Source organism: Hemiscyllium ocellatum, chromosome 21 (assembly GCF_020745735.1).
Source record: "Hemiscyllium ocellatum isolate sHemOce1 chromosome 21, sHemOce1.pat.X.cur, whole genome shotgun sequence".
Lineage (NCBI taxonomy): Eukaryota > Metazoa > Chordata > Chondrichthyes > Orectolobiformes > Hemiscylliidae > Hemiscyllium > Hemiscyllium ocellatum.
This window is the reverse complement of record NC_083421.1, coordinates 51,126,169-51,248,064: the sequence shown is the minus strand read 5'-3', so window position 1 is coordinate 51,248,064 and position 121,896 is coordinate 51,126,169. Positions and strand designations below refer to the sequence as shown.

The 121,896-nt window shown below is 40.6% G+C and overlaps 2 protein-coding genes across 4 annotated transcripts; one reads left to right on the top strand and one right to left on the bottom strand.

The window, feature by feature from the left end:
• The first annotated feature begins 1,522 nt into the window (after positions 1–1,522).
• On the top strand, positions 1,523–48,503 carry phf19 (PHD finger protein 19). Of its 3 annotated transcripts, none has more exons than XM_060841093.1 (15): positions 1,523–1,736; positions 13,891–14,094; positions 15,099–15,180; positions 17,138–17,233; positions 21,042–21,142; positions 24,677–24,825; positions 27,342–27,437; positions 28,840–28,908; positions 31,158–31,281; positions 33,826–33,893; positions 38,628–38,804; positions 39,032–39,134; positions 43,350–43,435; positions 44,425–44,520; positions 44,901–48,503. In XM_060841093.1, exons 2-15 carry the CDS (start codon positions 13,906–13,908, stop codon positions 45,229–45,231), a joined length of 1,767 nt encoding a protein of 588 aa, XP_060697076.1. In that variant the 5' UTR covers positions 1,523–1,736; positions 13,891–13,905; the 3' UTR covers positions 45,232–48,503. The 3 variants fall into 3 exon arrangements, with proteins under 3 accessions (XP_060697076.1, XP_060697078.1, XP_060697077.1); XM_060841095.1 differs by lacking the exon at positions 1,523–1,736 and adding an exon at positions 1,900–1,956; XM_060841094.1 differs by lacking the exon at positions 1,523–1,736 and adding an exon at positions 2,345–2,399.
• A 5,554-nt stretch (positions 48,504–54,057) lies between these two features.
• On the bottom strand, positions 54,058–82,938 carry zgc:63972 (protein CutA homolog). Its single transcript, XM_060841092.1, has 6 exons — positions 82,690–82,938; positions 78,374–78,519; positions 72,905–72,964; positions 64,463–64,508; positions 62,341–62,390; positions 54,058–57,242 (listed from the first exon to the last, which is right to left on the bottom strand). Exons 1-6 carry the CDS (start codon positions 82,738–82,740, stop codon positions 57,140–57,142), a joined length of 456 nt encoding a protein of 151 aa, XP_060697075.1. The 5' UTR covers positions 82,741–82,938; the 3' UTR covers positions 54,058–57,139.
• Positions 82,939–121,896: the final 38,958 nt, after the last annotated feature.

Here is a 121,896-nt window from a genome sequence, read left to right as displayed (position 1 = left end):
CTTTCCTTCCAAAATCTTGAAAGTTCAAGGATGTGGTCAGTTATCCTTTGAAATTTCCAACAGAAACTGAGTCTTTCTCCATTTCATGAAATATGTTCCAATTATAACATTCTGTTTTAATATAACTCTGATTTCCATTCTACTTCTTTTGCCACTTTTTTAAAATCTATGATCTGAGGGTGCTGATCTATTTACCAACAGAAGCAGGTTCTCCCTGTTTGCTCCATCCTCATAGAGTTGTACAGCATGAAAACAGACATCCCAATGTAAACTCGTCCCATTTGCCAGCATTTAGTCCATATCCCTCCAAAACCTTCCTATTCAAGTATGCATCCAGATGCTTTTCAAATGTTGTAATTATACCCACCTTCACCATTCCTTCTGGCAGCTCCGTCCATACGTGCATCACCCTCTGCATGAAAAGGTTGCTCTTCAGGTCCCTTTCAATTTTTTTCCCATCTCACTTTAAACCTATGGTATGGTATTTCTCTCTTAGGTCTTTCCCTAACCTTCTGTGGACTAAGGGGGATAGTCACAGGTTTTGCAATCTTTATATTGAACTGAAAAATTTGGTGCTGAGTATATCTTCTCCATGCCCTCTCCCAGATTTCACAATCAAATTATGTGTAACATTTCATACAATCTCCAGCTGAGGCCGAACTATTCTGCATTCTTTTCTATTACCCAGATGTTCTTATGTAAGGTATGACTTGTCTAGTTAGCACACAAAACAATACACTGTATCATGTACATGTGACAATAAAAAGTCAAATCAAATCAGTTGTTTGAAAGGGTTCCTTGATTTTGTATGCAGTACCCCTGTTTAGAAAATAAATTTCCTGTGTGTCTTAACCGTCTTATCAAATATGGTCAAAAACTTATAAAAACATACGTTGTCATTCTACCGTACTGACACCTAGTCTTGAAGTAGTACCATTCAGATAATACAAAGTTCACTCCAAACTGCATCAACCACGTTGCTTCATGAAGTCGCATCTTCCTGGGCGCTGAAGTAAAATGAATCCTGATTTTTGTTTCTTCCTCTGGAATACCCACTGCACCCAATGTGAGTTTGGGCCGGGAACCGTTGTCACTAGTGATGCGTCGCGTCAATTGTGAAGGTGTTGGAGATGATACCACCTCTCAGGCGTTTCCCAGATTTGGCCAAAATGGAAACACATAACCTAAGAACAAAATTGAAAACCTCGCCCCCCCCCCCTAAACCTTATACACCAGACCCTCATGAATTGCTATTGATTTGTAATTGCACATTTATGAACTAGAAGTTGGTTCCTTTTGTCAGACAATAATTTCATGTGAAATGTCATGTCTACACAATTGGGATTTGTGGGCGAGGTCTCTGTGAAGTTGCTTTTTTGTGGGTTTGGACTTGCACTGGGCGGTGCTGAGGATGCGTGCAGCCCTTAGCCCCGCACATACTCATCGCTTCAACTTCCTTATGATGATGATGATGATGGTGATGTGTTAATTACATAAGCACACGCAAATAAATCGCGGGAAAGAGAAAAAAATGGCGTCCGCTGGGGCAGGGAGCTGTGAGTGTGACTGCACATTGTGTCTGTGTCCCCCCTAGTAGCACAGGCGACTCCGCTTGACTGATTGCTTTGAGAAAGGACTTTTGTCGATCAAGGGGGAAGCGGCACTTTCATCAGACAGACCACAGTGAAGTGGAAACGTGTGTGTGTGTGAGAGAGACAGACAGACAGGCAGAGAGGGTAAGGCTGGAGCTGGAGCAGGTTTGTCTTACACTAGGAGAGAGAGAAGGCGGGGAAGGAGTTTGAAAAATTCAGAAATGTTTTGATGTTTAATATGAAGTTAACTATGATTCTGATCAAAGTGTTCGGAGATTCGGAATGCAGCCTGAAGTATTCTTTTTAGCAATTAACTGACTTGCTGAAACTCTCAAAACTCCAGCTGGATTTTCCCCTTCTAAATGTAAAGTATCGCCCGATGATTATTTAAAATATGCATTGCAAAGTATGTAAAACATTAATTAATTTCGCTAGATGACGCAGACAGTGCTCGCATGCGAATTAAAATTGATCATGTATAAATCTACTGAAGTATTTATCGTTTCAGAAGCCTTCTGTTGCCGGCATCTGGAATTTATTTGCTTTTCAATCAATTAAACAGTATAATATGTTATACTAAATGTATGTTGATGAATGCACAATTGTATATTTTTCAAATTTGCACAAAACTATTGCCTGAAAAGCGGCCATGTTTGACATATAGGTCTTTTAGCTCTGGAATGTCCTCTGCTCAAGTTGCACTTTATTTGTGATTTTATCTTCTGAATTTTCTCTTGCTTAAGGTGTCTGACCAGTTTGGACTGAATTAGGGCGGGATCTGACTCAGTGTTCTCAGACAGTGTCAAGGTTGGTTTTGGGTGGAAGGTGCATTTTTTTCATGTATGAACTCAACCCTTTCTTCGCTGCTAGTGAGATAAAATTTGCAAAAAGAAAGTAACGGCGCTCCTGTCAATGTCAGAGACGCGGAGAGGCTGCCAGTGACCACCCCGAGTCTGACTGACATTGAGATGGACCACTCACAATTTCTTGGTAGGCCACTGTAAACTTTGGACCAATCAGAGCCATTGGGGGCGGAGCTAGAGGGTGGGTTTTGCTGGACGTCATTGGCTGCTGGGATCCAAAAGGGCGGGTCTTTATTGGCGCGCTTTGACATTCTCAGGAAGTGCTTGGTGTCGAGACAATCATTAATGCAGCAGCAGATGACAGGCTCACTCACCTCATTTGACATCAGCGTCATTACTGCCGAACCTGCCCCCAGTAGGTGAGGTCAGGCTTTCAGCAAGTGAAGTAGTCGGCAGCTGTAACAGAAATTGGTGGAGAAATTCAACTGAAGTTCTGAAGAAGGGCCGCTGGATCGAAACGTTGACTCTGCTTTCTCTCCATAGATGCTGCCAGAGCTGTTGAGTTTCTCCAGCAATCTCCGTTTTTGTTTCAGACCCTCAGCATCTGCAGTTCTTCGTTTTATTTTTGTGCTGTACTCCAAACATCGGCAATGAATCGGCATTCTGTCTTAGAATGAAATTGTTACTTAAAATTTATTTGGTGAAATTAAGAGTCTTTTTTTCACGAATAAATGAATTCTAATATGTCTAAAACATAATCATGGCACAGGGGATAGCACTGCAGCCTCACAGTACCAGGGACCCAGATTCGATTCCTGCCTTGGGTGACTGTCTGTACCATTTTGCCATGTTTGCTTGGGTTTCTGCTGGGTGCTTCAGTTTTCTCCCACAATCCAAAGATGTGCAGGTTAGCATGTCATTGTTAAATTGCTGTGTAATGTCCAGTGATGTGCAGACGAGGCAGATTAACTATGGTTAATACAGAGTTAGCTTGGGAGTGTGAGTGGGATGCGCTTTGGAGAGTGGATGCAGACTCCACGGGCAAAATGGCCTCTATTTGCACTGTAGGGACTCCATGATTCTAAAGAAAGTAGGAGCAGGAGTAGGCCATTCAGACCTTCAAGCCTCCTCTACTGTTCAATATGATCATAACAGATCATCCAACTCCATGTCCCACTTTTTCTCCATATCCTTGCACCTCTTTCACGCTAAGAAATAATGAAATTATTTAAGGAGTTTATAGAATTGTAGAATGTATTTAGTATGGAAGGAGATCATTCATCCTGTCAAATTAATACTGGGTCTCTGCAAGAATAATTTAGTTAGTTCCACTGCCTCTGTCCTTTCTCCATGGTCTTGTTACTGCTTTTCTCTTCAGGCACTTATCTGATTCCCTTTGAAAGCCACAATTAAATGTATTTATCAGATGGTACAATTCTGATTCTGAACACTTGGTATGTTTTAAAAAAAATAAATTATTTTGCCTTTGGGTCTTTTACCGATCATCTCAAATCTCTGTTCTCTGACTTTCAACATTTCTGCAAATGGGAACAGCTTTTCTTGAGCCATTCTGTGTGAACCACTCATAATTTTAAACATCCCTTTTATATCTCCTCTCAACCCTTTTTAAGGAGACCAACCCCAGCCTCTCCTATCTACATAAGTGAATTTGCTTATCCACAAATCAAATGTCCTAAGTAGTTTCTGCACCCTCTTTAAAACCTTTATATCCTTCCTCCTGATGACTATATCAACATAGCTCTTTGATAAAGAGTTATGTTACTGAGCAAAAGTTGGTGTTTTCACAAACCTTGTTTGGATCCAGAGTAACTGGGTTGAAGAATTGCCCAGGAGTTCTTTCAACGTAATTGGTGCTGTTGTGACCAATATTTTGAAAGAATGTATAAATAGAATTAAATACATTTGTTCAGAATGAACCTTAAATTGTCGACATTGTGATGTGCTTTGCAATAACAAATGTATTTCGTAAAATTGAACAATTGATGAACATAGGTTGTCGATGTAAGGGAGTTCAGAAGATCCCAAGTCCAGCATAAATGGGTCACAGATTGTCAGGTTCCACTGTAAGTAAAAAGTGAGGTCTGCAGATGCTGGAGATCAGAGCTGAAAACGTGTTGCTGGTTAAAGCGCAGCAGGTCAGGCAGCATCCATGGAACAGGAAATTCGACGTTTCGGGCATAGGCCCTTCATTAGGAATGAGGAAAGTGTGTCCAGCAGGCTAAGATAAAAGGTAGGGAGGAGGGACTTGGGGGAGAGGCGATGGAGATGTGATAGGTGGAAGGAGGTCAAGGTGAGGGTAATAGGCCGGAGTGGGGTGGGGGCGGAGAGGTCAGGAAGAAAATTGCAGGTTAGGAGGGCAGTGCTGAGTTTGAGGGAATCGACTGAGACAAGGTGGGGGGAGGGGAAATGAGGAAACTGGAGAAATCTGAGTTCATCCCTTGTGGTTGGAGGGTTCCCAGGCGGAAGATGAGGCGCTCTTCCTCCAACCGTCGTGTTGTTATGTTCTGGCGATGGAGGAGTCCAAGGACCTGCATGTCCTTGGTGGAGTGGGAGGGGGAGTTAAAGTGTTGAGCCACGGGGTGATTGGGTTGGTTGGTCCGGGCGTCCCAGAGGTGTTCCCTGAAGCGTTCTGCAAGTAGCCGGCCCGTCTCCCCAATATAGAGGAGGCCACATCGGGTGCAGCGGATGCAATAGATGATGTGTGTGGAGGTGCAGGTGAATTTGTGGCGGATATGGAAGGATCCCTTGGGACCTTGGAGAGAGGTAAAGGAGGAGGTGTGGGCGCAAGTTTTGCATTTCCTGCGGTTGCAGGGGAAGGTGCTGGGAGTGGAGGTTGGGTTGGTGGGGGGTGTGGACCTGACGAGGGAGTCACGAAGGGAGTGGTCTTTGCGGAATGCTGATAGGGGAGGGGAGGGAAATATATCCCTGGTGGTGGAGTCCGTTTGGAGGTGGCAGAAATGACAGCGGATGATACGCTGTATACGGAGGTTGGTGGGGTGGTAGGTGAGAACCAGTGGGGTCCTGTCCTGGTGGAGCGGGAAGTGGAGGAGATGCGGTGGAGGGCATTGTCGATCGCGTCTGGGAGGAATCTGCGGTCTTTGAAGAAGGAGGCCATCTGGGCTGTACGGTATTGGAACTGGTCCTCCTGGGAGCAGATGTGGCGGAGACGAAGGAATTGAGAATATGGGATGGCATTTTTACATGGGGCAGGGTGGGAGGAGGTGTAGTCCAGAAAGCTGTGGGATTCAGTCGGTTTATAGTAGACGTCTGTGTTGATTCGGTTGCCCGAGATAGAAATGGAAAGGTCTAGGAAGGGGAGGGAGGAGTCTGAGACAGTCCAGGTGAATTTGAGGTCGGGATGGAAGGTGTTGGTACAGCGCCGATACAATCATCGATGTAGCAGAGGAAAAGGTGGGGGGTGGTGCCAGTGTAGTTGCGGAAGATGGACTGTTCCACATATCCTACGAAGAGACAGGCATAGCTGGGGCCCATGTGGGTGCCCATGGCAACTCCTTTAGTTTGGAGGAAGTAGGAGGATTGGAAAGAGAAGTTGTTCAGGGTGAGGACCAGTTCAGTCAGTCGAAGGAGGGTGTCAGTGGAAGGGTACTGGTTGGTACGGCGGGAAAGAAAGAAGCGGAGGGCTTTGAGTCCTTCGTGATGGGGGATGGAGGTGTATAGGGACTGGATGTCCATCGTGAATGTTCCACTGTAACTATTATTTCTCAAACCATTGTGCAATTTCAATATTTCAAAATCAGGTTATGTTGATATTATTCTGACAATCTAGATCCCAAAAGAGAGAATCACATTTCTGACACCTATGTCTGACATCCTTGTTCTGCCTCTCCTTACTATGTTGGAGGATGTAGTAAGAAAATGTGCACCTCTGCTGTATCTATAATAGCATTTATTTTGAGAAAGACATTTGTAGCCCAAAGGCTGAATGGTAGCAACTTGCATCAAAAACATCCAAAGCTCCTATAATAAACTTGAAAATGTGCAACATTGTAATAATGACAAAAATAACCATTCAACAAGTAACAAAAGTGGATATTAAAAGAAGATAATGTTGTACTAAAATTGCAAATCAATTCACCATTTCTGTGAATTTCAATTGAGGCTACAGAATTCACAATGTGTGTTGATTGATATCCCAGAGACAATGAACAGAATAAACTAACTTGTTTTTCGGATTTAATTGAGCAGACAAATTGACTGCAATTTGGATGTGTTTTAAATCTTGGTGTATTTCAATATGAAAATAATTGACATTAATTTAATTTTTTCCTCCAAAATATAAATACGTCTGTGCAGATTTTTCACAATTTTATTTTAATCTTCCTTGTTACATAGTTTTATTATTCAAACTCTCATGTAGATTCATTTAAACGGATGCTATGATGTGGAGGAGCAGGTGTTAGACTTTGGTGGACCAGGTTAAAAATCACACAACACCAGGTTCTAGTCCAACAGGTTTATTTGGAAGCACTGGCTTTCGGAGCGCTGCTCCTTTATCATGTGGTTGTGGAGTATAAGATCATAAGACACAGAATTTATAGCAAAAGATAACAGTGTAATGAAACTGAAATGATATATTGAACAAACCTGGCTTGCTGTTAAGTCTTTAATCTTTTATAATAGTTGCAAGTTTCAGTTCATTAATATGTAAATCACAGAACTTCTCTTAAATCACCTTGAGATAACATCTCAACTCAGACAATGCATTAAAGATGTGAGGTCAGAATCTGTCTGTATCCTAATCTTGAGTCAGACTGGTTCTATTTCCAAAGTGGAATTTACAAACTATCACATGGATTGACTGCCTGCAGATGGCGCATCTTTCAAGCAAAATAGAATGTATCTGCAAATATAATTCTGCAAAAATAAATTCAACCCATGGACTTATGTGTGTGTGTGTATGAGAGAGAGTGTGAGTGTGTGCGTGTGAGTGAGTGTATGTTTGCATATGTGAAAGCTTGCTAACGTGTGTGTGTGGGTTTGATGGAGTATAAGCCTGTGAAAGGGTGAGAGTCTGGGGTATGTGTATGTATGAGAGAGGGTTCTGCATGCGTGTGTGAGTATGTAAGAGTGTGTGTTTGTGTGTGAGAGTATATAGTGTAGTGGGGTCACCTGTAGTGTGACTTGAATGTACGGTCCCGGTTGAGGCCATTCTCATGGATACTAAACTTGGCTGTCAGCCTCTGTTTGGCCATTTTGCATTGCTGACTATCCTGAAGTCTGCATCAGGGAATAGTCACCCAAAGATCCAAGGCCAAATGTCCCTTACCGCTGAGTGCTCCCCGACTGGGAGGGAACATCTTTGTCTGTTGATTTTTGTGCATGTCCATTCATCTGTTGTCATAGCATCTGCTTGATCTTGCCAATGTGCTATGCTTCAAGGTATCCGTGCCCACAGCATATGAGATAGACAACGTAGACCAAGTCACGTGAGTACCTGCCACGTATATGGTGGGTAGTGTCCCCATGGGTAATGGTGGTATCTGTGTCGACACTCTGACACATCTTGCAGTGGTTGACATGACAGGGTTGTACCGTGTTGTGGTCAATGTTGTCCTGAAGGCTGCGAATGATCGTCTGTTTAAGGTTTGGTGGTTGCATTTAAAAGGAAGGGAACTATAACAGAGACAATAAAGATTTCTAAAGTATCTTATAATTGCATTGTTTCGTAACTTGTTTTAGGGAGTGGTGACCCTTATTATGGAGGTAAATCTGGTTTTATTTGAAGGAAGGATAGTGGTCAGTTTATTAGGGGAAGTTCCTGCTTGTTTTCAAACTATGGTGCACTCCAGCTAAAATAGGCTTCCCAAAGTGGTGGCTGGAACACAGAGAGGGTTTATGAACTGATATTCGGTGTCCAAGGCTCTGAGGCAGCAATGGAGCTCTGACCAAGTTACAACAGCTATTTTCCCAATCTAACAGGCCTCTGCTTCCACAGTTCTCACTGAGGAGATGCATTAATATCAAAGTTTCAAAATGGTGACAGTGGGAAAACGTTTGGGATGCACTGAGGTAACACATTAGTTGTCTCTTTTGAAGGACATCTATCAACATTACATGCCCCGAAGTTGAATTAGTGTATTAACTTATATTAGGCACTTAAATTACAATAATTACCTTATTGTAACATTTTGACACCAAAACATGGATACTACCAGCTGACTTTAGCTGATATAATATGTACAGTATTGACATAAAATTCTTTTCAAATTTGCTATTTTATATACAGAAATGTCAAAAAGTTGCCAGTTAATGTACAACTTGTACAATACACGTAAATGCATTTTAATAACAAAAGGAGAATTTAGACAAGGATCAGATAAATGTGATGTATGAATCTCAGTACTAAAATTGTTATAGATACTTTCTGGTGATTCTTTCTGAAGATACTACCAGAGGAACTCTTCAGAACATTTGTGGAATAGAAAGTAAAGTCAAAAAAAAAGAAAGAGATGCAAAGCAAGCAATCCAAGTTTGGGGAGATCCAGATGCCAAATCCAGATGTATTACAACCACAGACACTGAAAGGTAGTGAGGAGAAACCAGAGGCACTGGTGTTTAGATATAAAAGCAGAGATGCCAAAGCATTGACAACTAGCATATGCAATTCTTAATTGCAGAAAAAAGAATTATAACAAGACCTTGTGTTTAATAATTGCCTAAGTACAGCTCTCGCAAGAAATGTAGACTCATAGAGATGTACAGCATGGAAACAGACCCTTCAGTACAACTCGTCCATGCCGATCAGATATCCCAACCCAACCTAGTCCCACCTGCCAGCACCTGGCTCATATCCCTCCAAACCCTTCATATTCATTTACCCAACTAAATGCCTTTTAAATGTTGCAATTGTACCAGCCTCCACCACTTCCTCTGATAGCTCATTCCATACACGTACCACTCTACGTAAAAAAAGTTGCCCCTTAGGTCTCTTTTATATCTTTCCCCTCTCACCCTAAACCTATTCTCTCTAGTTCCGGACTCTGCGAGCCCAGGGAAGAGACTTTGTCTGTTTATCCTATCCATGCCCCTCATAATTTTATAAATCTCTATAAGGTCACCGCTCGGCTTCCAACACTCCAGGGAAACCAGACCCAGCCTGTTCAGCCTGTCCCTATAGCTCAAATCCTCCAACCCTGGCAACATCCTTGTAAATCTTTTCTGAACCCTTTCAAGTCTCACAACATTCTTCCAATAGGAAGGAGACCAGAATTGCATGCAATATTCCAACAGTGGCTTAACCAATGTCCTGTACAGCTGCAACATGATCTCCCAGCTCCTGTACTCAATACTCTGACCAATAAAGGAAAGCATACCAAACGCCGCCTTCACTATCCTCTCTACCTGTGACTCTACTTTCAAGGAGCTATGAACCTGCATTCCAAAGTCTCATTGCTCAGCAACACTCCTTAGTGTATAAGTCCTGCTAAGATTTGCTTTCCCAAAATGCAGCACCTCACATTTATCTGAATTAAACTTCATCTGCCACTTCTCAGCCCATTGGCCCATCTGATCAAGATCCTGTTGTAATCTGAGGTAACCTTCTTTGCTGTCCACTACACTTCCAATTTTGGTGTCATCTGCAAACTTAAGAACTACACCTCCTATGTTCAAATCCAAATCATTCATGTAAATTACGAAAAGTAGAGGGCCCAGCACTGATCCTTGTGGCACTCCACTGATCAGAGACCTCCAGTCTGAAAAACAGCCCTCCACCACCACCCTCTGTCTACTACCTTTGAGTCAGTTCTGTATTCAAATGACTAGTTCTCCCTGTATTCCGTGAGATCTAACTTTGCTAATCAGTCTCCCATGGGGAACCTTGTTGAACACCTTACTGAAGTCCATACAGATAACATCTACTGCTCTGTCCTCATCAATTGTCTTTGTTATTTCTTCAAAAAACTCAATCAAGTTTGTGAGACATGATTTCCTACACACAAAGCCATGTTGGCTATCCCTAATCAGTCCTTGCCTTTCCAAATACATGTACATTCTGTCCCTCAGACTTCCCTCCAACAACTTGCCCATCACTGACATCAGACTCACTGATCTATAGTTCCCTGGCTTATCCTTACCACCCATCTTAAGCAGTGGTACCACGTTAGCCAACCTCCAGTCTTCCAACACCTCGATGATACAAATATCTCAGCAAGGTGCCCAGCAATCACTTCCCTAGCTTCCCACAGAGTTCTAGGATACACCTTAACAGGTCCTGGGGATTTATCCACATTTATGCTTTTCAAGACATCCAGCACTTTCTCCACTGTAGTATGGACATTTTTCAAGATGTCACCATTATTTCCCTCCATTCTATATCTTCCATGTCCTTTTTCCACAGTAAACACTGATGCAAAATACTTGTACGGTATCTCCTCCATCTCCACACATAGGCTGCACTGCTGATCCTTGTGGGGCCGTATTCTGCTCCTAGTTACCTTTTTGTCCTTAATGTATTTGTAAAATACTTTGGATTCTCCTTTAACTCTATTTGCCTAAGCTATCTCATGACCCCTTTTTGCCCTCCTGATTTCCCTCTTAAATATTCTCCTACTGCCTTTATACTCTTCTAAGGATTCATTTGATCTATCTTGTCTATACCTGACATATGCTTCCTTCTTTTTCTTAACTAAACCCTCAATTTCTTTAGTCTTCCAGCATTCCCTACACATACCTGCCTTTCTTTCACCCCAACAAGAATATACTATCTCTAGACTCTGATTATTTCTGAAGACTTCCCATTTGCCAGCTGTCCCTTTACCTGCGAACATCTGCCCTCAATCAGCTTTTGAAAGTTCTTGCCTAATATCGTCAAAATTGGCTTTTCTGCAATTTAGAACTTCAACTTTTAGATCTGGTCTATTCTTTTCTATCACTATTTTAAAACTAATTGAATCATGGTCGCTGGCTCCGAAGTGCCCTCACTGACATCTCAGTCACCTGCCCTGCCTTATTTCTCAAGAGTAGGTCATGTTTTGTACCTTCTCTAGTGGGTGCATCCACATACTGAATCAGAAGATTTTCTTGTATACACTTAACAAATTCCTCTCCATCTAAACCCTTAACACTACGACTGTCCCAGTCAATGTTTGGAAACGTTATAATCCCCTTCCATAACCATCCCATTATTCTTACAGATAACTGAGATCTCCTTACAAATTTGTTTCTCAATTTCTCTCTGATTATTAAGGGGTTTATAATACAATCCCAATAAGGTGATCATCCCTTTCTTATTTCTTAGTTCAACCCAAATAACTTCCATGCATGTATTTCCGGGAATATCCTCCTTCAGTACAGCTGTAATGCTATCCCTTCTGAAAAATGCCGTTCCCCCTCCTCTCTTGCTTCCCTTTCTATCCTTCCTGTAGCATTTGTATCCTGGAACATTAAGTTGCCAGTCCTGTCCATCCCTGAGTCACATTTCATGAATTGCTATGATATCCCAGTCCCATGTTCCTAACCATGACCTGAGTTCATCTACTGTCCATGTTAGGCCTCTTGTATTGAAATAAATGCAGTTTAATTTATCAGTCCTACTATGTTCTGTGCTTTGTCCTTTGTCCCTGCCTGCCCTGACTATTTGACTTGTTTCTGTTCTCAACTGTACCCGTCTCAGATTGATCTCTTTCCCCATTATCTTTCTGCCCTCCCGCACCACCTCCACCTTGCTAGTTTAATTCCTCCTGAGCAGCTCTAGCAAATCTCCCTGCCAATATATTAGTCCCCTTCCACTTCAGGTGCAATCCATCCTTTTTGTACAGGTCACTTCTACGCCGAAGAGATTCCAATGATCTAAAAATGTGAATACTTCTCCCATACACCAGCTCCTCAGCCATGCATTCATCTGCTCTATCCTCCTATTCCTGCCCTCACTAGCTCACAGCACCAGGAGTAATCCAGATATTGCTGCTCTCAAGGACCTCCTTTTTAAATTCCTGCCCAACTCTCTATATTCTCCCTTCAGAATCTCATCCTTTTCCCTTCCTATGTCATTGGTTCCAATGTGAACAATGACCTCCTGCTGGCCCCTCTCCCCTGTGAGAACATTCTGCAACCTCCCTGAGATATCCTTGATCCTCACACTATTCTGATTTTTCGCTGCTGGCCACAGAAACGTCTGTCTGTGCCTCGGACTAGAGAGTCCCCTAACACAATCGATCTCTTGGAACCTGAAGTACCCCTCATTGCATTAGAGCCAGTCTCAATACCAGAAACTTGGCTGTTTGTGCCACATTCCCCTGAAAGTCCATCACCCCCTACATTTTCCAAAACAGCATATTTGTTTGAAATGTGGATAGCCACAGAAGACTCCTGTACTATCCGCCTACCTCTCCTACCTTTGTTGGAGTTAGCTCACCTACCTGACTGTATCTGCAGCTTTTTCCACTTCCTATACTGCCATTCATCACACCTCCAGCTCTTGTAAATTCCTAATTGCCTCTCCAACTGATCCATTTGATCTGATAGGATTCGCAACTGACATTTATTGCAGATATACTCCTCAGTAACTAGTAAACTCTCCCTAAACTCCCACATCCTTTAAGAAAAGCATCTCACTCTCCAAAAGGCCATTTTTGCTTCTTTCAATCTACAGACCCAGAAAATAGCACTGTCTTATTTCTCCACTGCTCCAGGCTAACTTAATACTTATGGCTTATATTTTTAAGTTTAATCAAGAGACATATCTCAATAAAACATAGAATCAAGAAAGAACTTGCTCTACTCATGACTGCAGACTCCACACTTCAAAGTATTCACTTATCTGTTTCTGTGCTGTTAACTGTCCCTAACAGATTCCTCCAAGATCAGTTGTGAATTTCACTGTTTGTTAATTTCCCCAGATGCACTCCGATGTCCAGTGGTATAGATAAAATTTGTCCAAGCCATGCATCCTACTACAACTGTTGACCAAATGCCTTTTCAGCGATAAGTTAGATGGAGTATCTGTAAGGAGGAGAATAAGGTTAAGGGAGGAAATTCCAGAGCTTAGGAATTTAATTAATGAAGGTATGGCCACTGATGGGGAAGAGATTAAAGTGAGAGCTGTCAAGAGGCTGGAATTTGAACAGCATAAGTTGAGGTTCTTTTGTAAGAGGACAAATAGGGCAGCTAGTTATTCACTGAAAGGTAATACATCTCCAGTTATCCTCCATTCCAATTAGTTTAAGTGAAGCATTAACCTGTTGAGCTGATTCTATTTTCTGTACTGTTGTTTCTGCAGAATATTAATAAACTTTGCTATGATTTACATTTGTAATAACTTTGAACCAAAAGTCTGGAGGTGGTGAGGATCTTCAGAAATAATGGATAGTGGTTCAGAACTTAGTAAATGTTTGCTGCAGCAACTGCTTCTTCTGGAACAACATAATCACTTCATTTGAGTGTAATAGAGATTGTTAATTGACTGATCTTCATTAACATTACTGAAATGTGAATTATCTTATTTTGAATTACAGCATTAGCAGGAACTGATGGAGAAAAGTACATTGGAACCACAACGGAGAGATGTTGGTGCTATCTCCAAATGCATCCAGAAGAATTCTAATAAATCCCTGCAAAATGGAGCAGTGTATATGGAACAGGATTGTGCATTTTCTGAAGGGCAGTATGTCTTATCCAGATGGACAGATGGTTTGGTCTACCTGGGAAAAATCAAGAAGGCATGAATATTCCTGAAATTCCTAATTTAATTTGAAAATGCCTCTCTATATAAATTTCTATCTATAAGAATGTGTTGCAGTTTTCCTATTTGCCACTCTCTCAAGTTGAGGATATGAGAACCCAAATTGTGTGAATCTCTACTTTTCTTAATTAAGCTTTCAACAGGTTATATTTCGCCAATGTGGAAAGGACTGTCACTATTTCCGTCAACTAGATATTCTCTCTCGCACTCTTTCTTGCTCTTTGTCCTCCCCAAGCCCCCACCAATCCAGCAACGGCCCCATGCCCAGAAAATACATGTGACTTGCAGTGGAACTTCAGATTCAGAATACACTACTTTGATACACTTCATTGGGCCATTTTTATATTTGTATGATTCATACAGTGCAGAAACCTTCAGATCAACTCATCCGTGCTGATCACATTTACTAAACAGAACCGTTTGGCCCATATCCCTCTTAACCTTTCTTACCCATTACCAAATGTCATTTAAATGTTGTAATTGTACCTACCTCTATCACTTTCTCTGGCAGCTCGTTCCATATACACACCACCTTCTGTTTGAAGAAGTTGTTCCTCAGGTCCTTTTTTAAATCTTTCTCCTCACACCCTAAACCTATGCTCTCTAGTTTTATCACCCCTACCCTACCCATTGTTGAGAAGAAAATCAGTTCAGATCTGCAGAGTTCATCCTTGCAGTAAATTCACTCCCACATTTTACTCTCGAGCCTTATTTTGATTTGCACTGTTTAAAAACAAAACAGGGCCTTGTTTGAGAGATTATTCTAAACATTTAGGGTTTTTTGAGTAAAGATTGTTTTATTTTTCCTGGTCTTTGCACTGATGCACTGTGGGTACAGCAGAGCCTCAAAGAAATAAAATGAAAAAATAACATTATGTTCATAATGATTAAAGCAAGATCATCTGTTATTATTAATGAAATATTAATCATCCATTTGGAGCTGAATTAGTAAATTGAGTTTTTTTTAAAAATACTTTTCAGGTGAACAAACATAAACACAGTTGCCTTTTAGTCTTTGAAGATAATTCTGAATTTTGGATTTTGTGGAAAGATATCCAACATGGTGAGTACAACTCAAAATTGAATTTAGAGTCACCATCTTCTCAGTATCAAATCACTCCAGTGTTTTAAAAAAAGATTAATATTCTGACTTTTCACAATAATTGACTCTCCCCATGATATTAGTATTATTTCTACCACTTTTATTATGAGGAAAGTAAGGATGAACTGGATCATATTTTGTCTGATTATTTCACAGTTTCTCCACCTTTAGGTAAGGTATCACAGGTGCCTGAGACCTTTCTTCAAGTGTGAACCCAGAATGTAGTCATAGAGGTGTACAGCATGGAAACAGATCCTTCGGTGCAACCCTGTCCATGCTGACTAGATATCGAAGATTAATCTGGTCCCATTGCCAGCATTTAGCCCACATCCCTCTTAAACCCTTCCTATTCATATATCCATCCAGATGCCTTAAATGTTGTAATTGTACCCGCCTTCATCACTTCCTCTGGTAGCTCATTCCATATATGCACCACCCTCAGTCTGAAAAGGTTGCCCCTTAGGTCCCTTTTAAATATTCCCCTCTCACCTTAAACTTATGCCCTCTGGTTTTGGACTCCCTACTCTGAGGAAAAGACCTTGTCTATTTACCTTATCCATGCCCCCCCCCCCACCGTGATTTTACAAATCTGCATAAGGCCACCCCTCAGCCTAAACGCTACAGGGAAAATAGCTCCAGCCTATTCAGCTTCTCCCTATAGCTCAAACCCTCCAACCCTGGCAACATTCTTGTAAGTCTTTTCTGAACCCTTTCATACTTCATGACATTCTTCCTACAGCAGGGAGACCAGAGTCGAAAGCAGTATTCCAAAAGCGACCTAACCAATGCCGATAGTGGCAAGGTTGTTGCTTTGTGCTTCTTATGTTACTCACCCTCCCATTTATTGTTCATTGATTACAGTCCGAAATGGGGACCACTTGCCATTCTTCCACTTCCTTCATTTATTTTCTTTCTTGAGTTCTCTATCTGTTGGAGGTTCTTGATGATTTTTTTTAAATAGCGGGTAAATATTTTCTAATCAACCTGTTCCGTGGTGTCTTCAGTAAATTGGCAGAAGAAGCTTTGTTTGCAGGCTTCAATGTTACTAATTGCAGCTTAGATAAAACTGAAGGGCATTTTGAACTAAATATACCTATTATTCCATTTGATGAGAGAAATACACATATCTGGTATAGGTAGACTTAACCTGTGTCTTGTTGCTCAGATGTGGACAGTAGAAAGCGCCGTTGCGCTGTCCCACCCCCAGCTGTGATGTTCATCATATCCATGTGGTGGATATCTGGTGTACTCACCCTCACACGCACATGGAGACAGGCTTTAACATGTATTTCTCTCATCAAATGGAATAATAGGTATATTTAGTTCAAAATGCCCTTCAGTTTTATCTAAGCTGCAATTAGTAACATTGAAGCCTGCAAACAAAGCTTCTTCTGCCAATTTCCTGAAGACAGTGATTTTTGCTAGAATACAGTTCACTACAACTTCCTCCAAGTGACTGAGAAGATGAGTGTCAATGAGCTACCTGAATAAGGGGAAAAAAATCACAGCTGTGCTGATCCAGATGCTCCCCTGAAGTTGACACAATTGCTGTCAGTGGGGCAGATGCTGACAACCAGGTTGGTGTTAATGAATCAGCAGCTCATTTTGCTTTCTGTTCTTTCTCTTCTCCCTGTTGACTTTAATTGAGATAAACCTCATGAAAGATGTACAGCATTCACCAAATTTACCAATTGTACAATCACACGAAGTCCAGCTGTACTTCAACGTATTGCAATCAGGGCAGATACCTAGTTAAATTTTTACCCAACCTTATTCTGCAAACTTAAATCATTTGGAAGCTGCAGCTCTTGAAATATATCAATATTATTTCATTCTTGTTTGTCGTCTTGTTTCTTCTCATGCTTGATTCTTTGTAAAACCAAAGATTTGCATTAAAAGGTCATTTTGTCTTAAACAGCTGGTGTTCCTGGAGAAGAGCCGAGGTGTAACATCTGCTCGGAGAAAGCATCTGCACCACCGAATGAAATATTGATTTGTGGCAAGTGCGGGCTAGGTAAGAGGTACTGTTAATAATCCCCTTTGAAAAAATCCAAGCCCAGCTAAAGATATGCCTGAAAGGTCATCAAAGAAATGTCATCATGGTAACCTGCTTTCCACAAGATGAATTTCTTATCATATCTAGTACTCCTAGGGTGGTGGTCGGGGATTAGCAGGGACACCAGAATAAGAAATATGGGCTGAGAAAGTGGCATGACGTGTGAACACTTAAAAGGGCACATCACTTCATTACCATGCACAACCAGGCAGAGGAAGTAACACAATGGGAGGAATTAAAACAAAACTGAAGCGAAAGATTATTTTAAATGTAATAAGACCAGAAAATACTACAAATATTCATCATGTTAGGCAACATCTGTGGTGAGAAAAGAATAAATGTATCAAATAAAGATGACCTTTGAATTCAAATTTGTTAAATGCATCCAGGAGGGATTCGTGAAACAATGTGTAGGTAGTCTATCTAGGGAATGAGATATATTAGATTAGGGTATGGGGTATGAGCCTGGCCAAGTGATCACCATTTTCTTGAGGGGGGGGGGGTGCAGTGATCATAAATTTTGAGACAATTATACAAAAGGATAAGACTGAACTTCTGGTGAAAGTGCAAAATTGGGGGAAGGCTAATTACAATAGTATTAGGCAAGAATTGGATTGGGAGGCTGTTTGAAGGTAAATCCTAAAAGACTCCTAAGGGAGTCTTTTGAAAGTCATTTGACCGGAGTTCAGTGTAAGCATGTGAGGAAATAAGATCAGGATAGCATGATTTGGGAATCTTGGATGATGGGAGATGTTATACAAAAACAGAAATTGCTACAAAAAAAAACACAGCAAGCCTCGCAGCATCTGAAGCAGAGTTAACGTTTCGGGTCCAGTGACCTTTCTTCAGAATTGATGTTAGTGAGGAAAAAGTTGGTATATATGCTGAAGATTATGTGGAGAGAGGGAGCGAGGAGTAAATGGTAGATAGAGATGGAGCCCAGAAAGACAGAGGGAAAAGTCAAAGGAATGGGTAACGGTCAACCTGGGAGAATCAGTAGCTGCTGATGGAGACCATTAGTGGCTGATGATGGATTGAGTGTGGTAGCAACCTATGAGGTGACAAATTCTGGTGTGTAGGGATTGGAGTAAGGACATGGAAAGAGGTGCTAAGGTGCTGCAATTATTGACTTGATATTGAGTCCTGAAGGCTGCGAATAGAAAATGATTTGCTGTTCTTCCAGTTTCTCTGAAGCACTGCAGTAAACCTGAGACAGATTTTGGCCAGGGAATACAGGGGTGTATTGCAGGCATCAGGAAGCTCAAGGTCATTTTTGCAGACAGAACATAGGTGTTCAGCAAAGCAATCACCTGTCTGTGCTTCATTTCACCAATGTAGAGGAGACCACATTGTGAGCAGCGAGTACAGTAGATTGGATTGAGTGGAGTGCAGGTGAATCAGGAGTTATATCTGGAGCCTTGGATCGTGTGGAGGGAGGATGTAAACGGACAGGTTTAGCACCTTCTGCGATTGAATGGGAAGATGCTTTAGGGGTGTGGGGAGGTGTTGAGAGTGGAGGAGGAGTGGTCCAAGGTGTTCCTGTGGAAAGCTGACAAGGGAGGAGAGGGGAATATTTGTCTGGTGGTGGCAGTCCACTGGAAGTTGTGGAAATGGTGGCTAATAATCCTTTGGATGTGAACACTGGAGGGATGGTAAGTGAGGATTTGGAGTCCCTATTGCTGTTGTGGGAGGGAAAAGAAGAAAAGAGATGTTAACTACATGGACTTACTAAAGCATTTGACAAGGTCCGGTATTGGTAGGCTGGTCCAGAAGATAAAGTTGCATGAGATCCGTGATGAGTTGGCACTTTCAATACAAATTGGCTTGGCTATAGAAGACAGAGGGTAGTTGTGGAGAGTTGTTTTTTTCTGACTGGAAGTCTATGATCAATGGTGTTCTGCAAGAATCAGTGCTGGGACCTGTGTTTGGAATATACATAAATGATTTGATGAAAATGTCAGTAGTCTCTGATTAGTAGTTTGAAAATGACAATAAAATTGATGGAGTTGTAGATAATGAGGAAGGATATCAAAGAATGCAGCAAGATATCGTTTAGCTTTAAAACTGGATGGAGAAATGGCAGATGGAATTTAATCGGGACAAGTGAGGTGATGCATTTTGGGGGGGGGGGTGTCAAATGCAAGAGAAAGCTATACAGTAAATGCCCGCACTTTTAGGAACTTTGATATACGGAGGGATCTTGGGACATAAGTCCAAAGCTTCCTGAAAGTGGCAACTCCAGTAAAGAAGATGTACAGCATGCTTATCTTCATCAGTCAGGGCATTGAGTATTAAAGTTTGCAAGTCATGTTGCAACAATATAAGACTTTGGTCAGACCACATTGGGAGTACTGTGCACTCTTTTGGTCACTGTGCTATAGGAAGGATGGAAAAGGTTTAAAAGAGGCTTACCAACATGTTGATTGTATTGGATATAAGGAGAGGTTGATTGTTTTCACTAGAGTGTTGGGAGCTAAGGGGCAACCTGATAGAAGTATATAAGATTATAAGGGACATAGGATGGATAGGTTTCAAGTGAGAGAGGGGAAGTTTAAAGACGGAAAGAGATGTGCGAGGCAAGTTTTTTTTCTACATAGGGTGTTGGTACTGGAACATGCTGCCAGGGGAGGTGACGGAGGCAAATGGAACAGTGAAGTTTAAGAGGCATTTAGACAGCCACATGAACAGGCAGGGATTAAAGGGATATGAACAATCCCAGCTTCTCCAGTCTTTTCAGTAACTGAGCATCATTATCCTTGGCTTGCTACGGACTGTCTTGTAATCTTTACATGACAGAATATTTTAACTAATTAAATGAATTAACTGAAAGCCCTTCATTTTTATGTCAAATATTCTGTTATTATGTGAAGATGACATATCAACCTTATCTGCAAATCTGATTCATTTGATTTTAAAAGTTTATTTAGAAAAGGATCTCATTTTCCACTGTTAAATTCATGTATTTCAGTGTTTCTGAATATGCTAGTGCAGAAACAAACTCTGGAATGCACTAACTATACTCTCAGGAGAATATTAAAGGAGGTTAAATGTCTTATTTCCAATTGAAAGCTAGTAAAATAGAAAGCTGATCATCAAAGTCATATGTGAAATGAGCTTGGGCACTTCAAACAATGCATGCGTAGGTGCACAGCTCAGAATTGCTTTTAATTCAGCATGAGATCAGTAATCTCACACTGTAAATTTTTATTGTATACCACACTGATACAGAATGGAACGTTCTTCTGTGGATAAGCTATCTTGTACAAATGAATTCTATCCTACAGCTACATCTCTGACTTGTGAGAGGGATTGATTTAGCTCAGTTAGTTGAATGGTGACTTGTTGTGTGGAGTAACACCAACAGCCTGGGTTCAACTCCTATGCTGGCTGAGGCTACTATAAAGGGTTCCCCTTCTCAACCTCTGGCTTTGCCTGAGGTGTGGTGATCTTCAGGTTAAACCACCACCAGTCAGCTCTCTCTTTCTAATGAGAGTGCAGCCGTATGGTCTGGTAAAAATATCATGTCTTTATCTTTAGCACAATTTTGACACTGGATCCCTGAAATTGAAAGATATTTAATTCTCAACAAAACACACCTCATCTTGATGAACACAAAATGTTCCCGTTTGTCTCCTAGTATCTTATGAACCTGGTTACTTGTTTCAATTACACTTTCATGTCTGGTACCAGAATGCAGATTATTTGTCACTTGCCATCTAATATAATTTAAGTTCAACTTGAATAGTAAATCTTTGTTTCTGTTTAGGTTACCATCAGCAATGCCACAATCCCAAAGTAGATAGCACAACAAATGCATCCACTTCACCTTGGTTTTGTCGGCAATGTATATTTGCATTGGCTGTCAGGGTAAGAGCCATTCTTGCTTAAGTAACTTGTGGGTTTGACATCTTGACAGTGCAATACTGTGTGTGTGCTATTAAAACTACAAATACATATTTATAAGATTATTCAGGTTGTCCAGCAGGTGAAAGAGTGCTGAAGGAAAGATAATAGTGATGATTTGTTAATATTTAGGATTTGGGAAAGAGTTTAAAACAATTATGCATTTATAAAACTCAAAAAGACAGGTCCAGACAAGAGGAATTAAATTATAGATCAACAAGAAGTATATAATAAATTGTTGGCCAAGAGTTATGGAGCTTGTATCCCAGTTGTTGGTGATTTTCAATGATCAGCAGTGCATGTGTGATGGATATATCAACCTTACAAAGACAACAACATGACACAGTTTATTGATATGCTCATCATAACACCCTCAATGAGGAACCTAAATTATGCTATATTACATCCTCAGGATGTTCTAAGACATTTCAGAGCTGATGAATTACTATTACTTGTCATAGTCACCATTGGTATTGAGGCTAACAGAGCAGCCATTACTGCACAGAAAGATCCCACAAAAGCAAGTGAAGTGAATGACTTTTTCAGGCTCATTTAAAATGAGGAAGGATGTTGGACAAGAGAACTTTCTATTGCTTTGAATTCTGAAAAACAACAGAAATTCTCTTTTCTCTACCTGATTATTGATGGTTCTCAGTGTGAATGCTATTGTTGGTATTAGAAGTGACCAGGACAAAATCTGAATATTTAACCCTGAAACACAATACTTGCCCCCACATCTGGTATTATGCCAGGATGTACAGTGTGCAAAACTAATTCTTAGGAATTTCAAGTGTTTAAGCAACTTTGCTGTGATGTTTAGGTTTTTTTTGTGTGAGTAACAGTTCTCCATTGAAATTGTGCACCACAATTTGTGTGATTTTCATCAAAAGGCAACCATATACTGTGTAATGTACATAAATTATTCTGTTGTAAAGATGTGCTTTTTATACTACAAAGTCTAATTGTTTTGAATAGGTATTATCTGATATCTGAGGGAATTTGCTGTTAGATGTATAGAATCCCTACAGTGTGGAAAGAGGCCATTTGACCCATGTCTGCACCGAAGAGAATGCCACTCAGACCCAGCCCCCGACCCTATTCCCAAACTTTGCATTTACCATGGTTAATCCACCCAGCCTGCATATCTCCCCGGATAGTAAGGGCAATTTAGCATGGCAATCCATGCTCTGTGAGAGGAAACTGGAGCACCCAGCAGAAACCCACAGACATGGCCACTGTGCTGCCTATATCCTGAGTTCAAATAGGGCCGAATTGCCATTCCTTTGTCCATGCTTTTTATTAAATTGTTTTATTTGTGGTTTAGTTTTCTGTCCATTCAGTTGTAATTCTGTTTGCCGAGCTGGGAATTTGTGTTGCAGACGTTTCTAGGTGACATTCTCAGTGCGTGGGAGCACTTTTGTGATCTTTCCTCCGGCATTTGTAGTGGTTTGAATCTGCCGCTTCCGGTTGTCAGTTCCAGCTGTCCGTTGCAGTGGTCGGTATATTGGGTCCAGGTCGATGTGCTTATTGATTGAATCTGTGGATGAGTGCCATGCCTCTAGGAATTCCCTGGCTGTTCTCTGTTTGGCTTGTCCTATAATAGTAGTGTTGTCCCAGTCGAATTCATGTTGCATGTCATCTGCGTGTGTGGCTACTAAGGATAGCTGGTTGTGTCGTTTTGTGGCTAGTTGGTATTCATTGATGCGGATCGTTAGCTGTCTTCCTGTTTGTCCTATGTAGTGTTTTGTGCAGTCCTTGCATGGGATTTTGTACACTACATTGGTTTTGCTCGTGCTGGGTATCGGGTCCTTCGTTCTGGTGAGTTGTTGTCTGGGATTGGCTGTTGGTTTGTGTGCTGTTATGAGTCCTAGTGGTCGCAGTAGTCTGGCTGTCAGTTCGGAAGTGCTCTTGATGTATGGGAGTGTGGCCAGTCCTTTGGGTTGTGGCATGTCCTTGTTCTGTTGTCTTTCCCTTAGGCATCTGTTGATGAAATTGTGCGGGTATCCATTTTTGGCGAATACATTGTAGAGGTGTTCTTCTTCCTCTTTTTGCAGTTCTGGTGTACTGCAGTGTGTTGTGGCCCTTTTGAACAGTGTCTTGATGCAACTTCTTTTGTGTGTGTTGGGGTGGTGGCTTTCGTAGTTCAGGACTTGGTCTGTGTGTGTGGCTTTCCTGTATACCTTTGTGCTGAATTCTATCGACAAAACCCTAGCCAGAGAAACAATAGCCAAGCTGCTGGACATACAGAACAGACAACAGGACGTTGAACATATCAACAAAGACGGCATACTCAAACTACTGGGCCTGTGCCTCACAACACACTTCACATTCAACAACCAAATGTATGAATAAATCAACGGTACACCCATGGGCTCACCCATCTCTGGACTCATGGCAGAAGCAGTAATGCAAAGATTAGAACAAACAGTCTTACCACAAATTCAACCCAAATTCTGGGTCAGATATGTGGATAACACCTATGTAATCATTAAAAACACAGAAATAGAGACCACACACCGGATCATCAATGCCACACTCACAGGAATCTGATTCACGAGAGAGGAAGAAAAGGATAACCAACTCCCATTCCTAGACGGGATGGTACAAGAACACCTAATGGAGAATTCAGCACAAAGGTATACAGGAAAGCCACATACACAGACCAAGTCCTGAACTACGAAAGCCACCACCCCAACACACACAAAAGAAGTTGCATCAAGACACTATTCAAAAAGGCCACAACACACTGCAGTACACCAGAACTGCAAAAAGAGGAAGAAGAACACCTCTACAATGTATTCGCCAAAAATGGATACCTGCACAATTTCATCAACAGATGCCTAAGGGAAAGACAATGGAACGAGGACATGCTGCAACCTAAAGGACTAACCACACTCCCATACATCAAGAGCATTTCCAAACTGACAGCCAGACTACTGTGACCACTAGGACTCATAACAGCACACAAACCAACAGCCACTCCCAGACAACAACTCACCAGAACGAAGGACCCGATACCCAGCATGAGCAAAACCAATGTAGTGTACAAACTCCCATGCAAGGACTGCACAAAACACTACATAGGACAAACAGGAAGACAGCTAACGATCCGCATCAATGAACACCAACTAGCCACGAAACGACACTGCCAGCTATCCTTAGTAGCCACACACGCAGATGACAAACAACATGAATTCGACTGGGACAGCACTACTATTATAGGACAAGCCAAACAGAACAGCCAGGGAATTCCTAGAGGCATGGCACTCACCCACAGATTCAATCAATAAGCACATCAACCTGGACCCAATATACCGAAATAAAAGACAATGAAGAAAGATAGTAGCACGTTTTGGGTTGGCAGTAAGGGAGCAATAATGTACGCTCTCCTCCTACTGAGTGCTAATGTTGTGCACAGCTTCTAGTGGGGTTGTAACAAATGAGATGCAATTGATGCCTAAATGGTAACACTGGATTTTTTTTGTCTCCTTATAACAGAAAGGAGGTGCTTTGAAAAAGGGACCACTTGCTAAAGCTTTGCAGAGTGTGAAAAGAGTTTTGCCATACAGCATGGATGAACTTAACTGGGATTCTCTGCATAGAACCAACCTACAGCAATGTTACTGTTACTGTGGGGGACCTGGAGAGTAAGATTTGCACTATAGACTTTTTTAAAATTCCAGACATCCCAAATTTTATTTCGTTTATCTTTCACCTCTGGTGCTCCTTCCTATTCCTTGACTGATTGCTTGGGGACATCCAGTGAGACTGGAACAGGAAGACTTGTCTTCAGGTCTTTTGACTATCCCTTTTTCCTTTTGGTAGAACTCATTTATTACATTTCAAGAATTCTTATTAAACTGAAACAATAGAATCTCTGTCATGTGGAAACAGGCCACTCAGCCCAACAAGTCCACGCTGACCTTTTCAAGAGTATCTCTCCCAGACCCATTCCCCTAACCCTATATTTTCCCATGGCTAATGCACCTGTGGGCAATTGAGCATGGCCAATCCACCTTTCACATCTTTGGACTGTAGAAGAAAATCAGAGCACCGGGCAGAAACCCAAACAGACAAGAAGAACGTATAAACTTCATATAGACAGTCACCCGAGGCTGGCACTGAACCCGGGTCCTTGGTGCTGTGAGCCAGCAGTGCTAAACACTGAGCCACTTTGCCACCCCGTTGTGAATTAAATGAACCACTAGCCAAGTTTGACTCTAAAAGAGCTACAAATCACTGCTAAATGAATTCTGTATCCGTTGCCTATAAGGAAAGCAACTTGAGTATTTCTTATTCCATTGCCCTTGCATAGTTAGGCCTAAAGAATATTTCTTTTCTGAAGGAATATCCATGGCGAGTACTCCCTCACATAGGCTAAAAGGAATATGACTACTAAGGGGAAATGAAAAGTTTGTTCTTGGGGAGAGGAAGGGAGAACGGATTACCTTTTTAAGAAATCTCATTATTTATATAATGCCCAAGAAAGGTTTGATTGTATTTTTAAATTCAAATTGTTAATCATAGTTGTGGGAGTATGACAAGGTCTGTGGTACTGGTAGCTCATGATCACTTCAGAAATCAGTCCTTGGTTCCTCAGTCACTATATATTTCAGTTCTGCAAATCATCGTTGTCTGTATTCTTTCTTTTCTTTCTCTCTGTCTGTCTCTCTCTGTCTTTCACTCTCTCACTGTCTCTCTCTGTCTGCTTTTTGGGCCACCTCAGATGTGCTGATGCTGCATTCACCTGAGATTATCACATGATAGCCATCAGTGAACTGAACCATCAGATTAGCTTCGATTGGCTGCATGTCCTCTTCTTTATTTCTATCTTCCACATCAGATTAGTCAGTGACAGGCCTTATAGTTCTGAATATATACATTCATAAGTCATAAGTGTTAAATTCACAAGACCTCTTTGACTGAGTAACTGATCAGAGCTCACCCCATAGGAATCAAAAGCAAAAACTTGCATTCATTACCACTTATTGCTCCAAAATAGCACCTTTATACATAATAAAGAAAATGATTGGATAATAAAGGGCATTAAATGTAGTTTCACCTTGTTTCAGCACTCAGCTTTTCCAAATTGAAAGACTGACAGACCAGTTTGATCCTGTATCATATGGTGCTTTGACATTTTAACGATTCTTTATTTGTGTGAAGGATTCAGTGAATCATCTTTCCACATCAATCTTCTGTTATATTAGTATGGTGAACCTGGACCAAGTGGGCAAAGACGCTGAGCCACAGACCAGGTGGTGCCAGATTCTTTTTGTAATTTCTGTTGGATTAGCTACTGAGGTGCAACACTTGGCCGTGGTTTAGAGAATTAAAGCCAGTTAATTAGGGATCACATCCCTAAATGTCACCCCATGCTTGCTGCTGGAAAGATCTCCTAGAGTGTGATGATATTGGGTGACAGGATTGGCCTCAGCCATGATGTCATCGATGGTCTGCCACACTTTGATTCATTTGCAAAGAATAACCATTTGGTTGAAGTACTGGAGGGATGCCATCACCATGGAAATATATCCAAGGAGTGTCTTCATAAGGAAAGGCAGGAGATTTAGGGATGAGACTGAGGATATGCAGTTCATTCTTGCAAGTCCCAATATCATTAATTTTTGAACAATCAGTGCCAGGAAAATCTTAATGTGATCTTTCTGCAAGAAAATCTCCTTTGAACTTTTACGTTTTTATTACATAATCTTCGGCTGTTTACTTGCCAGAAATTGCTGTAACTGACCATTTTTTTTTAGATTAGACTTACAGTGTGGAAACAGGCCCTTCGGCCCAACAAGTCCACACCGACCCGCCGAAGCGAAACCCACCCATACCCCTACATTTATCCCTTACCTAACACTACGGGCAATTTAGCATGGCCAATTCACCTGACCCGCACATCTTTGGACTGTGGGAGGAAACCGGAGCACCCGGAGGAAACCCACGCAGACACGGGGAGAACGTGCAAACTCCACACAGTCAGTCACCTGAGTCGGGAATTGAACCCGGGTCTCAGGTGCTGTGAGGCAGCAGTGCTAACCACTGTGCCACCGTCCATGTGTGGTATTAGCCAGGAAAGGTTAAAATGTGTTATATTGTAAATGTGTTGGTACTTCATTTTGAGGTAAATGTGATTCCTCTTATCTGTTAACACCAGGTGGTACCTGAAGATGCTTCAGTGCTGCAGATGTAAGCAGTGGTTCCATGAAGCCTGTACCCAGTGTCTGAATGAAGCCATGATGTTTGGAGACAGGTTAGTTCACTTCATTCATTTTTCTAACATAATGATAAATGACAAATCTCAAACTGGGTTGGGAGAAAGTATTTGTAGAGTGTTATACTTTCACTCACTGCCACACCATGTTTATTAAGATTGACCTTTGACTTCACTATTTCCTTATAAAATGGAATGCATTCTTCTGCTGAGCAACTGTTGGCATCAGTGCTGACAATACACTCATGAGATTGATGCATCCATATTTACTTAAAGGTCACAAACCTCGCTTGTTTTTCTCTTTTCTTGTTGCTACTTTCTTTATAAATTAATAAACAAAATATTTATTTCGGTACATACTTAATAAAAAGGGGTATCGTCCCCACACCTATTTTGTGAGACACAGACTATGGCTGGAACAAAGCACTTCAACGAGGATTTTGCCCAGGACATACCGTGATGCTGCAATGTCTGGGGTACAGAGGCTAAACCAGCAATATGTTTGCAACCACCTGGCATCAGATCTAAAATAATCTAACCAATAACAGGCTCTGCCTTCTATGTACAATCGCTGCCACATCACAGTGATTGGAGCAGCGCTACATGACCTTGTTGCTGGGCAGTATTAGCTCCTTTTGTGATTGACTGTAAAATATGTTAACTTTATAATGCCCTGCCCCTTGGAAGTCCGTGAAAGATCTCTTGAAGGTTAGTTAAGACATATTGTGGATCTTGTGTTGTGATCATATATTATCCTCTTCACACCTTAATTTGCACATCTTTTTCTCTTTTACCACAATTAATAACTCTGTCTTTTGTGTTGGGCTTCTACACCATTTGCTTCCTTGTTCCTCCTCCACCTGTCAGAAGAGTATAGTAAACGCATTTTCCACTTCTGAGAAGTCCAATCAGACCGAAATTTTCCCTCTCCACAGATACTGCCAGACTGTTGAGTTTCTCCAGCATTCTGTGTTTGTTTCAGATTTCCAGCAGCCACAGTATTTTGCTTTTATATGTCAAATATTTTGTTAGAGTCTATGAGAAACATAAATTCAGTGAAATGATAGCTAATCTCCTACCCCTTATATATTTTCCTAACACAACTTGATGGCCTTCATCCTGTGCTTAAATTGAAAAGGAGCAGTCAAATGAACTTCCTTTTCTTGATGCCATAGTTGAGAAATCCGTCATTGAGTATGCTACTAATATCAATTGCAACCTTCATAAATCAGTAAATGCATTGGGATTCCTACAGTTCCATGTGTTACAAGATTGGCTTTATCAGCAACTTCATAAATAAGGTACATCAAAATTATCTGTGGGAAAGTGGCTAACCTGATCAGACTTTTTTTGTTTCATATATTGTGAAAATGTCATGAACAGGCCTAAAGTGCAATGTGTCTTATTAAAATGACTGCATTTTCTGTTCTCCTGTTTTCAGATTTTATTTGTTTGTCTGCTCAGTGTGCAATAAAGGACCCGAATATATAAAGCGCCTACCCCTTAGATGGTAAGTAGTGAAAAGCTAATCACCATTGCCTTGCTGTTTCATTAGAAAGAGACAACTGGTAGTGGTTTACCATGAGGGTTATCACACCTCCATTGATGGGAGAGGTTGAGATAGAGAATTCTTCTTGGTAACTTCAGCCCAGGTGGGAATTGAACCCACACTGGTGTTACTGTGTAATCATAGACCAGCTATTGAGCTAACTGAGCTAACAAATCCCAGCAAGTAATGCAAAGGTATTTTGAAAGAATTATTTGTCTCTTGGTGTTTCCCACTACCTGGAATGTGTTTGAACACCCATTCATATGTGAAAGATAATCCCCAAAGAGCATAAAGACAGACATAATCATACATCAAGCAACTGTATTGAGATTGATGATGCTGAAGGCTGTAACAATGCTATGTGTGAACTATCCATTTACGTAAAGCAGAAGTAATTGGGGACAATTTGCATGCTGTAGTTGTACACAATGAATTAATGGTATGATCAGAGGTACAACCAAAGGAACTCCACTGTATTTTTTTCTTGGTTAATGTTCCCTGTTTAATTAGCTTTTATTAATATTATATGACTGTATAAAAAATATGTTTGGCTTTTAGTATGGAGTATTGTTAGAAAGGCTATTAAATGGGAAATTGAGTTTTACAATGAGTTAGCATCTTTTACTCGAACTTGAAGTTGTTTGGAATAAACGTCTCTTTTTCCTTACTGTTCTAGTGTCAGCTAAATTTGCTAACCTTAGCTCACTTCTGAATAGGCACAGCTCAACTACAAAACCACACAGAGCACCAATTGACAGTAAATCAGCAGTCTCGTGCAGTGCCAGAATGAAATTCATGTGTGAGGAATGTAAATTCACAGTAGTGGATTTTGGAAGTTCTGTGCTTAGGCTGACTCACAATATCAATTCAAAGTAAAAGAGTACTCTGATCTAAATTATGTCATACGTGCCCAGAAATGGGGGAAACAAAATTGTTTCAATTAACGTAAAAATTCACCCATCTAAAATAAAAGTAAGGAGCAGGTAAAAATCTTCTCTAAAATGAAGGTTATTTACAAAAATGAATTATGGGTTTCCAATGCAGGTGATGGGTGCTCTGTTAAGTGACTATCATAATCCATCTGCACATGTACAGTTATACCGTCATCTCATGCCTTTTAATAGGGGGTGGGGCGAGTGGGAGAAGCTGCCTTTTAGCGAAGTTCTGAATAAGTCAATCTGACCACAACCAGTTCACTCTGGTAAAACCAGATTGAACATGAAGATGAGGCAGAGGTGGAGGTGATTGTCCATCTTGAACCATGATGCAAAATCAATAATAAACTAAGACAATTCATTCAAGGATAATGGAAAACATTGAACAAAAATAGGAATGTTTTCCTTCTGAGAAGATCAGGGCAGGCTTGCTGATATAGATAATTATGCAGCTACCATAATACTGTATTCTCACTAGAAAGAAGGTAGTTCGATGCAGTAAGTCACCATTAAGCCATGAAATTATTATAAAGACATTATCAATGTTTTTAAAGTTACCTTTGTTGATTCCCCTTCCTCTGAGATGGCCACTGATGGGCAACAGAGATATTTCAGTGTAATGAAATCTTCTTGATGCATATCACGTTCTACATCAATTTCTTCTCAAAGCTGCATGACTTGTAGCAACTCTGTCCTATAAAAATTATGGCTTTATTGTTGCTAAAAGCCATTTCATAAATCTGTTGCCTACATTTAGGTTTTGAACTTTGCTGCTGGTCATGATATTCATTATGATCAATATACAGACCTCAATATTTCATAGGGGCGTTGTCAAATAGAAATTGTTGGCTACCCACAGCAACTACATTTTAGCCATGTATTGCACACACAATACAGGCAAATGTACCACAGGTGTATATTTGCACAAACACATTTTATCGTTCACTGCAAAATGTTGCAATCTTTTGTGGTCAACAATATTTGAAATTCAAGTTTGAATTTTTCTGGCCCAGTCCATCCCTGTGCAGCTTCTAGGTTTTTGTTGTTGCAAATGGTATCCTGGTGATGGCTGAGAACATTTAAATGGACAAAGAGACACACCAGACACCCCACACTCTCCCTTCGTTTGGAGAGACAAATGAAAGTGCAGTAAATCCAGATGCCACATGCAGAAAGCTTCAACTGCCCCATTTCCATATCTGCACTGTCAGTAAATGATAAGGATATTTGGAAGCACTTAGTTCTTTTATTAAAATCTTGTCCTTTTGTTTTTAGGGTAGATGTCGTGCACCTTGTTTTGTACAATTTAGGGGTCCGTGGGAAAAAGAAATACTTTGATTTTGAAGAGGAAATATTAATATTTATTAATCAAAACTGGTTGAGCCTCCAGCTTGGAAAGGTAGGTCTGCATGTTACTCTAGAGTTGTTGTATAGTTCAGCACTCTCCTGCTCTGACAGAGGTACAAATAATATTCTACATCAAAGAACTTTTCTAACATTAAAACTGGCTTGTCTCGAGCAATATTAGGAGAACTATTTGAAGCCTGTTGATGAGTGTTAAGTAATGAATCTCAGTGCTGGTACCTGTCATTTGAAACCAACTCATTTCAGGCTCTTAGACCTTAGAATGAAATTGTGAAATCAGAAGAACTATTATTCAAAAAGGTGATCAAACGTGAGATTCAATATAAAATTCAGACTCTGCAGAAACAATCATACTTGCCAGTACTTTTTAAAATACAGTCAGGGGTTATGACTTGGTTTCAGTAATTATAGAAAAGGCATTGAGAGCATTAATGAAGTTCTTAGTTTTATGATTACAAGTGTTTCATTGCTTTAAGAAACCTCATAATGGTTGTCTTAGGACATTTTCAGTCAGGCAACCAACCTTTTGCCTCAGTATGCATCCCTCCAAATGGAACAACTGACCAGATCTCCACTGGACTTTGCCCTGGTTTTATCTGTGGGTGGGAATCAGGCTGGGGGCATGTAGAGTTAAAAAAAAAAAGCATCAGCAAATCATGCAGTCCCCAAGTTTTATTTCTGTTCTCCTTGAACTGGGAGAGTATGAGAGTTGTGGTGATAAAATGTTCCCAATTCACTTAAACTACCAAACCTGGTGCATAAAGATGAAGCTCTGAATATCTTGGATACTGAAATCAATTCGAAGATTGTGAATTTTTAAATTTGCAATTAAATAAAAGGTAAAGTCACCATAGTCCTATCAGACCATGGGGCTGCTCTCTCATTAGAGAGAGAGAATTAGTGGTGGTTTAACTTGAGGGTTACCATGCCTCAGCCGGGGGTGAGAGGTTGAGAGGAGAGTCCTTCATAACAACCTCATCTGGTGCAGAAATTGAATCCACGTTGTTGACATCACTGCATTGCAAACCAGCCATCCTGCTGTAAGGGGTACAATAGAATAAAAAGGCTTGATTTTAGCTCCTCCTAAATAGTTGGGTTTTGAAAGAGTTAAAAAATCAGACAAATAAAAAATAAATTCAAGAATAACAAAGTTCTGCTCACTTGGTGAAAAACCTGCAATAGAAATACATTCAACTTCATTCAAGTTATTGTATTATTCCCTTTGGCCGCAGATGACCATTTTGCAATGTTATTTAAAATTGTTTATTTAAATAGCGGATAACTTAAATTATTTGGCAACAAAGAGAAAAATCACTTTGAATTGTCAAGTATAGAAGTTACTATAATAATTAAACTATACAGTGGGTTTTGTGAAAGGAGTGGTGAATGATGAAGTTAAAACCAAGCTCTGAAGCAGTTAATTAAAACAAACCTAATGTTGATATGAATGGCCAGAAAAATGGAGTACCTGACATTTTAGTTGTTTTGAAATGCTTCTGGTTACAATGCCACAGTTGAGGTTCATTTGAGTTCAGTTCTGATGACTGTGTTACAAAGAAAATTCATTTAAAGATACAATGAAAGGCAACAAAGATGACTCCCAAGTACAAAGGGAATGGGTTATGAGGGAAGGGAAAGTGAAATCCAGGCCGAATGTATTGGCACAAAGGATGGGTGGGAGGGTGAACTGTGAAGAGGATACATAGATGTTGTGATTTGGATAAACTCAGTGAGTGGAAAAATACTAGCAGATGCAGTACAATGTGGACAAATATGAGTTATGCACCCAGAGAGTGGTCTGCCAGTGGAATCTCCTGCATAGAAAGCAGTCAAGGCCAAAACATTGTATGATTTCAGAGAATTAAATATAGCACTTGGTGCTAAAGGGTTAAAAGGATATAGGGGAGAAGCCAGATCAAACTGTTGATATGGATGATTAGTGATGATCATAATGAATAGTAGCGCAAATGCAAAGGGCTGAATGGCCTACTTATGCTCATATTTTCTATGTTTCTGGGGGTAGACAGTATCGAGTCATATACTTAATTCAAACACCACAAGCTCCCAACATCACTGATTACTTGGGCCACATGTTAAAAAAATTATAATGTGTGTATATATACACCAGCTGTCACCCACTTGTCCTATAATTAACATATAACCATCACCTTTTTCCTAGTTCCATTTGGTCTCTGCCATTCCTGACAGATCTTACTTGATGTTAACAATAGTTTTCTTTTGGAATGTGATTCTTTGTATTCCAACCTAAAATGAAATTTAATCTTAATCATCAGCATTGAATTGAATTTTCCAGCTCTTGGTTAGCTCATGTACTCAGCATGCTGGGTGAGAGCGATATATTCATCTCACTTGAGTAAGTGAGGAAACTGTTGAGACAAAATGAGTGTGGTTAATAATTCTGTTGTCAAGTGTGGCCCAAAAACATTTCTGTGTTAGTTCTGCAGCATTTTTTTAAAAAAAGATCAATAAAATTCCATTTACAGATTAAACTCTCTGGAGATGTTGTTGAAATATTGCAGTGTTTCAGTGCTGAATAAACACTGTTACTTCTCTTTAGCTGACAGAAACAACAGTGCTCGAACGAAAACAGCATCTCCTCAATGCTTTAAACAGCTACAAAAGCCGGTAAGACTTTATCTGTGCTTCATGTGTAACACTTAACACAATTGCAAATGCCCATCTATATTTTATTAATTTGATTAATGAGAGACTTAATCATGAAAAGGCCACGTGCAGTTCATTAAACTACTGCATGTCAATCTTGTGTCTTGAGAGTTCCTGTGATAAAGTAGTAGTGATTCTACCTCTGAGCCAAGAAGCCTGGGTTTAAGTCCCACCTGCTCCAGAGATATTTAGTAGCAACTCTGAACAAGTTGTTTAAAAAAATTACCTAAGTATGAATCCTGCTCCATCTCCCAACTGCAGTACTGTACATGTAAATGTTAAAAATCATTTTTGCTTTTCATGAAGAACATTAGTTTACAACATATCTATACGAACATATTTTATTAAGAACTTTGCAGTTTCTGTCCACATATTTCATTCATCTCATTTTTCATGATGTTTTTTGCCTTAACATAAGATAGATTCATATAATGGCTGGGATGTAAAATGAGACTATTAAGTGCGTTGTGTCTGCAATGGCTTTGTGCAGGAGTCACATTTCCACATTCTTCACCCAGAGCCCTGCTGTCATTATTTTTCTCTGGATGATTGTTCAATTCTCCAGCACATGCTGAAGCAGTATATTCCAAATCCAAACCATGCACTCTGTAAAAAGTTTTTCCTTATTTTGACATGCCTTTTCTCTTTCCACTCACCTTAAGTTGGTGTCCTCTGATTCTGGATGCTTTCTGCATATCTAGCTTGTTCATATCCTCTATGATTTTGAACATCTCTATCAAATCTCCTCCTTTTAAACTTTTCTTCTCCCGAACTGAAGATCTTCATACTTAGAACCATTCTTGTAAATATTTTCTGCACTCACCCTAATGTCCACTAATTTTTTCCTAGAATGTGACACGCAAAGCTGGGCACAGTATCGAAATTGAAGTTGAACCAGTGTTTTATACAGATTTATCATAGCCACCTAGCTCCTGTACTCCACACCCCTATTAATAAAGTTCAGAATTCCATATACTTTATGAACTGCTTTCTTAAACTTTTCTGTCACTTTCATTAATTTGTGCATTTATAACCTTGGTCCACATGCTTCTGAATCCTCTTTAGAATTGTACTCTTTATATGTTAGGGTCCCCTCGTTCTTCCTATTAAAATGAATCACTTCACACTTATTTACATTAAATTTCATTTGCCTGTAAATGCCACCAGCCTGTGTATAATCAGTTGTAACATTGAATGTTAATATGGCATTTTCGAACATAAACTGGTCCTCTAATACAGTGTTTGCTTGCTGTAACCACTAAATGGTGCTGTAGCTCTACTGTCCTCTGGCATTATTTACTTTGTGAATAGGTAGTAGAACAGACATAAGACATTCAGACATGTGAATGTTGGTATTACTGCATGAAGCACAGGTCTGGCCCATTCCCCCAAGCTTGTGCCTTAGTCATCTTCTGAGCCATTTTCTATGTCATCTGAAGGTCAAAGATGGACTGTGTCCACAGGGACACCAGGTACAAAGCTCTAGGCAAGCAGAAGAAGACGAATGTACCCAACACTGCTCTCCCCTGATGATCACCTTTGTGTGTGGCTGCATCAAGCTGAGTGTAGATCCTAGGGAAACAAACACCAAGTGTCACTACCTATTGAAGTTCTACCTGTCTCCGGTGTTGTGACAGATGGATCTGGCCTCAGTGCTGTGGAGGGCGCTGTAGTTGGACTGTTCCATATCATCTGCCCCTTGTGAAAAAACTTGCAAAGAGAAACACCCTTCATAACAGGTCCATCAGGAAGTGGGCAGCATGTAGCATCTTTGAGATTCTGCTGGGAAAAGGAGCGGTTAGGTGCTGTTGTGGGTTCCTGAAGCAGGCTGTCAAGGTCATCCAGCAGAATGCCTCAATGCCAGAAGTTTCCAGCAGACACCAAGATGTACCTTAGCTGTGGTGAGAAGGGCACAGCCTGTGAGATCCTTCATGCACATCTGGTCTCTGTGCACCACTGCACACTGCATGACAGGTTGTGGGAGGTAGAGACTTTCACACATCTCATTCTTGAACATGCCTTTGCAAAGAAGGTCTGGAAAGAGATGCAGTGTGTTTGTCGAGGATTTTCTTGAGCAGCTCCATGACACAGAAGTCGTGGTCCAGTACATGCACTGAGACAAACGTGAACTGTGCCTGGAGGACCATCAACTTGATGAATGATACTCTTGGTCTGCCTGAATCTTGTTGGTTTTCCAATCTAAAGAGTTGGTCTCGATTGAGTGTTGTAGACTGGCCCATTCCAGTGTCCAGGACTACATGCTGAGGGACACACTGAAGCCTGGGTAGCTGTCACCAAGGTGCAATGGGGGAAGATCACCGTCTAAGGTCTTTCTGCCAAAGTATAATGAGAATCTGTTCAGTTTTCAGACCTTCTCCTTGCCTCAAAATGATTGTAAATAAGGTCTAGAATGAATAGGAAATGCCTTTTGATTTTTGCAACTGCTGGAATGTCAAATTCCAATGTTTGTTTTCTCATTTGTATGCAAAGACTGTACCGAACTGCTTTAGTACCAGTGTATGTACATAAAGATTTTTTTAATGAATGAAGTATATTTTTGCAATAAAAAAATTCAAACATGTAACAGTTGGCATTGGGTTGATAGGGTGCAGTAATGGAAAAGAAGCTGAGCGCTGTTTTGCTGTGCACTGGGGGGAGAATGACTGTGTTGCTGGAGAAAATAGAGAACTTAGCTGAAACCTGCATGAATACATAAAACAATAACATTTTATAAATTACTTTTTAAAAGCAGATTTTCTATTTATGTAATGTATTATTTTGGTTAAACATTAATAATTATGAAATGAATGTTCGTGTAATGCTCTGTTTTTGCTGACATCTGGAGTCACAGTAATTTTCAGACGTTAAAATAGGGTCACATCAGCAAATAATTTGGGAAGTACTGACACAGGGTTACAAATCAAAGTAGCAAAATATTTAAATGCACCCTAGTGTTGAGAAAGGGTCAGTTGAATTGAACTTGCTTAATTAAGTGCAACCAGTTCCCTATGTTGTGCAGTCTATCACACGGCTGCTTATGCATCGCATCATAATGGAGAGTTAAGACTTCTGTCTGTAATGGTATCCTTCTTCTATTTGAGGCATTCAAGATGCTTTGGATGATTATTTGAATAGAAATAATGTGCAAAGATATGGGAGAAAGCAGGAGATTGGCACTGAGTAATGATAATTATTTGATGAGCTGGTGCAGGAATAGTGGGCTGAATGGCTGTAACAATCCTGTAATTCTGCTGTCATTCATGATTGTACAATATAAAGAAAAAACACACTTCTGCTGGTGGGACAACTTTTGAATATTCAATTAATCACATAAATACTAGAACATTCGATTAGAAAAATGATCAGTTAACACAGACCTAATTAGTTAATGTTTCTGTCTTTCATATTTAGAATGTATTGTTGTAATACAATCAAATTTACCAGAGTGAGGAGAAAATAAGTTTAAAGACAATTCTGAATCAAAGCCTTTGCTGAGTTTTATTATGTTATACCTCACTGATTGATGTGAGGATATGAATTTGAAGGATTAAATTAAATCCCAGAAAATATCTCCATGTCACATAAATGATTACGGAACTTTAAGATGGCAACTAAAACCTTCATTCTGACTCACAATTACTAAACCCATCCCTTGAGATGTGGAAGTGTTTGGCAAGGCTAATCCCAATATAAAAGCAAAATATTGCAAATGCTGGAAACCTGAAATAAAAACGAAGTGCTAGAGAAGCTCAGCAGGTCTGTGGAAGGAGTGACAGAGTTAGTGTTTCTAATCCGTTATGACTCCTCTTCAGAACCAGATTCTTCACTTCAAGAGCTTCAGTTCTGAAAAACAATTGTATCAGACTTGAAATATTAACTCTGTCTCCCTCTGCACAGATGCTGCCATACCTGCTGGGTTTGTCATTATTTCAGGCTATTGCTAATCCCTGGTTAATTTTGGAACACTTCTCTCCCCTTCATGCAAAGTAAAGAACAAATATGCTATTTAAAAATGAAGGGAATGTTTCACTAAGAAGCCTCCTTCACTGACAGTTTAGAATTTAAATTGCTAGAGGTCATTTTTGCAATTAATGTCTGGTGTTAGAAGAGAGATTGTTCACTTTGTGTGGCTTAATCCAAAACCCAGCTTCTGAACTTGTGCATATTATAAAATTGAGTTCATCCTCACTTAGAAGTACTGTATCACATATTGGTTGGCTTCATGCTTTCACTTAGTGAGATGTTGACTGTGGAAAGGTATCAGTTCAAAGCTGGGAGTCTATTGCCTTGTCACCTGGGCTTCTGTAGTGGAAATCAATAGAGAGACACTGTCATCAGTGTAGGGACAAGCCTACAGACTGCATTCGCAATCAGAGGTAGAATAGTGGCATAGCGAGAGGGAAGAAAGATAAATGACTGTTGACAAGAAGTTTCACATTGATTGTATTCAAAGACTGAATTTTCGTTCTATTGTATGTTCACTAATAAACATCTGGATCATTCTCTTGCAAAGAATTTCATGAAGTTTATTCATGTGAGAAACACCATCATTTTTACATTGCTATAACTTGCCACGAACACTCGAGGACTTAAAGTTGAAAGTATGTTAATGTTAGGATGTCTATTGGAGTCTAAACTAAAGGGAATCCCCAGGTTGACAAGAGGGCTTTAACGTATTAACCTTTTGTGTTAAAGGTTTATCTGTGGTAAAGAAATTAAAAAGAAAAAATGTATTTTCCGTCTCCGTACTCGAGTACCTCCAGTTCCTCCGAATATTATTTTGCCAGAGAATATTGGCCAGTTGACTGATAGTGCTTCCAACGAGATCAAGAGAAGGGGGAAGAATATGTTGGTGTTTGCACCTAAGTATGGGTGAGTACAGAGAATGTTTACAGACTAACTATGCTGTAGGTACATGATTTCGAATAAATATGTTAGATTGCTGAAAAATCATGATTGGAGTAAATGTCCAATGGCTTTAGTCATGATAATATAATAACTGTTGAGACTGACCTCAGTTTATTATAGCCAGTACCTGATAGGATGGTTGCATCTAGTATTTACTTGCCTTTGACTCAGTCTTGTTTGCGGTGTTACAGTCCCCTACCAGAAGTGCCTCAACCTCGCAGGCGGAGGCTTCCGTTGAAGTGGGGGATGAAATGCAAGAAGTCAAACTGGTTTCTGCAGGATGCTGTTCCAGAGGTTAGTTACATTCTGTCTTGCTTCAGCTAAGAATGGAAAAACCCGTCTGTATGAAAGCCAATAATTGTAACCAGTAAATCAGTTTATTCTGTTGCAAAACCCTGGATGCAGTGTGGAAATGTAGGTGGCACAAACAACATGGAGTCTTTCACCATCCTTTCTCAGTTATCTCATGGTTAATGTCAGTCCCTTGGTGAGGGTGCAGAGAAGAATTACTAGAAATTTACCAGGAATGTAGAACTTCAGATATGTCAAGAGAAACTGAGATTACAGCATGAAAGGCTGAGGGGAGATTTAATGGACCTGTTTATAATTATGTGAGGTTTTGGTAAAGATGAAGAAAACAATTTGATTGGAGATTAACTTAGCCAACAGATTGGTTTCACAAAAAGGCTTGAGATTTATTGTCTGAAAGGGAATCAGATATTATTTGAAAATATTCAGAGCTCTGGGGGAAGGAGCAGGGGTTAGTCTTTGCAAGAAAAGACTCACCAAGGGCCCTTTGATAACACCTTTCAATAATAGAAAGTAGGAACAGGAGTAGGCCATTCAGCCATTTGAGCCTGCTGCACCATTCATTATGAGCATGGCTGATCATTCAACACAACAGTATGTTCCTGCTTTCCCCCATATGCTTTAATCCCTTTAGCCTCAAGTGCTAGGAAAGGTTTAGAAGGATATGCTGGCAAATGGGACTAGATTAATTTGGGACGTCTGGTTAGCATGAACAAGTTGGACCGAAGGGTTTATTTCTGTGCTGTACAACTCTATGATTCTATATCTAACTCCTTGAAATCATAGTTTTGGCCTCAACTGAGTGAACTGTGACCTTGATCATCTAGAAGAACGAGAACAGCAGCTGCATAGGAACACCACCACCTCCAAGTTCCCATCCAAGCTACATGCCCTTTTGGCTTGGAAATATATTGCCATATCTGCAATGTCAGATGGTTGAAATCCTGGAACTCTGTCCCCAGTGGAACTGTACCGACACTAAATGGACTGCAACATTTCAGCAGCTAGCCACTGCCATGTCAAGGGCAACTGGGGATGAAATATTGGCCTTGACAATGTTACAATACAAAGGTGAACCTTTTCTGTTCAGCTAAACACCCAGAAAAGTTGGCCTTGCCTCCTAATCTGTTAAAATATGAGTGACAGAGAGTTCCCAAATTCCACTATTTCAAGAAAGTAATATCAATTTATTTTCTTACTCTAAAAGTGAACATGAACCAAAAAAATCTATTCACAAATCTAAGCCCCACTTCCCTTAATTGTTTACTCTCAGACTCCAAGTCCATAACAATATGCTGTTTCAATAAGACACTTATTAAAATTAAATTAGCTTAATCTCATAGTCCTTGTCTTCTCCACTATCTTCAGTTTTCTAGCTGCTGATCTCCTTGGATCGTCTTCTTTACTAGTATTGCGAATAGGCTTTATATGAAAACTTTTGATAGAGAGTGTTTTCTAATTTCTTTAAGAGCAAGATGTTAGATGAGCAATTAGTTCTCCAGCAGTTTCTCTCTCTACAGCAGTTGCTCTCTGACGAATTTTCAAATTGTCCATATTCTTATATCCCCCAACATCGGATCATCTCATTTTAGATTAGATTCCCTACAGTATTGAAACAGGCCCTTCGGCCCAACACGTCTACACCGACCCTCCGAAGAGTAACCCACCCAGATCCATTTCCCTCTGACTAATGCACCTAACACTATGGCAATTTAGCATGGCCAATTCACCTGACCTGCACATCTTTGTGACTTTGGGAGGATACCGGAGCACCTGGAGGAAACCCATGCAGACACGGGGAGAATGTGCAAACTGTACACAGAATCGAACCTGGGTCCCTGGTGCTGTGAGGCAGCAGTGCTAACCACTGAGCCACCGTGCCACCCATTGGTTCGATGTTGGCAAAATAGTAAACTCAAACTTGATTAGGTTTTAATATCCTGTGGAATAATTTAAACTGGTTAAATTCGAATTGTCGTCAAAACAGCAATCAATACTCAGGTATTCATTTCACTGCGAAAGGTTGCATATTTTCAATTTTCCAGTACAGTCTGGTATTGCCATTCAGTCATATGCACAGATGCTTGTAATCTCTAAGTTCAGAACAGCATTCTCTCACTCTTAAAGGTCCAGTACACGCCTTCATAACAACAGTGATGCTCAGATCACCTGAACAAGTAAAGCAAATCAAAGGGCCAGATGGCACATCCTCTATACTGGACTGTGTGGTTTAACTTCTTTTAGCATTTTGGCAAATTGTATTCTCTGTGCTCTTGCAGAAAGTGCATTCCCTAAATTTATTTACAAAAGGATGTTGTTGTACAATGCTGGCAGGCAGACAGCAGAAAGCACGCTGGGCTTTAGTGCAAAAGAGTGGTTGCCATAAGTTAGTCTGTGATCTATGATGAGCTGATGGTTGATTGTACCTCTCTGTGCTGTAGCCTGAGGTAATCCTTGGCTCCTTCCATACCTAACCCTGCTGTGGAGAAATTTAAAGGGGAGAACGCAGTGACTTCAGTATTTTACAGAAATGGTGTGAGCAAAGTCAAAGGAAGTCTGACAAAAGTCAGGGACTCCGAGTTCCCCACTTGCATTGGGTCAGTCCACCTTCCACTCAGTTTCCAGCTTAATAAGCGCCTTGGAATTGGGAAACAGCCAGTGATCAGTAAGAGGGAGGAATGAGGCCGGAAATCTGGATGGGGGAAGACCACAGTTACCTGAGTGGGGCCACTCCTGCTTCTCTTCCCCTTAACCAAGTGTTCCAAAAACCCATTTTACTTTGGGAAGATGGTAGGTCCCTGCTTTGTTTTACTGCCGAGTTTCCTGATTCCCTGGAAATCCATGCAGCACAAGACGATGTCATACTTGCCTCTAATTGCACTGTATGACCAAATTTAAAAATATTAATAAATCTGTGGCCTTTCCATTGTGGGATAGTTTGATACCCAATATTCACCCAAAGTATTGGTTGTGTGTTGGGGTTGTGCAACTTGGTTCTCAAACTTTGACCATTTTTTTCCCTGTCTGTCACCGGGGCTTGGATCAAGGATACGGAGTAAAGTAGTTCCAGAAGCCGTGGGAGCCCATTTGCAACATAGCACTGAAAGTGCCCATGAAACCAAAGAACTGTGGTTTCTGTAAATCAGAAACAAAAACAAAAATTGCTGGAAAAAAAGTCAGCAGGTCTGGCAGCATCTTTGGAGAGAAGGCAGAGTTAAGGTTTCAGATCCACTGACCTGTCTTCACAACTCTCTGAAGAAGGGTCACTGGACCTGAAACATTGGCTCTGCTTTCTCTCCACAGATGCTGCCTGACCTCCTGAGTTTTTCCAGTAATTTCTGAAGGCAGCAGTGACTGTGTCACTAGAACCAGTGTTCTGATTAAAGCACTTCGTTTATGAGAGTTAACGACAATATCCTTGATATGACAAAGTGATGGCAACAATAATTGACTTTATTGTAAATGTACATGGGAGTTCTTCTGAAGCTAGTTCGTAGTTTGACTTTGGCCATTGCAAAAAGCAAGAACAGGAAGGTGTATTGTGGGGCACCCTATATTCTCCTCATGATTATATGATGGAATGAATAGATGTCGATGATCAGACATGAATGTCTGAAACTCTACATTCCCTTTGTTTTAGGGAATGCATTGATGGCTTGAGCTTGACTTGCTGATAGTGGGATTGTCTCTGCCTCTGACTGTATTACCAGATTTGACCCCATAATGAGGAGAAAAGACCAGAGAGTGTGCAATGTAGGGAGGTGGACAGAGGGGTCAGAAGGAGCATACTGACCAATATTACCAATTTATGCCAAATGACCACCTTCCCTGCTGTAAATTCAATCAAGTCTACTAGAAAGACTGCATCCTTTGGTTGATGTTAAACTGAGGCCCTGTCTGTTAGGCGAAGTGGACTTCAAAGATTCCAAGGCACTAACTGAAGAAGATTGCAGAGGTCCATTGACCTAACTAAATTTCTTCTTTCGCTCATTGTACCAGAAATTGGTTCTTCGTCTCGTTGCTAATTGTAGGACTCTATTGGCCAAAAATGCGATCACAGCATGTGTAAAATAATGCACTGCATGAAATATTCAGATATTTTCAAACGATGAGGTTTTTAATAAGTATTGATTGTAATTGTAATAATTTGCAAATAACTATCCCATTGTTGTTCATAATTCGACTTTTTTCCATCTGTAGAATGACTTCTCAACCGCTGAAAGTGCCAGCTACCATTTGGCGAACATTTTTGACTTTACGGTAGATGACATTCAGAGTTTGAAAAGGTGAGTGAGTTCCCAACTGAACAGGTTGTATGTTGGAAAAGGTCTTAGACGTGTGCATGGTGTGAAAGGACAGGACGAAACTTCTGAGGACAGGCTCCAAAGCTGCTTCCAGCCCTGCAGCTTTGTTTCCCCGAAGCCAACCACAATAGGTAAGAGCAGCCTTGCCATAACGGGTGGATAAGGTGGTCAAATGGCATACAGCAAGCTTGCCTTCACTGGCCAGGGCATTGAATATAAAGTTGGCAAGTTATGTTACAGCTGTACAAAAATTTAATTAGGCCACATTTGTGCAGTTCTGCTTGAACACTGCCAGAAGGATGTGGTTGCTTTGATGAGGGTGCGGAGAAGATTTACCAGGACATTGCCTAGCCTGGGGAGTTTTAGCTATGGCGAGAGGTTGGATAAACTCTGATTGTTTTCACTGGAAGGACTGAGGCTGAGGGGCAGCCTGATGTAGTCTACAAAATTGGGAGATATAGAGAGGGTAGATAGTCACAGCCTTTCTCCCAGGGTGGAAAGGTCAATTACAAGAGGGCACAGGTTCGAGGTGAGAGGGGGAAAGTTTAGGGGAGAAGTGCACAGTAACGTTTTTCAGAGCATGGTAGGTGCCTGGAATGCACTGCGAGTGGAAATGGTGGAAGAAGGCATATTTGCCACGTTGAAGGCATATATCGTGGGAGGCAAACAGAGGGATAGAAACTGCACATGGACAAGACGTAGCAGGTCTAAATAAGGATTAGAATTGGTGCAGACTCGGTGGGCTGGAACGCCTGCTCCTGTACTGTATTGACTTGTATAACAGCAATTCAGATATTCTCTCTTCTGTCCTGGGCAAGATTCTCACTTCTGATCATTACCGCCCTATAAGTTCTGGCAGAGCCAGTCTTTGAGATGCGTCACTATCTCCTGGCCTTATAAAAACCTCTGTCTTTGTGATTGTTTCTTCTCTGTCTAGATTTAACTCCTGTCATTTCTTTACCTGCTTTCAGTGATCGTTCTGAGGGAACCTTTTACTCTGACTTAGACTCGACAGATGCAGCAAGTACATCTGGCTCAGCCTCAACAAGTTTATCCTGTGACTCTCTGTAAGTCCAATGTTGTGATTCACAATCATTTACTTGTGTACAGATCTGCCACCGAGTCTTTGTTTTTGTGCCTAATTACAGAAAGAACCCATAGAAAACAGGCAGTAAGAATTTCAATCAAAAATGGCACATTGCATTAGAGCTCAGGCACAATGGGTTTGAAGAGAGAGTTCCTAAAGAGCTACACAACTGTATCTTAACCTGTCTGCAATAAAAGCAAAAAAGCTGCAATTGTTAGAAATCTGAAACAAAAATAAAAATTGCTCGACAGGTCAGGAAACATCTGTAGAGAGAAAAACCGAAGTAAAGTTTCAGGTTTGTGAATTTTTATTATTTATTTTCGTGATTTTCATTGTTCTGTTTTATTTTCATCCTTTTAGAAAGACTATGGGGAGTCGTAAAAGGAAAACATCAGTAGAGTATTCACTGAGCAACAGAACCAAACAGAAGAAAGGCATTTATAATCATCCAGAGAATGGAGTGGATCAGACAGAACAATCCGTGGATAATAATTACATTAATGGCCACACCTTTGAAAGTATGAGTGACGATGAAACCTCCCTTTCCCACCTTAAGTCCTCGATCACTAATTACTTCGGTGCTGCAGGAAGGCTGGCTTGTGGTGAAAAGTTCCAGGTGCTTGCTCGGAGAGTGACTTTAGACAGAAAAGTGCAGTACCTGGTAGAATGGGAAGGTGCCACTCCTTATTGAATTGGATCACAATTAGGACTCCATTTAATCTGCTTAGCAACCAGCAGACCAGAGCTGAACAAGCCTCTATAAACTGCCTCCTGATGTTTTTTTAAAAATTATAATAAACTACAGCAGAGTCACCTTAGTTTCCAGAAACAAACATTCAGTTGAAGATATAAGATCTTATTAGGTGCCTGCTGTACTAATATATTGTTTTTATGAATGGTACAGATGAGGCTTTCTGCTGCTGTTGGTAGTTAAATTTTACATAGTAAGTGTCTGGTTGAAGAACATTTCTAGAACATTCTAACTGTCCAGTGGCAATGAATGAGCGATGCAATAGTGTTATCGAGCTGTGCATGTGATTTGCTATCTCTCAAGTCAGCAGCAATGAAACTGTCTGTTTTGTTACATGGAGTTGATGTAGAAATTCAGACATGATTGGATTGAATGACGAAGCCGGCTCGACAGCTGTTTATTTTACTGCTGTTGCCATTTCTTAACCACCAGTACTCAATTTGGATTGTTTTGCTGATGTTGATGTCAGTGGCTAATGAGTTGGTTTGCCACTCTGAGAGTCTGTCGTAGAATTGTGATTATAAAGGAAGTTTTATGCATTGGGATGGACATTAGGCAATTCGGTTGCAAGTGACTGAAAAGTTAAGTTGAGATGCGAATGTTTTGATTCTACAGATTTAAGCAGCAACATTTGATGTTGCAGTGAGTGGAAATTTGTGTTGTATACTGAGAATGTTTGGAAAAGTGGGATTAAGCCTTCGCAAAGTTGATTTTACGTAGGCTCCACTGAACCTGCTGCACTCTTTACTCCTTTTTATTAATACGTTTTCATATACATCTTTGGTTTAGACCTATCCCAGCTCATTATGTAGCCAGTTGCTATGTAACTGATCAAACTACAAGTAGCTTTTGAAAGACTTTTGTATTTTCCCAGGCCTCTACCGCTTACACCTTCCCATTAGCCAGCTTTGCTAAAAGTTTTATTTTTGGCAAAAAGAAAACCTTGTTTATTAGATTGAAATATCTCGCTTCAGCGGATGACGTGATATTTAGTTGGGTCTTGCTGCTCTGGAGTGCCCTGTGCCAGGGTACCAACATGTTCCTTGTTGGGACAGGAATTTCCAAAATGGAGAATATATAAATTTTTATGCTGGAGAGAATGTGAATGGACGGATATTTAAGCTGCTGCTCTTGCTGTGTGGGTTTGTCTTATTTGTGTAGAAGTCACATGCCTTGCAATTTTTACTCTTTTTGAGAAAAAGCTCGATATTCCTCTGCCAACAGTGTAATTGTAAAGGGCTGAAACTTGTTTCCTTTCACTTCCAAGTTGCTAACTGTGACATTGTGTGCAGGTCACACTGTGTTCGGTTACTTCTTCTGTTACCTTCCTTTGGTTGGGAATTTATTTTGTCACTTCACTTTTGTTCCTTCAAAGGTTTTGTTGGCAGGCACTTTAACTTGTGTGTTAGGTTTTGACAGACCTTGAGGAGCCACGTCCAACACTCCCAACTTTACCAAGTGTCCTGTATCTCCACCATTTGAAACATTGAAAACAGTGTGGAGTCATGGCACAGCACTTCAAATACTTCAGCTTAAAAAACAAAGTAGACTCTGACTAAAACAAAGATTTGGAGTGGAGTGGGGAAACCATTTTAAGCAGTCCTTCGTTTGGGAAACTGACAGGACTGTCAATGATCTTCCCTTTTCTAGGTGAGTTTCAGCAGGTTCTTTTAGCCATAGAGTCATGGAGATGTACTGCACAGAAACAGACTGTTCAGTCCAACTGGTGCATGCTGACCAGATATCCTAAATGAACCTAGGCCCATTTGCCAGCATTTGGCCCATATCCTTTAAACCTTTCCCATTCACATACATATCTAGGTGTCTTTTAAATGTAGTCATTGTACCAGCCTCCACCACGTCCTCTCTCAGTTCATTCCATACACACCACTTTCTGTCTGAAAAAGATGCCCCTTAGGTCCCTTTTAAATCCTTCCCTCTCACCTTAAACCTATGTCCTCTAGTTTTGAACTCCCCACCCTTAGGAAAAGACCTTGACTATTCACCCTATTATTGCTCCTTGTGATTTTATAAACTTCTTTCAACCCCAGTGTGCAGTAGAGCAAAGTTTTACAAAACCTTTGAGGACCGATTCGGAGGCAGGAATGCTAGCAAGAGGAGACCAGTGGGTGGTATGCCCCCTGCTGTATTGCCACTTTGCCAGGCATGGGAAAGAGAGCTCGCTTGCTCAGAGCCAAGTGAACCACCTAAGTAGTTGAATGAAGGGCCTGTTGCTGCCTTTGTTTGCATTTTACTGGTGCAGTGGAGGTGACCTCTGTGAACAGGTAGACTGCTAGGTAAACTCTGCAGCCCTCCTGGGGCAAGGCAGCTATTTCAATTCAGGGCTGATAATACACTCCAGCACCTGTGATGCTCCGTGTTCACAGAAGACTTAAAGTGTATGACTGGATACTGCATACTCCTTTCCCATGGACATCTGGATATGGACAGGCAGGTAGTCATCCCTAATGACCCCCTATGTGGCATGGCCACATCCAGCTGTAGAGTTATGCTGAGCTCCTCTGATCTGCCTATCTTTCCCCTCTTACCCACCTTCTCCCAAACAGTGTGAGCAACAATCAGGAGGTGTGATTCAGCTCTCTCAAATGTACCATCTTTTATAGAATAGCAGAGATGCAAATTGCAACCCCACCCCGCTGCCACCACCACCAATACAACCCATGAGGCCCCTCTTCCATCTCTGGCAACAGGACCCTGTCTTTTCCAAGTATCCCCGCTTATACCTCAGCTTATGTGAACACTTTCTGGCAGAAATCACAGGATTGCAATCAGGATAAAGAATCAGATTGCATTTACTTTAATTTTGACCCTTGGAATTCCAAAACCAAATGTAATGTGTCTCACAGCCAACTTTGGCTGAGATCCCCATAAAAGCAAGGATCACACTGGGGACATTTCTCTTCTGCCTGAGTCAGCTCCACACTATCTATGCACTAACGATCAGAGCAGTCGCGGGAACTGAACCTGTTTCATGAATTCCCTTCTGCAGACAGGTGCAGAAAGAAAGGCTGTGCACTTTGAAAGCTGCAAAAATTCTGCTTGATCTCAAAAGTTGAGCTTTAATGTCTTTGAATGTACCAACCCATGTTCCAAATGCAATTCTTGGATGCTATAGTTATTATTGATAATCAAAATGTATGATATATATTGTCATGGTAAAGTGTTGCTAAAGATATTATGGCCCCATGCAGCTTAAAAATTAAAACGGTTGTATGAACTCTTAAGTTAGTTTGAAAGAAAACTAGTATAATTCAACCAGATTAAAGATGTCAGTGAATTGTCATTTCCTCTCAATTAATACAGAGGTATTTTTATTGTGGAAAAACTAGTTCTTTCTCTGAATTGATCTGAGTGGGATTGAAATTGACATCAGTGACCAATCACTCAAATCATGTTTTCAAGAAAACTGGCAAGTTGATTGAGTGGATTAAAAAAATGCTGTTCTTGATAATATCTTGCTTTAAGTCTCCAATGGAGAAAGATCATTTTCTTAATGTTGACTGTGGCCAAAACAAAACACAATAATCTTAGTGGCTCTTTCATGTGTGCAATTTGGAGGTTAATTTGATTCTGATTTTAAACTCCATAAAATAAGCCTTGCTAGCCAAAGACTTTGTGTTTTTTTGTGGCTTTATTTTTCGATAGACAAAAGATTTTTTTTTAAAAATTACCAATAAATTCTATGGCAATGAGGGAGCGAAACTGGGTTTGATAAGGAAACAGGAGCTAGTGAAAAAGCTGTTTGAGCTACATGCCCTGATTCGCTTTTAATAAGTGGGATGTGATGGAAGACATTTCATCTGTTTGTTATCCCCAGTTTTGGATTATGACCCAGTAGTAACAGGTATGAAAGGAATGTCTTTCTGACAAAGACCAGTAGGAACCTTTACATTAGAACCTGCACACAGGAGGAGGAAATTGGAACTTAATTTTGCCTGTTTGTATGGACAGAATGCACCTACAAAGTGTCAGTTTTGTGGATCAATATCTTACTCTGCTAAAAAGCCTGATGAAGCAGATCCAGAATCAGATGTGGGTTGACAACATGCTGCTGGATAGGTGCTCAGAAATGGGCTGAAATGAGTTCAGCATCTCAGGCACTGTACACCCGAACCCAGCGCAGCTTCCCAGCAGGACAATCTAAAGCAAACTGAATGATATACTTAAGTAGTGGTACCTAGTCTGTCAGGCTTCATGGGTCTCTCAGACTTTCTGGTTTGATTTCCCAAAGACAAAAGTTCAGTTTCCTCTCTCATGTTCCTCGTTCAGTTTTCATAGTTCACTTTATTGAGAGGACAATGTTTTGCTCTTGCTATCAGACCCAGAATCTGGGTGGTGCAAGACTGTGATCAGAGCCAGAGGGGAAAACCAGAAAGTAAACAGTAAAACCTGGAAATGGACTACTGGAGCTCCATTTTTTTTGAGGTATAGAAGACAAGTTGGATGAGTTTACATCATTCTTAAGTTTTACTGGCCTTTCCTTTGCAGGACCTGCACATGGTTGAAATAAAACCCACCAAACAATTCATCTAAAAAGTTTTATCCATGTCAATTGTGATGAAATAAAGCTTTTCACTTCACAGGTTCTGTAAGTTTAAGGTAAGTCTGCTTTTCAGTGATGGTATGACTTGCATAGTGCTCAGTCCTGGCTTAGAAAACATGAGAATTTCCATTATTGTGGATATAAAATGTTCAGTCTGTTTTATGAAGTCCTTTTCAATGCTCTTTGCTTTAGTAATCTTTGTGAGAAAGAAAATGAAGTTGCAAATAGCAATATTACTTCAGAAACCATGAGTAGCAAAATGTCTTGTTGAGTAGGCGGCATGTAAAGACTTACTTTGCTGACAAGTTTGTTTAACATACAGACAATCAACTTTTCTTAGTTTATTTTATCATTTATGTCTGACCAGATATCACAGTGGTCTAAACTGACAATAACCAGAATTGAGCAAATACTATGACTTTCACATTTGGCCACACAACCTTTTGGTATCCTAAGAGAAAGTGAGGACTACAGATGCTGGAGATTAGAGTTGAAGAGGGTGGTGCTGAAAAAGTACAGCCGGTCAGGCAGCATCCGAGGAGCATCGTTTCCAGCATACATTCTTCATCATTCATTCCTGATGAAGGGCTTATACGCAAAGCATCAACTCTCCTGGTCCTCGGATGTGCCTGATCAACTGTGCTTTTCCAGCACCATGCTCTTTGGCATTTGGTACCGTATGCCTAATGGGAACATTGTAAGTTGCAAAAGGAACTGAAAATGGTAAGTGCTTGGTACTGTACCAAGTCTATAGTACTGGAATACATCTTGCTGTTGGTATTCTTATGCCTCCTGAAGTGTTTGATTAAAATCAATTCTAACATTAGAAAAATCTGACATGACAATCATTGTACAAATGTTACCTACACAATGTGATTTGCATAACCATTAGTGGTTTCACAGTATTACTTTAACATTGTACATTTGTAAGCGAGCACAATACATAATCACCCTTTCCCCTGTAATGAAACATGTACCTGTCTTATGCAGTCAGTATTCTTTTCTGTATTATCCAGCTTTGCAAAACAATTGGCAATAAATTCTTGGACTCTTATCCTGTGCTGTTGTCACCTTACTCAATTTCAACACTTGCCCACAGAAGGGATTTGGAAAAGGTGATTTCCTTATGAAAAAAATCACGTGCTCTCATATTAGATTAGATTACTTACAGTGTGGAAACAGGCCCTTCGGCCCAACAAGTTCACACTGACCTGCCGAAGCGAAACCCACCCATACCCCTATCCTTACATTTGCCCCTTACCTAACGCTACGGGCAATTTAGCATGGCCAATTCACCTGACCTGCACATCTTTGGACTGTGGGAGGAAACCAGAGCACCTGGAGGAAACCCACACAGACACGGGGAGAACGTGTAAACTCCACACAGTCAGTCGCCTGAGGCGGGAGTTGAACCCGGCTCTCTGGTGCTGTGAGGCAGCAGTGCTAACCACCGTGCCACGCACAGTGTTTTGTTACAAAAAAGGGGGTAGAGGGTAGACACTTTGACCAAGTCAGTAGCTGTCATGAAAATCTTTTAGTTCAATATGCTGAAATCTTTCATCTGAGCTAGAAATCGTCTGGACTGAGCCACTAGTTGAAGAAAGGAGTTCAGTGGAGGAGCTGTCTTTTGACACTGCAGTAGTAGTTTTACTGGGAAATCGTTATAGCATTCAGAAGCTTTTTTTGTATTTATACAAGTAAGTTGACAGTTTGTCAATACTGGATCCACAACAAAATAGAAATGTCAATATGTACAGCAACACTGAGGTTATCACCTTGTTGTTCAAACTTAAAATAAAACAAAGAAAACAAGGAACTGTCTATTTCCAGAATTTCAGTACAGCTCTGGTTGCAAATTGGACATGTTAAATAGACAATTATCCTGGCTTTCTGGGATTGTCCAATTAGAAATTAAAGGCACTTGTGGTGTAATGGTAGTGTCCTTTATCTATGAGCCAGGAGACCCAGGTTCAAGTCCCACTGACACTAGGGATATGTAATGACATCTCTAAACAGATTGATCAGAAAACATCTTCAAACCAGAAATTAGAACAAGTGACTTTGGTGGTTGCAAGAGGTATGAACAATGTGTATGCATGCCCAGATTTTTCATTTTATTATAGGCCCTTCCCATTCTCCCTCACTTTAGATGGTTTGCATTCCCCTTAATGGGCGGTGCATGTAAATATCCAATTGGCTACACAATTTACTGGAGGCAATTAGTTAAAAACAAATCAGAATATGTCAGTGATTTGGTGATGGGGAACCCTCTCGATTGTGTATAAAACACTTCTGGATGTTTAAAAAAAAGCCCATTTTTTTGCTGGGGGGGGGGGAAAAAGAGAGAGAGATGTGTTTATGTAATAGCGGTAGTGTCCCTACCTCCAAGCCAGGAAGTCCAGGTTTCTATCTGACTTGCTCCAGCCATCTCTGAATTGGTTGCTTCCAAAATATCCTCAAACTTGCCAGATTCTGATTTTGTGGTGGTGGTTTAACGTCCAGATTCATTCACTGGACCGGTCAACCACACTGTAGTTACTAACATGTCCTCTCCCATCACTACCCATGCCTCAAAGCTTCCTGTTATTGACTGAAGGCAGAGTAGTCCTGTCTTTCACAAACTGTTTTGATCAGGGTTTCCTTGTTAATTAAGAAAATTCATGCATCTTAAAAAGATAAGAACTTCCTTTACCATGTTAGTGCATGCAGCAACAAGAATTAAGGAAGAAGATTGGGTAATTTATCTGGCATTGTCTCAAATTTAGAATCAGCATTTTGTTCCAAGTTCAATTTTTGTTGATTTAGAGTGAACTGATCGGATTGCCTTTTACACTAATTTCAGGAAATAATTTGCTTTTACTATCACAGTTATCCTACACTTCCCCCCCCATCTCATTTGTCTCTGCTGTACACTCTCTAGCTGATGATGTTGGTAACTGAATGATTCCTGGACCTCTCCCAATACACATTCCACAATGGTTGCTAGGAGGTATGTGAACAGTGCACTATGGAACATGCTTAGGAGGCTGAATAACCTATTCCTTTAAAAAGATGTTGGCAAATCTCCTGTGTTTTGAGCATTTACAGATATGGATGGGTAATAATAGTTGACAGTAATGGTGCAGATATGGTACATTAGACAAAAGGAAGTCTGTGATTCATCATAAATCTCAGGAATAACTCTTCTTACCTCAGAATGTACTGCTATCGGTTACCAGGAATTAAGAAGCTGGTTCTGCTTTTACTTTATTTCAACCATCCTATCCCTCAACTCTACCCACAGGTTTTTTTTCATTCATTCATGGGATGAGGACATCTCCAGCTAGGTCAGCAGTTATGTAACTAACCATCCCAGAAGGCAGTAAGAGCCAACCACATTGCTATGGGAGTCACATGTAGGCCAAACCAGGTAAGGATGGCAGTTTTCTTCCCTAAGGGACATTAGTGAACTAGGTGGGTTTCTCCTGACAATAAACAATGGCTTTATGGTCATCATTAGACTCCTAATTCCAGATCTTTATTGAATTCAAATTTCACCATCTGCTGTGGTGGGATTTGAACCTGGGTCCCCAGGACATTACCTACATCCCTGGATTGACAGTCCAGTGATAATACCACTAGGCCATTGCCTCTTTAGCTCTGTATCATGAAATGTACATGAAAGATTTTGAAGGAGCTTGGCCGGCTGGAATCAGATGGTTTCCCCTGGGACCAGGAAATCTAGAACACAGGAGTACAAGTTTCATGGTAGAAGATCAATATTTAGGGCTAAATCAAGGAACATCATCCTCACTTAAAATGTTGTGACCCTTTGGAATTCTCTCTTACAGCCTGAGGATACTCTATTGTTGAATACATTTAATTTATAATGGGTAGATATTTGGTCTCCCAAGCAATTAAAAGAATAAGGAGAATGTTTGAGAAAGTTAAGGGGAGGCAGAAAATCAGCCATGATTGTATTGAATGAGAACAGCACAATCTGTCCCTGCTCCTGAATTTATGTTCCCACTTCTCAGTTTGGTGTCTCAGGCTAATCAAAATATAAAAAAAGATAATTAACAACCATTTATGTTGCATAATAATCATACATTTAATGTGTCTCACCTAGTTACATTTTTAAAGAAATCTGAGTTGCACTTTCTTTTAAAGTTGTGGTTTCATAGAACCTTCCCAAGCAATAGAAAATATTCTAAATTGACATATTAAGCCAGTTACACACAATTACAGAACAATAAAACCCTGTACAAAGTCATACAAATTCTTGTTCTTGTATTGCAAAATCACCTTAATACTTACATGCAAGGCCACAGGAGACTGGATAAGTTATTTTTTTTATAACTCCTGGTTAGTAAGCTCTCAAAAGTGGTGGGGAAAAACAAAAAACATTCTACTGTTTACTTTAGTTATAAAGGTATTAATCAGGTTGCATTTGTGACATTCAGCTCTTTTGAAAAAAATACCTATTTCTGAACTTCTGGCATCAGTTCCCATTTTAAAAAAGGCTTTAAATATTTCTGTATTGAAAATTAAAATTCAATGAGATTACCATCAATCTAATTTCAAGATATTTCACTTTTATACATCTTTGACTATAATTCTCTCATGTCACCAGCAGGACTGTAAAATCTACATTAAAAAAAGTCTTACACACTCTACAGCCTCACAAACCTTTTAATTCACGTGGGATGAGAAAATATCTTAATATTCAATGAAAGTTTGCAGACAATTTGGCTACATTTACAGACACACTTTCATTTCAGAGTATCTAAATTGGGCAAGTGCCTTAGTTTTGAAAGCCAGAGCATGGCTTATCTTTTAGATTGAAATTTTGTAAATGTGGGAAGTTAATGTATGTATTTGCGCATCAGTGAAAGAGCAGGGTTTTGATACAATGGTTTTAGATTCACTTAAGTAAATGTCAAGGTCACTCAAGACAGCATACAGTGTAAAGATATAATTTCCCTGAAAAACAATATATTCACTATCAGGAGTTGTTGTGACAACATTTTTTATATCAAAACAAGACAAACATTCATTTCTACACCCATTTTTTAAAAAACCTGTAATGGAAATTAATTCTAGGACTTGATATTGCATATCCCCACTACATGTTTTGCTTTGGTGAGGGTAGCATATTATATACATCAAGTGGTTAGGCCATCACCTCCTTATTCCCAGCACTTAGAGGTGGGATGTAGTGATTGGAACAATGTCAACCAGGTGGATCTCTCAGAATACAAGTTCCTTGACTGGGCCAGGTTAACAGTCCCAATCAGAGAGTCCTGGCTGACAGATATAAGCAGGAGTGTTAAGTGTTCTGTTCACTCTCAGAACTACATTGTGGCCGGCACGGTGGTACAGCGGTTAGCACTGCTGCCTCACAGCGCCGGAGACCTGGGTTCAATTCCCGACTTACGCGACTGACTGTGACAGCTTGCACATTGTCCCAGTGTCTGCGTGGGTTTCCTCCCACAGTCCAAAGATGTGCAGGTCAGGTGATTTGGCCATGCTAGATTGCCCGTAGTGTTAGGTAAATGTAGGGGAATGGGTGGGTTGCACTTCGGTGGGTCGGTGTGGACTTGTTGGACCGAAGAGTCTGTTTCCACACTAAGTAATCTAAAAAGAGCTGGCTCTGTGGCATCTGGATCAGTGTCATGTATTATGCATGTGTAAACAAAGAGTGACTTGGTGATGGGATACTGGCCTCTGTGAAATTAGTTGCAACAAGGGGGAAGAACATGCCTCTGAAGAGATTTGTCTATAATCACCAGCTTGGAGTTTGGGTAAGCATTTCTAGCATCATGCCATTGTCTGGGAAACTGGACTTATTTAGTCCAGTCTTCAACAGCAGGATCAAACATGTAGAAAGAATGTATAATTGTTTCTGGGCAAATGACATTGGGGCAGACAAAAAGCTATGAGTAATTCTCCTGACAGCTTCTGGATCCACAACTTTTTTGGCTATTTGAAGCATAATTTTTCGTGAGGTACCAGATACAAAAACCATCCAAGAGGTTTTAACTAAGGAATATTATGATTCCAATCCTCCTGTAATTGAGATTTATTCGGTTTTACTCAGCAGATTGATTACCAGCAGGAAATTTAAGTATTATTTAAGTCTCACGACATTTGGCATGTTGGGACACATCCATACCATCCATCATCCAATGGTATGGTGGAAAGAACAATCCAAACTTTGAAGGCAGTCTTAAAGAATCAGGCTACAGCTTCATTTGATACCAAACGGTCTTGTTCGATTATAGGACCACCTCAGCTACAGGGACAGCTCCAGCAGAGCTGCTAATGGGGGAGAAGACTCTGCACCAGGCAAAACCTGATCCTCCCAAACCAGGGGAGAGACGAAACTGCATCAGAAAGGCCGGTACTGGACACAAAACAGCTAAGCGAAAGTGGCAGTTTACTTCAGAGGATGAAGTTTGGTGTTGAAACCATAGGAATGGCCCTGCATGGGTAACAGGTGTGATTGATGCATGGTCAGGTCCTATGACACAAAGTTCGGGTAGTTGAGGCAGTCCTGAGCACATGGGCTGCATGAAAGCTGCAACCTTGCAAATGAGGCAGGAGCAAAACATCTCATGGCCCCTCAGAACAGCCATGAAGGCTGTCAGAAATTATGGGTTCTCCTCCTCCACTTAGCATTGAAGAAACTGGAGAATGAGATGAACACAGCAGATGTTGCAGCCTTGACGCTGTTACCGCCTGAAGATGAACTTTGCCGAATCGCTCAGGGGGTGAGTAACAGGCTACGGTTTGATACATGCCATGAGTATCAGAGGCAGAGTTGAAGGAACCAGACCTGTTGTGAAAATGTCCCAGGAGAGGCTACAGGAAAAAGAACAGGCATACATCCCAGGACATAAGAGGGGAAGTGATTGGAGTGAAGTCAGTCAGATGGACCTCAGAATATGAGTTCCCTTATGGGGGCTGTTAACCTGGTCGAATTGGAGTCCTGATTGACAGATATAAACAGGGGTGTCAGGGATTCTGTTCACTCTGGGAGGTGGCTCCATGCTATCTGGGTCAATGTTTAAATAAAGGGTGACTTAGTGATGAGATACCGGCCTCTGGAGTAATTTCAGGGACCTCATTTTTTACAATGTGACAGGGGTAGAGTGAGCTCTGTTTGCCCACCCATAGCACTCAATGGAGCTTCTAACTGGATAATGAGATGATCACACCGACTTTCTCTCTGGGAGGCGAGCCATCTGCATACTCCTGTAATTTTCCACTCTTATCTAGTTTGTTTTTAAGGCAGTGAGTAAATCAATCTTCAAGTACTGTCTCTTCTATCCATTTCAAGTATAAAGGATTGCCTTGATCCACCAAAATGCTTATAATCTCAGGAACTTCAAAAGGATGAACTGATCTGGGAGAGAAAAGAAAGCAAGAGTTTACAGTATAGATCTTCACAGGTTTTCAGACAAAAGTTATTTCAGAACTTTGTCCATTTGCTCAAAGCCCAGCGATGCCCTACTATAATGCTGAACATGTTAATAAAACCACAAGAATAAGACTTAACTAGATCAAACAATTACCAAAGCAGGGACTTAAATCTAATTCCTGCAGTAATAGTGGAAATAGAACTTGCACTGTATAACATCTCAAAAAATTAAAAACATCTGAAAGCACATGACAGGAACATTGTAAAGCAAGTTCGATACCAACCCACAAGGCAATATTTCAGGCCAAATGGCTGAAAGCTTCAGGTAGGTCTTAAGGAGTTCCTTGAAGAAGGAAAGACAGAAGGGAAGGGAATTGCAGAGCTCAGAGCTGAGGAGTCAACATACATGAGCATATCATGGGTGAGCACTAAAGGGAATTAAGACACACACACACACACACACACAGAGTCCCAACCCTTAATGGTGACCATAACCAAACTAAATTAGTCCCACTTGCCTATGTGTGGCCCATACCCTTCCTGTCATTTCTTACTCATACTTATCCAAATGTCTTTTTAATGTTGTACCTGTACTCACATCCACCACTTCCTCTGGAAGGTCATTCCACACAGAACAGTACAGCACAGAAAAGGCCCTTCAGCCCACGATGTTGTGCCGACCATTGATCCTCAGGCAAGGTAAACCTAATGTACAAACCCTCAAATTTCTGTGACCATATGCATGTCTAACAGCCTCTTCAATATCCCCAATGACCTCGCTTCCACAACTGCTGCTGGCAATGCATTCCATGCTCTCACAACTTTGCATAAAGAACCTGCCCCTGACATCCCCTCTATACTTTCCGCCAAACAGCCTAAAACTATGACCCCTCACGTTAACAATTTCTGCCCTGGGAAAAATCAATTCTATCTATGCCTCTCATTATCTTGTACACCTCAAGTAGGTCCCCTCTCTTCCTTCTTTTTTCTGATGAATTTCAAGCTCAGTCAACTTTTCTTTGTAAGATAAGCCCTCCATTCCAGGCAGCATCCTGGTAGACCTCCTCTGAACCCTCTCCAAAGCATCCACATCTTTCGTATAATAGGGCGACCGGAACTGGACAGTATTCCAAGTGCGGTCTAACCAATGTTTTATAGAGCTGCAACAAGATCTACGGCTCAAACTCAATCCCCCTGTTAATGAAAGCCAAAACACCATATGCTTGGGTGGCAATTTTAAGGGATCTATGTACCTGCACACCAAAATCCCGCTGTTCCTCCACACTGCCAAGAATCCTGTCTTTAATCCTGTACTCAACTTTCAAGTTAGACCTTCCAAAATGCATCACTTTGCATTTATCCAGGTTGAACTCCATCTGCCACCTCTCCGCCCATCTCTGCATCCTGTCAGTGTATACGCTGCAGCCTACAACAGTTCTTTATACGGTCAATGACACCTCCAACCTTTGTCGTCTGCAAATTTGCTAACTCATCCGTCAATTAGATTACTTACAGTGTGAAAACAGGCCCTTCAGCCCAACAAGTCCACACCGACCCGCCGAAGCGCAAACCACCCATACTCCTACATTTACCCCTTACCTAACACTACAGGCAATTTAGCATGGCCAATTCACCTGACCCGCACATCTTTGGACTGTGGGAGGAAACCAGAGCACCCGGAGGAAACCCATGCAGACACGGGGAGAACATGCAAACTCCACACAGTCAGTCGCCTGAGTCGGGAATTGAACCCGGGTCTCAGGTGCTGTGAGACATCAGTGCTAACCACTGTGCTAATCTCCTCATCGAAGTCATTAATAAAAATTACAAAGAGTAGAGGCCCAAGAACAGAGCCCTGTGGAACACCACTCACCACTGACTTACAGGCAGAATACTTTCCTTCCACTACCACTTGCTGTCTTCTGTCGACCAGCCAATTCTGTATCCGACAGCTAAATTTCCCTGTATCCCATTCCTCCTGACCTTCTGAACGGTTCCATGGGGAACCATATCAAATGCCTTGAAGTCCATATACACCACATTCACTACTCGACCCTCAACATGTCTAGTAACATCCTCAAAGAACTTTAAGATTTGTGAGGCATGACCTGCCCTTCAAAGCTGTGCTGACTGCATTTAATCAAGCCATGCTCTTCCAGATGGTCATAAATCCTATCCCTCAGAATCCTTTCTAACACCTTGCAGATGACAGACGGGAGACTGACTGGTCTGTAATTGCCGGGGATTTCCTTATTTCCTTTCTTGAAGAGAGGAATTACATTTGCCTCTCTCCAGTCCTCAGGTACGACTCCGGTGGAGAGAGAGGATGCAAAGATCTTCGCAAGCAGCGAAGCAATCTCATTTCTCTCTTCCCAAAGCAGCCAAGGACAAATCTGGTCTGGCCCTGGCGACTTGTCAATCTTAATGTTTGTCAAAATTTTCAGCACATCAGCTTCCTCAATCTCTATCCGTTCCAGCATGCTTTACCTGCTCCTCAATGGTTTCATTCACTACAAGGTCATTTTCTTTAGTAAAGACAGAAGCAAAAAAAACTCATTTAGGGCTTCCCCTACCTCCTCAGACTCTACACACAAGTTCCCTATGTTATCCCTGATCGGCCCTACTCTTTCTTTTATCATTCTCTTATTCTTTACATGTAAAATGCCTTTGGAATCTCCTTAATCCTTCCTGCCAAGTCTTTTTTGTGCCCCTTCCTGGCTTTCTTCAGACCATTTTTGAGCTCCTTCCTCGCCTGCCTGTAATCCCCTAGAGCCAAGCAAGACCCTTCCTTCCTCCACCTTACGTAAGCTGTCTTCTTTCTTTTGAAAGAAGTTCCTCTGCTCCCATCATCCAAGGTTCCTTTATCTTACCCCTTCTTGCCTGTCTCAGAGGAACACATTTATGCAACACTCGCAACTGTTCCTTAAACGGTCTCCACATGTCTATAGTGCCCTTTCCATGGAACAATTGCTCCCAGTCCATGCTTCCCAACTCACATCTGAGAGCATCATAGTTGCCTTTTCTCCCAATTAAATATCCTCCCATTGTGCCTGCTTCTCTCTTTCTCCATAGCTATGTACAATGTAAGGCAGTTGTGGTCACCAAAACGCTCTCCCACCGCAAGATCTGACACCTGCCCCGGCTCATTGCCGAGCACCAAATCCAAAATGACCTCTCCCCTCATCAGCCTGTCAATGTACTGAGTTAGGAAACCCTCCTGAACACCTTACAAAAACAGCTCCTTCCAAACCATCTGCTCGAAGGAAGTTCCAATCAATATTGGGAAAGTTAAAGTCACCCATTACAACAACCCTACGACATTCACACATTTCCAAAATCTGCTGACCTATGCTTTCTTCAATCTTCCTGCTGCTATTGGGGGGCCTGTAGTAAAACTCTAATGAGGTGACTACTCCCATACTGACTCAGTAGGCAAACCCTCCTCGACAATGGTAACTTCTGTAGCTGTGATACCCTCTCTGATTAGCAGTGCTACACTCCCTCCTCTTCTTCCCCCCCCCCCATTCTTTTTAAATGTTCTAAGCCCTGGAACATCCAGCAACCATTCCTGCCCCTAAGAAACCCATGTCTCTGTTATGGCCACAACATCATAGCACCAGGTACTGATCCATGCTCTTAACTCATCACTTTTATTCCTGATATTCCTTGCATTAAAGCTAACACACTTTAACCATCCCTTGTTCTTTCCCAGGAAAGTCCTTCCCACTAGTTACGCTACCTCTTGCTATTGCCTCATCTCCATCAACTCTCACCAGTGGATCACATGAACCACTTCTAAGAAAAAGTTACCCTTTGTGTCTTTTTCGAATCTTTCTCCTCACCTTATAAAATGTGCCCCCCCAGTCTTGAAATCCCCCATCCTAGGGAAAGGCACCTGCCATTCACTTCATCTGTACCTCATGATTTTATAAACCCCAACCTCCTACTCTGCAGCCTACCCAGCCTCTCCTTAGAGCTGAAGCACTTCATTCCTGAATCCCCTCCAGCTTAATATGCTTCCTATAACAGGACTACCAGAACTGGACACAGGACTCCAGAGGTTGAGCGGTGTTATGGAGGTGGAGAGTCAGGCAGGATTGCAAAGGTAGAAGTGGTATTAGTAAGTGCAGATATGTGATCAGAAGCCCAGCATCAAAATGTGAGGATTATTTAAATCCTGAAGTTCTCTTACTGACTGAGTTCATTCAGGAGGCCAATCTCTGGTTTCCTTACAGCTGAGGTGGGTCCATTCACTTCCAGATCCTGTCCTATTTGCAGGTGAATAACTCTTCTGATGAAGGCAGCAACCTCAGTACTTCAGCTCAAAACACTGCTTACCAACAGACTACAATGCCACTTATGGCATCAGTAGGTTTATGGAGGAATCACTTCAGTAAATGGATGTATGGAAATCTCATTTGTGGCTTAGAAACTTCTCCAGAATGGAGTCCTGAAGCACTTAAACATTTAAATGAACAAGATGTACAGGTTTCTGTATTGAAAGCCAGAGGCCTTTTAGTTGGAAGTTGAGGCAATCTGTTCTGTGCAGCTAAATAGCTTTAATCATTAAACATTAAAGATTCACTTCAGACTGTATTTCTAAAGTGTTAATGAAATACAGTACCGTTTTGCGACCCCCATGGTTACACACTTTAGTGTCATCCCCAAGTTCTGAGTTTTCTCCTTCACTCTTTATTCCATGTCAAATGGAACATCTAGTTGAGTAAATTGCAAACTAACTACACCTGTGAAAATCCACAATGATTCTTTATGAAATTAAATGGTGGTAAATGAACAGTTCATCCATTTATACAAATACAACCAATTTGATATTAATATTGAAGGTGCTTGCTGATATTCTAGAGTTCTTGCTTGATTTCCTTCACAGGTCATTTCAAATTAAATAGTAATCTTCAATGTAATAAATGGGTCAAAGTTCAGCTCAAGGTAAATTGCATATGGTTTGTGGAAAGGAGTGGAGGTGTTGAATGTTTTTCATACTTTACATTCTTATAAGTTATTAAAACAAAACCAACACTGATGGGATAAATTCTGCCCTTCTATGAGTAATTAATAGACTCACCTGATAAATTCTGAGAGTTTGTGGATTTTTGAGGTTCTTGTTTTTAATACCTATGGAAATATTTTAAAAATCACTTAGTATCTTTCACGGGCAATAATTTACATTCTAACCATAGATATCGGTTTTCTGTATCTGGTATTCTAGGCTGTGATTGTTGAATACTGGTCTAAAGGGTGGAACTGGTGCTGTTGTGTTTTGCTTCTCTGTGCAGCACTGGAGTTAGAATCATTGAATTTAGCATGGCCAATCCAACTAGCCTGCACACCCCTGGATACTAAGAGCTATTTAGCATGGCCAATCCACCTAACCTGCACATCTTTGGACTGTGGGAGGAAACCCACATCGACGCAAGGAGAACATCTGTGTTGAGTTGGCACAGTTCGATGAGGGTAGAATCAAACCCAGGTCCCTGGCACAGAGAGAGCAGTGTTAACCACTGAGCCACCGTGCTGCCCTGTGCAGTTCTCTTGCTTTTAGAAAGAAAGCTAGTCAGATTGTACTGCTGCCCTGGGGCACAATAACAAACAAACAAAACAAGTCTTGTCTTAACATACAGCTACATCAATACTTTATCATTCATTAAAGAGAATTTGATGCTTCATCATTCCATTGCCTGTCTATGGCATCCATTGCCCACCTCTCCATAGCTTTCAGATTCTGTCAGCCACATATCTATCTTTTTCTTGTATAATGGGGGTGAAAAGAAATCTCAAAATATTGTAAGTAGCAATATCAGTAGTCTTGACACTGATCTTGAAAGACTGATGAGATTGAACTTTCATAAGCCTTTTGGGAACTCCTACCTACAGGTCTAAACCAAGCGTGAAGGGTTGGGTACAATACCTGTCACTCAGTCAACTTAAGACAGAGATAAAATAGACAACTACGGACAAAATCAAAAAGCCTGAATTCAATGAAACTGCAGCCATGTGTCGAGGGAAGGGGATCACTGAGCACAGCCAAAGTTGTTGCCTACACAGGGTGACCATATAGGCTGAGTAGCTAAAAAGGAGATTCCACATCCACACTCCAATTCTAGTATGCATGGAGAGGCTGCAAGAGCACAGAAGCCTCTGATAGCTGCCTTTCAGGTGGGGAAGAGATTCTGACATGGACACTTGTGGCTCAACTGGGCTCCAGTGAACCATTTTCTACTTTTCCTGGCACTAGCAAAACAACATGGGAATATGATCACGGTTCAGAATGCCATCTTCCAATTCTGCATTGCCAACCTTCCTACCAACCTGGACAGAAAGGCCAATCAATGTCAGCTGAAAGGGCAGATATGACAGCCATTTGCAAGCTGTTTAGTTTTTTCAGGTAATCTAAAACAACTGTACAAAATATGCCTTTAACTCCAAGTTTGCAAATGACAAAACTAGGTGGGAGTTTGAGCTGCGAGGACTATGCAGAGAAACTTTAGGACGATTTGGAAAGGTTAAATAAGTAAGTGAGCAAAGACATGACAGATGCACTATGATGACAAATGAGGTTCACCACTTTGGAACAGGGTAAATGCTAAAAGGATGCTCTCGATGACTGGAGAGTCTAGAATTAGGGGTCATGAAGGATAGGCCTTTTAGGTCAGAGATGAAGAGAAATTTCTTCACTCAGACAGGTAAGCCTGTAGAATTCTATGCCATATGAAATTGGAGACACCAAAATTTTGAAACCTTTCAATGTAGATACAGTCTTAGGACTAAAGGAATCAAAGAGTATGGTGTGAAAGTGGGTCAGGGGACTGAGTTGGATGATCAGCAATGGCAGAGCAGGATAAAAAAGCTGAATGACCTATTCCTGCTCCTACTTTCTTTCTATGTAAAGATGGGATAAACAGATTCTAAAAATGTTTTGTTAATTAAACTTAGAATGCTCATTGAGAATGTCATCGGCTTTATTAAACATTTTGGAAATTTAGCTTTCAAACAACAATTCCCAATTTGTACCAATTATTGGATATTGTATTAAATACAATCTCATCCAAAGTTGACACTTAAATCTCCACTGGAATGTTCTAGGTTTATGCATCATGCTTATTCCACAGGATGGGGTGATGCATTTGACACCAAATACCTCTGAAAATAATTTTCATATTGTGAACAATTGACATGCAGCAACTCACCATCAGAACTTCAGTAGTTTCTGTTATTTCACTGTCCCAGTTGTATCTGAACACAGAATGGAAAGAAACAGATAGTCAGCAAAGATGGGCAAGGACATGCCTACTTCCAGACAAGTAATGCTGCATTTCAGGAATTGCTTTACTGGACTGTCTGCTGTATAGTGTGGAAAAGAACAGGTTTAAAGTCTGCACATATGGCTTTCAAATACCAGTGTTTAATTTCCCCAACATTATCAATGTACAATTCAATTGCAATGGCTGCTCCTTACATCATTCATATGTTGCAAAGAGAGGAGATTTAACAGGAATAGTTTGCTCTGTCCTTTCTGATTTTGGATGTTAAAAACATTAAAGAGTTGCACAGTTTTCCCAACTAACAAGACATTTATTATGTGCAAAGATCATTTTCTTCAGACAGCCATCTTCACAGAGAAGCCTGAGATTTCCAAACCAAAAGGGCCTGGTGCTCTTAAACTTAAGTAGAAAAGTGCAGGAGTTCAGAAACTTCAGAAGGAAGCAGGAGGATTAAAAAGAGTTAGAGTTTCAGAAGACATCAGTATGATCACTGAACGATCTCTAAAATGGAAGCATTGGGAAGTAAACAGTATTCCAATGTGACAGAAACATAGGTTGGTCACTTTGTTGGGGTGGAGTAAGATTATAGAGAAATTAGAGAGGGAGCATACTGGTCAATTTGTTGGGACCCAAGAATGCCAGTGAAGCTTGACAAGGATCATCTACAGGATATACTATAGGAGGGTATTCAAGTTAGGTGGTTTTAACTTAAGTTCGTGAATGTCCAAAGGTGCTGAATGTGCAGATTAAGGACTCTGCAACAATGACGATACTCAGCAGCTGACAGCAGTCTTGCCAACTGATTTCAGAATTTCAGTTTGTAAAACATGCAGAGGTTGCATACCTTAGCATGTAAGGGCAACTGGATAGGTTGACAAGTTGAGGCTAGAGATATGATCTTGACAGGAGCAAAAAAAGTTTCAGCTCATTGATTTGAGCTAAAAAAGGATATTTTGACTCTTCTACATTTTCATATTGAATAATATAGTTGGCAAATCCAACAACAATTAGGGAGCTGCTGAAGAAACAATAAAAATAAACTTCATTCAGAAGTGAACTGTGTACTTGTAGATGTTGCTTCAGGGTTACTTCAAGGACTTGCATGCCATCAAAAGAAATATTTGGGTTCACCTAAAAACGTTTAAGATGTAGTTTCTGTCTTGGAAATGATCTGAGGAATAAGAGGGTAGTATCATGGAGAAGGTGAAGGAGGTGGTGGTAGAGATGACCAAAATGACCACTGGTCCCACAAGCAGCGACAGAACAAAAAGGAACAAATGGAACAGTGTCCTAGCCATATTATTTACTTTCAGAGTTCTATAGCAGCCTGGAAACGGATTTGAAGAAATAAAGTGATATTGATGCACGTAATTTCTTTTGCTTTTTTGACATATTCAAGGTGGGATAAAACAGGACTATATCTGGATATGCATTTGGTCTAGAGATATAATGGTTTATAACAATCCCAAGAATTAGCTATATTTTCTCTTCCAGAGATGTTAACATTGTCCTGTTCACTTACCGATGTTAAATATATTCAGCATTGACAATTTGTACCTAATTATATTTGAGGCTAGAATCCCATTGTACTAGATTAAAAGTAAACAAAGAAAATGTTATCGGAATAAATACCAACATGAAAGCAAGTTTAGTGACAAAGTAACTTAAGTCATGAAGTATGAGACAGTCATTTATCTGTTCAATTTTTAAAATGCCAAAATCTCTTATACTCTTTGCTTCCAAGTAATCATTTCTCTTTTAGTGATCTTGCTTGATTCTGTAATTAGGATCCTCTGGGGCAGGACAAATTCTCCCAATTGGTTGGATGGAAATTTTTCTTTGCTTGATCACAAGACTATATGTTTGTACTTCTGAAAGATATGATTTTTTAAAAGATCCAATGGTTTGAACTGTAGCAAACTGAATGGAGATGAGGTTGATTGCTTAAAAATATAAAGCTACTGAACTAACTTCAGAGGCTGGTAACCTGCCAGCATGTCACCCATTATTTACTTGTGCACAGTACACTGTAGCTAGCCAGCTCAAAGCCAGTCCACTCAGCTGAGGAGATTCTAATCTCTGATTATATTTTTTTGATCCCTGAAAAAGTAGGATTGACTGTCGCATGCAGCATTTAAAGCTATGTTTTATAAACCAAAAATCACAAGGTCAACTGTTGAGATTGATTTTTACATGTCTCTGAAATAACTGCACAGAGGCTGGTTCCAGTCACGAAATCACCCTTGCTTGATTAGTGCACAGTACATCAGTCCTCACCTGAGAAGAATCTAATTTATTTTCTTCCAGACTGAGGAGACTTTCTGAAACTTCGTTTATTTTTCCCCCGAAACTCCCACACTGCTCCCAGTGTTACTGCTTATTTTCCCCAGTAACACTGTGTGCGCGCACACGTGCAGGACAGTGAAGAACAATGAGTGCAGAAATCTTTACTTATATTCCACTACCGGAAGAAAAGAAACACCTGAGTGGCCAGTGACAAGCAGAGTCTTTCTCAAGAAGGGCAATGCCTCTCAAGGTAAAGGGGAGGGCAAGGACTAAATCAAAATAGAACCAGAGGGGGAAATAAAACACTCTGCACCCCACAGTACCCACTTCTCCCTGAAATCCTCAGGCGTTGTTAGACAGCGCATGCTCCTTCTCCAGGGACACCCAGGCCCAAATGTAACTGCAGGAGAGAGACAGGCAATCAACAGTAACGACCCCTCTCTCCTGATTATACTTGGCTTTTCCCTTTAGTGAAAAGCAATGCATGCATCTTTATTTATTTTCCACCACCAGGAAGGAAGGAAACACCCGAGTGTCCAGTATACAAGCAGTGACCATAGGGCAATGCTGCATGATCAAAAAGTGAAAGGGGACGGCAGGGACAAAGTCAAAATAGAGTTGGAGGGGCAAGTAAAACACGACACACCCCACAATGCCCACCTCTCCATGAAAATGACCCTCTCTCTCCTGGCTATAAGTTTTTAAAAAAAATTTCTATTTCTTTTGTTTTTTTTTACCTTCTGCCCACATGACCGCCTAACAGCATAGAGTCATAGAGATGTATAACATGGAAACAGACCCTTCGGTCCAACTCATCCATGCCGACCAAATATCCCAACCCAGTCCCTTTTGCCAGCACTTGGCCCATATCCCTCCAAACCCTTCCTATTCATATAATTGCATTATTTAAAAAGGCGTCTGGATGATTAGATCATGCTCATTCTATACACATGCCACCTTCTGCGTGAAAAGTTGCCCCTTAGGTCTCTTTTATATCTTTCCCCTCACCCTAAACCAAGCCCTCTAGTTCTGGACTCCCTCACCCCAGGGAAAAGACTTGTCTATTTATCCTATCCATGCCCCTCATGATTTTATAAACCTCTGAGGTCAACCCTTAGCCTCTAACACTCCAGGGAAAACAGCCCTAGCATATTTAAGCTCTCCCTATAGCTGAAATCTTCCAACCCTGGTAACATCTTTGGAAATCTTTTCTGAACCCTTTCAAGTTTAACATCCTTCCAACAGGAAAGAGATCGGAATTGCAACCAATATTCCAAAAGTAGCCTAACAATGTCCTACACCGCAGCATGACCTCCCAACCCCTGTACTCAATACTCTGACTAATAAAGGAAAGCATACCAAACACCTTCATTATCCTAACTACCCGCAACTAGACTTTCAAGGAGCTATGAACCTGCATTCCAAGGTCTTTGTTCAGCAACACTACCTAGACCTTACAATTAAATGTATAAGACCTGCTAAGATTTGCTTTCCCAAAATGCAGCACCTCACATTTATCTAAATTAAATGCCATCTGCCACTTCAGCCCATTGGCCCACCTGATCAAGATCCCATTGTAATCTGAGGTAACCTTCTTTACTGTCCACTACAACTCCAATTTTGGAGTCGTCTGCAAACTTATTTACTGTACCTCTTATGCTCACATCCAAATCATTTATATAAATGAAGAAAAGTAGTGGACGCAGCACCAATCCTTGTGGCACTCCACCGGTCACAGGCGTCCTATCTGAAAAACAACCCTCCATCACCACCCTCTGTCTTCTACCTTTGAGCCAGTTCTGTATCCAAATGGCTAGTTCTCCCTGTATTCCATTATATCTAACCTTGCTAATCAGTCTCCCATGGGGAACCTTGTCAAACGCCTTACTGAAGTCCATATAGATCACATCTACTGCTCTGCCCCCATCAATCCCCTGTTACTTCTTCAAAAAAAAACTCAATCAAGTTTATGAAACATGATTTCCCATGCAGCAAGCTATGCTGACTATCCCTAAATCAATCCTTGCCTCTTCAAATACATGTACATCCTATCCCTCAGGATTCCTTCCAACAACTTGCCCACCATTGGTCTATAGTTCCCTGGCTTGTCCGTACCACTATCTTAAATAATGGCACCATGTTAGCCAATCTCCAGTCTTCCGGCACCTCACCTGTGACTATCGATGATACAATATCTCAACAAGAGGCCCAGCAATCACTTCCCTAGCTTCCCACAGAATTCTAGGGTACACCTGATCAGGTCCTGGGTATTTATCCACCTTTATGCTTTTCAAAACATCCAGCACTTCCTCCCTGCAATGTGGACATTTTTCAAGATGTCACCACCTATTTCCCTACATTCTGTATCTTCCATGTCCTTTTCCAGTGAACACTGATGCAAAATACTCATTTAATATCTTCCCCATCTCCTGTGGCTCCACATAAAGGCTGCCTTGCTGATCTTTGAGGGGCCCTATTCTCTACCTAGTTACCCTTTTGTTTTTGTAAAAGCCCTTTGGATTCTCCTTAACCCTATTTGCCAGAGCTATCTCATGTCCCCTTTTTGCCCTCCTGATTTCCCTCTTAAGTCTACTGCTACTGCTTTTATACTCTAAGGATTCACTCAAATTCTGTCTACACTTGACATATGCTTCCTTCTTTTTCTTAACCAAACCCTCAATTTCATTCATCACTCAACATTCCCTACATGTACCAGCCTTCCCTTTCACCCTAACAGGAATAAATTGTCTATGGACTCTGATTTCTGATGGCTTCCCATTTTCCAGTCATCTCTTTACCTGCTAATGTCTGCACGCAATCAGCTTTTGAAAGTTCTTGCCTAATACTGTCAAAATTAGCCTGTCTCCAATTTAGAAATTCAACTGTTAGATCTGGTCTATCCTTTTCCATCATGATTTTGAAACTAACAGAATTATGGTCACTGGCCCCAAAGTGCTCCCCCACTGACACCTCAGTCACCTGCCCTGCCTTATTTCCTAAGAGCTGGTCAAACTTTGCACCTTCTCTAATAGGTACATCCAGATATTGAATCAGAACAGTTTCTTGTACACACTTAAATTCCACTCTATCTAAACCCTTAACACTATGGCAGTCCCAGTATACGTTTGGAAAGACAAAATTCCCAACCATAACCACCCTATTATTCTTACAGACAATTGAAATCTCCTTACAAATTTGTTTCTCAATTTCCCACTGGCTATTAGGGGGATCTATAACACAATCCAAGGAGGTGACCATCCCTTTCTTATTTCTCAATTCCACACAAATAACACCTCTGGATGTATTTCCAGGAATATCCTCCCTCAGCACAGCTGTAAAGCTATCCTTATCAAAAACACCTCTCCCCCTCTTCTCCTGCCTCCCTTTCTGTCCATCCTACAGGATTTGTATCCTGGAACAATAAGCTGCTAGTCCTGTCCATCCCTTAGCCATGTTTCTGTCATTGCTGTGATATCCCAGTCCCATGTTCCTCACCATGCCCTGAGTTCATCTACCTTCCCTGTTAGGCCTCTTGCATTGGAATAAATGCAGTTTATATTATCAGTCCTACCTTGTTCTCTGCTATGTTCCTGCCTTCTCTGACTGTGACTCACTTTTCTCAACTGTACCAGTCTCACATGGATCTCTTTCCTCAGTCTCCCTGGGTCCCACCCCACCCACCTTACTAGTTTAAATCTTCCTGAGCAGTTCTAACAAATCTCCCTGCCAGTCTATTACTACCCTTCCAATTCAGATGCAATCCAGCCTTTTGTACAGGTCACTTCTACACCAGAAGAGATTCCAATGATCCAAAAATGTGAATTCTTCTCCCAAACACCAGCTCTTCAGGCATGCATTTGTCTGCTTTATCCCCTTATTCCTACCCTCACTAATTCACAGCACTGGGAGTAATCCAGATATTACCACTCTAAAGGATCTCCTTTTTAAATTCCTGCCTAACTCTCTATATTCTCCCTCCAGAACCTCATCTTTTCCCCTTCCTTATCATTGGAACCAATGTGTATCATGACCTCCTGCTGGTCCCTTTCCTCAGAATATTCTGCACCCTCCCTGAGATATCCTGGATGCTGGCACCAGGGAGGCAACACCATTCTGATTTTGTGGCTGGCCTCAAATGTCTGTCAGTCCCCCTGACTAGAGAGTCCCCGAACACAATTGATCACTTGGAACCAGACATACACTAGAGCCGGTCTCAATACCAGAAACTTGGATGTTTGTGCTACATTCCCCTGACAATCCATCAACCCCTACATTTTCCAAAACAGCATAGTTGTTTGTAATGGGGCTAGCTACAGAAGTCTCCTACCTTTCTTGGAATTAGCTCAGCTACCCAACTGTATCTGCAGTTTTTTTTGCCTTCCTATAACCACCATCCATTACACCCCCAGCTCTTATAATTTATTCATTGCTTCTAACTGTCATTCCAACTGACCCAACAGAATTCACAACCAACATTTATTGCAGATATAATCCTCAGTAACACGTATCCTCTCCCTAAACTCTCATATCGGGCAAGAGCATATCACTCTTAAAGATCCTGGCACCAGGCAGGCAACATACCATTCTGATCTTGTGCTGCTGGCCACAGAAGTGTCTGTGCCCCTGACTAGAGAGTGAAGGCTCCCTGCCTCTATTCTTGATGAAGGTCTTTTGCCCGAAATGTCGATTTTCCTGCTCCTCGGATGCTGCCTGATCTGCTGTGCTTTTCCAGGACCAGTCTGATCTAAACTTAAATTAGTATAGAGTTGAGGGGGAAATAAAACACTCCACTCCCTGCAGTGCCCACCTCTCCCTGAAAACCTCAAGGGTGAGGTTAGACACCCCATGCTCCTTCTCCAAGGACACCCAGGCCTGAACATAACTGTGGAAGAGAGGCAGGCAATCAGCCATAATGATCCCCTCTCGGTTATATATATATATATTTTTTCTTTTTTTAAATTAACCCCCACGCTACCGCCTAATTGTGGTAGTGCTTATTTTTCCCCAGCACCCATGGTGTGTGCATGCAGGTGTGAGACACAGTGCACGAATCTTTATTCAATTTCCACCACCAGGAAGATAGGAAAACACCCGAGTGGCCAGTGACAAGCAGTGACCTTCACATCAAAGGGCAATGCTGTGTGATCAAACAGTGAAGGGGAGGGCAGGCACTAAATCAAAATAGCGTTGGAGGGGGAAATAATGCACTCCACTCACTGCGGCACCCACCTCTCCCTGAACAACTCCAAGGTGTTGGTGGACACCGCGTGCTGCTTCTCCAAGGACACCCAGGCTCTAACGTAACCGCGGAAGAGGGGCAGGCAATCAGCCATAATGACCACTCTTGGTTATATTGGTCAGCCTGCTTGGCCCAGATTAACAGCCTCAAGCAAGTAGTTAACAAGGTCCACCTAGTTCCAATCACTACAGCAAAGGAAAGAAAGCAAAAAGAACTGGCTTCTGGAACAAACAAAGCTAAAAATGTGTTGCTGGAAAAGTGCAGCAGGTCAGGCAGCATCCAAGGAGCAAGAGAGTCAACGTTTTGGGCATGAGCCCTTCTGGAACAAACACTAAAGTATCAGGGAACAGCCACATTTCCACACCAAAGGAATCAACTAATTTCCTCAGCCCTAGGTTTAAACATTAATTCTCAAAGACAATGAACTCTAAACGGTGTAATTTTCTTTCTTTATACTGATCATCACCATTCTCTTTTAACTCTTTGTACATGTAAGAGGATGTCATTGGGAAGCACCAAGTGACTGCATGAGCTGTATGCTTAATGTCACATTATTTTTCTTGAGGATAGCATACAGTAAAAATTGGTCTTCACTTAAGAAAACCCAATGATTGGCTCCTTATTTCTTACAGTAAAAAGAATTAAAGGAGCTGAAAAATAAAAGAGGAAACCAGTTCACTCCTCACCTGGTAACAACAGGTTTTAGATGGTTTAGTTCGAATTGCAAGAGGAGATTTTTAGCTTTGGAATAACCCATGGACTTTCACAGAAGTGAAACATTCAGATTTGCTTCCTGACAGGCTAAACATTGAACAAAAAGGATTTTTTTTCCTTTAACTTACATGGAAAACACTTTTGGTAAGATGCTCACACAAGCAGCCAGCTTCTTCTCCACAATAGTCCTAGGGAGGGAGGTCAAAAAATATCAAATCAACTGAGCCCACTATTTTTGAAAGGTAATCAACAATTTACACTTCATTTTATTCTTGTAGTTATTCTTTATCATCTTTAATATGTACCCAGAACTGGATATGCCTCAATTCAACAGGTTACCATGACAACCCAGATAGTGGTAGCAAAGCACGATTCTATTTCCTGTTCTCACATAAAGTGTAATTAGTGTGACAGTTCTGCATTTCCTTTAAAGTCTGCACAACTTGAAGAATCCATCCTACCTTTTAGCATCAGCCAGTTTCTACTTTAGTAGAATGTGAAATGCTGCTTAACATAGACAATATTTTAACATACTGAATAACAGAGAGAAAAGATGTTGCTTTCAGGGGTGGTGATTGATGGAAAAGTGTCACTGATGTTACCAACAACTGCACCATCTGAGAGATTACTGAATAGTTTCCATTTTGAGGTGAAGAAAACCAATCCATATACAGAACAGTGTTCAAACGTGGCTAATAGTCCTACATGTACCCACATTACTCAAATGATCACAAAACACCCCTCTAACTTCAGAGAGCAAGGGGTTTCCATCCCACAAAAGTCTCGGCATTCAAAGGATCATCCTCTGCTATTGTTAGAAATTTAGTTAAGTCCATAGCCATTAAGTAAAGGGCTACAAACTACTATGAGAGAGTATTTATTGGGAATCAATGACAATTCTTGTTCATTAGACCTGCCTTTGTGTGTTCAATTTTCATGAGCAGTTAAAAGGTATAACACATGGGAGGACTTGGGTGGATATGCCAAGCTATTGAGCATCTCCTGAGTGAGATTAGACTATTGTTAATGAACAAGGCAGAACTTGAATGGTGGTAAGAGATTGAAGTCAAATGAGGTACAGAAATTTAAAAAAAATAAAAAAGATTACATAGGAGATATGGCACAGAAATGGACCATTCAGCCAATCCACACTATTCTACTTTTCCTGCTGCACTCGAGTTACCTGTCATCTTAGCCTCTTCTAAATCCACCATACCAGCCTTATTTTCTTTCTCCATGAAAATCCTCATCCCACTTCAATTGAAGACATCTGTGCTATTTGTTTTTACCACATCCTTTGGTAGCAGGTTTGGTGGCATTATTATTTGGGGGTAAAGAATTTTCTTCTTGAATTCCTATTTGTTTTCTTATCACTCATATTGATGGGCCCTAGATACGCTGCACCCCTGCAAAGATAACTTTCTCTCTGTATATACCATAAAAAAAACCCTTAATTTTTAATAGCTTTATTAAAAAAGTTCCTTTTTTTCAGGAGGCAAGATCCATTCAGTCCATCCCTTCTATGTTTTTATAATAATTTCTGGCATCATCCTAGTCAATCCTCAACACCATTTTTAATCCTTTTTATAACATGGTGACCAGAACTGCATACAAGACTCAAGTCTGAAACAATCAAAATATGATAGAGTCAAACAATTTCTCTTTAAAATTTTACTTGTTTCGAAATAGAACCTAGAATAGAACACTAGAATAGAGTGAATTGGCTGAATGGTCCATTATCTCCTTTGCAATCTTTTAATCACTTTTTAAATTTCTGTACCTCATTTGACTTCAAAATCTCATACCACCATTCAAATTCTGCCTTGTTCATTAACAACGGTCTAATCTCACTAAGGAAATGCTCAATAGCTTGGCCTAACCACCCAGGTCCTCCATGTAGTTTTGCTATGGCTTTCCTACCCTATGGTATAACTTATAGTGAGTAATTGCACAAGAGTTCCCTTTGTACCTCTACATTATTAACTGCTGCCTACTAAAACAAGAATTAAAGTGGGAGAGAAAAAAAAACAAAGAAAAGGTTATAAAATGTACAACAATAATTAAAATCTGAAGGAATGGAGATTTACACTCAAAAGTATCATTTTCAGTGTCAAAGATTGTTTGGCTGTCATTAAAATGTATTATGCCATTGAGGTTACTTAAACTCACCACAGATTGTTAGAGCATATCTGTTTCAGTTAAAGATAACAAGAACTTCACACTGTTCAATAAGTTTGAATTGTACATCACTGTTGTTTTGGTACAGTTTACAGAGCAAAGGTGACCTTTAGACTTCTAGATTTTCACCTTTAACTGTATGTATTTGCTGAGCTTGTTACCAACTTGCACACAAAAAAACTAAAGTGCCATTAGCATAGTTGTTATAGAATAGTAAATTAAAGGTCTTTGATTATTTAAAGGCTATATGAAACTAATATGGGTGTAATTTCAGTACCTCACGCAAAAATTAAACAAAGTGTCAGTGAACCAGTTGGACCTGTTAGTGATTTTTTTGGGGGTCAGTGGAGCCTGAAAGCAATCAAGAAATTTAAAACTAGGAGTATCCACTTCAAAACAAAGCATTATTCAGCTGTTAGCATCCATTAGTTCTAGATATCCAAGGAATCAATTGTTTTTAAGAATAACCGGACCTACCATTTGTTTACAATATACCTTTAATGTTTGTGGTTCAAAACAATTGACTTTGACTATCAATTTCTAAATAAAATTTCTGCTTTTTCCACTCCTGGAATAGGGACACTTCTGCCTCCAAGTACACTTCTAAGCCCGATTTGATACTAGGATCACTGTTCCTTCCCTGTTGCGGAGTCAAAATCTTGACCATTCCCTTTCTGACAGCACAGAGTGTATCTGCTCACATGGATTTAAACAGCTAAAGAACACACGCAAGACAGAATTTCAAAACTACAAATGAAACAATGTAGAATTTATGAACTGGGAAGAGAGAGAGATAGTGATGACTTCAAAAGGATATAGTCAGACTGGTCAAGTGGGCAGACAGACCTCAGATGAAGTATGAAATGATACATTCTTGTAGGAAGGATGTAACAGAGGCAACATAATATAAAACTAAGTGTTGAAGTTGGCAAGGTAGGTTGAGGGAGTGGTTAATAAAGCTCCTCGGCTCTAAGTAGGTGCCTAGATTACAAAACGAAGAATGTTTTGGAAACATTGGTCCAGCCTCAACTGGAATATTATGTTCAATTCTGGGCAATAAACATTAGAAGAATGTGAAGGTATTAGAGAAGCTGCACAAAAGTTATGGAGGGTTCCAGCGTTGAGGGACTTACGTGGATAGACTGGAGAAGTTGGGGCTGTTTCCCTTAGAGAAGGTTGAGAGATTAATTGATAGAAGTGTGAAAAATCATGAAGATTCTGGGTGGAGTAGGTCAGGAAATGTTCCATTAACGACCCTGCTGTGGGCAGCAACAAAAAGATCCAACAGGAATAGGTGGAAAAATATCCAGTTGTTGTGTTTAAAAGGTAAGAACATGAGGTGCACTGTTGGAAAGGGTAGGCCAGAAATGGTAAGGGAATATGACTAGCTGAATTCTTATAAAAAGCCACCACAGGCCTGGACCCCTCCCATGTTGTGACCATTCTATACCAGTAGCTAAAGCACAAACTTAGCACATCTCACTGAAGATTTCATATGATCTCTTGTCCACATTCTATGTTTAGTTGTGCTTAATTTATATCTGATAAGTAATTTCATTTTTTTCACTATTATCTGTTTATTTAGTTCAGTAATCAATCAACTCAGTGAAACACATGACAGAGATGGAATATGATAAGATCTAAAGTCAATTTCAAAATTCTATTAGATGCATGAAGTTTGTGACTGGATTATAAAGAAATTAAACCCCTTGTCCCAAACTGGAAAATATATTTGCATAATAAATAAGATTCAAGTTACAAAAGATCAACTAGGTCAGTTGAGACATGGCATGATGCACAGGCTTATTTTCAAACACCCAGTCAGGGTGCAACAAACCAGGAGATTTACTTCAGTAGTGCTCAAGATACTTGACCATTGGCAGGAGCAATTAACCACACACTGCTGCTTCAAAGAAGTCAGAGATTGGTGTGGTCTCTTCAAGAATGCAATCAGCTTGATGCTTGAGCCTTAATTTAGTTAGAGTCATAGAGATATTGAGCATGGAAACAGACCCTTCAGTCCAACTTGTCCATGCCAACCAGATAGCCCAACCCAATCTAGTCCCACCTACTAGCACCCACCTCATCCCTCCAAACCCGTCCTATTCATATACCCATTCAGATGCCTTTAAAATGTTGCAGTTGTACCAGCCTCCACCACTTCCTCTGGCAGCTCAGTCCATACATGTACCACCCTCTGAAAAAGTTGCCCCTTAGGTCTCTTTAATATCTTTCCCCTCTCATCCGAAACCTATGCCCTCTAGTTCTGGACTCCCCCCACCACAGGGAAAAGACTTTGTCTATTTACCCTATCCATGCCCCTCATGATTTTATAAGGCCACCCTCTCAGCCTCTGACACTCCAGGAATACCAGCCCCAGCCTATTCAACCTCCCTACAGCTCAAATCCTCCAACCCTGGCAACATCCTTGGAAATCTTTTCTGAACCCTTTCAAGTTTCCGATAGGAAAGAGACCAGAATTGCACACAATATTCCAACAGTGGCCTAACCAATGTCCTGTACATCTGCAACATGACCTCCCAACCCCTGTACTCAATACTCTGACCAATAAAGGAAAGCATACCAAATGCTGCCTTCACCATCCTATCTGCTCTTTTCTTGGTGACCAAATGGGTTAGAACTTTAAGTGAGGATGAAACAAGGTTTAATTGTAAATATGCCCATCAATACTCATGGTTGAGGTTCAAGGTTAGTTGTAGAGGTGAGGCAAGATGTACAGGGAGTCACAATCCAAAATTAGACTGTCAGGGAGAATGGAAAAAAAAAAGGAAAAACATTTTTTAAATGTATTGAAATACAGAATAAGCAAAGAGAGAGTTTAAGATAGTGTTATTTTATTGCATGAATTATTTGAAACATTTCTATGGACAATAAATGTGAGAAATTTCGATTCAGGTGCTTTTTGTATTCTAACCAAACCTCTGGGAAGGCAGTATGGAACACAAACTAAACCTTTAATCCTTTTCTAAATTATATGTTTATACAACCATAATTTCCTTTTAAACTTTTAGTTAATCTGTGGAGAATTAAATGAATATAAGCTGCTAGTGGTGCATGTTTCTTAAACAGCTCTGAAAGACTAACATGAAAGCAGTAACTGTATTAACTTTGATATAATTTCAGAATTATCATAAGAGTGTGATTTACATGGTAAATCCATGATTTTGCCAGAATTTCAATTATTGAAGGGACAACACAAAGGCATTTTGGAAGATGCAGGGTACAGAGCCAAAATATTAATCAAGTATTCTTCCCTCTTCCAAATACTGGCTGACTTGTGTCTTTCTAGAATCAATTGAATCTAGTTATTTTACTTTGGAGAGTGATAATTTCACTGCTCTGAATTTCAGGTAATGAATTAAAACATAATGCTAGTAATTAAACTATTTATTTTTTACCTTGCAATGACTTTGCCAACTTGTTCATTGGGACAGCTGAGAAAAACTAGAGAATGTGTTCCAGAAATGTAGCTCCCAGTAACTGCTGAGTGCAAGTATACAGCAACATTCTTTAGCCCTGGATATAACAGGCCCATAAGCAGAACCTAAAAAGACAAAAGGTGGCAGAAAGTCACTGGTTAGTTAATTGTCAAAATTTTAAAGCAGATGTGAGATTGACACTAACAGACAACACTAAAGACTTTCAATTTCACAGTGATTAGAGAAAAGCTTAACCAACAGATGTCAAGTCTGTCCCTCAATCAAACCTAGACCTGCTTTCAAGATACCAGATCTGCAAAATTTCTGAGAATGAATTCTAAATTACCAAGCAAAATAGTTTAACACCTGCTAACCTGAAATTATATTCTGATTTTGGTAAACTAACTCAAACCAGAGCCAGAGCCACCCTTTTCTATAAGCAAAAAGAATTAGGCAAGGCTTTAAAACAAGAACTCCTCTTGTTAAAAATGTTTTAACATATTTTAATTGAGGAATATAATTTCATTGAGTCCAAGATAACATTTGAAACAAAAGCTATGGAAAATCACAGATTCAGTCTTTTGCTTCAAGTCAAAGTCTACAAAATGAGCAAGCTAAGCTCCAAATGTCTATTTAACTTTATGCTTTACATCATTACTACAGATGATTTGGCAGAGTGCCATATTTAGTTTGCTGTGTACAATACAATTTAAAACACCCATATTTGCATAAGCTCTAGAGCTAGTAGAGTGATCAAACCAGAATTTTCAGACATATTAACCAGAAGCCAGTTACTGAGTTCAGTTATTGCTTACTAAAACCAACAGAGGCATCTAAACACGGATGTTAATACAGAATTCTGGAAACTGTTGTCAGAGATATCCTGCACCACATTCATAGGATGTGACAGCGCAGTTTTCACCAATTGAATTAACAGATTATTTGTATTAAGGCAAACATTTAAATTAATTGCTGTTTTTGCTGTACTAAATTTTAAAACAAAATCTATTTAGTATAACTGAGCTTTTAACTGTGTACCAAATTATAACCTGATGAAAAACTCTGGCCCTGAAAAAAAAAGTGGATTTCAAGAAAAGAATCAAATGTTGCAAGTGTTTTTTAAAAAAAAGAAAAGCTTGTGTTTAGCTATTTAGAGATTTTCCCTTAATCCCATATGGATCACCTGATCTGTTTCACATTCTGTAGAATTAAGATGTAATTTATATATTATTTGCTTTTCTACTGTCTGCTTTGCCATCTAGGAGGATTTTTCAACCTGACTGATTGATCATAGATCATCAGTAGAGAAGGTATCAAATTTGAATTGACCTTAGAAGACATTATGCTTTACAGCACATGAAAACTAATGAAAGGTTTTATTTGAAGTGCATGGTGAATAATATTTCTTCATAGCAAAACTCAGTCTGACACTTCTGAATGGATTTGAACAATGAAATCAAAATGTAGAGTGTAAAACTGATCTTACTCTGTAGTCAGGAGTCATGTTTTAAGAAGCATTTGATCATTTATATCTTTACTTTAAACTTTCAACCTAATTTGGAAGCAAATATTCAGTCAAGTTTATATTAAAATGTATTAATCATTGCACTTTTTTGGTTAAATAGTTCCAATTATCATAGTACCTGTGGCAGAAATAAAGTTTATTGCAATCTCAGCTCACTAACTACAGTTGTATAGTCCAAATTTTGCAAAGTAGATATTTTGTTTCGCATCATCAATTTGTCTCAGCCTCTTTAGAGAGAGAACACTATCTATATCTGAGCTTGAATACTGGTGAAAAGCCAAAAGACCCTTTGGACAGCATCTTCCAAACCCACGACCACCACCATCTGGAAGGACAAAGGCTGCAGATACATGAGTACCTCCACCTGCAAGTTCCCCCTCTAAGCCACTCCCCATCCTGATTTGGTAATATCAGACTATTCCTTCTTATTGCTGAACCAATATCTTGCAAACTCTGTCCCGAACACCATTGCAGGTTTACCTACAGCAACCCGTATGGCCTGCAGCTGGCCTCGAAGCAGATTCTCCATCACCTGCTAAAGGGGGCCCAGGATGGGCAATAAATACTGGCACAGCCAGTGAAATTCAAATTCCTCAAAAGAAATAAAAAAAATTGAGGATGCAAAAGAAAGACCTTTCCATGACTACATAGTTGTAGTACTAGTGATCTTGCTTCTGCTACACACATGTGTAGCTTTAAGTGAATGAGTGCCAGGAAGAGGGTTTGCCATTTATGCAAATATCTTTATTTCCTCTTCCCTTGAATAAGAGCAGATTAATCACAATGTTTGTGGGCCATTGGTTGCTTAAATGAATCAACAAATAGCACACAAAGGAGAATCAGCACTAAGCTCCTTTGGATTTCTGACTCAGCATTGCTGCATGACCCAGGCTTTTGTTTTAATGAGTGCGAATAAGAATAACTGCCTGGATTTTGGTGGCCAAATTGACATTCTTGCAGCATAGATGAGAGTTGTGCATCAGAATCCTACAGAATATGCAACTTACTGTAACAATGACTAAGGAAATCAATAATTTCCACTGGGCATTTCCCCTGCACCTGGAACCGTTCGAAAGCACCAGTGTGAATCAGAAAATTTGGAGAGTTCCACAGCAATTAATACCTGCCCAGGAAGAGTTAGAAGATTAAAAAAAACCTAGTCTAACTTCTTAGACAATAATATCATAAGAAATAAAGAAGAGGAGGCCGTTTGGCCCCTCGAGCCTGTTTTGCCATTTATTAGGATCACAGCTGATCTTTGGTACCTGTTAGATTGAACCCCCCCAAAATCACCATTCTCTCCCGAGTTACACTGCCCCAGACCCCTTAAAGCATCCCAGACCCCGACCCCACAAATCCCAGCCCACCACCAGAGTTGTGCACTCACCTGTCCCTGCCTGAACACCAACACACCCTTCACCATTTAACCCTTGACCTAAATTAAATATTCATCTCTTGCCTGACAAACAACCCATTTTACAGTATGGCACCCTAACCCCACACTTACTTTGACAGTGCCTGAGAAAGAGTGTCTGTCCATGCTGTTGGATGTTGAAGTCATAAGACACAGCAACTAATTGCCAGGAATTGCTATTTCTACAAATATCTTTATTTCCTCATCACCTAGAACATTGCAGTGCAGTACAAGCCCTTCGGCCCTCAATGTTGCACCAACCTGTGAAATTAATCCAAGTCCATCTAACCTACACTGTTCTATTATCATCCATATAGATGTCTAATGCCAGTTTAAAAGCCATTAACATCAGTGAGCCTACTACCATTGCAGGCAGGCCATTCCATGCCCCTACTACTCTGAGTAAGGAAACTACCCCTAATGGCTGTTCTAATCTGTATTACTTGAAAGAGAACAGATTAATCAATGTATGTGGGCCACTGGCAGCTTAAATGAAGCAACAAGTAGCACACAAAGGAGTATCAGCAACCCCACCCCACCCCATTACCTATGTTACGAGAAATCATTACTATTTCAGGGACACTGCATTTCTGAAGGAGCTGTGAACAGAATTTCTATCTGAAATTTTAATAGAGAACAGCAGCAGCAGAGTGACATTCTGACTGTGATCACCTACTACTCCACTGGAAAAAGTATTCTGCCTCAAAAAGTTAAGTCCTGAAAGTCCCAACTTAATTGTTGCTCAGCAACTTCCTTCTTCCCCAACATAGGCCCCCTTCTTGAAAGTCTGCAGCCTATTCCCACCTTCTCATGGGCATCTCAGTGCCAGCCCTGTCCACAAACCCAGTCACAAACTGATCAGGTGCCAGTGTGTTGAAGCAATGTGCCTGCTGTACGTAAGTCAATCCCCACAGCTATTTCAGGATGGGAATCTAGCTATACAGCTCTCTTACTATCCAAATCGGTTCCCTCGTCTGAGGCGTGCTGACCATACAATTTAAATTCGCTAGCAGTGACTCCTATGAGAGAGGAGTCCCCTGGCCCCTTAGGACAATAAGTTCACGCCTGTAGTGCCGGTCACACTCCTCCCCCCATGACATGGTGTCACTTTATCACTGACCCTCGACTTTTTCCCCCCCACTTCCTTCAACCTTAATGTTGCACTGCACTGTGGAGCTGGTCTCTTTTGCTTTCTTAAGAGGGAGATCCTTAAACGGACTTAAGGTCATTGCTTTTTTAAAAAAATCTTGTGGTAGGCAACTTCTAATCTATTCGGTTTGTTTATAACAGACACGGTCAAAAATAGCCACCCGCGGTGATGTTATTGTCCGTTCAGAAGGACAGCTGCAAACTCACCAAGAGGAGTGTGGTAAGCACCAAGCGCAGGGAGCCTTGGAAACGCTGCATGTAGCAGCCCGGTCCTGCACACACTCGCTACCCGAACGTCTGGGTGTGACAACGGGACAAGGCACCGAATCACGAATCGCTGCTGTCTGGGGCCATAGCTGGAGAGTCAGGCTGTCACCACACCCGGCGATAGGATCTTCTCGGCGATTCCTCTTCACTCGATCCCTCCGTCCCGCCCTCACCTAAATCTCTCTCTCTCTCCTCTAACCCCCTCCCACCTTTCACTCCAACTTTGACCTCTCAGGCACCTTCAAATCCCGCTGACTTCCCTGTGGATCCACCCGCCCCTGCACTGGCTTGGTTCAATCCCCCATCAGGGAATCTCCGCTCCTTCCCTGACAGGTCACCTGGAGATGATCCTTCTCCCGTCGCCAATCACAAAGCAGCCTCACACACCCTCCAGCCTCTGATTGGTCAGTTTAACACTGTACATGTTTCAACTTGACACCCATCACATGGAACTTCACCGAGCTGCCGGCTGGCGAGTGGGGCCATTTCTGACAAGAGAGACCCCTGGACACTGTTTCTGGATTAGTGGTGCTGGAAGAGCACAGCAGTTCAGGCAGCATCCCTGATTTCACTGCTCCTTGGATTAATCGATGCGAATAAAATAGAGAGATAAATGGCAAACCACTTCAAGCAGTTTGAGGCAACAGTACCCAGGGTAAAAGCAATGACTGCAGATGCTGGAAACCAGATTCTGGATTAGTGGTGCTGGAAGAGCACAGCAGTTCAGGCAGCATCCCTGATTTCACTGCTCCTTGGATGCTGCCTGAATTGCTGTGCTCTTCCAGCACCACTAATCCAGAATCTGGTTTCCAGCATCTGCAGTCATTGCTTTTACCCTGGGTACTGTTGCCTCAATCTGCTTGAAGTGGTTTGCCATTTATCTCTCTATTTTATTCGCATCGATTAATCCAATCCCCACCATTAAAGCTGGACGCTCTGGATGGTATGTATGCCTGGAAATTTCCAGGTATATGTTTTAAAGACGAGTTGACTACTTGCACTGTGGTGTGCAAGAAGAATATGGTCATGAGGGATACGCGAGTGGAATTGTAATCTCATTGGTCTATTAATCCAGAGATCTGGACTACTTCTCCAAGGAGGCGAAAGTGAGGACTGCAGATGCTGGAGATTAAAGTCGAGAGTGTGGTGCTGGAAAAGCACAGCAGGTCAGGCAGCATCATAGGAGCAGGAGAATCGACGTTTCAGGCAAAAGCCCTTCATCAGGAATGAAGCTGGTGAAGGGCTCCTGCCCGAAACGTCGATTCTCCTGCACCTCGGATGCTGCCTGACCTGTTGTGCTTTTCCAGCACCACACTCTTGACTCTGTTACTCCAAGGACCTGAGATCAAATTTGCTACAGCAGTTAATGAATTTGAATTCAATGAATTCGTAAAAGTGAAAGATCTATCTGGTTCTGCATTCTTTTTCAAGAAAGAAAATCTGATGTTCTCACTGGTACAATGGTGGAAAAGAACCCCAATTTTTTTTAAAGATGTTTTTTAATTGTAGTTCCAAAATGTGCATTTTTTTAGAAATAGAGGACTGCTACAGAGAAGGAAAAAAAGGATATGAATTCAGTGATTGGCAAAAGCCTGTGTGAAAATGATGGAATGTTAGATCTGTAAAATTTCAGGGAAATTTCAAACAAGGAGCGATCTAATACGATAATATAACTGGGTGCTGACAATTTCTGCAGAAAGATCTCTCTTGCAGACATCCAGGAATATACAAACGTCAGGTTTAAAGTCTGGCTGGAACATGAGTCTCTGAGTGCGTTATTGGCCAGACGTCCTAATGTGTAGGTTGGATCACTGTCAATAGACAATAGGTGCAGGAGTAGGCCATTCTGCCCTTCAAGCCAGCACTATCATTCATTATGATCATGGCTGATCATCCTCATCAGTACCCTGTTCCTGCCTTATCCCCATAACCCTTGATTCCACTATCCTTTTTTTAAATAGATATTTTTATTGGAAATTTAACATTTTTACAAGTTTACAAAAATAAACAAAAATCTCAAGTACAAACATTGATGTACAATTAAATCTTAAATAAATAATAACCAAAATTTAACAAAAGAAAAATACCAAGAGAAAAAAAAACTCAACTAACTACTAATCTAACCTACAACTAACCAGAGTGTATAATTAAGTCTCTTACATTATTCAACTAAGAGAAAAGAAAAAAAAACAACAGATAACACAGAAATTGGGTAGGGAGATACGTACTCGGAATGTGTTAACATCAAATGTAACAAAACCCGTATTCGTGCGGGATTCCTCCCCCAAGGGGCCCCAGACCAGCCAAGTTCGCAATCTTAATTAAATAAAAGCCCTTGTTAGGATGACTGAAATATCTGTATTTATGTAATTCAAGAAGGGCTGCCATATTTTAGGAAATAATTTGGCCTTTTGTGCACCATATTTGTGAGGAAGTCAAGGGGAATACATTCCATAATTAATCTGTGCCAATTTGAAAATCCAGGAGGGCCCTCAGCCACCCAGTTTACCAAAATATTTTTCCTTGCACAGAAAGAGACAATATAAAATAATCTCTTCCCGTGCATATCCAGGGAGGGTAAGTTCGAAAAGCCCAAAAGGAGAGATATAGGGTCCACTTTAATTTCCATTCCTAAAATTTATGTCAGGGTACTTGCTACTTTAGTCCAGTATCTACGGATCTTATGACAGGTCCATAGGCAATGTACAAGAGTGCCCACCTCTATTTTACATTTAGGACACAGTGGAGGTGTTCCTGATTTAAATTTTGCCAATCGATCCAGTGCTACATGGGCCCTTCAGCTGGGTAGCCTGAGTTCTGTTGCAGATAGTGATTCTTTTGGCGTTTTCCCAAATGTCATTCCACATTTCTATAGAGATTTCTAGTCCCAAATCCTGATCCCATGTTTTAAGCAGATTGTGCATATCTCCCGATAGTTCATCAAGTAGTAAATGATAAATAGTACTAACGGAAGATACCCCATTGGTCGTAGCACTCTACATTCTCTATCTGATTTATAAAGACTATCAAATAATGTAGTCTTCTTCTGTATATAATCTCGAATTTTAAAGTATCGAAAGAGGTCTCCATTAAGTAATCCGAATTTCTGACACAGCTGTTCAAAAAACATCAGGACTCCTTCTTTAAATAAGTCCCCTGGATCTCCAGAGTTTAAAAGTGGCATCTGTAAACCCCGGTTGAAATCCCCATGCTCCCACAATCGGAGCATAGGAGGATGTTTTATGTGAGTTGCCCTCATTTTGCCGCATTATATTCCAAGCTTTAATTGTGTTTAGTATTATAGGGTTTTTACAGTGATTGGTAATGATTTTCCTCTTGTCTGAAAATAAAAGGTTAATAAGTGGGCATTTTACTTGAAAAGCCTCGATGTCCAGCCAGATTAATTGCGGATCAGACAAGACCCAATCAGCTATGTAACTTAATAGGAAACTTAACTGATATTTCCTAAAATCTGACAAGTCCAATCCTCCCCTTGCCTGTGGAAGCTGTAGCTTCTTTAGCTTAATGAGGGGCCGTCTATGATTCTAGATAAAGGAACCCAACCAGCCATATAATTTACGTAGTGCCAGTCTCGGCAGTATCACCGGGAGCATTCTCATAGGGTATAGGAGACAGGGCAGGACATTCATTTTAATTAGTGCTATTCTACCCAGCCAGGAAGTTGGAAGGTCTCCCCATCGCTGGAGGTCCTGCTTTATCCTATCCAGTAAATGCACAAAGTTAGCTTTATGTAACTGACCAAATTCTGGGGCAATAAAAATGCCTAAATATAAGAAACCTTCTAGGGACCAACGAAAGGGAAAATGGGATCCGTCCACTAAATGGGGTATCATAGCAAGGCCACCCATTGGCATAGCCTCCGATTTTGAGAAATTAACTTTATAGCTTGAGAATGCACTAAATGTATTAATAACTTGGATTAAGCGAGGCACGGACATCAGAGGATTACTAAAGAATAGAAGAACATCATCTGCCTAGAGGGTAATTTTATGTTTACCTGTACCAATCCTCAGGGCCGTTATATTAGGATCAGCCCGTATAGCTTCTGCTAGTGGTTCGATTATTAGCGTGAATAACAATGGCGAGAGAGGGCATCCCTGACGGCAGCCCCTATCCACACTGAAGCTATCCGAGCCTAATCCATTGGTAACCACAACTGCTTTGGGATCACTATACAATGTTGAGACCCATTTGGTAAACACCTTTCCAATGCCAAACCTTTCCAATGTGTAAAACAAATATGACCATTCAACCCTATCGAATGCCTTTTCCGAGTCTAATGAGACTACTACTCCTGGTATCTTTCCCTGATGGCAGGCTTGAATCATATTCAAAACCCTTCTAATATTATTGGATGATCTACGGCCCTTAATAAACCCTGTCTGATCCTCCTTTATGATATGTGGCAATACCCTTTCTAGTCTCAATGCCAACATTTTAGAAAGGATTTTAAAATCTACATTTAGCAAGGATATTGGTCTGTATGACGCACAATCTTCTGGGTCCTTTCCTTTTTTAAGGATAAGAGAGATATTTGCCTCTTTGAACGAAGGCGGGAGACAACCTTGACTGTATGCATAGTTATACATGTCCGTAAGTGGACCAGCCAAAATTCCTGTAAATTCTTTATAGAATTCAGCTTGAAAGCCATCTGGGCCAGGTACCTTACCGCTCTGAAGTTGCCTGATTGCATCAAGTATTTCTTGGACTGTTGGGGGAGCATTTAAGACCGATACCTGTTCTGGAGTTAGGTCCGGAAAGGTCAAATTTTTAAAAAATAATTGCATCCTCCTAGTCCTCTCTTCACAATCCTACGATTTATATAAATCAGAATAAAATTTTCTAAATATTGCGTTAATCCTTTTATGATCATGAGTCAAAATACCCTTGCTTTCCTTGATAGACGTGATAGTTTGTGGGGCCTTTTTTTCTTTGCAAGAAATGCTAAGTATCTACACGGTTTGTCGCCAAATTCATATAACCTTTGTTTTGCAAATAATATTTCCCTCTTAGCCGTTTGAGTAAGCGTGGTGTTTAGAGCTGTCCTAAGGGCCGTAATCCTTTGCAAATTGATAATAGAAGGTCTATCAGCGTATGCTGTTTCAGCTGCTTTTAAGCGAGCTTCGAGCAGACACTGTTGTTCTCCCTTTAATTTTTTTCTGGGTCACTGAGTATGAGATGAAACCTCGCACGTAAGCTTTGATGGTCTCCCACATCATTGATGTGTTGCTAGCCGTACCTAAATTAATTTCTAAAGCAGCTTTAAATTCTTGAGAGAAGTACCTTTCAAATTTACTATCTTCCATCAGGAAGGGGTCCATACACCAATGCTGAGGGGATGTCCCATTGTTCCTCACCTTGATTTCCATATATACAGCAGCGTGATCGGAAATTGCTATACTACCTATTTTACAGGATGACATGGAATTTTAAAAAATCGAGGGGGCGTAAAACATATCAATCTGGTGTGACATTTATGTGGATTGGAGTAAAAAGAAAAATCTCTGCCCTGTGGATGGAGACATCTCCACACATCTACTAATCCTAATTCTTTGTTCAAATCCACCAATTGTCTAGATCTGGGAGATACTCCTGCAGTACTCTTGGGAATCCTACCTATTTCTGGATACATAATACAATTAAAGTCTCCTCCTATAATTGTATGATGGGCATTGAGAGCCATCAATTTTGAGAAGGCTTTCGTTATAAATTTAAAAGGATGTGCCGGGGGCAATACAAATTTAAAATGCCATATTCCTCTCTATTTATAAGGGTTTTAATCAGAATATATCGTCCAGATTTGTTTTTTTTAATCTGTTTTAGGATTTTGAGAGGGAAAGTCTTCTAAATAAGAATAACAACTCCCCTGCTTTTTGAGCTAAAAGAAGAAAAAAAGGCCTGATCAAATCCACCCTGTCGCAATTTTTTATTCTTTATCTTTATCCAACAAGTGTGTTTCCTGTAGGAGAGCTATATCAACCCATTCTTTCCTGAGATTTGATAATATATTCTTCCTTTTGACTGGCGAATTACTCCCCTTGACATTCCAGGTGCACCACTTAACCGACTGATCAACCATTACCGTCCTGGCAAATCCGAGACCCCTCGGAAGGGGAAACACTATCCAGAACATCCCGAGCATAGCGCATATAAAATTCAAAAAAATTAAAGGCTCTCTAATACATTCACAACAGCATAATAAAAAAAACTACTTCTAAATAAAAAAAATATAAAACGTATTTAAATAGAGATTCCCCCCCTAATTCCCAGGGAGTATCACTTCCTTTCCAAAGGTCCATCGTATCCTCTCCCAACCAGTGCCCCACCCTTGACCCAGGCGCTCCTCAATAGGATGAGGAAAATTCAAATATACTACAGAGCTAGAGTTAACAATGAGCACCCTGCCCCCATCCCCCACCCACACCAACACCTGGATATATTTGGTAATGTTAATACCATGTATAAACATATATAACTATAAAATTACAACCTCAACAAGTAATAGTTAAATATAATAATACAAAATAACAAGGGAAAACAACCCCGCTCCTACAGCCAAAGGTAAAATAGAATAAGGTAACCACCTCCCCCACCAACATTAACTCGACCCCCCGGCCTATATATACATATAGAATAATAAAAAAAACCAAGGGGGGGGGAGAAAATCGTTAAGTAGAGAACAAATAAATAAATCCCTCTCCCCACCTCCCAAGATAATATTAAAAAGTAAGGTAAATAAAGAAAAGTGGGGGATATAAACCAGAGTGGGGGGGAAGGCAAACCAACATCAATTATCTCTTACACTTTATCTAAGAGAGTCCAAAAATTCCTTAGCCCTTTCTGGCGATCCGAAGTTATAAGCAGATCCTTCATGGTTAAAGTGTAGCGTCGCTGGGTAGCGTAAGGAGTACTGAATATTTAAGTCCCTTAAACACTTCTTCACCTCATCGAATACCTTCCCCTTTCAGACCAGAGCTGGGGAAAAGTCCTGGAATAACATGATCTTGGAACTTTTATAGATCATGGCTTGGGGATCTTTTCCAAGATTTCTAGAGATTTCTAGGAGTATCTGCCTCTCCTTATCGCTCTGCAGTCGGAACAGGACCAGGTGGGGACGCTGGTTCAAGCCGGGTCCACATATTGCAAGCCGGTAGACCCATTCTACCCTTACCTGGCCTGATCCAGCCTCCAGACTTAAAACCTGTGGCAGCTGCTGTTCGAGAAACGCTATAAGCTGGCCTTCCTCTTCCCGTTCGGGAAGGCCCAGCAAACGAATATTTTTTCTATGACCCCGATTCTCGAGGTCGTCAAAGTGGTTCTCTAAGGTCCGGACTCGCTGTTCGAGAGTCCGGACCCGATCCAAGGCCGATTGCGCTGTAGTTTCGGAGGTTGCGGCCTTTAGCTCCACCCCTCCGACTTGGCGCTCGATTTCCTTAATGTCTCGGTCGTGCTTTTGCAGCGCGGTCGAGAGTGAGTCCCTTCGACTTCGGGATTCTTCAATAAAAGCGTCAATCTTCGCATCCAGTTCGGAGATGATTTCCACGAGGCTTGCCATGTAGGTAAGTCCCCCGGGGCGGCTGCGGACGCCTCTGCTGCAGCTGGAGACCGTGGGGGAGAGGTTCCTGCTTGCTGAGAGCTGCGGGCTCCCTTCCCTTTAGTCATTTTTACTGAAGATTAAATTGTTTAAATTCAATACTAAACAACTAATTAAATTAAACAGCTATTTTAAATGATTTGGTGAATGTGGTGGGAGTGGGTGACCCACTTTGCCCAAGTCTTGGGAGGAGCACTGTAGACTCAGACTTGCTGGGTCGCCGCCATCTTGGATCCCCCCGATTCCACTATTCTTAAGAGCTCTATCCAACTCTTTCTTGAAAGTATCCAGAGACTTGGCTTCCACAGCCTTCTGGGCAGAGCGTTCCATACACCCATCACTCTCTGGGTGAAGAAATTTCTCCTCAACTCTGTTCTAAGTGGCCTACCCCTTAATTTTAAACTGTGTCCTCTGGTTCGGGACTCACCCATCAGCAGAAACATGCTTCCTGCCTCCAGAGTGTCCAATCCTTTAATAATCTTATATGTCTCAATCAGATCCCCTCTCAGCCTCCTAAACTCAAGCGTATACAAGCCCAGTTGCTCCAATTGTCAGAACCACAGCTTTAATAATGGCCATTTTAACCACCCTGCATTGTTGATAAAAAAAAGGGAAAGACTTGTCTCAGTCTGAATGCTGGAATTCAGATACTCTCGTAAGGAATTAGAACAATAGGATTTCTACCAACCTGCAAAACCAAGAGTCAAAGTTCACTGTCAGTCGACTCAACTATAACGCTACATTTTCCATCCACTAATAGCTACCACATCATCTATATATTCTTCATGAACAATTGTGAAATATTCATGAACTATTTCCACTAGAACTTGAGCATAGTCTGAGAATTAGGGCCAGATTGTTCAGGAGAGTGTTAGAAAGCACTTTTATACATAAAGGGTAGTAGATATTTGGAACTCTATTCCACAACTGGCAGTGGGTGCTGGATCAGTTGTTAATTATAAGTCTGAGATAGGTATAGTTTTGTTAAGCAAAAGTATAAGGATTATGGGCCAAAGGCAGGTATATGAAGTTATGCCACAGATCAGCTAGAATCATAATTAATGGTGGAACTGGCTCAAGGGGCTGAATGGCCTAGTCCTGTTTCTATTCAGAGACACTGTGGTTTTTTTTTACTTTTACCTTTTCGGATTTGCCTTTTATTTCGCAAGGGTTTGCGTATGTGTGTTCAGTATTTCTTCTTGCGGTCTGTTTGTAACATGATCTCTATCTGTCTTTTTAGTGACTATGAACCAACTGCCCTCCAAAATGGCCTACCATGCCACCATCACCTACTCCAGGACAATTAAGAATTGGTAGCAAATGCTGTTCTTGCTGCTACCATCACATCACATCAGATAATTCAATATTAAAGTATTTAGTGTTTCAAACTCATTGCTTGTATAAATGAAGAAGTCAAAGTGGGTACAAGAAAGTAGATTATGGCTGAGATGGTTCCTGGAAGGCACAAGTGGATAGAATACGCAGCCACTCCCATAGTTTAATTCCCATACTTGTTTTCCAGGACAAAAAAAGAGTCAGCAAAACTATAAAATTACTGGATTTTGTCTTTGTTTCCATTCTGTGCCAGTTCTTCCAGGTAATTATGTGTTACTATAAGGTTACCTCTCATTCTGTTAACTTAAATGAGTATTGCCCTAATAAGAAGCAACTATAATCCAGTAATTATTTAGTCACCAAGACATTTTGATGGGTACATGAATAGGAAAGGTTTAGAGGGATATTAGTCAAATGCAGGCAAACTAGGACTAGTTTAGTTTGGGAAACATGGTCAGTATGGACAAGTTGGACTGAAGGGTCTGTTTCCATGCTGTATGACTCTATAAGTCAAACCACTTCATCATTGAGAAGTTAATTATGTTTAAGTTCTAGTTATACATTAGGTTCAATTGAATTAACATGAAAACTCAATGGTTCATTGTCAACATTAAGTTTTGTAAAATTAATGTTGTATTGAACAATTAGTAAAATGAATATAATCTGCATTAGGACACAAGTTAATTCTTGAAAGCCGACAGATGTTTTTCCAACTTGTATCAACCCAATTTAATTAGTTTCTTGTGGCAGGGAACAGTAACAAGGCTCTCCATCCAAGTGTGGCTTGTTTCCATTTCCAATATTTTAAGGTAGTTCTACTTCTGAGAGAGATAGAAACATAGGAAACAGGAGTAGACCATTCAGCCCTTTGAGCCTGCTCTGCCATTCAATATGATCATGGCTGATCATCCAACTCAATATCCTCTTCCCACTTTCTCCCCCATATCTTTTGATTTCTTTAGTCATAAGAACTATACCTAACTCTTCGAAAACGTTAAATTTTTTGACCTCAACTATTTTCTGTGGCAGAGAATTTTGCAAGCTCACCACTCTCTGGGTGAAGAAACCTCTCCTCATCTTACTCCTAGATGTTCTACCCCTATCTTTAGACTGTAACCCCTGGTTATGGACTCACCAGTCATTGGGAATGACCTTCCTAAGTTTATCCTGTCTAGTCCTGTTAGAATTTTCTAAGTTTCTAAAAGATCCCCTGTCATTCTTCTAAACGTGAGTGAATATAGTCCTAACAATCCAATCTTACATCCTATGTCTGTCTTGCCATCCTAGAAATCGGTTTGATAAGCTTTTGATGAACTCTCTCCAGAACAAGCAGAAGAGGGAGGTGCATTCCCTCAGTCGGACCCCCTCTTTCTGCCTGCTTCTATATGTAAAAATATGGGCACAATGAAATAATCTTAGTAACACCCATTGCCTGAATACACAGTACCAATGCAGTTAGCAAAAGGAATGTATCTTCTTATAGCTAACAGTAAAACATCGCTCAATGGAAAAGTAAAAGAAGGGACTGCCTATTCAAGAATGTTGAGAATGCTTCTCCTATTAAATTTGTTGTGCTGAAATAGTTTTTGAAATAAATAGCACTACATAATTTTCACAACAGGCAAGACAAAATTGTTCTAAATGCTTCATTTTGCGATAAAGGCATTAAAATGCTCAGCATGAGGACTTGCATCTCAGCTGAATTCCTAATTTGAAACTGGGTTCTCATTTAAACCCCTCCATGGATTTGATCCTCCATATCTATCACCTTCTTCAGCCCTGCAACCCTTGGAGATATCTGTGCTCATCTCAGCTCTGGCCCCTTGTTCATTTTCAATTTTGATTTTTCCACAATTGGTGACTGTATCTTTAGTTGCCTAGGCCCCAAACCTTGGGATATCTTTCATACACCTCTCCACTTGTCTACCTTGCCTCTTCCTTTGACAATACTCCTTTAAACCTATCTCTTTGTCCAAGCTTTAGGTCATAAGACTTATTATATCCTATGTGTCTTGATATCATCCTTTGTTTTATAAATCTTGTGTGAAGTGATGCATTATGCAGTATAGATTGTTGTTGCGGTTGTTCTCTATAGACGATATCTGGATTGAAATGCTGAAACTTTTGATGGTTGCTCCTACCATGAACCCTGTTAAACAGTGTAAAAAGTTGCATGAGATATATACGGTGTGTCCCAGATTTACAAAAATCCGGCATACGAACACAAACCCATACAAGGATGTATTCATGTTAATTTTAAAGATCCAATATGCAAATATTTCCTCATACTTACGAATGGCTATTTTATATTGTCCGGCATTGTGTTCTGAGTTACGTATAAATAGAGTTACAAATGGACTGCAGAACAGAATCTGTTCGTAACCTGGAGACTGCCTAATATGAATGCATTACTTTCTCTTCTATAAGACTGAATGCTATTCATCCCTTTATTGAAGTATATTGTGACAATGTGGCAACATGTGTTCTTTGCAACTGAAATTAATCACTTGGACGCACAGAGCATCAAATTGCATTGAAAGTTACGAGATGGTAAGTTGTGCTTTGCACCACCATTGTTTATGCCACTCTAAAACAAGGTAAGGCATGGTGTTCAAAACAAAAGAGCAGTGTTTTTGTGAATTACTTGATTACGATGCAAAGAGATGCTATGTATATCAGGAAAAGAGTCATCGCAAGAGCAAATTTGATTTTGTAAGTATTGTCTGCTGCTTTAATGTAACCAGGTTGGGTGATTTCATGCAACTATAGAATTATGTTTTTCTGAAATTTACCACTTGGCCCATCACTGATTTTTTTTTGTGCATAGGAATCAGTTAATCAATATTCATCACAAAGATAAAATGCTGGAATTCTGCCATTAAAATGGGCAATTTTGGAAATGCTCATGATGTCGATCAAAATTGGAGTCAATGGGAATCGGGGAAAACTTTCCCCTAGTTGGAGTCATACCTGGCACAAAAGAAGATGGTTCTGATTGTTGGAGGTAAGTCATTTCAGCTTCAGGACACCTCTACAGGAGTTCCTCAGGATAGTGTCCTAGGTCCAGCCATTTTCAGCTGCTTCATCAATGATCTCCCTTCCATTGGGCAGCACGGTGGCTTAGTGGTTAGCACTGCTGCCTCACAGCGCCAGGGACCCAGGTTCAATTCCCGCCTCAGGCAACTGTCTGTGTGGAGTTTGCACATTCTCCCCGTGTCTGCGTGGGTTTCCTCCGGGTGCTCCGGTTTCCTCTCACAGTCCAAAAATGTGCAGGTTAGGTGAATTGGCAATGCTAAATTGCCCGTAGTGTTAAGTGAAGGGGTAAATGTAGGGGAATGGGTCTGGGTGGGTTGCTCTTTGGAGGGTTGGTGTGGACTTGTTGGGCCGAAGGGACTGTTTCCACACTGTAAGAAATCTAAATCTAAATTATAAGGTCTGAAGTGGGGACCTTCACTGAAGTTTACACAATGTTCTCTGCCATTCACAATTCCTCAGATATTGAAGCAGTCTGTGTCGAAATGCAGCATGAACTGGACAACATCCAGGCATGGGTTGAAAATTAGGAAGTAACGCTAATGTTGCATAAATGCCAGGCAATGACTATTTCCAATAAGAGACCATTTAACCATTCTTCCTTGAACTATTCAATGGCATTACCATCACACAACCTCCACTGTCAAAATCCTGAGGGTTACTATTGACCAGAAACTGATCTGGACTAATTGTAGTCAACAATGATATAGGTAATAAACGGGATGAACTCATTCAAAGCAGAATTTAGGGAGTTAGGAGCCAAGTTAAACGGAAGGGCCTCAGAGGTAGTAATCTCAGGATTGCTACCACTGCCACATGCTGGTCAGAGTAGAATTGAAAGAATAGTCAGGATGAATGAGTGGCTTGAGAGAGAGTGCATCAGTCAGGGTTCAGAGTTTTGGGACATTGGACTGGTTTGGGGGAAGTGGGACTATTACAAATCGGACCGTCTACACCTGGGCAAGACTGGAACCAACGTCCTGGGGTACTTTTGCTAACGCTGCTGGGGAGGGTTTGAAGTAATGTGGCAGTGGATGGGAACCAAATGAGGAGGTTAGCGGACAGTAATGAGGAAGTAATTAAAACCTGTAAAGAACTAGATAATGAAGTCAGCATGACTAAGGGGAAGAGTAGGCCAGGAGCAGATGATGAATGCAAAGGGACAGGTGGTCTGAGGTGTATTTGTTTTAATGCGAGAAGTGTAGTAGGTAAGGCAGATGAACTTAGGGCTTAGATTAGTACCTGGGAGTATGATGTTATTTCTATTACTGAGACTTGATTGAGGGAAGGGAAAGGTTGACAACTAAATATTCCAGAAGAGAGATGCTTCAAGCAGGATAGAGAGGGAGGGAGAAGTTGCATTACTAGTCAGAGAGGATAGGATAGCTGTACTGAAGGAGGGCACTATGGAGGACTCGAACAGTGAGGCAATATGGGCAGAGCTCAAAAATGGGAAGATTGCAGTAACAATGTTGGGGCTGTACTACAGGATTCCCAACAGCGAGTGAGTAGTAGAGGTTAAAATATGTAAACACATTATGGAAAGATGTTGGAGCAACAGGATGGTGGTGATGTGAGATTTTAATTTTTCCAACATTGATTGGGATTCACTTAGAGTTAGAGGTTTAAATGGAGCAGAATTTGTAAGGACATCAGATAGAGCAGTATATAAATAGCCCAACCCAGGAAGGGGCCATACTGGACCTGGTGTTGGGGTATGAGCCTGGCCAGGCGGTTGAAGTTTCAGTAGGGGATTATTTTGGGGTTGGTGATCATAATTCCGTAAGTTTTAGAATACTCATGGACAAAGACAAGACTGGTCCTAAAGGAGGAGTGCTAAGTTGGGGTAAGGCCAATTATAACAAAATTCCGTAGGAACTGGAGATCGTGGGAGGTTTTTAAAGAGAGGTTTATAGTACAGGACAGACATGTCCCTGTGAAAATGAAGGATAGAAATGGCAAGATTAGGGAACCATGTATGACAGGTGAAATTGTGAGACGAGTTAAAGAGAAAGGAAGCATGTGTAAGGTCCAGGTGACTGAAAACAGACGAAGTTTTGGAAGAATATTGGGGAAGTAGGACCAATCTGAAATAAGGAATTAAGAGGTCGAAAGAGGACCATGAAATATGTTTAGCAAACAGGGTTAGGGAAAATCTCATTGCCTTTTATTCATATATAAGAAGTAAGAGGGTAACTAGAGAAAAGGTTGGCCCTCTCAAGAACAAAGGAGGAAAGTTAAGCATGGAGTCAGAGAAAATGGGTGAGATCTTTAATCAGCATTATGCATCAGTATTCACCGTGGAGAGGGACATGACGGATGTTGAGGTTAGGGATAGAAGGTTGATTACTCTAGGTCATGCCAGCATAAGGAGGGAGGAAGTGTTAGGGATTTTAAAAGGCATTAGGGTGGGCAAGTCCTCGGGTCCAGATGGGATCTATTCCAGGTTGCTGAGGGAAATGAGAGAGGAAATAGCTGGGGCCTTAACAGATACCTTTGCAGCATCCTTGAACACGGATGAGGTCCCAGAGGACTGAGAATTGCTAATGTTATCCCCTTGTTTAAGAAGGCTAGCAGGGATAATCCAGGTAATTATAGATAGGTGAGTCTGACATCAGTGGTAGGGAAGCTGCTGGAGAAGATACTGAGGGATAGGATCTATTTACATGTAAAAGAAAGTAGGCTTATCAGTGATAGGCAGCATGGTTTTATACAGGGAAGGTCATGTCTTACCAATTTAATAGAATTCTTTTGAGGAAGTGATGAAGTTAATTGATGAGGGAAGGGCTGTAGATATCATATACATGGACTTCAGTATGGAGTTTGATAAGGTTCCCCATGATAGGCTGTTGGAGAAAGCGAGGTTGCATAGGGTCCAGGGTGTAGTAGCTAGATGAATAGAGAACTGGCTGAGCAGCAGGACAAAGAGAGAACTATGACCAGTGGTGTTGGGACTGTTGTTGTGATATACATAAATGATCTGGAGGAAGGTATAGGTGGTCTCATTAGCAAGTTTGCAGATACACTAAGATTGGTGGAGTAGCAGATAGTGAAAGGGACTGTCAGAGAATGCAGCAGAATGTAGATCAATTGGAGAGTTGGGTGGAGAAATGGCAGATGGAGTTCAATCTGGGCAAATGCGAGGTGATGCATTTTGGAAGGTCTAATTCAAGAGCACGCCATCCAGTAAATGGAAAAAACCCTGGAGAAAATCGATGTACAGAGTGATCAGGGTGATCAGATCTATTGTTCCCTGAAGGTGAAATGCAGGTCGATAGCGTGTTCAAGAAAGCATACAGCATACTTCCTTCATTGGACGTGGTATTGAATACGAGAGTTGGCAGGTCATGCTACAGCCATATAGGATTTTGGTTTGGCCACATTTGGAATACTACATACAGTTCTGATCACCACGTTACCGAAAGGATGTGGATGTTTTGGAGAGGGTGCAGAGGAGATTCACCAGGATGTTGCCTGGTATAGAGGGTGCTAGCTATGAAGAGACGTTGAGTAGATTAGGATTATTTTCATGAGAAAGACAAAGGTTGAGGGGGGACACGATGCCTACAAAATCATGAGAGGTGTGGAGAGGGCAGATAGCAAGATGCTTTTTTCTCCAGAGTGGGGGACTCAATTATTAGGGGTCACAAGTTCAAGGTAAAGGGGAATAGTTTAAGGGAAATGCGTGTGAAAAGGGTGGTGGGTGCCTGGAACACGTTTCCAGCGGAGGTGGTAGAAGCAGGCCTGCTAGCGTCATTTAAGATGTATCTAGTCAGATATATGAATGGGCAGGGAGCAGAGGGATACAGATCCTTAGGAAATAGGTGTGAAGGTTTAGATAAAGGATCTGGATCGGCACAGACTCGGAGGGCTGAAGGGCCTGTTCCTGTGCTGTAATTTTCTTTGCTCTTTGTTCTTTTCTTTATATAAATACAGTGGCTACAAGAGCAGGTCAGAGAGTAGGAATCCTGCAGCAAGTAATTCACTTCCTGATTCCCCAAATCTGCCCACCATCTGAAAAAGAACAAAGAACTGTGAATGTTGGAAATCTGAAACAAAAAGCAAAGTTGTTGAAGGAACTCAACAGGTCTGGCAGCATCTGTAGAGAGAAATCAGAGTTATTTTTTTTGAGTTCAGTGATCCTTCTTCAGAACTTTCCATTGTCTGCAAGACGCGAGTCAGGAGTGTGATGAAATACTCCCCACTTACCTGGATCATTGCAGTTCCCACACTCAACAGTTTTGAGACCATCCAGGTCAAAGCAATCCACTTGATTGGCACCACATCCACAAACATTCATTCCCTCCACTACCAACACTCAGTAGCAGTGATGTGTTCCATCCACACGATTTATTGCAGCAACTCCCTAAAACTCTTGAGGCGGCACCTTCCAAACCACAACTATTTGCATCTAGAAGGACAAGGGCTACAGATATGTGGAAATACCACCACTTGTAAGTTCTCATCCAAGCCTCAAGACTTGGAAAATTATTGCCATTCCTAAAGTGTTGCTGGGTCAAAATCCTGGTATTCTTTCCCTAACAGTAATGTGGGTCTATCTGCAGCACAAGGACTGCAGCAGTTCAAGAAGGCAACTTCCCACCATCTTTTCAAGGACATTTTTGGATGGGCAATAAATGCTGGTCCAGGCAGTGATACCCACATCCCATGTGTGAGTTAAAAAGTTAAAATGATTTGGAGAGAGAAAAACTGAGTTAAGATTTTGAGTTGATAACTTTTCAGCAGACATGTTCCTCATGAAAAGTCATCATTTGAAGTTTTAAATTTTGTTTCTTTCTGCACAGTTGCTAACTCATATTTTGAGCATCTCCACTGCCTGACTTGCTGAGTCAGACTAACAATTTCTGCTTTCATGTTTGGCTAATCTCATTTTCCTGCCGAGGTATATCTCTACTTTTTACCAACGGTATAATTCCCCATTGTTGTATTAGGTGATGGTTTTGAAAGGGTTAATGTTGGACACTGCAACATTAAGCTGCACCCAGTTTAACGATATTGTGAGGAATTGGGTCAGAAAAGGTAGAACAGCTTAGGACCTCAAATAAGACAGACCAATCATTGAAGTATCCTCATCGTCTTTGAAACAATGCTTAACTATTTTAATGAATTATTTAAAGGTGCTGGTGTTGGACTGGGGTGTACAAAGTTAGAAATCCCATAACACCAGGTTATAGTCCAACAGGTTTAGTTGGAAGCACTAGCTTTCGGTTGTTATAACAACCTGATGAAGGAGCAGGGCTCCAAAAGTTAGTGCTTCCAATTAAACTTGCTGGACTATAACCTGGTGTTATATGATTTCTATTTAAATGAATCAGTTTATGATTCACCTCAGGAGTAAGTGGGACTTGAACTAAAGCCGCCTGGCCCTGAGATCTGCCTACTACCACTACGCCATAAGAGCCCTCAAACTTTCTAATCTAACATGTATATAATTGCTAATATGCAACAAACTTCATGTTGTTTAAGACAAGACCCTTTTCTTGTCAAGATTTTTGTTCTATCCATGCTTTTTGTCTCAAACAAGGAGAGAAGATTGTGACAATCAAGTGCCTCAACTGCATGTTTGTAGTGGGTGACCTCACAATACATACAACATTCAGAACAGTTATGCTCCAATAAAGGGCTCTGACAAGAATTTCTGCTTCTATGTATCCTTTTGATCTTGGAATTTTCATCATTGTTTCACTTTACATTTTCCTACATTGGCAAGCAAAATGGATGGATATGGAACAATCTCTTTCACAGTGTACTATATGTTTGAAAAGAATGTCCCAGTTCTCTGAGGAGACCTTGGAATGTTTAAGCCTCACAAAGGAACAAACAATAGCTGAAGTTCAACATTACCATCCACATCTAAAGCTTGGTACTTTGAACTCAAACAAAGCAGTGACCTGATGTCTTTGTCTACCATTCACGTGGTTCAGGTGCTAAAGGGTGAATAAGTCAACAATTATAGACATGAAAGATTTTGCCATTTTTGGTTATATGTTTTATTAAGATCTGTCTCTTGATTAAATTTTAAAAATATAAAAGAGAGGTACTAAGTTAGGTTGAAGCTGCATTTTTTTAGAGCAGTAATAAGGTGCTATTTTCTGCGTCTACAGATTGTTAAGGAGCAAAGATGCTCTTTAGCAGAGTGATGTGCTCTTCCTGTTGGATGTGGGATATTAGGGAGCATTTCCATGTTACTAATGATTATGTCTGCAGGAAGTGTCTTTGGTTGCGAATCTTATCCTATCACATGGATTGGTTGAAGCAACAGTTAGAGGCAATGAGGAATTTACAGGAGCGAGGTAGTGTGATGAATGGCATTATAGAAAGGGAGGAAAGCTACAGATACAGTCAGGTAGGTGTGCTACATCAGGAAAGGTAGGTGAGAGAGGCAGGTGGTACAGAGGTCTCCTGTGGCTATCCCCATTTCAAACAACTATGCTGTTTTAGAAAATGTAGGGGGCGATGGATATTCAGGGGAATGTAGCAAGAACAGCCAAGTTTCTGGTATCGAGACTGGCTCTAATACAATAAGGGGTGCTCCAGGTTCCAAGAAATCAATTATGATAGGGGACTCTATAGTCAGAGGCACAGATGGATGTTTCTGTGGCCAGCAGATTGAAAAATCAGAATGGTGTGTTGCCTCCCTGGTGCCAGGATCAAGGATATCTTGGAGAAGATGCAGAACGTTCTCAAAGGGGAGAGGGACCCGCAGGAGGTCATTGTGCACATTGGAGCTAATGATATAGGAAAGGAAAGGATGAAAATCTAAGGGAAAATACAGAGAGTTAGGCAGGAATTTAAGAAGGAGGTCCTTGAGGGTAGTAATGTCTGGATTAATCCCAGTGTTATGAGCTAAGGAGGAAAGGAAGAGGAGAATAGAGCAGGTGAATGCATGGTTGAGAAGCTGGTGAGAAAGGGAGAAGGGCTCACATTTTTGATCATTGGAAACCCTCTTCTTGGGTAGAAGTGACCTGTACAAGAAGGACAGATTGCACCTGAATTGGAAGGGGACTGATATACTGTCAGGGAGATTTGCCAAAGCTGCTTGGGAGGATTTAAACTAGTAAGGTGGCAAGGAAGTGGGACCCAGGGAGATACTGAAGAAAGAGATCAACCTGAGACTGGTGCAGTTGGGAAAAGGCACAAGTCAAACAGTCAGGGCAGGCAGGAGCAAAGCAGGGAATGACAAATTAAACTGCATTTATTTCAATGCAAGAGGCTTAACAGGGAAGGCAGATGAACTCGAGGCATGGTTAGGAACATGGGATTAGGATATCACAACAATTGTAGAAACATGGCTCAGGGATGGACAGGACTGGCAGCTTAATGTTCCAGGATACAAATGCCCAGGAAAGATAGAAAAGGGGAGGCAGGAGAGAAGGGGGAGTGGCTTTTTTGATAAGGGATGGTGTTACAGCTGTACTTGGAGAGGATATTCCTGGCAATACGTCAAGGGAAGTTACTTGGGTGGAAATGAGGAATGATCACCTTATTGGGATTGTATTATACAACCCCAATAATCAGGAGGAAATTGAGAAACAAATTTTTAATGAGATCTCAGTTATCTGTAAGAATATTAGGGTGGTTTTGGAAGGGGATTTAAACTTTGCAAACATAGACTGGGACTGCTGTAGTGTTAAGGGTTTAGGTGGAGAGGAATTTGTTAAATGTGTACAAGAAAATTTTCTGATTCAGTATGTGATTGTACCTATTAAGAAAAGGTGCAAAACTTGAACTGCTCTTGGGGAATAAGGCAGGGCAAGTGACTGAGGGGCCAGCTTCTATTAGCTTCAAAATAGTGATGGAATAGACTGGATCTAAAAATTGAAGTTCTAAATGAAGGAAGGCCAATTTTGATGGTATTAAGCAAGAACTTTCAAAAGCTGAATGTGGGTGGAAGTTCATAGGTAAAGGGATGGCTGGATAATGGAAAGCCTTCAAAAATGAGATATCGGGAGTCCAGAGAAAGTATATTCCTATTAGAGTGAAAGGAAAGGCTGGTAGATGGAGGGATTTGCTGGATGATGAGAGAAATTGAGGGTTTGGTTGAGAAAAAGAAGGGTGCATATGTCAGATATAGACAGCAGAGATTGAGTGAATCCTTGGAGTGTAAAGGCAGTAGGAGTACACTTAAGAGGGAAATCAGGAGGGCAAAAAGTGAACATGAGATAGTTTTGATAAATAGAGTTATGGAGAATCCAAAGGGATTCTATAAATACATTTAAGGGCTAAAGGGTAATGAGGGAGAGAATAGGGCCCTTCAAAGATAAGCAAGGCAGCCCATGTATGGTACCATAGGAGATAGGGGAGATACTAAACAAGTATTTTCCATCAGTGTTTACTGTGGAGAAGGACATGGAAGATATAGATTGTAGGGAAATAGATAGTGACATCTTGAAAAATGTCCATATTTTAGAGGAACAGGTGCTGAATGTCTTGAAACATGTTAAGGTGGATAAATCCCCAGGACCTGATCAGACGTACGCTTGAACTCTGTGGGAAGCAAGGGAAGTGATTGTTGGGTCTTTTGCTGAGATATTTGTACCATCAATAATCTCAAGTGAGACAACAGAAGATTGGAAGTTGGCTAACATTGTACCTCTATTTAAGAAAGGTAGTAAGGACGAGCCAGGGAACTATAGACCAGTGAGCCTAATATCAGTGGTGGGCAAGATATTGGAGGGAATCCTGAGGGACAGGATTTACATGTATTTGGAAAAACAAGTACTGATTAAGGATAGTCAGCATGGTTTTGTGTGTGGGAAATCATGTCTCATTAACTTGATTGAGTTTTTTGAAGAAGTAACGAAGAGACTTGATGAGGACAGAGCGGTGGACGTGATCTATATGGACTTCAGGAAGGTGTTCGACAAGATTCCTCATGGTTGAGTGGTCAGCAAGGTTAAATCACTTGGAATACAGGGAGAACTAGCCAATTGGATACAGAACTGGCTTGAAGGTAAAAGAAGGTGGTGATGGAGAGTTTTCTTTGAGACTGGAGGCATGTGACCAGTGGTGTGCCACAAGGATCGGTGCTGGGTCCATTGCTTTTTGTTATCTATATAAATGATTTGGATGTGAACATAGGAGGTATAGTTAGTAAGTTTCCAGATGACACCAAAATTGAAGGTATAGTGGACAGCAAAGAAGGTTGCCTCAGTGTACAATGGGATCTTGATCAGATGGGCCAATGGGTTGAGGACTAGCAGATGGAGTTTAATTTAGATAAATGCAAGGTGCTGCATTTTGGAAAGGCAAATCAGGGCAGGACTTATACTCTTAATGGTAAGGGCCAGGGGTATGTTGGGCAGCATGGTGGCTCAGTAGTTAACACTGCTGCCTCACAAAGCCAGGGACCCGGGTTCAATTCCAGCCTCGGGCAACTATCTGCATGGAGTTTGCACTATCTCCCCGTGTCTGCATGGGTTTCCCTTGGGTGCTCCGGTTTCCTCCCATAATCCAAAGATGTGCAGGTTAGGTAAATTGGCCATGCTTAATTGCCCATAGTGTTCAGGCGTGTGTTGGTTAGGTGCATTAGTCAGGGGTGAATATAGAGTAATAGGGAAGGGGAATGAGTCTGGGTGGGTTACTCTTCAGAGGGCCAGTATGGACTTATTGGGCTGAAGGGCCTGGTTCCACACTGTAGGGATTCTATGAACAAAGAGTGTAGGTTCATAGTTCCTTGAAAGTGGAGTCTCAGGTAGGTAGGGTCGTGAAGAAAGCGTTTGGTATGCTTTCCTTTATTGGACAGAGCATTGAGTATAGCAGTTTGGAGGTCATGTTGCAGCTTTACAGAGCATTGGTTGGACCACTTTTGGAATATTGTGTGCAATTGTGGTCTCCTTCCTATTGAAAAGATGTTGTGAAACTTAAAAGAGTTCAGAAAAGATTTATAAGGATGTTGCTGGGTTTTGAGGGTTTGAGCTATTTTCCCTGGAGTGTCAAAGGCTGAGGGGTGACCTCACAGAGGTTCATAAAATCATGAGGGACATGGATAGGGTGAATAGACAAAGTCTTTTTCCTGGGGTGGAGGAGTCCAGAACTAGAGGGCATAGGTTTAGGGTGAGAGGGGAAAAAGTTAAAAGGGACCTGAGGGACAGCATTTTCATGCAAAGTGTGGTGCCTATATGGAATGAGCTGCCAGAGGAAGTGGTAGAGGCTGGTACAATTGCAACATTTAAAAGGCATCTGGATGGGTATATAAATAGGAAGGGTTTCGAGAGAATTCGGCCAAGTGCTGACAAATGGGACTAGATTAAGTTAGGATATCTGGTTGGCATGAACATCTTGGACTGAAGGGCCCGTATCCATGCTACATCTCTATGGCTCTATGTAGGTTGTGCTCAATTAGCTGATCTCAGCTGAATTCATGTTGTGATTAATAAACTTAGAGTCATAGAGATGTATAGCATGGAAACAGACCCTTCAGTCCAACCTGTCCATGCCGACCAGATATCCTAACCCAATCTAGTCCCACCTGCAGGCACCCGGCCCATATCCCTCCAAATCCTTCCTATTCGTATACCCATCCAAATATCTTTTAAATGTTGCAATTGTACCAGCCTCCACCACTTCCTCTGGCAGCTCATTCCATACATGTACCATCCTCTGTGTGAAAAGGTTGCCCCTTAGGTCTCTTTTATATCTTTCCCCTCTCACCCTAAACCTATGCCCTCTAGTTCTGGATTCCCCGACTCCAGGAAAATGACTTTGTCTATTTATCCTATTCATGCCCCTCATGATTTTGTAAAACTCTATAAGGTCTCGCCTCAACCTCCAACGCTCCAGGGAAAACAGCCCCAGTCTATTCAACCTCACCCTATAGCTCAAATCCTTCAACCCTGGCAAAATCCTTGTAAATCTTTTCTGAACACTTTCAATTTTCACAACATCCTTCCAATAGGAAGGAGAGCAGAATTGCATGCAATATTCCAACAGTGACCTAACCAATGTCTTGTACAGCCATAACATGACCTCCCAACTTCTTAACTCAATACTCTGACCAATAAAAGAAAACATACCAAATGCCTTCTTCACTATCCTATCTATCTGCAACTCCACTTTCAAGGAGCTATGAACCTGCACTTCAAGGTCTCTTTGTTCAGCAACACTCCCTAGGGCCTTGCCATTAAGTATATAAGTCCTGCTAAGATTTGCTTTCCCAAAATGCAGCACCTCGCATTTATCTGAATTAAACACCATCTGCCACTCCTCAGCCCATTGGCCCATTTGTCCAGATCCTGTTGTAATCTGAGGTAACCCTCTTCACTGTCCACTACACCTTCAATTTTGGTGTCATCTGCAAATTTACTAATTGTACCTCTTATGCTCGCATCTAAATCATTTATGCAAATGACAAAAAATAGAGGGCCCAGCACCGATGCTTGTGGCACTCCACTGGTCACAGGCCTCCAGTCTGAAAAACAACCCTCCACCACCACCCTCTGTCTTCTACCTTTGAGCCAGTTCTGTATCCAAATGGCTAGCTCTCCCTGTATTTCATGAGGTCTAACCTTGCTAATCAGTCTCCCATGGGGAACCTTGTCAAACGCCTTACTAAAGTCCAGATAGATCACAGCTACTGTTCTGCCAACATCAATCCTCTTTAAAAAAACTCAATCAAGTACTTGGGCTAATGCTTCTGGGTTGAGAGGAAGATGATTCATGGTTGCTGCTTTTTATTACTTTCCCATGATCTTTGCTATAAGGGCATGTATGTAGACAATGGTCAAGGATAAAATCAGAGTCATCTCCAGTTTGTTTATGAAAAATTAGCCTGATGCAATTCACTGTATTTGTTTGTGTGCCAGTAAATTGGACATTTGGTGAGATATTGCAATTCATGGCTCCATAAGCAAACAAGGAGGCAACACCTTCAACAGAGGTGTGTGGATAAAAATAGAAATAATATAAAGGTTTATGTATACTCTTGAGAGCACTTTCATTATCTAGGATTAGGATTGATACAAACAACAACATCACTGTGCCAGTGCAGCTACCGTATTGATGGCTGATTTCCCAGGTGACTTGAATCACTTTACTACCCTTGTAATTAGATCTGAGACTGGGATCCTTCATTGACATGTCAAATTGATAAATATAAGCTCAGCCAATTTTCACATTAATATTAGCTTTATCCCATGCTTCAGATTCTTTCCATATTTTGAAATGTCCAGCCGTATCAATCATCAACTCAATCATTTTAAACTTTGGTATGTGCATTCTGTCCACCAGCAGTGCATGAACAGATTTTGGACTTGCAGTACATTTAAAAATCATCTTTAGATTCATAGAAAAAATGGAACCACCTATTAAATGTTACGTGATCAGAATCAGTGGAAATCCTTGATTTGTCAGAGTCAATTGGTTAACTCTAGCACCTAGCCATTTCAAATCTAAATTGTGGATTCCACATTCATCCCTCTAAGGATGAATTTTGAAATGATTTTAAAGGTTTAAGTAAACTCAACAATTTTGATTGGTTTGAATATCATGGCAATGCCATCGAAGGAATGTTAATAATCCCTAGTAAGTTAAGGAGGTATCTGTGTAAATGGCATCCCCAAATTTGACTGACCTTGAGAGCAATTTGCTGTAGGTTGCACTGGTGAGGTATAAATAGATTGCTGTCATGTTGTAACCTCAAATAAACATATTTTTTGATCACTTACATTTCAATCAGCAATTATTTTCAATGGAGAACTAAGTAAATTGTTCATTAATGAGTCTATTATCCTTTTTGCATTCGTCATTATTGTTTTAGCTTGTAATTTGTGAGTTCCTAGGACTCTGACTTGAATTCACATTAAAATCTCATGTAATACTTTTATGTCTTCAGGGATGATCAATGCAAAACATTGTGTAATGAAAATGGATAAAGTGGAGTAGACTGACTTCTCTATTGCAAATCTTCACAGAGAGGAAAACTATTTCATCAGTTTTGAGTTTCGTTCAGCTAACATATGCAAAACCACAAGACCTTCTAAACAGTTGTTTAATTTTTGGTGCATGGATTTCTGAACACAACAATTAGATGTGTAAAATTTGTCTCTGGGTGGCAGTAAAAAACCAGCAGATAAAAATTAGATTTTATTCTTATGTGTAATCAAGTACACAGTTACAGGAGTACAGTGAAAAGTGTACAATGTTGCCATTGCTGGAGCCAACTTGGGTATAAAGTAACCAAGGTACAAAGCAGAAAGATAATGAAATATAGTTGAAGGTTCAATATGCTTCTTCATTGCTTAGCCACACTGGGCTCACACTCCCTACAAGGGTTTGATTTCCTCTATGGTGGGCTCAACCTTCCCCGCATTGGGCTCAATCTCCCCACACTTGATGCCGCAGCAGATGCTGGGGAACTTTATTTACATATGCATAGATTCATTTACATACTTATACAAATTTACGTATCTGAAAGAGACAAAAAGGAGAAGCAAATGGGTTGAGGAGAGGCAGATGGAATTTAGTTTGGATAAATATGGTATTGCATTTTGGTAAAACAAACAAGAGCAGGACATATACAATTAATGGGAAGGCCCTGGGTGGTGTAGCAGAACAGAGGTTCAGGTTCATAATCCTTTAAAATTTGTATCACATGTAGACTGGGTGGTCAAGAAGGCGTTCAGCACACTTGCCTTCGTTGCTCAGACCTTTGAGTATAGAAGTTGGGATGTCATGTTGAAGTTGTAAAGGATGTGGGAGAGGCCTGTTCTGGAGTACTGTGGACAGCTCTGGCCGCCCTGCTATAGGAAGGATATTTTTAATTTGGAGAGGGTTTGGAAAAGACCTGTGAGGATGTTGCCGGGAATGGAGGGTTTGAGTTCTCTGAATAGGTCGGGACCTTTCCCACTGGAGCTTCATGGTTAACAGGTAAACTTTATAGAGGTTTATAAAATCATGAGGGGCATCGATAAGGTGAATAGCAAGAATCCTTTATCCAGCGTGGGGGAAGTTCAAAACTAGGTGGTATATTTTTATGGTGAGAGGAGAAGGATTTAGAAAGGACATGAGGGGTAACATATTTTTACACAGAGAGTAATTCATATGTGGAATGAACTTCCAGCGAAAGTGGTGAATGCAACTACAGTTATAAGGTTTAAAAGACATTCATAAGTTCATGGATTGGAAAGTTTTAGAGCGATATGGGCAAGCACAAGCAAGTGGGGCTAGTTTGGATTGGGAATATGATTGGCATGGATTAATTGGACCGAAAGGTCTGATCCATGCTTTATAACTCTGACTCTAAATGACTTTCATTATTTGTAGAGTTATATAATCGCTTTGTCTAAGAAACAGGCAAAAACTTTATTGTATCTAGTAAGGGGAGAGTTTTTTTATTATGGAAAAATTTGATGATGTCTAGTCAGATGACAGAGTATCTAAGCTGACTTCTTTTTCTCTCCTGTCCTCTTTCATTCATGAACAGATGATGAGCCCGAGCATGACTACTATCGCCTTTAGTCCAGTCTTGGAAATTTCAAACTTTGAAACATTGTAACTCATAGAAGTAGCAAAGCTTCAATTTCAAAGAAACAGATGTAAGTTCTAGCCTAAGTAGTTTTGCAAAACTGCCTCCCTTTTACTTTACCAATCTTTCCCACCTAGAGGCCACCTCTCAGTACACCGTGTGGTCACTTTCAGGGACAGGGACATTTTTTTTATTCCCTCATGAGAAGGAAAGACCAGCATTTATTGTCTTATCTCTAATTACTCTCGAAAGTGGTAGCGAGCTGTCATCTTGAACTGTTGCAATCCATCTGAAATAGGTACGCTCATGGTATGATAGAAAGAAGTTCCATGAATTTTATTAAATGTGAAAGAGCTGTGATACAGTTCCAAGCCAGGAAAGTATTGGCTTAGAGAAGATCTTATAACTGGTAGTGATTTCATACATCTTCTGTCCTTCTCCTTCTGGATGGGAAATGTACTTGTTTGAAAGTGCTGTTTTAATAGACTTGGTCAGTTTCTGCAGAGTATCTTGTAGATTTTACACCCGTTGCTACTCTATATCAGTTTTGCAACAAGTGATATTGATGGGTGCTGACAAGCAGGTTGCTTTGTTCTGGATGGTGTCAAGCCTCTTTCCCGTTATTCTAGTCAGAGCATTTAAATGACTGCTGAAAATGTGTTGCTGGTCAAAGCACAGCAGGTCAGGCAGCATCCAAGGAACAGGAAATTTGACGTTTCGGGCCAGAGCCATTCCTGATGAAGGGCTCTGACCCGAAACGTCGAATTTCCTGTTCCTTGGGTGCTGCCTGACCTGCTGTGCTTTGACCAGCAACACATTTTCAGCTGTGATCTCCAGCATCTACAGACCTCACTTTTTGCATTTAAATGACTGATCTAGTTAAGTTTATGGTAAGTAGTGTCCCTCAGAATGTCGATGGTGGGTGATTCAATGATGGTAATGCAGTTGAATGTAAAGGAGGGATTTAATATCCTCTTGTTGGAGATAGACATTGTCTGGTACTTGTTAGATGCAAGTGTTATTGACATTTATTAGGCAGTGTGTAGACTTGTGGAAATTATGGGGGACCTTGAACATGTCCCTGCTTCATCTAATTATGATAAGGAATATGAATGATGGCCAGGCAGATTGGATCCTAAAAGAATACAGAATGGAAACAATGGCTAACATTTTGGGGGCAGTAGAAGGGGGCTCTCTCTCCCATTTTACTTTGCAGATCAGAACTACACCACTCCCAAACAAGAGCACTTGTAAAGGAAATTTCTTGCCTGTGTGTCCAACATGGGGGAAAAAGTTATATTAATCATCAATGACATCCTTTAACTTGGTCATTCAAAAATCTCCCCTCACTGAATCCCTTAGCAAACCCAATACATTTGATCCAACAATTCCTCTATTCCTTGATCAACCCATGCCCCCACTCAATTCATGGATTTTATTTTCTTGTGCATTGGCTTCTGAATACTTTTAAACAATTTTTGAAAATATGTGACAAGTAAATAGATAATTTGTTGGGTAAGCAAACAAACTACAGCTGTATTTAATTTTTGTTGGAAAAATGGACCTGATTTCCATATTGTGACTGATAGCATCATCCTATAAATAAGGGATTTCAAACTCATTGGGTTTTAATTAGCTCAGTTTTGAAATTTAAAATGCATCTTCTACAGAAAATATGAGCCACTTCAGCTAATGAACCTCCAAAGAGTTGGCAGCAGATGGAGAAGTAAACCAACATCTGGAGTCACTGTGAATTATTAAATTCTTCAGGTTCAAAACTTCTTAGTAGTTAGAATATCAGAAAATTCAGGGTTCAAAATGAGCTGCTTTACAATTTGATTAACATGAAATAAAATGTATGTATATATTTACTTTTTTTACAAAGTAAAGATTTTTCAATGTATAATAAGGAATTGAACAACTGAAAATTGTGAATATTGCAAGACTTGAGCACTTTTAAATACTATCTCCTTTGATATCCTCTCTGTTGGGGAGGTTTAAATAAAGTTAGAGTGTCTACCTAGTCTAATTTTGTTTCTTAATTCATTCATAGAAGACACACATCTCATTTTGCACGTTCCGAATTGCCTTTGAGAAAATGATTAGATTAGATTACCTGTAATGTGGAAACAGGCCCTTCAGCCCAACCAGTCCACACCAACCCTCCGAAGAGTAACCCACCCAGATCCATTTCCCTCTGACTAATGCACCATGGGCAATTTAGCATGGCGAATTCACCTGACCGGCACATCTTTGGACTGTGGGAGGAAACCAGAGCACCCGGAGGAAACCCATGCAGACACAGGGAGAATGTGCAACCTCCACGCGGACAGTCGGCTGAGGCTGGAATCAAACATGGGACCTTGGTGCTGTGAGGCAGCAATGCTAACCACTGAGTCAACGTGCCACCCCAGTGGTGCTCAGGTTCCTTCTTGAACCAGTACACTCCATGTGGTACACTCACAGCACTAGCAAGTTTTGAAAAGATTTGTAGCACAGGTTGAGAATCTGGATGTAAGTTTGCTCGCTGACCTGGAAGGTATGTTTTCAGATGTTTCACCACCACACTAGGTAACATCATCAGTGAGCTTTTGGTGAAGCCCGGGTGTTAGTGACTCGCTTTCTATTTGTACATTGAGGTTTCCTTGGGTTGGTGATGTCATTTCCTGTGGTGAGGACATGGCAACTAGGATGGGATGGAATTTATTTTTACATTTCATTTAGGGATTGAAAAGCATCATGACATGTTTTAATATTCCAGGTTTTTAAGGAAGTTTGACTGGTTTGCTTCATTTGTGCATACTGTATTCAAATACATAATAGGTCAGCACAGTAAGTAATTGGAAAATAATGGAACTGAAGACATATATTTGAAATGATGTGGAACTCAAGCCGAACAAAGAGAACCGATGTAATTAGAAACAAAGGCTACGCATTTGGCTGAAAACAAACAAAATGGGAGATGAGGATCATGTCCCCATCATGATAGGACCAGAGGCTTTTGAGAAAGTGACAAAGCAATGTGCCCAGGAAACCCCAGTGTAATGGAACATGTTTAGTTTAATGAAATTCTGAAATTGTCTCAGCATGATTAAGAATGAGGTTACACAGAGTTATGTTCTATCAAAGAAAGCAGTTGCCAAGTGAGACTGTTGCAAATTCCATTCTCAAATGAAGGGAGCCTTCTCACCAATATGGGTGTGGTGTGAACTTAAAAATCAACCTTATAAACACATTCACAGGAAGGAAGTCTAAGGAAGAATAAAATCCAAATTTAACTTCTGAAATAATCCGCTGCGGGGGGAGGCCAGTGGAGAGGCCACCACTATGGAAACAGCAGAGAGAGTTGAAAATTGAAAAGGAATGATTTTCCTCAGCTAATAGAGGAGGTACACTTGATTTGAACAAGATTCATACCCTATCAGCTAGGTTTTGCAGTCTGGAGGGTCAGAAATTCAGATGCTACTTGTTGCTATGGTAACAGTTTAAGTGCCTTCATTTCCAATCAACGTGCCTTAAAACTAAGCCAGTTGGTCACATCCAGAAGGCATAGGGTGTAAGAGAAAACAGTAATGGTCCAGATCACAGTAAAGCATCAAGTTGTAGTGGTGCACTAGATTGAGGTTGTCATATCTAAAGCTAGTTCAGGAGACTGGAAGCCTTGACTGGAAACAAAAATTGATACTGTCCAACAGAAAGATCATGAGTTTTACAGGGAGTAGAGAAACTGCACATGGAAGATGAGATTAAAGGGGCTGAAGATATGTTCCCAACACTCACTGTGTAAAAATTCAAGTCGGAGATTCACAACTTACTTTCATCATTAATACAACTGCAGCTATATCTGTAGTCTCAGCAAGTGAGTACTTGAAATTCAAAGTCACATTGTGTTAAACAAAGCAGACTAATTTTTCCAATGTTTGTGCGAAGATTTGTAGCTCGGGTGCTTGTTGTAGTGGTTCTGTTCGCCGAGCTGGAAGTTTTTGTTGCAAACGTTTCTCCCCTGGCTAGGAGACATCATCAGTGCTCTGGAGCCTCCTGCGAAGCGCTTCTTTGATGTTTCTTCTGGTATTTATAGTGGTCTGTCCTTGCCGCTTCCGGGTGTCAGTTTCAGCTGTCCGCTGTAGTGGTTGGTATATTGGGTCCAGGTCGATGTGTTTGTTGATGGAGTTTGTGGATGAATGCCATGCCTCGAGGAATTCCCTGGCTGTTCTCTGTCTGGCTTGCCCTATGATAGTAGTGTTTTCCCAGTCGAATTCATGTTGCTTGTTGTCTGAGTGTGTGGCTACTAGGGATAGCTGGTCGTGTCGTTTCGTGGCTAGTTGGTGTTCATGTATGCGGATTGTTAGCTGTCTTCCTGTTTGTCCTATATAGTGTTTTGTGCAGTCCTTGCATGGTATTTTATAAACTACATTAGTTTTGCTCATGTTGGGTATTGGCTCCTTTGTTCTAGTAAGTTGTTGTCTGAGCGTGGCTGTTGGTTTGTGTGCCGTTATGAGTCCTAAGGGTCGCAGTAGTCTGGCTGTCAGTTCTGAACACCGAACGGAGAATTCACCACAAGGGTACACAGGAAAACAACACACACAGACCAAGTCCTAAACTATGAAAGTAACCATCCCAACACACAGAAACGAAGCTGCATCAGGACACTATTCAAAAGAGCTACAACACACTGCAGTACACCAGAACTGCGAAAAGAGGAAGAGGAACACCTATACAAGGTATTCGCCAAAAAGGGATACCCGCGCAACTTTATCAACAGATGCCTAAGAGATAGACCACGGAACGAGGACATGCCACAACCAAAAGGACTAGCCACACTACCATACATCAGGAGCGTTTCAGAACTGACAGCCAGACTACTGCGACCCTTAGGACTCATAACGGCACACAAACCAACAGCCACGCTCAGACAACAACTTACTAGAACAAAGGAGCCAATACCCAACATGAGCAAAACTAATGTAGTTTATAAAATACCATGCAAGGACTGCACAAAACACTATATAGGGCAAACAGGAAGACAGCTAACAATCCGCTTACATGAACACCAACTAGCCACGAAACGACACGACCAGCTATCCCTAGTAGCCACACACTCAGACAACAAGCAATATGAATTCGACTGGGAAAACACTACTATCATAGGGCAAGCCAGACAGAGAACAGCCAGGGAATTCCTAGAGGCATGGCATTCATCCACAAACTCCATCAACAAACACATCGACCTGGACCCAATATACCAACCACTACAGAGGACAGCTGAAACTGACACCCGGAAGCGGCAAGGACAGACCACTATAAATACCGGAAGAAACATCAAAGAAGCGCTTTGCAGGAGGCTCCAGAGCACTGATGATGTCTCCTAGCCAGGGGAGAAACGTTTGCAACAAAAACTTCCAGCTCGGCGAACAGAACCACTATAATTTTTCCAATTATATTATTCCAGTGTTTTGGTGAAGTTAATGTTGGGGTGAAATATGACAATGCATCCTATTATTTGTTACTGATTATAGGAAACAAAGTCTCCATGAAAATAAGCATTTATTTTAAGAAAATAAGGTTAAACTTCTGGAACGGAGGAGCAAATGGTAAAAATACACAATAATTTTAGTGTCCAAATTCAGCAGATCATGTGAATGACAATATTCTTCAAATTTCCTATGAAGACTGATTCACTTCCAGCTACATACGCAAACAATATGCCAGATTAATGAGTAGAAACTGTCAATGCTATTTGTGGTGCTCAGTATACTGCTCAATTAGATAATGAATGGCTGGCCGAAAGAATGTGAGCATATCACGCAGAGAAATTAACTTAGGTTGTTTCAAGGTTATATTCTATGGAGTTTGAGTCATTTTTCTACTCAGGTTTAGCAGGCGATTGTTGGAGGAATTTCATCAGGAGCACATTAGAATAATCCACATTACAAGAAGCTATATTTGGTATCCAAAGTAGATGGGGAAATTGATGAGCTGAGGAAAAGTTGAGGTGTGAATCAGAATGAGAAATGATTTCAATAAGGGTTCCTTTTACTCATTGGTCAAACATAAGAAAATATAGACATGAGTTAAAATTGAATGGACAGAACACTTTGTTTTGGTTGATAACATTATAATTTAATATTTTTCTCTCATTATAATTTAATATTTCTCTCTCATTTATGTATTCACAACAAAAGATAACAGTTCCAAAAGCATACCAAGTCCCCTATGATCTTTAACACATGCTGTTTTACATGCTGTGCATTAGTTTTGAGCCCAAGTTTAACAATTAATCCCTAATTACTGCATATTTAATGGAGTTAATGTGGAAAGGCCCACCACATCGTCCTCCCGTGTCTGTTTTAAGGCAAAAAAATGCCATGTTGCATCAACTGCGCTGACAGCCTGACTCTATTTGGTTATGTTTATTCACAGATTACTTAATGCAGAGAAGTTGAATGATATCGTAAGACCCCAAACTTCAACAGTACTTTGAGAATTAAAGTAGAATATATAGAAATCATTAAACTGAATATTTTTGAAAGTATTTCTTTAATATTTAATAAGCTAAATAAATGTCAGGCAAAACTGATTTTTATTTTGGTAGATTTTCGAGACATCATGTAGTACATAGATGATAAGAATCTTACTTCATGTCTTAATTCTTATTCTCCTATTAGCAATTTTTCAAGAAATCACCACTACTTATCTGATCTAAAGATCTCAAGTTGTTTGAATTGTCAATTACCCGGTCTCTAAGACAAGTTAAGGATGTTATTATATTATTATACAAATGAAGACTTGGCTTCAACTTGTCTTTGCCCTGAAGGTTTGTCATAACATGTCCAATTAGAATAATTAAAATGATTAGAAAGTTAATGAGCAGGTCCGCGCATCACTAGTTTCCAAGTTCCAGTTAATGCCGTGACCCATAAACAATAGATTTGTAACCAGGATGCTGGGTTCATTGCAGGATTTAATTCAGTTCAGTTAAACGCAGGATTCATTTTTTGGGTAAATCAATAGGACAGCTCTTCCTTATTTACATTTTGATCCTACTTTAGGGTTTTAACATAACTTGATTTAAAAAGAGAATATTGAATTCTCCCTCTTGTATCACTGATAGATTTATGTAATCTGTTCCCCAGCTGATCATTTTTAAAGTTTTTGCATTATAAGAAATTCAGTTAACATGTATCTATGTAATACGGATTTGGTATAAATGACTATTGAGATATGTCCAATGCAACTTGAGAAATCTTAAAGGTTGCTTTCATTGGATATCTCCTTCAGTTACCAAATGACATTAGTTAGTCCTACGTTCTCACATTCCACAAAAGATTCATAGGCAATTCTCTGGTGATGAAAGATGATCATATGAAGGCTTGTTGAACACATGAGGTCCTTGGACTCCTCCATCGGCAGAACATAACAACACGACGGTTTGAGGAAGAGCGCCTCATCTTCTGCCTGGGAACCCTCCAACCACAAGGGATGAACTCAGATTTCTCCAGTTTCCTCATTTCCCCTCCCCCCACCTTGTCTCAGTCGATTCCCTTGAACTCAGCACCGCCCTCCTAACCTGCAATCTTCTTCCTGACCTCTCCACCCCCACCCCACTCCAGCCTATCACCCTTACCTTGACCTCCTTCCACCTATCAAATCTCCATCACCCCTCCCCCAAGTCCCTCCTCCCTACCTTTTATCTTAGCCTGCCTGGCACACTCTCCTCATTCCTGATGAAGGACTCTGGCCCGAAACGTCGAATTTCCTGTTCCTTGGATGCTGCCTGACCTGCTGTGCTTTAACCAGCAACACATTTTCAGCTCTGATCTCCAGCATCTGCAGACCTCACTTTTTACCCGAACACATGAGATAGTCTAGTTTGCCAAAATAAAGCATGGATATTCAAGAAAAGGTTGGGGAATGAAAACCTAAAATCTAAAGGAGAAAAATAATCTTTAAAATATATTTTGCTATATTTGTGGAGGCAATGGTCGTGTGATATTATCGCTAGACTATTAATCCAGAAACTCAGCTAATGTTCTGGGGACTTGGGTTCAAATCCCAGTACAAGAGGCTGAAGATATTGACTCTGAACTGTCCTCTGAAAAAGCCTAGCAAGGCACTCAGTTCAAGGGCAGAGAGGAACAGGCAATAAAAGATGGTTAGCCAGTGATGCTCTCATTCCATAAACGGGAAAAAAACCTCAAAATATAGTCAAAATCCAATGAATATCAAGTGGTTTGATAGAACAAGTGTGATTACTATTCTCCAGGCACTTTTACAAAGTTGTATCAAAAGTTTATAGTAAGGCTGATTTGATTTCTGGGTTTATTACAAATCTCATTGAGCATTACTCCTGTTAAAATGAGAGAAAATGCATTGTGACAGATATAAATTGAGTTTCCTCGTCCCTGCTGTGCTCCACAGTACTAAGATTCATCAAAGGAATAGCTTGATAAATCATACATAATATGTACATTTTGTTTTCTATAAAGTTGGAGTATCTTACTAAACTTTTGAACATCATGATAAGAGGAATTTTATTTTATGTCTACGAACTAAGCAATATAAAGATTTAATATTTCATTGGGATTGGAAAGCAATTTTGTCGTAGCTTTTGGTTTTTGCCATCTGTATCTGTTACTGTTGGCTTTGACAAATTTTAGCATTTGGTGTACAAGGTATTGCGTCATTGTTGTTTAGTGAGTAATGTATAAAACTAGACGATTGAAAGCAAATCACAGGCTTTTCACTGAATTTGAATTAATTCTTATCTATTGTATGCATGCATTACTTTTTAAAATTCAATGACAAATCTGTTACTGTTCCTTTTTATTGTTCATCAGTTTAAACAATAATTTCTGTTAAATGTAATTAAAGATTTTGTGTAATTGCTTTTGCACAATTTCAATGCATAATATTATATACAATACTCATTTTTATAAAATGGTTTTCTACAGCTGCTTCCTTGAGTGCTATTTGTGCATTATTTTGTGACTGCTGCAGCATTTTAAGAAGGTCGCTTCTAAAGATAATGCATGTAGTTATTGTACCTACTGGTAACCTAGAGCTGCAACAGCAAATAACACTGGACAATGAATGCCTTATGTCTAAAATGTAAAATGGGGGAAAAAACTCAATGTGACAGCTTTCAATGTGGTTAGAAACATAGAAGGAGGGAACGAGTTTTGAGAAGATTTGTAGCTCAGGTTGAGGTTCTGGATGTAGGTTTGCTCACTGAACTGGGAGGTTCATTTCCAGACGTTTCGTCACCCTACTAGGTAACATCTTCAGTGGGCCTCAGGCAAAACAGTGTACATGATTCCTGCTTTCTATTTATATGTTTGGGTTTCTTTGGGTCATTTCCTGTGGTGATGTCATTTCCCACGGTTATGTCATTTCCTGTTCTTTTTCTCAAGGGGTGGTAGATGGGGTCTAACTCGATGTGTTTGTTGATAGTGTTCCGGTTGGGATACCATGCTTCTAGGAATTCTCGTGCTTGTCTCTGTTTGGCTTGTCCTAAGATCGATGTGTTATCCTAGTCGAAGTGGTGTCCTTCCTTATCTGTATGTAAGGATACTAGTGAGAGAGGGTCATGTTGTTTTGTGGCTAGTTGGTGTTCATGTATCCTGGTAGCTAGTTTTCAGCCAGTTTGTCCAATGTAATGTTTGTTACAGTCCTTGCATGGTATTTTGTAAATGACATTAGTTTTGCTTGTTGTCTGTATAGGGTTTTTCAAGTTCATTAGCTGCTGTTTTAGTGTGTTGGAGGGTTTGTGGGCTACCATGATGCCAAGGGGTCTGAGTAATCTGGCAGTCACGTCCGACATGTCTTTGATGTAGGGAAGAGTGGCTAGGGTTTCTGGACGTATTTTGTCTGCTTGTTTGGGTTTGTTGCTGAGAAATCGGCGGACTGTGTTCATTGGGCACCCATTCTTTTTGAATATATCGTATAGGTGATTTTCCTCTGCTCTGCATAGTTCCTCTGCGCTGCAGTGTATGATGGCTCATTGAAATAATGTTCTGATGCAGCTTTGTTTGTGGATGTTGGGATGATCGCTTCTGTATTCAATATTTGGTCCGTCTGTGATGTTTTCCTGTCGACACTGGTTTGAAGTTGCCCATTGGCTGTTCGCTCTACTGTGACATCGAGGAATGGCAGTTTGTTGTTGTTTTCCTCTTCTTTAGTGAATTTTATGCCAATAAGGGTATTATTGTTGGTCTTGAAGGTTTCTTCTAATTTGTTTTGTTTAGTGGTGACAAAGATGTCATCTATGCAGCGGACCCAAAGCTTGGGTTGGATGGTTTGTTTGAGTCTCTGCATTACTGCCTCTGCATTTCTTTTCTTATTCTTAAAATTATTTGAAATGACATTGAATCGCGACGACGGTGGAAAGGTTTTTCATTGTATTTTGCTGCTTTTCTTGCTGTAAAATACATGTGAAAATAAAATTATTCATTCATTCAACGTGAGGTCCTAATCTCAATGGTCTAAGCAATGAAGGCAGGTATGCTGAAAGCATTCCTAAATGCCCTGTCTATCTGCAATGCAACTTTCAAAGGACTATGCACCTGAATCCTTAATGTGATGAAAATATACTGCACTTGCTTGAATGAGTGCAGCTCCAACAACATTCAAGAAGTTCAACACCATCCAGTTCAAATCATCTTGCTTGATTGGCACCCCATCTAACACCCTTCAACATTTACTCCTTCAATAGCACATAGTGCCAGTAGTATGTGCCATCTACAAAATGCACTGCAATAACTCACCAAGGCTCCTACCAACATCTCACTGCTGACCAAGATCTGAACTAGACCAACCATATAAATACTGTGGCTACAAGTGCAGGTCAGAAGTTGGGACTTCTGTGGTGAGTAACTCAATTCTTGACTCCTCAAAGCCTGTCCACCATCTACAAAGAACAAGTCAAGGAGTTAGGTGAAATACTCTGTCTGGATAATTGAAAGTTTTTGGATTTTCAAGAAGTTCAACATCCAGAATAAAGGTACCTGATTGATTGACAATCCATCTAACCCCTTCAAATTTGCTCCCTTCATTGACGCACAGAGTAAGCAATTGGTATCATCTACAAAGTGGACTGTAACAACTGACCAAGATCCATAGACAGGTCTTTCAAACTCATGACTCCTAACACTCGGAAGGACAAGGGCAGCATATGAACACCACCACCTACGTGTTCCTCTCAAGTCCACATCACCCTGACTTGCATCATCATTCCTCCTGGGTCCAAATACGAGAACTCCCTTCCTAACCATACTGTGGGTATACCCTCACACACAGACTCCAGCAGTACACGAACGAATTTAAAAAAAACAGTTAACTGTGAAGCTCGTTGGAATTACCTAAAGATGTGAAAGGTGCTATACAAATTTGAAATTGCATTCATATTTGTATGTTTTCTGCTATTATGCCCTAGTGTGCATGTTTTGAGAATCTGACTTGGCTGCAAATTCTGCATCATGTTTGGATGGCTCAGTCATTTTGACATCAGAAAGAATAATGTTTCTGAAAGGGTAGCTTCCAAACAGAGCAGCATAGACCAAATGATTTTATTCATTCCTTTGGATATCTAAGGTGGTATTAATTATTTATGAATGCCTGTCTCAGCTTTTCTCTGCTTTGGGATTTTTAACATTTCTTGAGTGAGTATGATAAAGCGTAACACATTTCTATCCATGGAGTGGTAGAAAATGAAAGTCTCTATGTTCACCTAAAGGGGTCACTGGAATAAGAGTAAAAATAAAAATTCTTGCTAAAAATAGTATTATGTTACAAGCATAACTGATCACCATGATTAGATTAATACATTATGTTGTATTTGTTGTTAAATTACTGTAATCAGAATTGTCATTCATTTCATCACATTTCTTTTCCTGATGTATGCATTCATGGATTTCCTAAGTCCCTGTTCTCCTTGTATAGATCCAAAGGGCTTTATGAAGCACCTCAGCCAAGAACTGTTCAAAGTCGATCAAATAAGTTGAGCAAATCCATCTGACAGTTATAGCTAGCCCCAAGGCATCAATACAGGTCCTTTGGCTAGGAATCAAATCCTTTGGTTGCTTGAGTTACTGGGCCATGTAAGGATTGTTTGTTCATTAATCACTTTTTTTTTCAATTCTTTTGAAATAATTATTGAAAGTATTTTTCACAGTATCTTGATTATTTTGTGACAACAATCAAAATCCATTTACAAGAGCAACATTTGTCATAATTATGCCAAATGACTTTCAGAATAAGCTTTGTAGAATAAGCTGAAATAACTAATTATAATGTGAAGGCATTTCCAAAATCTAGCCTTAGGTCAGCAATCTGTCCTGCTCTTTCAATTATTTTTCATTATTTCTGTAAAACTCCAAAAGCTTTCAAACAGAATGAAGAAAAAAACATGCCAGAGGGAAGGTGGAGGAAAACAATGCTCCAACTCCATGCCCAGACATTGTGATATCTCACCTAAGACTAATAATCCTCATTAGGCATAACTGTCATGTTCTACCCTGTCATCAAGACTGAAACCTGTTACTATAGCAATGCCAATCAAAGAACCTTACTGTTGCTACAGTGGTCTGCTGTTCAAAGTCTAGTCTCTGACTTTACAACCATGGGGACATAATATTGTGATGTTATAATGTAAGACTGCCTCTTGAAGTTTATTATTCCCTGC

Excerpts from the sequence above, each read along its gene's own strand:
- phf19 (XM_060841093.1), top strand. The coding sequence starts at position 13,906 with ATGGAGAAAAGTACATTGGAACCACAACGGAGAGATGTTGGTGCTATC. Across the intron at positions 14,095-15,098 it reads ACCTGGGAAAAATCAAGAAG|GTGAACAAACATAAACACAG; the intron begins GCATGAATATTC and ends AATACTTTTCAG. Across the intron at positions 17,234-21,041 it reads TTGTGGCAAGTGCGGGCTAG|GTTACCATCAGCAATGCCAC; the intron begins GTAAGAGGTACT and ends GTTTCTGTTTAG.
- zgc:63972 (XM_060841092.1), bottom strand. The coding sequence starts at position 82,740 with ATGCAGCGTTTCCAAGGCTCCCTGCGCTTGGTGCTTACCACACTCCTC. Across the intron at positions 78,520-82,689 it reads TGCTTACCACACTCCTCTTG|GTTCTGCTTATGGGCCTGTT; the intron begins GTGAGTTTGCAG and ends TTGTCTTTTTAG. Across the intron at positions 62,391-64,462 it reads AAACTACTGAAGTTCTGATG|GTATTAAAAACAAGAACCTC; the intron begins GTGAGTTGCTGC and ends ATATTTCCATAG.